The sequence below is a fragment of the Amphiura filiformis genome, chromosome 3 (genome assembly GCF_039555335.1).
Source record: "Amphiura filiformis chromosome 3, Afil_fr2py, whole genome shotgun sequence".
NCBI classification, from domain to species: Eukaryota; Metazoa; Echinodermata; class Ophiuroidea; order Amphilepidida; family Amphiuridae; genus Amphiura; species Amphiura filiformis.
Genome location: NC_092630.1, coordinates 82,698,977 through 82,820,872, shown reverse-complemented (window position 1 = coordinate 82,820,872; position 121,896 = coordinate 82,698,977). Strand labels below are relative to the sequence as shown.

General features: G+C 37.8%; 2 protein-coding genes and 1 long non-coding RNA gene across 5 annotated transcripts; all 3 read left to right on the top strand.

Annotated features, from left to right (window-relative positions):
• The first annotated feature begins 1,676 nt into the window (after positions 1-1,676).
• On the top strand, positions 1,677-86,784 carry LOC140149265 (uncharacterized). Of its 3 annotated transcripts, none has more exons than XM_072171521.1 (10): positions 1,677-1,825; positions 18,505-18,616; positions 23,531-24,113; positions 25,755-25,919; positions 38,424-38,599; positions 41,366-41,512; positions 42,044-42,261; positions 70,011-70,199; positions 79,111-79,200; positions 84,124-86,784. In XM_072171521.1, the coding sequence occupies exons 2-10, from the start codon at positions 18,518-18,520 to the stop codon at positions 84,314-84,316; spliced, it is 1,860 nt and encodes a 619-aa protein (XP_072027622.1). In that variant the 5' UTR covers positions 1,677-1,825; positions 18,505-18,517; the 3' UTR covers positions 84,317-86,784. The 3 variants fall into 3 exon arrangements, with proteins under 3 accessions (XP_072027622.1, XP_072027621.1, XP_072027623.1); XM_072171520.1 differs by having other exon boundaries at positions 18,502-18,616; positions 84,124-86,783; XM_072171522.1 differs by having other exon boundaries at positions 1,693-1,813; positions 18,502-18,616.
• Positions 86,785-86,828: 44 nt separating this feature from the next.
• LOC140149267 (uncharacterized) lies at positions 86,829-87,786 on the top strand. Its single transcript, XR_011858572.1, has 2 exons — positions 86,829-87,248; positions 87,288-87,786. It is a non-coding gene; the product is annotated as an uncharacterized lncRNA (long non-coding RNA).
• Positions 87,787-112,541: 24,755 nt separating this feature from the next.
• LOC140147548 (uncharacterized) lies at positions 112,542-113,102 on the top strand. The gene has a single exon (XM_072169328.1). It carries the CDS (start codon positions 112,542-112,544, stop codon positions 113,100-113,102), a length of 561 nt encoding a protein of 186 aa, XP_072025429.1.
• Positions 113,103-121,896: the final 8,794 nt, after the last annotated feature.

Here is a 121,896-nt window from a genome sequence, read left to right as displayed (position 1 = left end):
ACTTCATAGACATATTTTTTTTAAAGTTACAACTAAATTTAAAAAATATATAGGCCTATAGCCTATATATAATTGAAGAAACCTTAGCAACGGAAGCGGAAGGGATGCGAAACATGTTTATTTTTTTTATTTGGCCTAATTAATTGGGGTTAATTTCTTGGAAAAATAAAATGAACTCTAATAGCCTCTCATGCAGATAAAATTAGCAAAATGCTAAATGTATTTTACTTGTAGGCCTACTACATATGTACCAAGTTTCAGTTAGATAGTCCTTACAGTTTCTTGGCAAATTAACTTTGCATAATTTGGAGTAGGCCTATGTAAAATGCTAACGAGTCAATTGCGGAGGAGCCGCGGTGCAGCAACATGTGTTAAGGTTTTTTTGACATGGCCATTTTATTATTGTGAAATGCAAACTGCTAGAGCAATAGAGTTTTTTGTATTGCACAAGATAAGCACATATCTTGATGCAAAATTCAAGTACTAAAATCCGGATTGACCTTATATTTAAATAATTAGCTAAGATTTAATAAACAATAGAAGAGCTTTGTTGCAAAAGAAGAGCTTTGTTGCAAAAGCCCTCTTTGACATTTTGAGAAAAACAGCTTTTTTTTTGTATGTGGTGGTCATCTTGTGACTCCCTATAGGCCTACACTTTGGTCATCAAAAATTGTATGACCCCCCCCTATTTTTCTTTCCAAAATTACCCCCCTGTAGGCCTATATTTGGGACCCCTCCCCTTCTGAAGAAAATGATAACCCCATAAGGGGCTGTGCAATAATTATGAGCCCCATTTTTTTTCCGAACGGCCCGCCAAAAACCGCTTGCCCCCCTCTCGGCCCACCAAAAAATCTTCCCCCCCCCTTTATGCCAAATTCTTGGGATCCCAATTTGCAAACCTTAAATGGTCTAGATAGGCCTATATGTTGCAAGTGCAGCGAGCAGGAAAATTTACATAGGCCTAAAAGCGTTTCCGTAGGCCTACTGTTTTCCTAAGCCTTTTTAGAGCGTTTTTATGAATAAGCCTATGTGCCAAAAAGCTCCAAAATTGCTCCCCCCCCTTCTCAGCTGGCCAAAAATTGCCCCCCCTCCCTTTTCGGCTCGCCAAAAATTCTTGCCCCCCCCCGGACTCATAGTGATTGAACGACCGCGTAATTACAAACTGGTCTCTGGCTGTGTAGAAGACTATGCTGATGCAGTGTTGCCAAAACTTTTCAGTGTCAAGGCGCGGCGCATTGACTCGCCAGGCCGCGGTAAAGGATTCTCAAGTAGCCCAATTTTTAAGCTTCCAAAAAAGCGCCCAATACCGGATATTTGGGCGGATTTACCCGAATTTAGAACGCAAAACACCCAATTGGGCGGAAAAGCACTTGACTTTGAAACTTCCGGTACTTACTGGGAAGTTACTGACCGATCAATAAATGGTCACAAACCCATTGTAATTTCAATTTGGGGCTTCAAAGACTCAAAACCTTTATAAATCGGCTAAATTGAAAGGAAAATACATCAAATTAGTGCCGCGGCCTGAGACTGGCAAAAGTAGCCCAATTTTAGACAAGTAGCGGCATGCTTTTTTGAGTAGCGGCAAGTGATCGCCAAGTAGCCCAATTGTGCGCCTAAGGCGCGGCGTTGGCATCACTGTGCTGATGCTGCTGGTTGCTTAAACCGGAAGTTACATTTCAGATTGTAAACAGGAAGTGAGGAAGGTCGAAGTTGATACTCCCAGTGATAATTGCTGAAAACGTCAACTTCGTGACTTTCATCTAGCAGCTGGAAGGTGAAGTCCTGAAATCTGGATGACGCGAAGAAAGGGGTAATACGTAAAGTGAGTTACCGTAATGCATAAAGTTCATATTCATTACTTGATGATAGCTAGGGAAATATTTCAACAATAAAGCTTACCTCTCACACAACAGCAACATTACTTTAGTGCTGAATTCTGCAACCCTAGACTGAAGCTCACAGAGGAGAAAGAAACAGAGAGCGTACCACCAGTTTAAGTCCCAGTGTATTGTATGCGGTGAGTTCTCGTGATATTCAATAATTCATGAGGGCCGATTGTTCGATCGTGCTGTGTCTAACAATCACGCCAGCGCTCATGCGTGCATTAGCGTACGCTTCATTCTACAAAATCGGGTGCCAATATAATGAAAGACAAAGATAAAGACAATTTATCGCGTCTGACGTCACCTGTCAATCAAACTCGAGCACGGTTTGTTTACAAGTCAAGTGTCGTGATGATGACTTGCTGAACGTGGATTTATAACCGGGCGCTTATTGTTAATTTTGCACCTTTCGACATGCAAACCATCTCAAAAGTTAGTTCTTTATAGTGTTACGAATCGTACTTGACTCAAGGCCAAAATCACCTTTTACCCGAACTCACACGAATGCACAACACAAATACACTGTTTATTTAAGCTAACAAAATCTAAGTCTTTAATTGAAAACAGAGTATGATTGGTACATATAATAACAATATCACATATACAATAAAATCACACAATGACAGTTTTACTCTATGACTACTTAACCAGCTGTCTTCTTGTTGGTGATCCTAGAGTTCTTGCAATGTTCTGGACGACTGATGTAATATATCCTTATTCGCTTGTCCTGCGAAGTCCAGTGTACACTTGCGCTTATAAATCCTTGCGTAAAATCCTCATACGAAAATGATGATGCTTTCTCCAATCTCCTTTGCGCTGTTATCTCCACAAATATATCTCCTTGCGCTGCTTTCTCCTCAAATATATCTCCTTGCGCTGCTTTCTCCAAAAATGGTGTTTCTTTCACCAATCACTCTTTTTCCAGGGAACCGGTTTCTTTAACACAGCTCCACTGTTTCTTGACAGATGCGTGGCCTTCACAAACCCAGCAAACTCCAGCAATTTGACAGAAGAACTTTTAATCCTTTGATGAGGAAGAGCACTTTTGTGTGCTCGCTGTCTTCTTCGTTGCTGTATTAAAATTAGCTCAATTATTGGCTATATAAACTGGTTAAAATGTACTTCTTTTTTGAAGCACGAAGACCATCACACACATGTGGAGTTTTCAATCTCCCATGGCATTCTGTAAAGTCCCAACAAAAGCCTTCAGCTTTTTATATCAGTACTCATGCAAAAAAAACCATCATCTATTAATAAACCATTACTTCAATCACATTTTCATTAACATTGCTGCAATCTTGGGATTTCCCAAGATTAATTATACATTCACATTACATCACTTCCTGGGGTTTTTTTCTGATGGTGCAATAATGAACTAGGGCTTTCCAAGTTCCAAACATAGCTCTGACTTTGTTTACAATAATTTGGGGAATTCCAAAATACAAGGGGTTTCCCATCTCATGAAATACTTTCAGCTTGTAAACAAAGTTAAATAATTAAATTAAATCAAATTACTCAGGGCACATCACACCCTCCCCTTAAAAGAAGAAAGTTCGAATGTAATGAAAACTTTCTTAAATGTTTTCTTCTTTTACATCAACTTCAACATATTATCAACTTTGAGTATTTAACTCATCATACACAGTGACTACTTGTCACACATGTTCCTTTTAAAAGGAATTTTTGTTTTTCAGGTTTTTCTATGCAATTCTGGACAGGGCATCAGCCATTACATTGTCTTTTCCCTTAATATGTTTGATGTCCAGATTGTACTCTTGCAAGGTCAAACTCCACCTCACCAGTCTTTGGTTTTTGTTCTTCATCCTGTTGATGAAGGTGAGGGGATTGTGATCTGTGAAAACAAGCACAGGGTATACTGTGGTACCCAAATACACATCAAAATGTAGCAATGCCAATAGCAATGCTAGACACTCCTTCTCAATTGTGGAGTAATTTCTCTGGTGCTTGTTGAATTTCCTTGAAAAGTAACAAATGGGGTGATCTATATTTTGATCTTCACCCTCTTGCATCACAACACCTCCACAGCCTATGTCACTGGCATCAACAGTCAACTTGAACTGCTTCTGAAAATCAGGTGTAGTAAGTACTGGTGAACTCATGAGTATTGATTTGACTTTGTGAAAAGCATTTTCACACTGTTCTGACCACATGAATTTTGCATCTTTCTTCAACAAATCAGTCAAAGGACTTGCTATCTCTGAAAAGTTTGGACAGAACTTTCTATAATAGCCAACCATTCCTAGAAATCTCATGAGTGCCTTCTTGTTTACAGGTGTGGGGTATTGCTCAATTGCTTCAACTTTGGCTTTGATAGGTTTCACCTGACCTTGACCTACAACATATCCCAAGTATGTGACTGTGGCATGGCAAAACTCACTTTTTACCAGATTGACTGTCAACTGTACTTCAGACAGCTTCTCAAACAATTGATGGAGTTGTTCCATGTGTTGTTCCCAAGTTTGACTGTAAACAATCAAATCATCTACATACGCTTCACATCCCTCTATGTCTGCCACAATTTGGTTCACCATTCTCTGAAATGTTGCTGGGGCATTTTTCAAACCGAATGGCATAACTTTGTACTGGTAAAGACCAAATGGTGTACAAAAAGCAGAAATTTCTTTGGCACGGTCTGTGAGTGGAACCTGCCAGTACCCTTTCAAAAGATCAAATTTGCTGACAAATTTTGCATTCCCAATTTTGTCTATGCAATCATCAATTCTTGGAATTGGGTACGAGTCTGTCTTTGAATGAACATTTGCAGCTCTCATGTCTGCGAATAATCGGTATGAACCATCAGGCTTGGGAACAAGAATACATGGTGAGCTCCACTCACTACTACTTGGTTCTATGATATCATTGTCTAGCATATAATTAATCTCATTTTTGAGATGTTCCATTTTCAATGGATTGACTCTGTAAGGATGCTGCTTGATTGGTTTTGTATCACCAACATCTACATCATGAAATGCAGCATTTGTTCTACTTGGTGTATCAGGAAATATATTTTCAAATTTGTGAATCAAATTTGCAATTTGACTTTGTTGATCTTGAGAAAGATGACCTAACTTTGAGTCCAAATTAGTGAGCACATCAGAATTGTTCAATTTTACATTATACTCCTTGTGCTCTAGCTCTTTATCCTGGTCAAATGTGACATCAGAATTGTCATCTTTACTCTTGTCTACATTGGCGATTCTGTCTACATCGGCATGTTTGTCTACATTATCAGCATGTTTTACTGTACACACAGGTTTTGAAATGCCACTGTCACTTCTTTCAACATACTCTTTTAGCATATTTATGTGGCATAACTGCCTGCTCTTGCGTCTACCAGGAGTCTTGATAATATAATCTACTTCACCCACTTTTGACTCTACTTCACATGGGCCATGATATCTGGCTTGTAATGGGTGTCCTGGAATTGGAAACAGTACTAGAACTTTGTCACCTGGTTTGAACACTCTCTTTGGCATGTTTATCATACCATTGTTTCATTTTGGCCTGACCCTGTTTCAAGTTTTCTTTGGCGATATCAGTTGCTCTGTTAAGCCTATGCTTAAAATTGGAGACATAATCCAACAAATTGATATCTGATTTCTCATTGAGCCACTTTTCTTTCAACAACTTTAAGGGCCCGCGACTGTGTGTCCAAACACTAACTCAAAAGGACTAAATCCCAAAGTTTCCTGAACAGCTTCCCTAGCAGCAAATAACAACAAGTGTACTCCCTCATCCCAGTCCCTCTGAAATTCCAAACAATATGTCCTGATCATGTTTTTCAATGTTTGGTGGAACCTTTCTAGTGCACCTTGTGACTCTGGATGGTATGCACTTGAGGTATACTGTTCTATACCTAATTGATACATGACCTGCTGAAATACTCCAGAAGTAAAGTTTGATCCCTGGTCTGACTGTATGGACTTGGGGAGCCCCACAAATGTGAAGAACTTGGTTAAAGCTTTCACTATGGTCACTGCTTTAATATTTCTCAAGGGTATGGCTTCAGGAAAGCGTGTTGACGCGCACATAATTGTCAGAAGGTATTGATTACCTGACTTAGTCTTTGGTAGGGGGCCTACACAATCAATAATAACCCTACTAAATGGTTCATCAAAGGCTGGAATTGGCTTCAATGGAGCAGGAGGTATTTTCTGATTTGGCTTCCCTACTACTTGGCATATGTGACATGTTTTGCAATATTCAGAAACATCTTTTCTGAGAGTGGGCCACCAGAAATGTCTCAGAATTCTTTCATGAGTTTTCTTAACACCCAAATGCCCTGCCATGGGGCTGTCATGTGCTATGTTAATAACTTCAGTGTGGTAGACTTTTGGTACCACAATTTGGTGCACTACCTTCCACTCTTCATGGGCAGGTACATCAGGTGGGCGCCATTTTCTCATTAGCACACCATCTTGTTTGTAAAACAGACAGAATTTTGTTCTGCTTCTTCTAGGGTCAATGCCCTTTGATTGATCTCTTTGAGTTCTGGGTCATTTTGTTGCTCCAGAATCAGCTTGTCATGACTTAATGGGTCTTTCATGGTTTCCCCAAATTGTTCATGCTCAGAGGCTGTGTCATTTTGAGGGGTCTTTTTATCCCCTGGAGAAGGAAGTTTATCTTCTTTCTCATTCAACTTTGACACAAAAGTGTCTTCCAAATTGTAGCCTATGTCATCAATTTGGTTGTCCTCAATTTTTTCTAATGAGGCTCTCTTACTCATTGCCCGTGTCACTGCACATGCAGGAAATATCTCCTCTTCCTCACTATTATCATCCTGTATACTGGGCTTATCTGTGACTATTGGGTCAGGAAAAACCTTCCCCCCTGCCAAGTCATTTCCTAGCAACATGGTCACTCCCTTGACTGGCAATTCATGTCTAACTCCTATGGTTACAGAACCAGAAACCAAGTCAGATGTCAAGTTAATTTTGTGGAGAGGTACACTAATGATTTCCATCCCAATACCCTGGATCAAAGCATTACCTGCTGAACTAGCCTCATTAAAGGGCAAAGTTCCTTCCTGAATCATAGACCGTGCACAACACGTATCTCGCACAATCTTGATGGGCTTTGGACTACCATTCTCACCAAGTGATACTACTCCCTCCAACACAAATGGTTCAAATTCTTCACACACCTTGTCGGTCTCACCTCCTTTTGTGGGAATTCTTGTTTCTTGATTTGACTGACTTTTTCCTTTGACTCAAGCGACACTGCACATCCCACAGTATTACTAGCAGTTTGCTGCTGTTTTTGTGCATCTTGTCTGCCTTTTAAGAAATAACACTGGGTCATCGTATGCCCTGGTCTCTTACAATGAGTACAAGTTACTTTGGCTTTAAATTCAGTCCCAAATTTTGCTCTGTTACCTGAACTCCCTGGGGTCCCTCTACCACCAGCACTATGCTGTGAATTAGACTGAGGTTTCACTTCTTGTGTACCACCCTGATTTGCTCTAGGTTGATTATGGCTGAACCTGTTTGAATAACTTCTGTTATGACTAAATCTACTCGCATTCAATTTGTGAGTTAAACCATAGTCGTCCGCCATTGTCGCCGCCTCATTTAGCGTCTTAATTTTGCTAGCGCTTTCATCCAAATGGGTTTTAATGTCAACGTGGACACATTTCTTGAACTCTTCTATAAGAACTAATTGCTTAAGTTGGTCGAAATCATCTTTGACTTCTTTTGACCCAAGCCACCTGTCAAACATTTGTTCTTTTACTCTAGCAAATTCTACATGGGTTTGATCTGCTTGCTTTCTTGAATCTCTGAACTTTTGTCTGTATGCTTCAGGCACCAGTTCATAGGCCTTGAGAACTGCCTGTTTGACTTCTTCATAATCATTACACTTCTCTATTGGTAGAGCTGAGTAAGTTTCCCTGGCCTTCCCCACAAAACTACTTTGTAACAGTAGGGTCCAATGCTCTGGAGGCCATTTCAAATTTGTAGCTACCTTTTCAAAATGTTGAAAGTACTGGTCAACTTCTTTTTCTTTGAATTTAGGCACAAGCTTTACATACTTTGTAACATCAAACCCTGACTTTGACTTTGAGGAGAAACTTGATGAGTATTTGTCACCTAGCTTAGCCAACTTCTCTTGTTCAAACTCAATTTCTTTTTTCTTTCAAATGTGCTTCCAGCGCCATCTTTTCATGGCGCGCTTTGTCTTCCATTGCCATTTTCTGTTTCTCAAGTTCCAATTTTGCCACCTTTTCCTTTTCTTCAATAAACATTTTTTGTTTTTCCATATCTAGCCTTTCTTGTTTTTCTTTATTTTCATTCTCTAACTTGATCATTTCCAGTTTTTCTTTTTGGTCCATTTCTATTTTCCTCAGTTCTAATTGAATTTCCAACTCTTTCAATTTAACTGCAGAGTCCCCACCGATTTCAGTTTCGACCTCTTTTCTCTTGCCCAAAATGGAATCCTCAAAATACTCTTCATCAACCAAAACCTCAATCAAGACATTTTTGATTACTTGTCTTCTTGTAGTTTGCTTTACTTTCAACTCATAATGTTTGGCAAGTGCTAATAAATCAGGCTTCTTCAACTTATCAAATTTCTCCCAATCTATAGTTTCAAGAAACTCTTCTGCTTTAAACTCTGTCATACTGTACTTTCACGTTCAAGACTTTAGTAAATTAATGTTAACTTTTTTACAGTGTATATCCCGGACGACGAGCCCCCAATTTTTTGTTACGAATCGTACTTTGACTCAAGGCCAAAATCACCTTTTACCCGAACTCACACGAATGCACAACACAAATACACTGTTTATTTAAGCTAACAAAATCTAAGTCTTTAATTGAAAACAGAGTATGATTGGTACATATAATAACAATATCGCATATACAATAAAATCACACAATGACAGTTTTACTCTATGACTACTTAACCAGCTGTCTTCTTGTTGGTGATCCTAGAGTTCTTGCAATGTTCTGGACGACTGATGTAATATATCCTTATTCGCTTGTCCTGCGAAGTCCAGTGTACACTTGCGCTTATAAATCCTTATGTATAAAATCCTCATACGAAAATGATGATGCTTTCTCCAATCTCCTTTGCGCTGTTATCTCCACAAATATATCTCCTTGCGCTGCTTTCTCCTCAAATATATCTCCTTGCGCTGCTTTCTCCAAAAATGGTGTTTCTTTCACCAATCACTCTTTTTCCAGGGAACCGGTTTCTTTAACACAGCTCCACTGTTTCTTGACAGATGCGTGGCCTTCACAAACCCAGCAAACTCCAGCAATTTGACAGAAGAACTTTTAATCCTTTGATGAGGAAGAGCACTTTTGTGTGCTCGCTGTCTTCTTCGTTGCTGTATTAAAATTAGCTCAATTATTGGCTATATAAACTGGTTAAAATGTACTTCTTTTTTGAAGCACGAAGACCATCACACACATGTGGAGTTTTCAATCTCCCATGGCATTCTGTAAAGTCCCAACAAAAGCCTCCAGCTTTTTTATATCAGTACTCATGCAAAAAACCATCATCTATTAATAAACCATTACTTCAATCACATTTTCACAACATTGCTGCAATCTTGGGATTTCCCAAGATTAATTATACACATTCACATTACATCACTTCCTGGGGGTTTTTCCTGATGGTGCAATAATGAACTGGGGCTTTCCAAGTTCCAAACATAGCTCTGACTTTGTTTACAATAATTTGGGGAATTCCAAAATACAAGGGGTTTCCCATCTCATGAAATACTTTCAGCTTGTAAACAAAGTTAAATAATTAAATTAAATCAAATTACTCAGGGCACATCACAATAGTAGGAAACTTTCTTTGGTGAAGGCACCATGTCCACAATGCCTAGAAAAGCTGGTTTTGCCTTGTAAAAGTAATGGAATTTTTCGCCATTTGCTGCTATTCCTTTTCTCCGATCAGCACCAGATAGATCGGTCTTCCTTTTACGCGCTGATTAACCTGTGTAAACCAATCAAGGATCGTAATTGACAGTGACATCAGACGCGATAAATTGTTTTTATCTCTGTCTTTAATTATAGCCTTTTTCCCATGCTTTGGTCCACAAAAACTTTGTCGAGCATTTAGGGCATCAAATATGTTGATTTTTTGGTAGAACTCAATGAGATCTAGATGGACATATATAGTTTTCCATACTTTAAGGGGGTACTACACCCTCAATTGGATTGGTACATTCTTGAGTCAACGGCAGCAAAGAGTCATTATCAACGGGGAAACATCTAAATGGCATCCAGTTATATCAGGAGTCCCACAGGGAACTGTATTAGGGCCATTGTTATTCCTGATTTATATCAATGACATCGTTGAGGGTCTTCAATGCAACATACGCTTATTTGCTGATGATGCAATCTTGTATACAACGGTTGCAAATGACCAGGATAGTATCAAGCTTCAGCAGGACCTAAATCATGTGTGTCTGTTGGGTTAAAGAGGACCAAATCTCACCATGATTATACCATGCTTGGTGAAACCCTTGCTCAAGTTCAAGAACACAAATTTCTTGGCGTCACAATAGCTGAAGACCTCACCTGGAACTCAAATTACCGGTGCACCGTTAGCAAAGCCAACAAAATTCTCGGGCTTCTTCAAAGAAATATTTACCAGTGCAGCAAAGAAACTAAAGCTAAAGCATATTTTTGTACAAGGTGTTGGTTGACTCACCTCGAATATGCTGGTGCAGTCACCGACCCATACCAGTCCAAATATATTCAATTTCAGATGTTAGATATAGAGTCCAAAGAAGAGCTGCTAGATTTGTTGTTGGCGACTTTCGTCACAAGTCCAGTGTAACCAAAATGATTCAAGAGCTGGAGTGGGAAAGTTTGGTTGAGAGAAGAAAAACTGCCAGACTATATCAATTTTACTTCGTCCACAAGGGAGAATCTCCCAACACATTCACCAAACTTCAACAGAGGGATACCAATCATTCCAGTAGGCACTTCACCGCAGACGCATATAAAGTTATTGAAACAAGAACTGTCAGATATCAGAACTCCTTCCTTCCTAGAACTATTCGTGATTGGAATAGACTACCCCTGAGCTGGTTTCCACCACGCAACAAACCTTGGAGAGCATCCCTAAGCAATTAATTTGCTCGTCTGCACCCCGCGGCGCCTATTTTTGCATATTTCTCAAAAATTATAGCACATTGGTGACAAGTAAGATATGTATATATTATAGGGCAAGGACTACAACTACTGTACTGAAAATTCAGCAACTCAAAGCAAGTAGTTATTGATTTATTGATCAAATATTGGTTTTCCCTCATTTTTGACTGCAACTCCACAACTGTTGTCTGTGCTGACATAAAATTTCCAGTGCAGTAGTTGTAGTCCTTGCCCCTATAATATACATATCTTACTTGTCCCCAGTGCGCTATAATTTTTGAGAAAAATGCAAAAATAGGCACAAAATTGGCAGGGGTGTAATAGGCCCTTAAATGCTTTCTTCAGCCTGATTAACCCTTGCAAAGGCTCAAAAATCACTAAAAATGTGTTTCCACTGCTCAAGTTTCAAAGCTGACCCTTAATATTTTCTTTGAATAAATGCGTTTCCTTTCCTTATTTGTTCTTTTTAAATTAGATAACGCACCATCATATTGTTTATCAACATTATTTTTTAGTGATTAAAACGTCTTTGTGTAATTCTAAAATAAATTGCACTTTCCACCAAAACGCTGTGAGCTACGTTATCCCTTTTTAACTCACGTTATTGGAAAGAAGTAAGACAGGTATCAATGTAGTTTGCGAATTTTGAAAGGAAACACTCATAGGTTTTTAAAAATCACAGTACTAAAAGTCCTGATGCTGTAGCATTTTTGGCATAGAAATGTTGTAAACATTGAAATTTTGACTGACCATGTTAAGACTGGTGAGCTACGTTACCAGGATTCCATAGTATGCACTTGTATAACATGTACTTCCTAATAATATGTGCTAGGTACCAGTGATCGAACCCCATTTATATTAGAATTAAACGACATAACGTTCTAACGTTCGCAAATCACATCAAAAACATTAAAAAAACGTGAACTACGTTACTGTGAGCTACGTTACGCATTCATCTACGCATCTTTAAAACTTCTATGAAATGGTGAAATCGGTTTTACATTTCACTCAAGTGATCTTTTGTTTGCTTTATATGACCTTGGATTAAGTAAAAGCAGCCCATTTTGGAGCCGGTAACGTAGCTCACATTACATGGAGTTTTAGTGTTAAAAAACATGTGACTTCCTGAAAGAAAAATATTCAAGTGGTGTTGGCAATCTTTTACATCTGAAAGTAGTGATACATTTACTCTTAAAAAACCCAAAAAGCAGGTCTTTTTGAAAAACTTTAATTTTTTCAATTTTTACAGTGGATTGGCACCCGATTTTGTAGAATGAGCGGTATACGCGAAAGAGCGTTGCGTGCTTTCGCGATTACGCGATAGACTGTGAAAATATGCAGTAATTGCGAAGCAGTCTCGCCTGTCGCATTTCATGGAACAATCGGCCCTCATTATCGGATGATGCAGAGACTGACTGGTTGTACGCTCTCTCTTTTCTTTCTCCTCTGTGCTGAAGCTATAAACTGCTACAACTGTGCAGTCCTTTTTACGCAACGATAGTCAGTCATTTACCTGTTGGCCATTTTATCAGTTGGTGGATTGTTAAAAAAGTGAGACATATGACCATGCTGATGGATATCATAATAATAATAATAAATAATGCACATACGGTACTTATTAAAGCCCGACACATCATGGCCCTATTCAATTGGTTCCTTCCTCGCTATTCTCTTGGTTGGGAATGGGATGACATCTGAAAGGGGAAATAACCTTGTAAAACCAGCGTGCACATGTGCAGTTCCCCTTTCTCGAGCTGATTGCTATGTGCGCTAAGGGGACGAAGGGGACAATGTTCCTGGACGTCCAACCGACATCTGTAGCATTAAAACATTAAAACAATATGCAAATATTACAGAGTTAACCGCCAAGTTGAAAGAACTTCTAAAAAGAGGTTTATTTTAATCAATAATTAACATTGAACTATGATAATCCCTATCCAATCCTGTGTAATGCAGGAAACTAATTGGCCCATTACTCAGAATAGCAATTTGGCAAGAAAATTATCCATATCTTGATATTGATGCTATTTATAATTTTGGTATCACTTTAAAGCTTAATTGTCTAGTGCTTAATTACATTCTTATTCAAATCATGAAATGTCAAAAATGCGACTTGTTCCTGGTTTGGTTAGAGCGGGTCACATACATACATGTATACTATACAGTCTATGCATATTAAAGACTGACTCACACCATTTTATCTGGTTAAATAGGAAATACACACTTAACGATTTGCGCATGTCAGATATTTGAAAAATTTCTCTAAAATTTGGTCAACGGTATATAAAATTGGTTGGTATATGAAAACAATGACATTCATCGGCCTTTGTTACATTTTGTACTTGTGTCAAACTGTAAATTTAAAATGCATTTCTACCTTACCATATTAATCAGGGATGTAGCTACAGTGGGCGGTGGTGGGCGGCAGAGCCCACCACTCAGTTCTTGAGCCCACCACTCGGCTTCAATTTTAGATGAGCTCACCACTCAGACACCAAAATTGCTCAATTTTATTTAAATAAGTCAAGAATTTGGTCCATTTAAGCAAAAAATTGCCAAATATGCAAGATTTTCATCAAATGCCACCCAGCACTATAAACATATCCTATAACTACAACCCTGAGATTTTTAATCTCTTTGGCAACAAAATCTTGATAAAAGTTCAGAATAAATTCACTAGATAAATACATGCTTGTTGGAAGGGTGACAGGCTGGAAGCCTGTAATACATATTGATGTTGAAAATATTGTTGGCGAGGGCTATATGGGAAAATGAAAGCTGTAATTGCCAGGAATATTAGCTTTCAAGTGTCATTTTGCATTTTTATAGAAAAAAAACAACATACTTTTCTTTATTTTTATAAAAAAAATGTTTCTTGATTTTTTGGGTTGGACATGTCTGGGCAAACAATCTCTTTCATTTTGGCCTTATTGTGCTTGCTAATTTAAAATTCGGTTGAAACAAAATTAAGGATCGAATGCATTTTAAGTGTCCAAAAACGGCAAAATTATCGTCAAAGTTCTGCTGGAATATAAATATCTGATCTTTGCGATCAATAGGGCTAATCCGATCAAAAACACAAAAGTACAACTTTGGACGTACTATTGGTAAACTACATTATTGCCAAATAATATAGAATAGAACATTTGATGTCAACTTGTCAAAATATTGAAGAAATGTGCTCACCAAACAGGTGGAAAGCAGGCAAAGTAATTCCCATTCAAAAAGCACAAAAGAAAACCAAAAGCCAAACCACCCACCCGCCATGCACCACAAAACAAGATATTACATGCTAGTCCTTAAGTTTAGGCATTTAATGCACATTTTATCCTTAAGTTTAGGCATTTAATGCACATTGTATCACTTATAATGGATGCCATACTAGTCATCAGATTTAGGCATCACTTATAATGGATACCATACGTACTAGTTATCAGGTTTAGGCATCACTTATAATGGATACGTTACCATACTATGATACTAGTCATCAGGTTTAGGCATCATTTATAATGGATATGGTACCATACTAGTCATCAGGTTTAGGCATCACATATAATGGATACAGTACCATACTAGTCATCAGGTTTAGGCATCACATATAATGGATACAGTACCATACTAGTCATTGGGTTTAGGCATCAATTATAATGGGTACAGTGCCATACTAGTCATCAGGTTTAGGCATAATAAAGGATACCATGCTAGTCATCAGGTTTAGGCATCACTTATAATGGATATGGTACCATACTAGTCATCAGGTTTAGGCATCACTTATAATGGATACAGTACCATACTAGTCATCAGGTTTAGGCATCACATATAATGGATACAGTACCATACTAGTCATTGGGTTTAGGCATCAATTATAATGGATACAGTGCCATACTAGTCATCAGGTTTAGGCATCACATATAATGGATACAGTACCATACTAGTCATCAGGTTTAGGCATCACATATAATGGATACAGTATCATACTAGTCATCAGGTTTAGGCATCACATATAATGGATACAGTACCATACTAGTCATCAGGTTTAGGCATCACATATAATGGATACAGTACCATACTAGTCATTGGGTTTAGGCATCAATTATAATGGATACAGTGCCATACTAGTCATCAGGTTTAGGCATAATAAAGGATACCATGCTAGTCATCAGGTTTAGGCATCACTTATAATGGATATGGTACCATACTAGTCATCAGGTTTAGGCATCACTTATAATGGATACAGTACCATACTAGTCATCAGGTTTAGGCATCACATATAATGGATACAGTACCATACTAGTCATTGGGTTTAGGCATTAATTATAATGGATACAGTGCCATACTAGTCATCAGGTTTAGGCATAATAAAGGATACCATGCTAGTCATCAGGTTTAGGCATCACTTATAATGGATATGGTACCATACTAGTCATCAGGTTTAGGCATCACTTATAATGGATACAGTACCATACTAGTCATCAGGTTTAGGCATCACTTAAAATGGATATCATACTAGTCATCAGGTTTAGGCATCACTTATAATGGATACAGTACCATACTAGTCATCAGGCTTAGGCATCACTTATAATGGATACAGTACCATATTAGTCATCAGGTTTAGGCATCACGTATAATGGATACAGTACCATACTAGTTATCGGGTTTAGGCATCACTTAAATGGATACTATTAGTTACCCCCTGTTAAGTTCACAAAATACGGGAAAATATCTACGGTCAGGTGTCAGGGATACAGTACCAGACCGTACATATTTTCCCGTATTTCGTGAGAACAAACGGGGGTAACAATTTTATCCTTTTAATAGTGAACATGAATTTAATAGTCATCAGGTTTAGGCATCACTTATAATGGATACCATACTAGTCATAAGGTTTAGGCATAATAATATACCATACTATAGTCATCAGGTTTAGTAGTGTTGGCCGATCCAACCCAAGATCGGATCTGCCGATCTCCGATCTGAAAATTAGCAGATCGGGCCGATCCGATCCCGATTCAGATTCCTTAAATGTTATTTTACAACCAGTACAAGTTCATTCAAGTCGGGCCCCAGTAATGTTAACAGTCAAAGCTTAATTCCCCAAACCTGTAATATGATGACCGTTTTTAGAGGTTTTTTCATGTCAATATCAACCCAAATAAAATACCATTTTACACCCCAAGTCCCAGCGTTACTCACTCAGTGCCTCCGATTGTCGGAAGTTTAATCATTAATCCATTTCTCTTGATTGTTTTATTCTTCTTTCTTCTCCATGAATCAACTTTGATTTGCGTGTGTATAAGTTAGGCGAATCACTGCGCGAATTGATTCGATGACCCTGCAGCTAAATCAGCTCCATCGATATTATAATAATTTATGCATATGACGTATTGGGGAATACATGAATTCCCATCCTGATTGGTTGTGCAGAGTTGTTTACAGAAAGAATTCACGTGTTGGGTCATTATTTCTCAAATCACCCAAAAAAAAATATGATTTTACACCTCACCCCCTTCAAATTTGTTCAAAATTGGTATACAGGGTGATTTTGGCTGGCAAAGCTCAAATTTCAAATTTTAGCTTAATCGGACGTCACGGTTTCAAGCGCTATGCCCCGCCCATTTTTAAGCCCATCAATATTGTCGCGACCATATCTCCGTAACCGTAGGTCCTACTGAGCTGAAATTGGTGTCATTTTTTAGCTAATCTCTCAAAGAATCCAAATCTACTATCATTTAGTGTGTAGGAGGAAGAGAAAATTTGTGACCTTGTTTTCTGTACTTTGACCTTGAATTTGACCTTGTTGCCCACGTGACCGCGAGGCGAATTTATGTTGGGATTACACCTCCATATGTTGTCTACATAATATCAAAAAATTGGAGGGGTAATATTTTTTGTTTTCTTGCTAGGCTTTCATAAAGCAAGCATGTGGTTGAAAAACTGTAATTTTGTATGTAGGCTCATGATACAATATAATATAGGCCAATTGTATAGGCCTATATGTACATGCATTAAATACATATGTTTTCACCTGCATGCTTGCTTTGTGAAAGCCTAGCAAAAAAACAAAAAATATTACCCCTCCAATTTTTTGATATTTTGTAGACAACATATGGGGGTATAATTCCAACGCAAATTCGCTCGCGGCCACTTGGGCAACAAGGTCAAATTCAAGGTCAAAGTACAGAAAAAAAGGTCACAAATTTTTCTTACTCCTACATACTAAATGATAGCAGATTTGGATTCTTTGAGAGATTAGCTAAATAATGACACCAATTTCAGCTCAGTAGGACCAACAGTTACGGAGATATGGCCGCGACAATATTGATGGGCGAAAAATGGGCGGGGCATAGCGCGAAAACCGTACGTCCGATTAAGCTAAAATTTGAAATTTGAGCTTTGCCAGACAAAACCACCCTGTATACGAATTTTGAACAAATTTGAAGGGGGTGAGGTGTTTCCCATTGGGTGAATTGAGAAATAATGACCCTGTTCGGAGATTAAGAGATGAAATCGTCCGTGTGAGGAGGAATAGCGCGAATGTGCGCAATTCTAAAAATAACATGCCCTCAAATTCACCTTGGGAAACCCGACATTGAAGGGCGCGCACATGTCGAGTGTTAAAGTGTTTACAAATTTTTCCCAGGGACGCACTGTACAGTCGGGAGTGTTGTCACTGAGTGGATAATATTATAAAATACAGTATGAAACGACATGATTCTTACGGTGGTAACAACGTTTTTTGGAAATATATTGGCATTAAATAGTAGTAATGTTACATAAGAAAGTAATGGTAAGCTTAAAGAATTGTTGTGTACTTTTATTACTGTCAAGTTCAGAGATCGGTAAGCTAGATCGGCAGCTGATAGCTCATCTGCCGATTCAGATTCAAGGCCGATGCAGTCCATATCGGCACCGATCTCCGATTCACAGATCGGGATCGGCCAACACTAAGGTTTAGGCATCATTTATAATGGATATGGTACCATACTAGTCATCAGGTTTAGGCATCACTATTCACTTATAATGGATACAGTACTATACTAGTCATCCGGTTTAGGCATCACTTATAATGGGTACAGTACTATACTAGTCATCAGGTTTAGGCATCATTTATAATGGATATGGTACCATACTAGTCATCAGGTTTAGGCATCACTTATAATGGATACAGTACTATATACTAGTCATCAGGTTTAGGCATCTCTTATAATGGGTACAGTACTATACTAGTCATCAGGTTTAGGCATCACTTATAATAATGGCTACCACACTAGTCATCAGGTCTATCGCTTATGGATACCATACTAGTCATTAGGATTAGGCATAACTTATAATCGACACTAGTCATCAGGTTTATGCATTTTTGTATTTCTTAACACTAACCCAGATACATCTAGGGTCAATGTAAGGAAGCTTAATAGAATGAAACAGTTCAAAATTGGCAAACCCCACAATACTAATTAAACATTTCCTTTTCTTTCTTTCAGAAGAAGCTAGTGCATCATGGGTAATACACAAGTCCAAGATTTCCCACCTGTCAGGCAAGAGGAGAGGAAAGAATTGAGACTTACCAGAAAAGTAACACCTAAGGAGTATCAGCAGGTAAGAATATAACAATCCCAGCAAACACAAAATGTTTTTTGGAAATTTTTCAAAAGGGCACACAAAATATTGTAACATTATGTTGGCGAAAGATTTCTGTCAAAGACACAATTTGCAAAGCAATATTTTAATGCAATAACATTGACAACTTGTTAATTTATTTTTGGTCAGTTCATATTTGACAGTAGAACTGAGTTGAAATAAAGCTCAAGCAATCTTGGACTTGTGTATTACCCATGAAGCACCAAAGCCATGCTCTTTTGCTCAAGTCGTAATATTAGTAAATCTGATGATCTTAGTTTATTTTTGAATAATGATGTCTTGGAAACTGTAAATAAATGTAAATACTTAGGCCTCACTCTGGATAAAAAAATGTGCTGGGAGCCTCACATAAATCAAATTTGTTGTAATGTTTCAAAATATATTGGTCTTCTATATAGAATTAGAGAGTGGCTTTCAGCTGACAATTTAAATACAATAATTTACAAAGCTCTCGTGCTTCCCAGACTCAGTATAGAATAGGATAGAACGTCTTCAGAATCGGGCTGGGAGGGCTATCCTCAGGGTCCCTGTTCGCACACCTTCATTTATTAGGGACAGGCTTGGCTGGAAGCTCCTAAGTGATCGTAGACATGATAACTTATGTATCACTGTCTTTAAAAGTTTAAATGCCTAGCCGGGCTTGTTCTTGAAGGCCTAAATGATGTTATTAGAGACAATCATGGCCATAACACAAGAGGTAGCTCTCACGGTAATATAGCTCTCAATTTTAAACCCAGAACTGAAGCTGGAAGACGTTCTTTCCTGTTCAGGGGGGCCAAAGCATGGAATAATCTGCAATCTGATCTGAAATATCCAATACCATCCAATACTTCCATTTTCAAAAACAGGTTTTTAAGTGTGTAATAATATTAGCAATATTCAATATGACCACTTGTGTAATAAGTAGCAAACCTTTTTTTTAATGTGTGAACATGGCCTTGGGCTTGTATTTGGCCAATGTTGAAATCAAAATTTTAGTTTTCAAATGTGTATATAATAATTGAAATGCTGATGAAATTTCTTACTGTATCAATTTTTAGTGTGTTTTAAATCCTCAATTGTTTTATAATTTGAGAAATATGTTTATTTAATTCAAATACTAAATGATGAATTTTCTTGTTATGTAAATTATATTGTGTCTTAAATCTTAAACTGTGTAAATTATTTAGTTTCAAAAACATGTCTTTTATGTTGTATTTTGGCAAGTATAATGGAAATCTGAAATCTGAAATTTCTTTATTGAAAAATTTCCCAGGTTTTGTTGGGTTTTTTGAAAATAGAAGTACTTTGTATTTAAATTTGATGCGCTGTGTTGGTTATGTATTTTATAATAATATGGGTTAGTTTCCCCATTTTAAGTTCATGATTGTGTATGCTTATATATTTATGTATCCTATGTATTTAAATATTTTGTTTCATTATTTTGATGTGTTTTGATGTATATTTTAATGTGACCCCTCGGCCTCATGGAAGAACAGAGGATACCTTAAAACATCCACTGAATGAGTAACCCAGGCAAAAGAAGAAATAAAACAAAACAAAACAAGCAATGTTTTTGAAAGTTATTTAAATGTTACATATCGTCAGGTGCATTACCTAGTGACGGATGTGGTAGAGCGGCGGGTCCCATTGAACACACGCTTGGCCAGGTCTGAATTCATATCCATAAATTTTTTTAATTATTAACATTAATTCACTTGTTTGAAGTGTGCACGCGATCAATTAGCTGGAAACAATACATTGCTTCACCCAATTATTTTATACAAGCAACCTAAATCTAGCCATTTATCCAATCAATCAACAATCTAAAGAAGAAGCTCGCTGGTAATGCCACGCCACTGGACAATGACCTAAGGATCAAAAATCCCTTTTGGGTTACAAATATAATAGTTAGATACATGATTATATAACCTGTTTTCTGACTTGTGAATGTCTGTGATAGATGATTTGTGGCTGGCTCTTGTGTAGAGCTTATTTTCAAATTTTCCACCTTGTTTTGGTGTTTTTGAGGCGAATGCCGAATGGGCGGCCGGTTTCTCCATATGTACCAGAACAATCTTTGCAGGGGATTTCATATGTAATAGCCTCAAGAACCACCCACCTTGGCTGAATCATGTAACTTGTTTCAATATAACTTGCTTCCATCAAATGCAAAGTTATTGTTTTGTTCATTTTGATTGTGTCATTTTCACATGACTTAATTAATGTATGTAGAATCAAAAATGTGTTCTGCATGTAGGTTTTTGGTTTCATATCAAATTATATTTTCATCTGTAATTAATCATGATCATCATCAAGTAAACTTATTTTCCATCATCATTGTCTTAATTATTTTAATAGATCATGGTTTATCTTTAATTTGAAAAGGTCATTTAGCTCATTGATCATAAAATGTAGGCATCGTTTGCTTCTCAAGTTTATGAGTATTTCAAATGTTTATGTCTTCATTGTTTATTGTTTCCTTTGTTAGAAGTTTTGGAGTTAAGTGCACTTTGGCAATTTCAAGTGATTCCTTTCAAATGAGTTTGTATTGTTATCCAATAAGTTAAGTGCTATGGAATTTATTGCCTCTTATCCAATTAATTTGTTTCTTGGAACACTGAGCTTGAGATTGTAGGTGATGTACTTATGAATATTCATGAGAAAGTTTTAATCTCTTTAACAGGTTATGTATTGTTAAGATCTATCATAAAGTAAATGCTTAGTTAGGGTTAATATTTATGCTGTTGCAGAGATGGTTCTTAAGGTAGTTTTCAAGTGTTTTTCTGCAGAATGTGCCCCCTAGATCATTTTCACTTCACTTCCATCTAAGCTTCGATCTGACTAACATCCAGCTGTAACCACTGTGCATAAGTTTTCAATCAAGTTATTTTACATCAATCTACATTGTTACTCCATCAACAGTTGCAATAAATAAAGAAATCTACAACTTCATCATCAAGTCATCTGATTGTGTATTTTTCCTGCGTTCCAGTATCATTTTAATGCATCGAGTAAAAGCCCCCACGGTTGAATCGTTGGCATAAACCCCGTAAAAACCACATCGGTTACACATAGATCGCCTCAGCTTTTTGTTGAGGGAGAAAATTGTCCTTAGGATGGACGAGCACATTGCGGATGGTGCGGTGAGGTTTCATAGCAGTAGAAAAACTATGTTTTTTGAAAACTCTAGAAACTCACTCAGTAAGGCTCTCATAGGAATTACCACCATATGATGCCTTTTGAATTTTTATTTCACTGTCATCTTTTTGCTTTGAGGTAGGCTTTGTTTTTTGAGTGGATCTGGTTTATGTTTGACTTTTTTGATCAACCAATCTGGGTAGCTGCAGCAAGATAATGTTTCGGCGTATATTGTTCTCCTCTTTCTGTTTATCCACTTATTGGTGACTATCACATCACTCTGGTCTAATAGGGTTCTAATGACTCCTGATGAAAAGGATTGTGGGAGGAAAACAGAAAGTACTGATCATTGTGCGTTTTCTTTCTGTAAATACTGAGTTTCACTAACCCGTCTGGTTTTATGGTGATCAGGGTATCCAGTGAGGGAATAGAACCATCTCGCTCTTGCTCAGAGATAAATTTGACACTGCTGGTGGGATCAATGGTATTTAAATGATCAGTTAGATTGTCAGATGATATCAGTTCAGTCAGATGTGATGAGTTGCCAGTCTGACGAATGCACTAGTTTAGTGGTGAAACATCACTAAAATTGTGAGTTTAATACTGTCATTATTATTGGATTTGCATAAAAACAAACAGTTGAATCTAACAATCCAAAAAACAAATAAAAAACAGTAAATAATGTTTCTCTACTTGGGCAATTGCATTTGGGTGCTCCATTCTACATGTACTTCAGTGCCAATGAGGTTGAGTATATAAATGGCAGTTGTTCCAAATCTACCTTACATATAGCATCAGAACCATTAAGATTAGGTATCGCTGTAAATTATTTCATTAAACAGAACAGTAAATGCTAAATAATTTTTCACACTTCCATTTTTCACACAAGATCATTAATGAATATAATGTTTTAAGACCTAAAAAGCAGGGTCAGAATATCGTTTCACAGTGTGAGAATCAATCTTGATTCTTGCAGAATAAATTTGCGGGAATCATTTGATTCTCGCAAATCAACATTGTAAACTGTGTAAACTACAAACGTTTGAAGGAATCAACTTTGATTCATGCAAATCTGTTTACGAGAATCTCTGCGAGAATCGATTCTCTGATTCACGCCGAAATTCTGACCCTGAAAAGTTCAACCTGCTTCTAAAATAAAGATGGGTTCTTTTTGCCTTAGTGCACCTTTTTGACTCACCCTGGAGAACCAAGCAATGGTACTACCTCTATTTTAAGAGGTAGATCTTTCATCTAATGTTCCAAAAGTGTGAACAAATTAGAAGTTCACAAATTAATGCCTATTACATAATATTTGATCTCACTGATGAGACCAGATAATTTTCTCTTGTTAGTAGCATATACCATGAACAGAGATGCCAGTTTTCAGGTTTTAACCTGAATTCAGGTTTTTTGTGAGTTCAAATTCCCACATTTTTATTATTTTCAGCCTGTTTTGGGGCTTTTTGGCCTGCATTCACACGCTTTTCGTCCTGCATTCACACGCTTTTCATGTTTTTTGAGTAAAACTGACTGGCATCTCTGCATGAACCAGTTCTCAATCTCAATCTTAAAACTAAAAAAATATAATCAATTCTGAGAAGTCTAATGTAAAATAAAATTCACTTTTTTAATGTGATGCTTTCCTTATTTTGCAAGTACTATCATTCAGTCAGCAGATAAAATAGGCAGAAATGACTATGTTGTTGCAAAAAAAAGTAACAAATTTGCAATATTGTCTTTTGTATTTTTCAGCATGTTAATGGTGAAGACATCCCTGGAATGCTGAAGGAATTCCCATGGGCTCTAGTAGACTCCATTTCGTTGTTTGAAAGACTTGACACTTCATTCAATAGCATCTCACGCATACCACCTGAGATACCATTGAGACTTCCGCACCTCTCACATCTCAACATCAGCCATAATCATCTTTTCACACTTCCAGAAAGCTTCTCACTTCTTTTCCATCTCAAAACTCTACTCATGAATCACAACTCACTACAACAACTCCCAGAATCGTTTGTGAACCTTGTCAAACTAGAGCGATTAGATCTGTCCCATAATTCACTTGTCAAACTGCCAGAAAATATGGGTGAAATGGAGTCTTTGCGGAAGCTCAATGTTTGTGACAATAAACTGACATCATTACCACTTTCATTTGGAAAGTCTCATAAGATTTCAGTGCTTATTGCACTTACCAATGGGTGTGTACAAAGTCCGCCCCAGTCAGTGTGCCAGGAAGGGTCGGAAGCGACACTTTGTTACCTAAGGAAGCAGTGTAAAAATGGGTATATACCTAAACCTATCAACCATGGCAATGTATTCAGAAGAGCAAGAGGTATAGTAAAATTTGACATTATAGTTGACATAAAATTGGTAATCAAATAATGCTGACGAAAGATGCATGATATAAAATATGAAAATTTCTGGTGTTTATATTTTGAGTCATGTATAAACTTCATACACATTTTTTCCAAAATATTACAGTACGTGCAGCGCAGCTGCTCTCTTTTAGTCTTGCTCTTTTTCCCTGCCTGTACCAGTCAGGAATATGCAAATGTATGCAAAATATATAGGATGTTTCTCTTACAAACACCATTTCCTAAGGAAAAAAGAATGTATTTACAAAATATAGACTCAGTAATATGAACCTAGACTCTAGGTCTAACCCAAAATCACATACTTTAAATAACTTTTAAATCTGAAAGTTTGGGCATGCCACAGAGAAGATATCTTACCATTCCCAGAATCCTTTGCAACATGACGCATCACCCCATTACATCAAATGACAATCATATCACTTTGTACAGGTCCCCATTCTTGTTGAGAATAGACTGGCTAAACATGGGTTGATAGTCAAGAAATAAAGATATTTTACAAGATCATGAAGTGCTCTGTTCATTGAAATACTTTTTGTCACTATCGACACATGTTGCAGCAAATCAGTACAGGAAAATTGAAAAGGAAGAAATGTAGGAAGTGTGAGATATCTTCTCTGGAATTGCCCTAATACTTGAGAGAAATAATTATTATTATTATTTATATCAGGCTTTTGAGCGATACAATAAAACTGTATATTGTACAATATTTGCCAAATAACCGGATGCAATACAATATTTTTTAAATATTGTACGCGTATCTCGTACGTGTTGCGCGTTACCATGGTGACAGCACCAACACGCGCCATGATACAACAGCACAACAATACAGGCACCGTAACAGCTCACAGGAGATTTCGTACTGTATAAACAAGTAAACTCACTAATTTAATTCACAGCAATTCTGGATGATGATAACATTAGGAAATATAATCCACATCTACAAATAAGCCAATATATAATTATTCTGAAATTGTCTTTGGAGAGCAAAGAGCAGAAAACAAGAAGGTCAAAACATGGCGTGTATTTTGGGGGGGCTTTTGGGCGTAGCCCCCCCAAGGGTAAAAGCAGGCGGCCAAAATGAAGGGCGGCGGAAGAAGAAGGGTGGCAAAAGCGAAGGGGGTGGCAAAAAGAATTAGTAAATAAAAAAGGGGGGAAAATTTGGTAAAGCATAAAAAATGGTACCATACATCAAAATGTGGTGCTTTTAGGACGCTTGCACCTGAAACTTTTTTTTTTTTGCTCTTCACTTTTTCAAACGACCTAGAAAAAAATTGGGTCAACCTTTTCGGGCTGTTGAGGAAGAGGCGGCACAAATTGAATTTTCTTCAGCCCCCCGGGGTTAGGGCGGCCACGGTACGCCACTGCAAAAGGTAAGCTTAGATTAGATTACAATACACATTGGTTAAACCCGGTGGCTAGGTAAGCTTAAATTTTCATTTTACTGCAAAGCAAAAGCCTGATATAAATAATAATAATAATATTGAATGGCTTCTTTTCGTGTGATACAAGAATATATTGCACTCGATAGAAAAATATTCTCGTATCACACTCAAAGCCATTCAATATTATATAATTACTTTTGCATCATTTATTCACAGGAGATGTATTACAGTCTACCGTTGCTAATCCTCATTCAGCAAGAGCCCAATATGTGCAAGAACAAACTCAAACAACAAACACAAAGAACAGGATAAGGACACCATTGAGACCACCATTAAAGGCTACCAGCCTGGAAGCTGATGAACTTATGGATAAAATTGTCGGTATGTCATTTTGATTTTCAAAGTCAGAGTGTTACATTTATCCAATTCTCAAGACCGTTTTAGCAATTTTTTGCATGAATAGGACTGTGTTTTGCATGAATGAATGCTAATGAAAGTTTGGTATCATTGCGTGATGTTTTCGTATAGGACTGTGTTTTGCTTTCAGTTGTTATAATTATTTTTTGTTTTTATTCTTTTTTGTATATTTTTGGTTAGTTTCTAACAAAGTCTTTCTCCCTATGTTGTACCATTAACCTTGTTTCTCACATAAAAACGACTATACAAATAGTCAAGTACAGAATATACAGGCACAATCCGCAAAAGTACAGTGCATATACATGTATAACAGAGCTTAAACGAGTGATGGTGTATGAAGCATGGCCGTGTTGTTCTTGCAATTTACTGTGTATGTTGCGGTCTGCCCCGTTCTGTCAGAAATTTGTGTAAATTTGTATATATTACGAGATTACATGTAGGCTTCTCTAGCTGAAAAATATTTTTAATTTGCACAGGACCATAGTATTAATGGAGGAATTTTGAGGTTGCCTGTACTGTGCAGCAATCAATCAATGATGATGGTTGTCATAATAATACTAATCATGGCGTGTCCATCTCTCTGTCCGCATGCTATCGCGTGCGCGCGGCTCACTAACGCGTGCTCGCGGTGTGCTATCGCGTAGTGCGCGGAGTACCGACGGGCGCAGTATGAGCATCGGAAATCATTACGGTGTGGCTAATCGTGCAGGTGCATCTCATTGGATCATAGGCACACGTGCAGAGGCTTTAGACTTATTCCACCAGCCATCTACACTGCGCATTTACTGTGTTATGCAGAAGGTTGACAAATGAGGGCAGCAGTCTAGCAGAGGCCTATTGCAGCAGAACATTAGTATTTCCGGAGTGCAATATTTTAATAGGAGAAACTTAAACCCTATCTCTAACCTATAACCTGTTATTTTAGGCCTAATTACTTTATCATGTTTTGTAATGGCCTACATCCAGATACTAATTTCAGGGTATTTGGGGGGCCTTATATGTGGTAACAGGACAGGGCTTGGAAGAGTCGAACGATGGGTTTCCAGATTACAGCCAAGTAAGCGTCACAGCTACAAAACTACTAAGTTGATTATTGTGTCAATTTGTGTCTTGATCATTGAGAGACGTGTATCAGATTAGTAGTTTAAAAGGTCAGGGCAGGTAGGCCCAAATGTGTAACGGGTGTTGGGTAATTAGAGATATCACGAGAACCATCCAACCCGAGAACCGCGAAATCTAGTTTATTATACTGATGCTCAATTACTAAAGAATAGTTTACAATACCTATAATAGGGGTTCTTGCTCACAGGCCAATGAGGGCCAAACTCATTTCAAAGAAAGATCTCTGTTTCAGGGCCAAATATACCTTCTTTTGCTATGTTTATTGTTCAGCTGTTCAGCATGAGCTGTTCAGGGGCCATTAACAATTGTTTGGTGGGCTGGATCTGGCCTGCAGACTCCCCCCCCCTTATTGAGAACCCTAATTTGCTAGGCTGGATCTGGCCTGCAGACCCCTATTGAGAACCCCTATTTGGTGAGCTGGATCTGGCCTGCAGACTCCCTATTGAGGACCCCCATTTGGTGGGTTGGATCTGGCCTGCAGAACGCCTGTTGATAACCTCATTTGGATGGCTGGATCTGACCTGCAGATCCCCATTGAGAACCCCATTTAGTGGACCGGATCTGGCCTGCAGACCCCCTATTTAGGGCCCTCATTTGGTGGGCCGGATCTGGCCTGCAGACCCCCTATTAAGATCCCCCATTTGGTGGGCTGGATCTGGCCTGCAGACCCTCTATTGAAACCCCCATTTGGATGGCTAGATCTCGCCTGCAAACCTCCTATTGAGAACCCTAATTTGGTAGACTGGATCTGGCCTGCAGACCCCTTATTGAGAACACCATTTAGTGGGCTGCATCTGGCCTGCAGACCCCCTATTGAGGGCCCTCATTTGGTGGGCTGGATCTGGCCTGCAGACCACCTATTGAGAATTCTCATTTGGTGGGCTGGATTTGGCCTGCAGACCCCGTATTGAGAACCCTCATTTGGTAGGCTGGATCTGGCCTGCAGACCCCCTATTGAGATCCCCATTTGGATGGCTGGATCTGGCCTGCAGACCCCTTATTGAGAACACCATTTAGTGGGCTGGATCTGGCCTGCAGACCCCCTATTGAGAATCCTATTTGGATGGCTGGATCTGGCCTGCAGACCACCTATTGAGAACTCTCATTTGGTGGGCTGGATCTGGCCTGCAGACCCCCTATTGAGAACACCATTTGGTGGTCCAGTTCTGGCCTGCAGACCCCTTATTGAGAACCCCATTTCGATGACTGGATCTGGTCTGCAGACCCCCCCCCTATTGAGAACCCTAATTTGGTAGGCTGGATCTGGCCTGCAGACCCCCTATTGAGAACACCATTTAGTGGGCTGGATCTGGCCTGCAGACCCCTTATTGAGAGCACCATTTGGATGGCTGGATCTGGTCTGCAAACCACCTATTGAGAACTCTCATTCATTTGGTGGGCTGGATCTGGCCTGCAGACCCCCTATTGAGAACACCATTTGGTGGTCCGGTTCTGGCCTGCAGACCCCTATTGATAACCCCATTTGGATCGCTGGATCTGGGTGCAGACCCCCCCCCCCCTATTGAGAACCCTAATTTGGGGGGCTGAATCTGCCCTGCAGACCCCCTATTGAGATTTATTGAGATTTTTATTCAAAGCTGTACAGGGTGTCCCAGAATGATCTACCACAGCCACTGACTAAGAACACAATGCCTGTGTATGTGTGGGCTAGCTTACTGCTGGATATTGGTAGAATGTATGTGTGAACAGTTTCTAGACTTAAGCTCATTAAAAATGAGAACAATCAATTTAAAATCATTGTATTTTGAAAACAAAAATATGACTCTATCTATCTACTCTAGTATACCATTGCGCTAACTCAAAACGTTCAAAAGTTGGAAGGTAAAACCTGGATTACAATACCGAGCGGAAAGATTGCAACACTCACTTTGCCAGTGGCATCGCTAGGAAGGGGCAATGGATTCTGTGCCCCCTCCAAACAAAATTTTTGAATTTGAAAATTGTTGCCCCTAGCATCATACTAGAGAATGATTCAACCACTGGCCTAGCATCATTTAGCCTATTTTCTTGGAGAGACAATATGCTAAGCTAAGGTGTTGTTTTTGTGTTGCTTTGCTAGCTACTTACTTACTGAATTAAAGTTGTATTTATTCATGACTTTAATATTCTTTAGTAGTACCGGTAGTGGTCTGTTTGTTTTTCACTCTCTCACAATAAAATATAATAGTACAAATCATAATATAAATCTTACATTCATGATTCAGCAAAATTCAGCAATGATTCATGATGATACAAAAGTGAAGGAGTACAAAAAGAAACCTGTAAACCTGTATCCTGTTTGGGTTGAGTCAGTCACAATATCGAACCTAGTGGGCTATTGTGGTTGACTCCCCCATGGAAGACATGACCTAAATCTCCCATAGAGTGAGTGTATATATTTCAAATGGAGTCACCCATTCGGGTAACCCCATTTGCAATAATGGAAGATTAAGGACATATCTTCCTGGGGTTTGTAGATTTCAAATGGAATAGCCTAATAAGGGTGTTGTTCACCTTGCATGTGTGTTGTATAAATAATAAAAAAGTATAACCAAATTTATGAAAAGAGAAACACAATTTCATGTGTACAAATGTATTCTACTTCAGAAGATAATTATAGACTTCTGAAGAGTGTTGTGACATTTTTATGTATCACCATATGAATACATGTACTATACCAAAGAATTCATTTTATTTATTGGCAAATCCATTTGGCATTTGAACCAACTGATTGAGAGAGCAAATGAGGATCAAATGAAGCCTCCGCCATAGGCTACATAGATTACAAGAAAACCTTTGATTTGGTGGAATACATAGTGACTTATTTACAGCCGTAAGAAGAATTGTAGTTAACAAAGGGTGTGTTACGATTTTAGAAAACATTTACACAAATGCTACGGCTACAATCCACATAGATAAGGACGTCTCCAAGTCTATCCACATACAGAGGGAATTACGGCAAGAGGACATAATGTTTCCAAAAATACTTATAGCTACCATGGAACAAATTTTCAAAAAACTAGACGTAGAAGAAAGAGGTATTAACATCGACAGAGAATGGTTAACTGACGTGAGGTTTGCAGATGATCAGTTAAAGATTTGGGATGCTCAGCCGAGTATTGAGAGCAAAAATACGGAAAAGGAAAATGAAATACATGACCAAGTTTGACACTAGAGAGTGAAATTGACAATGAACTGAGAGGGAAAGTAGATAGTATCTGGGCAAGACAGTGATAAGGAAGACAACACAAGAGAGGAAGTCCTACTGAGTTTGAAACAGCCTAATTGAGGGGAGCTCTGGGTGGTATTTGGCAGTATGTACAGACACAATATCTTACCCTTCACAGAATGAGAAACCTTTGCAACATTTCATCAAATGACACTCCTATTGTACAGATATATCGGCTAAACATGGGTCGATAGTCAAGAAATAAATATATATCGGCTAAACATGGGTCGATAGTCAAGAAATAAATAGATTTACTAAAAATTAAAATGGGAGAAATGCATTATGGGAAATGTGCAATATCTTCTCTGGTATAGAAACAAGGTTTGATTGTTTAGTGACATTGCGGTTGTATAATTTGTCTCCAGACCTTCCTGTTAGAAATTAATGAATAAGAAATGCCCTTGAGATTGTCGTCATTGAATAATATTGAACTTGATATTTTATTATTAACACAAAACACATGACGCAAATAATTGGTTGAACATGTTGTAAAAACATCATAAATAAATTAAAATGTAAAATAGTAAATGTATTACTTGTTTACAAATAATTTATTCCTTTGGCATCATTTACTTACCTTGTCTCCCCACCAAAATAAATGAATCCTTTTTGTATGAAGTAAATGTCTGCTTTTCAGTTTTTACTCTGTATCTCACTAGCAACTTAACTCATGAGTGCAAAGTGGCTAACCATCAAAATATCAATAAAGGTAATTATTGCGGGAAGGCTGTTAGCTTTGATCCCTTCGATGAGCTTCCGTAAGGCAAGAATATGGCCGACTGATCCTATCAACTCAGAATCCATTTTGGTTGTTTCTCAGGTGTTCATCAAATTCAGGTCTGATCCTGTTGAGGATCATCCTGTTGAAGGTTTTTTGCCACTATGGAACTTAAGCAGATCCCCCTGTAGTTTCCAGCTTGGCTGAGATCTCCAGACTTGGGTATAGGCACTATGTTTAGGATAGACCACTGTTCTGGCATTTCCCCTTTGCTCAATGTCGGTTACAGAATTCTAGTATGATATCATCTTTGTCACATTGCCTTTTTAACAGGACTTAGTCCCTAACACACACTGTCAATCATACATGTTTATCAATCCAATTTAACCGCAGGCACAAAGCCTGGACGTACAAGACACGCTCATGCACCTAGTACACAAAGCGCCACATAGTTGTGTGTGATGTAGTTATCAATGGTGATGGCACGTGCTCAGAGGATTTAAACCATATCGAGATCTGGGCGACCAATCACAAGCCAGATCCATTTAAAGATGCATTACAGCATGGCCAGTTTTAGTTGATATTTGGTAACTCTCCATAGAGTCCTGTGTTAAGAATCTTAACCGCAACCAAAAGTATGTAGTCCGCTTGGGAAGCTAGTAAACAATGGGAGTACGGTGACATTAAAGATCAGATGTGAAATTCTATCAATTGCACACAATTAATACAAATCATTGTTTTATGCTTAAATGTAATAGGCAAAGTATACAAAATGGGCAAGTGGACTACGGAGAGTCTAGTTAAACCATAGCTCGACCAATGGGCTCAGTAAATCCAATTTTATATCAAACTTGGGCCATATAACTGCACTATATGGGGAACTCTAACTTTAAGGGGGTTCTTAACCCTGGAATTATGGAAACTTTTGGGCCTCATAACTGCTAAATTATTGGTCTAAAGTATATAAAAGTACACATTTAAAATGGCAAAGACTTGATAAATTCATCTATGAGGTCAAATTTGGGCACAAATGCTCAACTTTGGAGAAAATCCTCAAAACAGTTTTTTAGCCCAATTTTTTTTTTCAGACCACATAACAAAAAAGTGCTTGAGTCAAATTTTTTTAAATTAATTTTTAAAAAGTAGATACAAATATCTGGGACCTATTTTTTTAAATTTATTTGAATCTGGACCAACTTGACCAAATGTCCACCAAATATGGTTAAAAATGCTAAATTTTGCCCAAAAATCATTTTTCGCCCAAATTTTTAATATTTTTGGTGTTGATCAAAATGTAAAAAAATTTAAAAAAAGTACATATGAAAATTATTATACTTAGTTCTCTGGGTTAATAGGATGAACACATTTTAATCTTTCCCCAGAGTAGGCCAGTGCACATAAACGTTGAAAAAAAACCCCAGTGCATCCGGCCAGATTCGAACTGGCGACCTTCGTATTACCAGGATGATGCTCTAACCAACCGAGCTAAAGAGGCACGTTGGAGAAAAATGGAAGATATAAATCTATAGGGGTTAGGTTTGAATGATGCTACCTTAAAAAATGTCTGAAAAAATACAAGATGGCAGTTATATTCTGGTCTGAAACTATCAGAAAAAATCACCCCTGGGCAGATTTTTGGCTATTTCTCTATTTACGATCCTGTCCAAAAGTGTCTGCTTTCAATATACCACGTCACATTAAAGCTCATACTCTTCAGTCCTACCACTATTTTTACCATGTTGCCTCACCAAGACATCTTCTTGGAACATAGGCGTAGATCCCGGGGGAGATGGGGGGATTTATCCCCCCCAATATTTTGCCAGGGGGGGATGCTCCATACAATCATCCCCCCCAATGTTGACGCCTGAATATAGGTTTCTGACCAAATTAACCTCATATTTGCCCATTTTAGCCCCAAAAGTGCAAATTTTCGCGCGCTTCCCGCGCATTTATTCCACTTTTGCACCATATTTCATCAGTTTAGCTTCAAAATAGTAAAGCTTCAGTTTAGCTTCAAAAATTCGCGCGCTTTGCGCGCATTTTTAACATCAACTTATTCTGTCGCCAAAAGGTGCTGGATTCACTATTCTTCAAGAATTTTTTCAACACCATCCCCCCCAATGTCAAAAAGAAATCTACGCCACTGTCTTGGAACCTTGTAACTGGTACTCATGGGGTCAACCGCCACCAGGCCATTGTACAATGTCAGATTTTACAATGTTGTTACCAGTGTGTGTGTGTGTGTTTTTTCCTGATGTTATTTTGACCATGAAATCACAGGAAAGTGTGACAAATGTCCTTGGTATAGGTGCAGGGAGAGTTACTTCTGATGTGATTCCTCCTAACTGACTTGACACACATTGATTACTTCACACTTTGATAATGATCTGCCACACTTCTCTTGGTATACCCAATTTTTGTATACAATCATTAAAGGCTAATAGATCGAAGCAGAAGCGCATTGATGTTATCTTGCAAATCTAGGTATCAATGCTGTCTTGAATAAAAAATTTAATAATGTTATCTTCTTTAAACTAAATTTACGTATTTTTGATATTTTTTGACATCGTATTAGGTAACAGAATCAGTTGGTGGAACCGATCTTGGTCTTTTCTCCATACTTTGCTCCAATCAAAATGAGATTCCCCCCTCTGAAAAGTGTCTATTGCAGCCCGGGATTGCAGCCACTGCAGATCAGCTACATGTTTCTAATGTTACAGTGGGACAATGTTTGTGATTTAGAGGTTGTGGGTGGCCCAACATATTAATGGCAAATGCTATTAGCTGCAATTATAGCTTTCATTTTCAATGTATGATGTGCACTTTGGGCAGGGTTTACTTAAACGCACAAATCACATACATTTACGCATTCACAACCCCTTTAAATGCAAAGTGACAAAGTCCAACACATTCAAAATCTTGAAACGTACACACTCATATTTAATGATTCGATATAGAAAAACCTGATATTTTCATCTGGTAGTGACTATTTATACCCGCATGCGAAGCATGGACAGGTATATTGTTATCCTGTGGTTTCTTCTTCTCTCCCTCCTCCTCCATGAAACGCATCATTCTGTCAAGGCTTGCGCTAAAACAACAAAGGCCCCAGGGCCTATATGTGGTACACTTATGGGCCCTACCCCGTAGAATTTCCTTTTGCCCATCTTGGCCCCAGAGGTCACAGGCCCCAGGGGCCCAAATGTAAAAATACGACGTAAAAATATGGCCGTCTTGGCAAATAAAGTAGCTACAGGGTTCAGATTTGGTACACTAATTATAGGTCTTCAGCATTATACTGTTATATGTATATATGAGCCCCATGTGTCGCATAATATGGGCCCCAGGGCCCCGAAATGCTAAAACAGGGCTGGCCGTTACTCAGTAAATAATGCAGAGCTCTACAATGCCCAGCTTGGGTCTACTATAATAGCACTTGATAATTATATCTCGTCATATATGTACATGAGCCCCATAAGCATAAGTCTAGGGCCCCAAATGTTAAAACAAAGGGCTGGCAGTTTCAGGGCTCAAAGTTTGTACACAGATTGCACCTGAGAATTATATTGTTACTAACACCCATCCCACCCCACCCAATACACGTAGGACTAAACAGACAGATCCACAGAGAATAGCGTAATTATAATATAGATGACATAAACGTCAAAGCTGTTCCAGTTAAACTACAAACCCATTGGCTGTTCTATTTAATTAAATACTCCCTCTGAAATGGCCACAAAATAGGCTGTTCCATTTAATTTACATACTCCCTCTGAAATGGCTGTTCCATTTAATTTACATACTCCTTCTGGAATAGCTTTCCCCTAATCATATTGCATATTGTGAATATCAATCTATCAAATTGCATAGCTTCACTGTGAATAAGAGAGACTGGCAACAGCAACCTATGGAGAGTAAGAGAGATGACCCCCCTGTGAGGGGGCCCCAGGGTCGGATGACTTAATGAACATAAACTTCTTGTCAGGACACACTTACACCCACCCAACGAGTTTGATCCCCGTACAACCTACTATGGCCTTAGACAAACAGACAAATCAACAGACAAATCTACAAACCTTCAGACAGATCTACAGAGAATAGCGTATTATTATATAGATATGTACATATTAGCCTCACATGTAGCATATTATGGGCCCCAGTTTCACTATCTACACATTTGTCACCCAATTGGGCGGCTTTTTACAATTTATTTATTTTAAGTGCTATGAGGGTGCAATTAACCTACATTAAATTAAAGCTTGTGACTTGGACTTTCACTTTTTACACATTATCCTCCCAATTAGGCGACTTTTTACAATTTTTTTTATTTTAAGTCCTCGGCAAATAAGGACTATAAGTTTGTGTACATCGAAAACATGCGGGTATAGCCGTATATGTGTACAAATATAAGGCCCTCTAGTTTTGTTTAATTTTTAAACATTTGACCCATGTACATTGTTATTAAATACCCTTTGACCTATATTATTTTGACATACATGTATATCTCATTAATTAGGCATTCTGGAGATATATAAGACCATTGACTTTTTTTATTCCTTGGAACCAGAGGAACAACATGTAATATTTGATAACTTGATTCAAGCATTTCAAAATTTTAATCCCCTTGTGTGACCTTTGACCTCAATAACTCAATTTGCTCAACGGTGCCCTATACCCTCCTTGATTACTTCACTTGAAGCAAGAACATTGCATTAGTACCCTACTTATAGGTTATTCTGGGTCGTCAATGATCTCTATCTTCAACTATATAGGATGTTGGCAGATTTTTGATTAAATTAATGCAGTGATATGTGATGTATTAATTTAGCACAGCAACATATTTATAGAGTTCAATATTTCGAATGAGCTAAATTGGAGTTTATAGTGAAGGTGCTCTACATTTGGCTGCTGAACGAAGGAGGTTGGGTATTATGCCAAAAGTGCACAGTTATCCAAAAAATGGAGTAATAGTTGGTCTTTGTCATCATGCTTAGAACTTCTAAAGTCTGTCAACTGGAACAGAATAGACAGATTGGATGGTATAAATAGTAAAATGGTGAGTGTCATCATTGCCATAAGGATATATCATTTGGAACTGGACATTACATAATAGAGAGTCATCCGGAACTTTGAGTACAAATTGTACCAAGAGCATGCCAAAAGTTTCACAAGTTTAAGGAGAGAGGTGAACAGTATCCAAAAAGGTGTTGCCTGTGTATGATGGTAGGCATATACTAAATGCAAGATGGAATAAATATCACATGTGTGTTGTTTTTTCCAAGGATGGTGTTCTATTTGACTTAAATAAATAAATAAAGAAAACCATTGTATAAAAGTTTATATTTTTTTTCAGTAGAAGGATTAGGTTATTTAATCACAATTTACATTGCTGTATATATGTCATTACTAACTAAATGAACAGAAAACTTAGCTTTTCGTCACATCAACTTCCTACAATTTAAGCAAACTACCTGAGCTTAAATTCAAGATTGGAAATACAAAAATTGCTAGTTTGCTCTCTTGTTTGCTACTGAGTTCTATTCGAACTTGCCTTCAGTTTTTGACTTGAATTACAGCATATAGTTTTCGTTTTTGCTTTTATATTTTGTTGTCTGACCCTGAAGAAGAGCGGTTTATCTGCTCCTGCTCGAAACGTCAGTTGTTTTTTTTATCTGTTGGTTTTGTTTGTCTGCTACGTGCACAGTGATTTTCATCACTTCCAGTGTATATTGTACTATTTTCCTGACACATATGACGGCTCTGGAATTGGCAATTTTTGGCCATCAAACTTTGCCTGTTTTTGTGCCTGCATTGGTTGTTTGATTTATCATATCTGTTTATGTGCACACTGATTTTCATCACTTGTTTTAGTGTACTTTTGTATTCCCATTGATTCATATTGTTTCTACAGATTAAGCAGTTCTGTGGGCCTTGGAACTGGTAATATTTGGCTATCAAACTTTACCTACTTCTAATGCCTATTACTGTTTTTGTCCCCCTCTGCATACCGTCTAGTCTGTATTTTACTTCTTTCCCCACATCAAGTTGTTACGTGTCAAACCAAACTGAAATTTAGTATTGAAACCAGGAGAATACATTCAACTACAAAAATTCCACTAAACAAGTATTTAGAATACAACATGGAAATATTCAGAATACTAAAAGTATTCAAGTTTGGTAAGGGATCTAGCTCTTTTTCTTTCCAGAAATTGCTACTTCACCCATTTGTAAAGGTCGAAACTTGGTGTGACTTTTGCCACAATTGTGTCTCAGGAACATTTTTAGAATAGGTCAGTACATTGACTTTGACTGTTGTAACTCCCTTGCTAGGTCATTTCTTGCTTGGACTATACCAATGCATTGTAGTACAGGGTCAAAATCAGAGACCTTAAACATCTCCAGTCTCTTCAAAATAGAGCTGCTTCTTTGATGTTTCGGGCTTCCCAAGACCAGAAGCTGTTTTGTCTGATCTGCACTTGCTGCCAGTGAATGACAGGACTTTGTTTAAAAGCATGCTCTACATGTTCAAATGTCTTGAACAAAGACTGTCTGTGCAAAGGCTTATACCTGGAAGGGAGGGATGAGATCGAGACACTGCGCTTTTTTTTTTTTTTTTTTTTTTTTTTTTTAGACACGGCTGTACGAGCCGCAAACCAACTTGGTAACAGCAGATGATCGATTATTCCAGCATTTGGCTCCAAGGGAATGGAATAAACTGCCACTTGCCATTCGTGAATTAATTTCTGCTTTGAGTTTTAGGGGCCTCAAATGTTATTAGTTTGTGTGTGACTGCTCTGGCCACATGTGTTGAATCTTATGATGTGTATTTTATGTATAGGCTTTTAAATTGCCTCTTTTAAATCTTTTTTTTTATTTGGCTTTATTTTTAAATAATTATGTTCTACATATTTTTGTGTATTTAAAATGTATTCATGTATGTGCTGTGATCGCTTGAAATGGTGCTTAATAAATGCCTATGTAATAATGATAATATTAATAATGATAATACTACTACTAATAACAACAACAACAACAATGATACTACTACTACTACTACTACTAACAATAACAACAACAACAGCAACAACAACAACAATAATAATAGTTGGTACCTGAACTAAAACTAAACCTCTTATGTAAACTCTTGGCTGTTTTTTGTTTGTTTTAAACATGTTCAAGGGTCACAAGTACATAGGAGGTTTATCCTGCATTCTATATTGATAAGTTGGTATAGTTTTGGGTGCCAAAATCATGTGACTGTTTATATCCCCTTTAAGTGTTCCCACAGTTACTGACCATTCCAAGAAGAGGTGATCATTTCAAGATGCAGGATGATATAAGTATGCATCAGTAGATTATTTGTAGTTAAATCTGATGTTATCTGTTTAATCACTCCCAGGTTTAGTGTATGGTGCAGCTATTGGCGATGCTCTAGGACTAGCAACTATGAACATGACACGGGATGAGTGCAACTTCTATTATGATGAAGAGTCCTTGAATTATGCTGATATCATCACAGATAAACATAGATTACACTGGGTCAAAGGGGACTGGACAACAGCTTTTGATCAAATGGTAAGGTATTATACTATTAGCCTCATTTGAAGGTTCCTAGCAACTTCAATCTGATTATGGTTATAAGTAAATAAAAATAAATATATAAACACTCTGACTAAATTTTTTGAATTTGAAATTTTTTTAAAATGGGTACTTTCTCTTTCCAAATACGTTGTAGATGCTGCGGGCAGTATCAAACTGATTGGTGTGGTACGTACCTGACCATTGTATTTATTTGATGCAAGGGATAAAATCCCTGTTTAGGGTGTGAAAACACCTGTTTAGGGTATTATTTTAGCCAAGGGTTAAATCCTTGTTTAGGGTGCTTTTCAAAAGTTGATTATCGCGGATGGTGTACAGGCCACAATGGGAGTGACCCCGGGCTCTTGATCCAGAAGACATGGAGCTGATGTAGTTCTCAGTAACAATGAAGTCACAGAAAATACTCTTTGCTGCTGTCTACAGACCACCTGGTGCTAACAGTGATATCATCAGCTATCTGAACTCCACCACCTTATCAAAGCTTTCTGAATTCAATGCACAATCAGTAGGTCTTCTTGGCGACTTCATTGTCCACCACATGGAATGGCTTAGCAGCCGTACAACAGATGCTCTTGGCCTGAAAAAATTTGTCAAAGAACTTACCCGGGAAGACCAGATTCTTGACTTGCTCATCACTGATCTAGATGCCACCTGCACAGTACATGCAAGACTACAATCATTGAAATAAGTCTTGGAATGCTTGCGTGTAAATAACGGAAAACTGTCACCCCCTCTCCCCATGCAATGTTGAGAAATGCCAATGTCTTCAGCGGTTTCCCAGTGTGTTCCAACATTGATTGATGGGGAGTGGGGAAGAGTAAATCATTGTTGTAGATGTCATGTTTGTTCCCAGGCACAATATACATAATTTCCATGATCATATGAAATTTTGCACAGAATTTCGAGTTCCAAGTACTTTTTTAAAGATTGTAGGTACCTTAGACCATGGTCCAATTCATTTTAAACTGAATGTGCTGCTGTATACAGAGATAAACCCTACAAGTGTGGCAGTACTATAAGGCTGACTACTGGGGAATTTAGGTTTCCTTGCATCTGCAGACTGATCTTTTACACTTTGATCTGATGATCCAGAAGAAGCTTGCAGCAACATCACCATTTATATTATCAGTGATGCAATGGAGTTTTTCATCCCAGCAGAGGCAATGAAGTGCACTTGATTGCTCAGGACATCAAAGGAGCATTTGGGAGGTCTGGCTGGCATAATTGCCTTTGCTCAAAACTCATGGTAAAAGGAATATTCAGCAAAATGCTCACCTGGATTAGGAGCTACCTGGCAGATCGTTCCATCAAAGTTGTCTTATCTGGCCAGAACGCACTGATTCAGTACTTCCTCCATCAATGCATCAGTTCCCCAGGGGTCAATATTGGGCCCACTTTGTTCTCTGTCTTCATTGATGACCTGGGCGATGAGTGTGAAAGCCAACTCTACCTCTATGCAGATGATTCACTTTGTAAATTGTGAGATTACATCTAGGGACAATCCTGAAGCTGTTACTGCCAGCTTGAACCTGGTAAAATTGGGATCTGGGTAGACAGGTGGATGGTGACCTTCGAGCCATCGAAATGTAAGGCAATGACAATATCAAGAAAGAGGAATCCAACCAAGCTAGATATTTTGTTTGGTACCACCAGACTGGCTGAGAAGAAGAAGCTGGAGATACTGGGAGTCACAGTCGACAGCAAGCTGACCTGGACAAAGCACATTTCTAACGTCTCATCCAGAGCAAAACAGAAGCTAGGCGCTCTGAGGAGAGTTGCAAGACACAAAAATAAATACAAAATTAAATAGATACATACTGCATGAATGGTTGAAAGCCTGTGTACAGGGATACTCAACAAATGGAATAGCCTACTAGATGACAATGGTGCACCATCCTTCAAGAGCAGATTACATGCATCTTATTTCCTGTGTCTGATGCTTTACTGTACTCCTTCACTCTTGTGGTTCCTAAGCTGCTGTGAACCACTGATTGGCCCATGTGGTTGTCTGTTATAATGCCTAGGTGCTTATATTAGTACTTGATGTGTGTCACTCCTTATGGGTTATTGTTCACTCTAGCATTTTATATTTTAAAAAAAATACATATTTCAACAGGATGTATCATCGTCAGAAAATAGTAAATACGATTAATACAATTTATTGGAGCAAAATGAAAATTACATTAGTGAAATATGGTGACATACTTGTCTCAACACTTGTGTTTTTAAATAATCCTTTGATCATTTCATAATACCTGTCTCATTTCATTTCCTGTCATGTTGTCTATATTTGGTATATAATGTTTGTGTGTTGTCTTGTCACTCTGCCTTTGATAAAGATTCTGTTCAAAAGTTCTGACTTTTCACCAAATTTGAATTTCTCTTACACAGCTCCTTATTTTTGCATATATTTTGCTTCTTGCACTCTTATAGTATGTTACTCATAATTATGGAAAATCAGGATGTCATGTGCTATCTACCTTTGTACTGCAAATGGTACATAAAATAATATTAGATAAAAAAGTATTTCTGAAAGGAGATGCGTTGTAAATTATTGCAACAATACACCACATGTGTCATCACTTGATTTTTCATTTCATCTTAAAGAGAGAAAAGGTTGTCAGTCAGAACAAAATGATTTTTGCTAAAGGCAATAAACATTTCAGAGTATTTCTCTTTGAGCGGATGTGTCTGTTTTGTTCAAGCAACAATTACAATTCCATTTTCTCTTTCCTACCCTAGGCCTTGGTCCTTGACTCTATTTTGCAGTGGGCAGGTGTGGTAGATGAGCTTGATTTTGCCAAAAGACTTCATCATTGGGGTCACCATGGTTACCCAGAATTAGGTGATACTGGAGGCAATATGGAATTCAGTAACACAATTGCCAAAGTGAGTATGTTGCAATGTAGTGGAAAGTATAGTTTGCACCTAGTGTCATAGATATTTAAAAATAATTAAAAAATAATATCCTGTTGTACGGGCCCGACCGAACCAGAATTTGTGTGTTTTGCAGAGGTTTTTTTTAAATGTAAAATCAGCCATGGGGGGGCAAAAAATTAAAACTGATTAATTTTGGCTGAAAATGTTTAGAAAATATGTCTACGAAAATATTATCTTTTTTTTCAGATTTGTCAGATTTTGGTGAAATTTTAAGGCAATTTAGGCTCCATGGAGGGGGGCATCTTAATTAAAAACCCATATAATTCTAGTTCCATGTTTTTATTGCATTTTTGCACAATATTATTATATTTCAAGTTCATACTTCGTCACAAAGCAACAACACAAGTAGAATGGCACATTTATATTTAAAAAAGCCTGATAAAGCATATACATGTACCACTTGTTTTTTCATAAGCACAACAATAGTAGACCATTGCTAAAAGATCATACATTCATACCTTCTATTTCTGTCCATATCAGGTGTTATCCAGTGAGAAGTTCTGCAGTGATCCCCATGGTGTAGCCCAAGCATTGTGGGATAGATCATATGACTACCATGACCCAGAGTCATGTGACCATCTAGCTGATAATGGTGCTGTTGTCCGTACTGCCGTGCTTGGGATACCACAATTCTATGATTCCAAAGAAGTCATCAACAATACATTAAGAATATGCAAAGCATCACATTATGATCCCAGGTAAAAGTCAGCTTCTTATTGTCTAATTGTACATCACAATAATTATACCAATGACATAGATAAACAAAGATTGATAAGCTCGTACTAGTACATTTTCGTTTCGTTGAAAACCACACCCTGAACAACATGCTTAGAAATGAAGGAACCTAACAAAAATAGCACCAAATACTACTGTGTACTATTTCTTATTTTGCGTGACAAACCCAGAAATATTACTCACGGCTTGAGCTTTCGCCATCTTGGCTGATGGCTTGATCACAAGTGTCTGTTGTGATCTGGTCCACTGCGTTTCCCGTGGAGGTTGGATGCACTCTCATTCCCAGGGTTGAAAGTTGGTTTTAGCAGTGGATCATATACGTGACTGAGAGAAAAAGCCCTGTCGTCGCGGTTGATAGTTTTAGCCCCCTTTCTGCGTATTTGTATTGCTTCTCTAATTCTACGTGATGTGGCGTTAGAGTCTTTGTCCAGAATGCTTGCCTCTTCCCAGTTGATGACGTGATTTTCCTGGGCGATATGATCTGTGATTGCGGATTTATGTTGTTCTGTAGTGGAAGCCTTTCTGTTGGATCTGGTGAATTTAGTGTCTTTGATAGTTTCGGAGTCTTTCTGGTGTTCCTTTATCCGGACTCCGAAGGGTCTACCAGTTTCGCCGACATATGATTTATCGCAGCCTTTGCAGGGGATGTCATATACTGCATCGCTGGTTTCCATAATGTCTTTCTTGTCCTTTGGGTGAACTAAGATGTTTTTCAAGGTGTTGGTTGGACGCATCGCTGTGGAGATCTTGTGTTTTTGAAAGATCCTCTGTAGCTTTTCTGCCAGTCCTTCCACGTACGGTATCACTACCATGCCTCTTGATGGGGGTTCTTCCAATTTCTTAGATTTCTTTTGTTTTTGCGGTTTATCCTTCATCTGTTGTTTCACTCTGTCTAGAGCCCATTTGGGGTAGCCACAATCTGAAAGAGCATTTCTGATTTTGTTTTCCTCATCCTTTTTGTCAGTTTCTTCAGTTACTATGTTGTCTTTTCTGTCCATAAGTGTTCTGATGATGCCAAGTTTTTGATGGAGGGGGTGTTGGGATTGGAAGTTTAGGTATTGGTCTGTATGCGTCTTCTTACGGTATACGAGCAACTTTACAGAACCATCTTCCTTGCGCACAATAAGGGTGTCTAAGAATGGGATTTTCCCTTGGTCTTCCTCTTCATGCGTAAACTTGATGCTACCGGTTGGATCGATTGTGTTTAAGTGATCGGTAAGTTTCTGTGTACTGTCCTTTTGAATGATTTCCAGCACATCATCCACATATCTCCTCCAAAATTTTGGTTTGCAATCAATCGGAGCTGTCATGATGGCTTCTTTCTCCAGCCACTCCATAAAGAGGTTGGCAACAATTGCGCTGACAGGGCTGCCCATAGCAGCACCGAAAATTTGGCGGTAAATATGCCCACGGAAACTGAAATATGTGGTGGTCAGGATGAATTGAAGGAGTTCGATGATGTCATCTGTGTTCAATTTTGTTCTTTCTTTGAGTGTATTATCGTCTTCCAGCCGGCTCTTGATGATGTCCAGACATTTCTTAATTGGCGTGTTGGTAAATAGCGACACTACGTCGTGCGAATTAAAAATATCACCATCATCAATGTAGACACCTGTCATTTCCTCGGCTAGGGATTTGGAATTGACCACATGGTGTTCAGATGTGCCTACTAATGGAGCAAGGATTTCAGCAAGTGCTTTGGAAGTCTGATAACCAATAGATCCGTGTAATCGACTATTGGTCGTATGGGATTCCCAGGTTTGTGGATCTTGGTGGTGCAGTAGAGTCTGGGGGTATTTTCCGCCGTAGGGTATAATAACCTGTACTGGCCTTCATCAATTTTATTTTCAGATTTGAGTCTTTTCATGATTTCAACCAACTTCCTTTTGTACTTAGGAGTGGGGTCTTTGCTTAACTTTTCATAGGTGTTTTGGTCGCTAAGCATCTCATTAACCTTCTGTTCATAACTATCTTTAGACTGTACCACCGTACACTTTCCTTTATCAGCACCCATGATTAAAAGATCTTTAGATTTCTTAAGCTCACCTAATGCCACTCGTTCTTCCTTGGTTATGTTGGACTTTGGAGTTTTTGCTGTTTTTAAAGTGCCTACTACCTCTGCTCTCAGACTTTGTGCCTCTTCCCATGGCAATTTCTTGCACGCTGTTTCGCACGCCACGATGTATTCGTCATGGGGGATCTTGTTTACCGATACAGCAAAATTCAATCCTCGTGCTAACAATTTCTGTTGTGGTTCCGACAAAGGTTTATCGGATATGTTTTTGACCCATTTATCTCTCCACTTCTTCAACTGGGTACCACTCAGGTCAGGCTCTGAGTTGCTCTCTTTCTTGCTTTTGGCTTCATGCTTGATTTTGAGACGATCTAATTTCTCCTTGTGTCTCAATTTTGTTTTGTTTTTCGACCGATTTTAAACCCGTAACCAAATGTGCTTCAATGTGTTCACACACTTCCTGGTCGATGTTTAGTGTTTCTAGATCATTTTTCTGTGATTTTTGCGTGCGTTCTAAACATTTGATCTTGTTGTTTACTACACGAATACGCTCACCGATTAGGTCTTTCTCCGCTTTTTTGATGATATTTCTCGCCTTTTCCGTGTTGATTGGACAGCGGATTTTGAGGCTAGACGGAGTGATGCCATTGTCTTTACAGCGGTGGGTGAATGTTAGATGTTGACGGTGTCGGGCTATTTTTTTCTCAGTATTCTCTATGTCACGTATATGTTTTACTGCGGTTGTCCGTAACGACTTCTGACTTCCGTAAACAGATGCATCAGTAGGGTTGTAGATCAAACTATTTCTTATTTTGCGTGACAAACCCAGAAATATTACTCACGGCTTGAGCTTTCGCCATTTTGGCTGATGGCTTGATCACAAGTGTCTGTTGTGATCTGGTCCACTGCGTTTCCCGCGTTTTCTCAGTCACGTATATGATCCACTGCTAAAACCAACTTTCAACCCTGGGAGTGAGAGTGCATCCAACCTCCAGCGGAAGCGCAGTGGACCAGATCACAACAGACACTTGTGATCAAGCCATCAGCCAAGATGGCGAAAGCTCAAGCCGTGAGTAATATTTCTGGGTTTGTCACGCAAAATAAGAAATAGTTTGATCTACAACCCTACTGATGCATCTGTTTACGGGACCACTGTGTACTATTACTATGAATAATAGAGGCATGCACATTCCTTTGTAAATTTGTCCTGGTGTCTTAGAAAAGATACCACAATGGTGAATTAAGCTGTATGTTGTGAAAGTCTCTGGCAACAGGACAAAACATACTAGATTTGAAGGAGTTGCTTGCTTCGCTTTAGTTTAGCAATAATTACAATGTACATGAAAGTGAGGGTACATTGGAAAATTTAATACGTTTAAAGGAAGTCTCCGGCAATCACAACATTATGCCTTATCGAGGCCTTATATATTAGAAAAATAATTATCAAGCATGAATCACATGGTTTTATTTAAAACAAACTCATATTGACCTTAAAAACACATAAAAACAGGCACCAAAATTGCCTGTGGCAATGTCATCCCAGTAACACAATGAAGGCTGACAACAATTGAGCACAAATAACCATGACGTCATTGCCCTAGACAATTTTGGCTGAAGTTTGAATATTGCGTGTTGAGAGCCAGCTGCTTTTATTCATTTTTATGGTCAATATGATCGAGTTTGTTTTAAATAAAACCATGTGATTCGTGCTTGATAATTGTTTTTCTCACATATAGATGTTGTGATTGCCGGAGTGTTCCTAAGCACATTATGTACATTAGTTCAACCTTCGTTTATACACTAAAGAATAATTTCATGAATAATTTATTGATATTTACACTTCTCAATTCTTCTTCTTCTTCTTCTTTCTGGCAACCGCAATCAACTGCATGTAGCTCCGCAAGGGATTGACAGATTTCAACCAAACTTGACCCTAAAGACCACTGGGCTAGGCCAAACCTTCCATTTGACTTTGACCTTGCTGTGACCTTTGACCTAGCTATAATGGTCAAAAATGTGATTTCACAAAAAATGCTACTCCTTCCACAAATTTCATGCGATGAGGACATGGTTATATCATGTGACTCGACTTTAGTCGGTGTCTATAGGGTGTGCTCAGATAAGGGTCAAAGGTCATTAAGGGGTCATTTCGGTCAAAGTCTAAAAATATTCAAAAATCACTGTCTTTACAAATTACATAGCAGAGAGTCGCCATTAGCACACATGCATTGCTACTAGCCAGGGTCTTTAGGATGCCTACAGTTTTGGGGTCAAAGGTCATTAAGGGGTTACTTCGGTCAAAAACCAAAATTATCAAAAATGTTCAAAAAATTTTTATCTCAAAATGTAAACAGACCAGAATAATATAACCAACATACATGAATTAGTGTTCCCTGATGTATGCATGGTATTTTTATTTTGGGGGTCAAAGGTCATTAAGGGGTCACTTCCTGTTTTTAGCTGAATAACTTCAAGAATTTTTATCTCAAGAACTGAACATGTTAGAATTTTTTAATTAAAATTGGAACAATGCATTTTGTCGGTGTACATAAGGTTTTTTTTCATTGAGGTCAAAGGTAATTAAAGGGGTCAAAAGGTCAATCAAAAATTGTCAAAAAATCAAAATCCATGTATAAGTTCCGAATAACTTGAAATTCACCAGGAATATTTCTTATGACATCCTAAGCACAATGCAAGAGCAGTTGACCCCATCCGTAACCCAGGGGTCAAGTTATAGGGGTCAAATTGCGGCTTGTATTCAGCGTCTGTTGACTCTAGTTGGTGCTGTATTTCATACAAGATTTCATTTCATAATTATTGTCCTACGCTATGGAATAGAGTAAGACAGTAGAATCACTGCCGTACGTCGATCCGTGTGAAATCTTGTGTTTGTAGTCACTACACCCCTGCCCAATTGTGTGCCTATTTTTGCATTTTTCTCAAAAATTATAGCGCATTGGTGCAAGTAAGATATGTATATTATAGGGGCAAGGACTACAACTACTGCACTGGAAATTTTATTTCAGCACTGACAACAGTTGTGGAGTTACAGTCAAAAATGAGGGAAAAACCAATATTTGATCAATAAATCAATAATTACTTGCCTTGAGTTGCTGAATTTTCAGTGCAGTAGTTGTAGTCTTCGCCCCTATAATATACATATCTTACCTGTCACCAATGCGCTATAATTTTTGAGAAAAATGCAAAAATAGGCACAAAATTGGCCAGGGGTGTAGTACCCTCTTAAACAGGTATATAATGTAATAAAGTTGGTGTCATTGTGTGACATTTTTTGTGACACCAACAAAAATTAGGTCTTTGGGGAAAAATGTACATCTTCAATATGAAAGGTAAAATGTTTTAATTGATCGCCGGCTTTTCATCCCAGCTATATACACTTTAAGCACATATCATTAGATTTAGGAAGTTTACTTGAGGACTGTTAAATATCAAAATTTTAATAACATGTCATAAAATTTGTATTATATCGCAAATTTCTAAGAAATCAAAATTATTTGATATCAGAAGGACATTCCTCGTATTCATAATTCAATTCCATATGTCTGATGTGCTCTCATGTCCCACAAAAAATACTGTAGAAACGTACATACCAGAGTCCTTAATAGTGTTATTAATCATAACTGCAAGTGATAAATTAGTCTGATCAACTCTGTACTTATAAATAAATGCAACTCTTAACCATAATCAAAATATGATTTATAACATAAAAATTGGCATTCTTAAACTCCATAGCATAACACTTCTCAAACATATCAATACCACTCACAATATTATACTGGTTCTGGACTTAATGCCAAAATTGTGCAACCTTCTTACACTCTACAAACATACAGCCTGTCTCAAAAAAAATTGTGCACGTGAAAAGCGCCCTCTTTGGCAATTAGAAAACACCGTTGTGACATGATGCTTACATCAACGTCAAGGGCACAGTCTTAGCTCTCAACTGCCGTTTAGTCTGTTCAGTTTGCTTGTTTTAATCTCGAGATATGTCTAGTTAACAACTAAAGGGTACAATCACAATTGTGCCACTTTTACTAGGGAAGAGGGCTGTGCATGTAAATCAATGATAGCTGATGTTGATGCTTCTAATGCACTCTCCCCTGTATTAGACGCATCAACATCAGCACGCGTGCATTATTTTGTCTAATTTCTCTCCCAACAAGTAATCTGCAATCATTAACCTATAAGTGTGCAATATTTGTTTGTCTTTAACATGTCTTGAGTGACAAAGAAAACAGTATTTACCATGATAAAATCACTGTCATGCACAGTCATGTATTTAATTTCACAGCACAATGTTGAAATATTTATTTATCTTTTAATCTGTTTTAAATGAATAAAGAGAATCATTATACCCGTATCATGATAAAACAGTAAAAACAATTTAGTATTGTTGTGTAATTGATGTATTCTTTTGATCTTACGAAGGAACCCTTCATAAACTTGCTGCTACAAATGTATATCATTGATTAATACATGTACAGCTCTCTTCCCTATATAGTAAAAGTGGCACAATTGTGATTTTACCCTTTCTTTGTTAAGTAAACATATCTCAAGATTAAAACAAGCAAATTGAACAGACTAAACGGCATTTGAGAGCTAAGTCGGGGCCCTTGACGTTGATGTAAGCTTTTTGTCACAATGGTATTTTCTAATTGCCACAGAGGGCGCTTTTCACTTGCACAATTTTTTTTGAGACAGGCTGTATGGAACACAGTTTCTTTTTCTTTATTACCGTAACCACTCGGGTATAAGCCCACCTTCGGCTATAAGCCCACCCCTATTTTTTAAACCATTCGGGGAACAAGGGTGCACTCGGGTATAAGCCCAGTAGTCATTTTGGCTAAGTTTTAAAATCATATCAATGCTTTTCTTTCACATTTAAGAACAAATATTTAAACAATGTTAGTTAAAATTAACATTCCATACTTAAAATTTTAAAAAAATTGACAAAGATGATAGAAATTACTGATACATTGGGCATATACAAATGGGGAAGAATTTTCTTATTTTGAAATTCAACAACTAGCCCCTCCCCGGTTATAAGCCCACCCCCATTTTTGAAGTGAAATTGCCCATCTAGGGGAATGGGCTTATACCCGAGTGGTTACGGTACATAAAAATTACAAAGGTCACTATTGATAAGGCCCACCTTTTTCTAATATTACAGTTGGTATTTATTTAGAGTTGTCAAAAGCTTTTGACATGATATACCAAGTTATTTGTCTAATAGGAAACTATATGGTACTTACAGCTTGTAACTTAACAAAATAAGGTGTGGTGTTCCTCAAGGATCAATATTGGGGCCGTTTATTATTTATCTTGAATATCAACGATATTGTTTATGCTTTATACTTTATATCTAAATTTTAGATTTCATACTTTTTGCAGACAATATTACTTTCCTTTGTTCACTTAAGAATATTAATTCCATGATAAATCTGATCAATTCCTAACTAAAAGAAGTTACTGTTTGGTTTAGAGCAAATAAGCTCTTGATGATTCTTGGAACTTAACACCTCAACAACTCAAGGACTAAGTATCAAATTGGACTTAACAAGTGTAACAAGAGCTGTTTTAACCGCTTGGCAAAAACAGTTTTTGCCGGCAAAAATGGCAAAAACTAAAAAAGTGATTAAAAGTTCATTTTTTTTTTATCTCAAAACAAATTATTAAGTTACAAAAATAATTTCCTGAGTGTAACAAGACCAGAATTTGCAATTATAAGTGATATATTAAGAAATTAAGGCATGCATTTTCATTGCTCAAGTGCATTTAACCGAAATGTGACATATATAAAATTCAAAACTTTTTCATTTTAAGGATTTAATGAGACAAAAAATATGTTGAATGATTAATTAAAGTTTTGTGCTGCTGTTTATAAGCTTTCTGTGTTACTTTTTAATATTTGAGTGACTATGCTGCAAGTTTTTTAAGGAAAAAAGCTCATTAACTATCTAATGTACCAAACAGATTGCCCAAGTGTTTTACTTACTGCCAAAATTGAAACAAGTGAAAAAGTATACAGACCCAGGTATGTGATTTCACAGGTCTGTGAATTCTAAGTCTTTGAATTCACAGCATCCCTGAACTATATTGTACACTTCTATAATTTGTAAGTTATGCCATTATAGCGTGGGGAAACACATGCAAAATACATTTGGATCAAATTTTTAAACTACAAAAATGTGCTGGAATATTATGTAAAACTAGTTTTAGACACACATGTCAACAGTTGGAGGTCAAATGTCAGGTTATTTTGCAAGAAGGTCAAATGTGAGGTCATTTTGCAAGTTTGTTAATTTTTAGTTATTTTATTTTTACCAACCATAAAAGCCTGGGTACCGTCCTTTTTGCAGGGACACATTTTTTGCAACACTTGTTTAGCTCCCGTCCTATGAAAGGGGAGGTCCTCCTTCCAACTTCCCCCAAAGATTTTTCATCTAACATACTATAAATCGCTTTTGTTTACATTCAAATCTTTAAATTCTAATTCTATATGCACATTTTCTTTGCATAAAAACTGCATTTTGAGCTGCATGATGATTAGCAACTAGGCAATGAATATTGACATTTATTTATATTAAAAGGTTGTTATGGATTATAAAACAGACTATAGCTTCATTTACATGCAAATAAAAAACAAAAAGGAAATAACAAAATGGATATTTACTTATAATACTTTCAGGTGAATTGCAAATGAGAAATGATGTTTAGTTTGCATTACAAGTAATTGTTTGTTTTTGTTTTTTGCTTCAACCTTGATTGGGAATAATGTGTATTTGCATAACACCCAATGTGTATTAGTTGATCAATATTAATAAACATTTTGTTTGAACAATTTCCACTCTTGCAGATACTTCAAGCAAAATATATATTCAGGTTAATCAGATTTGCATTTTCATTCATACAAATCTGTACCAGGAAAATCCAAGAACATGCCTCACATTTGGCCCGTAAAAGGTGTGGAAAGAATTATAAAAGAATCCAACGTTAATGAAAATTAGAGCACCTGTGCAATTGTTGCTGATTCTCTTTCTCTCTGAGAAAAGGTGTCATTGTTATGCTAAACAAATATCAAATATAGTAAGGTATGGTGGCGGGGAAAATGTTTCACATATGAAGAGCTTTCATATGAAGAGTTGCAAAAGCCCTTACATCCACTTTTTGAGAAAACAGGTTTTTTTAATTGTGCAAGTATCACTTGTTAGATTTGATTCAATTTGGGTTTGGATAAAGTGTTGATGAAAAGAAACTAAAAGAATAGGTTTGGTACAATTTTCAAACCTTCCTATTTATTTTATTATTTATTTTATATCGTGCCTTTTGCGGATGTAAGGGCTTTTGCAACAAAATAAATTTACCCCTTTTCTAGAAACCACCTTTGCAATCAAATTTGAGCCCATTTGGTTGCACTTCTTTATGTAACTTGACTAATGCTTTCAAAATCAAAAAGAAAAATATAAAATATCTCTCTGACATGGGAGTTCACCAGCTATAACTTCCCAATTACGTTCCTCGTGAATCTGGAGGCTACCTGCACCAAACACTTGTAGCGATGGGCTGGAGTAAGCCGCTGCACCACCAACACCGCCCTGTACTGAAGTAGAAATACGGCCTACAGCTAAAGAGGCTCACCACTTCTGTAAAGTGCATGCAGGTCACCAAGTACCATCTCAACAAACACTCTATAGATGGAAGCACTCAGGCTCTGCTCAGAAGCTGCTGTACGTGTGGACACCCCACGAACCTGAGATTATGGGGCAAGACCATCACATCACCTGTACACTGTTTCATGTCCTAAATGGCTGCAACTTCTCACTGCAAAGAATTCGATACAACTGGCGTCATGACCAAACCTTAAAAGCCATAGCATGCATCTGGTATGATGCCCTTAATCAATGAGGCTAACCAAAGGAAACATGGTATGCCAGACAATACAAACTACATCACTACTATCACATTCCGCACTGCAGATGGTACAGCCTACAGGAACCCAGCCTTGCCTCTTCCAAAGAAGGATGTACAAACATCCTACAAAAGGCCATAAATGATATGGGAAGTCATAATGGATGAAGAACACAAACAAATAGTGTTCCCTCCCCAAATAGCAGAGACAGCTAAACATCCTGACATTACCATCTACTCTAAAAGGACAAGAACAGTAATTATAATTGAACTCACTGTTCCAAGGAGGAGAACCTGTCCAATGCATAAAAAGTGCAAATATCAAGACCTTGTAGCTGCATGCATGGAGATTGGCTTATATTGGTGCACCCAATTGAAGTATGAAGCAGAGACTTTTACAATACCTCACTGGTCAAATGCTTTGCAGCTTTGAGAGTTCCTTGTGGAAAGAGAAAAATCATCATGGACACAGCCTCCAAGACTGCACTCAGAGCTATAGCTCTGTTATTTGGCCATGCCGTCAAAACAAAGCATTCAACCAGATGGACCTAACCTCACCAATAAAGCACTTGGAGGGAAGAGGGATGGTTGAGTACTCATATAACCGGTTTAATCTGCCCAGTGCACACTATATTGTGGAAATAGGCTTCGATGGTGACAGTGTTTATGTTCTACCAATGAAAGAACTATTCCTTAATGACACTTTTCATAGCTCTACACTAGTCCTGCCTGCTGCCTTACATCACCCCGGGTCAACCGTTGCAACGGTGTGGCACTTGCTAGTGTAGCTTAAGCCATGTTATTCATAAGCTGATTTTGTTTGTTTGTAAATAAGCGAAGAGAAGAAGCACAGTTCAAGGAACTATTCCCAAGCCACCTTCACAAGAGGAAGCTACATGGAGTGCTCATCATAAAAAGGGTGAAATAAGGCTGCGAAGGTGACAGTGTTGGTGTTCTACCAATGAATAACTTCTCCTTGATCATCATTAAATAAAACTCTGTAAACTACCAGTAACTCACTGTATAAATGTCAGTAATTCTATAAGGAATTAGTCATATTTACAAAGAATATTTATGTGTTCTTTTTGCATGATTGCTTGAAAGGGATGACATTTTATGTTATATGTAAGTTTAAAAGAAATTCCATTTTCCAAATGTCAGGCCTACTTCCTTTAATGACACTAATAAGAATGCATACACTGGAGCCATAAGAGGTATTAAAATTTTGTGATGGGTGCTGAAGTTTGTCAGAATTTTACAGATTTGATATTTATGGTCATTTAGTATCTGCCAGCAAAACAAAATAGAGACTAACTGACCCCACTTGCAAAGTCTGTCTATCTGTAGAACAGGGTCCCTGTGCTTGCCACTCCGAATCGGTTCTTGAGACCCCTCACTCCATATCCAAGCTAGTTCCATAAGACCCTTCCCTCAGTAACACTACTCAGTAATATTAATAATAATAACTAGGCGGTTACCCATATTTGGCAGTTCTCGGCTGGGCACGATTACCTGGCTGATGGTGACTATACCCACCAAGTTTGATGCCCATATGACAGTTTTTACTAATTTGACCTAAGATGACCCTTGTGACCCCAAAATGACCTTCCAAAAATTTGGCTCTAAATGTTGACTGTACTCACCAAGTTTCATGCCCATACGACAGTTTTTACTAATTTGACCTCAGATGACCCGTGAGTGACCTCGGATGACCCCAAAATGACCTTCCAAAATTTTGGCTTTAAATGTTGTCTGTACGTACCAAGTTGCATGCCCATACGACAGTTTTTACCAATTTGACCTCAGATGACCCCTGTGGGTGACCTTTGATGACCCCAAAATGACCTTCCAAAATTTTGGCTCTTTATTTTGTCTGTACCTACCAAGTTTCATGCCCATACGACAGTTTTTAGTAATTTGACCTCAGATGACCCCTGGGAGGGGGCCCCGGGGTCAGATGACTTAACGAACAAAAACTTCTTCTTGCCAGGACAGAACTACACCCACTCACCGAGTTTGGGCCTTGTACGACCTACGACGGCCTCACACAACAGTTTTTAGTCATTTGACCTCAGATGACCCCTGGGAGGGGGCCTCAAGGTCGGATGACTTAACGAACATAAACTTCTTCTTGCCAGGACAGAACTACACCCACTCACCAAGTTTGAGCCCCGTACGACTTACGACGGCCTCACATTAGCAGTCACAGACAGACAAACAGACAAATAGACAAACAGAGAATAGCGTATTATTATATAGATAATAATAAAGACAGATTTAATATAGCGCCAAATGCAAATGCCTCTAGGCGCTTTACACAACCAGAAACAGATTAAAATATCTTAAGCTACAAACAAAGAAAATTTAAGGGCCTAACAAATACAATTTTTTTTCTTTTTAAATAATAAACAAAATTTTATACAGAACAATATAAACAAAATGAAAATGTCATAATCCACGCCGCTTCCCATGAGCCAAAAAAGCAAACGAGGAGGCACAACAAAAGGCACATATGAAGCGATGAGGAGAATGAGTTTAGAACATCATATTTCATAATATCAATAAGCACATAATAAGCAAATATAAATGTAAATATACACAGAGTTTAAAATAGAATTGCACTACAACCCAAAGAAAATATTATACAGTAACACTACTAAAATGAAAGTTGTATACCCTCTCTGGAAAATTTGAAACATTTCATTTCAATGTTTGTGATCAATTCTAATAGAGTAGCTTCATTATTTAAGAGTATGGACTTTTCAGCATGCAGCAGGCTGTTAGTTTGAAATCAAGGTGACCGAAAATCAAGGTGACCATAACAGGCATGAGAATTTCAGTCAAAAACCTGAAACCAGCTTTTTGTGATGTCAAAATTCCCACAATTTTATTTATTTTCAGCCCATTTTCAGGCGTTTTTGTCAAATTTTATGAGCTTTTCCAGTTTTTTTTATGAATGTGTATTCTTATGCCTGCCATAATAATGACCGCAAGGACATTTAATTTATCAATTAGTTATGAAACTGATGGAAGATACAAATTCAGAAGTTGCAACAGCCCATTGGTTTGTATGCTAGCAGAAAATGTCGGGCGGCAAAATTATTGCTTGATTTATCAAGATTTCAACAAAAGTGGACACTTCAAGGATAATTTTTATTTAGTTTGAGTGGTGGGCTGTAGCATCAAATAGTGAGCACCATCCAGTAGTGAGTGGTGGGCTCCACCGCCCACTGCTGCCCACAACCCTGCACGTCACAAGTTTTCACTTTCCGTTAAGGTTAACTTTCACCGTAGCAAGCTCCATTGTTTGTGGCACTCGTCATGATTGAACATGTTGAATAAGATTATTGTCATGTACACAAACCAATCAGGGTTCTGCTTTTGGAACTTCTATCAGTTTTAGTTTCATACCTTGATTATGTCTGCATTATTTGACATCACTGATATCTGAAATTAAAGAAAACATCCTTGTGGTTGTTATGGTCACTTTGGACCGATCACTTTGGCTATAAGGTCATGATTAATAAACTACCTTATTTATTGTGCTGACTGTATTATAGTATTCATTAATCAATTTCAACTGTCTCTTAGTTATTTGAACACAAAATAAGATGCACAATGTATGACCTAATTATTAGGTGGGTTTGCCTTTTTCAGAAGCATTATCTCTCTAATATCCTTTCGTTGAAAACCTTTGGTTTTTCACAGAACCCAGGATGTCCTATATTTATAACCTCTATCTTTTATTTTAGTGAATAATTAATTCTTTTAAAAGGCTGCAGGGTCCAATTTGGACTGTCCAAACTGAATCTCAAGGGATTTCCATTGGGAGTTATCCCCAAATCTGACCATATGTAATTGAGACTCCGAAACAAGATTTGAATTCAATAATTCATTGCCAGGCTTTGTTAAGATGCGCACTAAAACCAGTATACATCACTACACTTCCTGGCAGAGAAGAAGGGCTCTTGGTTATGAGCTTACACAGCGTAAACATGGTAGTGTTGTTCTCATTGGCTAATTCAATCGCCTGACAATCATAACAATAGACCAGTAATCTGATTTGCTGATTACGCGTCAAAGAAGCGATGGGCACAGAGTGGCGCTCATCAAAGCCCGCATATGTCGCTCATTAAAGGGCGCTCACATCAATCAGAGCAAGAGAATGCCAAACTTCTCTTGAAGCTAGCTAGGTCTTGATCTTGGTACCTTCAGTGTAGAGATTATATTACTGAAATAACATAATATGTGTCTCAGTATTCTGTCATCCATTGTGACCTCAGCGTGTGACACAATTCGTAAACTTGCGCTTGACCTACCCACCATCCATAGTGACCTCAGCGTGTGACACAATTCATAATCTTGCGCTTGACCTACCCACCATCCATAGTGACCTCAGTGTGTGACACAATTCGTAATCTTGCGCTTGACCTACCCACCATCCATAGTGACCTCAGTGTGTGACACAATTCATAATCTTGCGCTTGACCTACCCACCATCCATAGTGACCTCAGTGTGTGACACAATTCGTAAACTTGCGCTTGACCTACCCACCATCCATAGTGACCTCAGTGTGTGACACAATTCGTAATCTTGCGCTTGACCTACCCACCATCCATAGTGACCTCAGTGTGTGACACAATTCGTAATCTTGCGCTTGACCTACCCACCATCCATAGTGACCTCAGCGTGTGACACAATTCGTAATCTTGCGCTTGACCTACCCACCATCCATAGTGACCTCAGTGTGTGACACAATTCGTAATCTTGCGCTTGACCTACCCACCATCCATAGTGACCTCAGTGTGTGACACAATTCGTAATCTTGCGCTTGACCTACCCACCATCCATAGTGACCTCAGTGTGTGACACAATTCGTAATCTTGCGCTTGACCTACCCACCATCCATAGTGACCTCAGCGTGTGACACAATTCATAATCTTGCGCTTGACCTACCCACCATCCATAGTGACCTCAGCGTGTGACACAATTCATAATCTTGCGCTTGACCTACCCACCATCCATAGTGACCTCAGTGTGTGACACAATTCGTAATCTTGCGCTTGACCTACCCACCATCCATAGTGACCTCAGTGTGTGACACAATTCGTAAACTTGCGCTTGACCTACCCACCATCCATAGTGACCTCAGTGTGTGACACAATTCGTAATCTTGCGCTTGACCTACCCACCATCCATAGTGACCTCAGTGTGTGACACAATTCGTAATCTTGCGCTTGACCTACCCACCATCCATAGTGACCTCAGCGTGTGACACAATTCATAATCTTGCGCTTGACCTACCCACCATCCATAGTGACCTCAGCGTGTGACACAATTCATAATCTTGCGCTTGACCTACCCACCATCCATAGTGACCTCAGTGTGTGACACAATTCGTAATCTTGCGCTTGACCTACCCACCATCCATAGTGACCTCAGTGTGTGACACAATTCGTAAACTTGCGCTTGACCTACCCACCATCCATAGTGACCTCAGCGTGTGACACAATTCGTAATCTTGCGCTTGACCTACCCACCATCCATAGTGACCTCAGTGTGTGACACAATTCGTAAACTTGCGCTTGACCTACCCACCATCCATAGTGACCTCAGCGTGTGACACAATTCGTAATCTTGCGCTTGACCTACCCACCATCCATAGTGACCTCAGTGTGTGACACAATTCGTAATCTTGCGCTTGACCTACCCACCATCCATAGTGACCTCAGAGTGTGACACAATTCGTAATCTTGCGCTTGACCTACCCACCATCCATAGTGACCTCAGTGTGTGACACAATTCGTAATCTTGCGCTTGACCTACCCACCATCCATAGTGACCTCAGTGTGTGACACAATTCGTAATCTTGCGCTTGACCTACCCACCATCCATAGTGACCTCAGTGTGTGACACAATTCGTAAACTTGCGCTTGACCTACCCACCATCCATAGTGACCTCAGTGTGTGACACAATTCGTAATCTTGTGCTTGACCTACCCACCATCCATAGTGACCTCAGTGTGTGACACAATTCGTAATCTTGCGCTTGACCTACCCACCATCCATAGTGACCTCAGTGTGTGACACAATTCGTAATCTTGCGCTTGACCTACCCACCATCCATAGTGACCTCAGTGTGTGACACAATTCGTAATCTTGCGCTTGACCTACCCACCATCCATAGTGACCTCAGAGTGTGACACAATTCGTAATCTTGCGCTTGACCTACCCACCATCCATAGTGACCTCAGAGTGTGACACAATTCATAATCTTGCGCTTGACCTACCCACCATCCATAGTGACCTCAGAGTGTGACACAATTCGTAATCTTGCGCTTGACCTACCCACCATCCATAGTGACCTCAGTGTGTGACACAATTCGTAATCTTGCGCTTGACCTACCCACCATCCATAGTGACCTCAGCGTGTGACACAATTCGTAATCTTGCGCTTGACCTACCCACCATCCATAGTGACCTCAGTGTGTGACACAATTCATACTCTTGCGCTTGACCTACCCACCATCCATAGTGACCTCAGTGTGTGACACAATTCGTAATCTTGCGCTTGACCTACCCACCATCCATAGTGACCTCAGTGTGTGACACAATTCGTAATCTTGCGCTTGACCTACCCACCATCCATAGTGACCTCAGAGTGTGACACAATTCGTAATCTTGCGCTTGACCTACCCACCATCCATAGTGACCTCAGCGTGTGACACAATTCGTAATCTTGCGCTTGACCTACCCACCATCCATAGTGACCTCAGCGTGTGACACAATTCGTAATCTTGCGCTTGACCTACCCACCTTCCATAGTGACCTCAGTGTGTGACATGATTCATAATCTTGCGCTTGACCTACCCACCATCCATAGTGACTTCAGTGTGTGACACAATTCGTAATCTTGCGCTTGACCTACCCACCATCCATAGTGACCTCAGTGTGTGACACAATTCGTAATCTTGCGCTTGACCTACCCACCATCCATAGTGACCTCAGTGTGTGACACAATTCGTAATCTTGCGCTTGACCTACCCACCTTCCATAGTGACCTCAGCGTGTGACACAATTCGTAATCTTGCGCTTGACCTACCCACCATCCATAGTGACCTCAGCGTGTGACACAATTCGTAATCTTGCGCTTGACCTACCCACCATCCATAGTGACCTCAGTGTGTGACACAATTCGTAATCTTGCGCTTGACCTACCCACCATCCATAGTGACCTCAGTGTGTGACACAATTCGTAATCTTGCGCTTGACCTACCCACCATCCATAGTGACCTCAGTGTGTGACACAATTCGTAATCTTGCGCTTGACCTACCCACCATCCATAGTGACCTCAGCGTGTGACACAATTCATAATCTTGCGCTTGACCTACCCACCATCCATAGTGACCTCAGCGTGTGACACAATTCGTAATCTTGCGCTTGACCTACCCACCATCCATAGTGACCTCAGAGTGTGACACAATTCGTAATCTTGCGCTTGACCTACCCACCATCCATAGTGACCTCAGAGTGTGACACAATTCGTAATCTTGCGCTTGACCTACCCACCATCCATAGTGACCTCAGTGTGTGACACAATTCGTAATCTTGCGCTTGACCTACCCACCATCCATAGTGACCTCAGCGTGTGACACAATTCGTAATCTTGCGCTTGACCTACCCACCATCCATAGTGACCTCAGTGTGTGACACAATTCGTAATCTTGCGCTTGACCTACCCACCATCCATAGTGACCTCAGAGTGTGACACAATTCGTAATCTTGCGCTTGACCTACCCACCATCCATAGTGACCTCAGAGCGTGACACAATTCGTAATCTTGCGCTTGACCTACCCACCATCCATAGTGACCTCAGTGTGTGACACAATTCGTAATCTTGCGCTTGACCTACCCACCATCCATAGTGACCTCAGTGTGTGACACAATTCGTAATCTTGCGCTTGACCTACCCACCATCCATAGTGACCTCAGAGTGTGACACAATTCATAATCTTGCGCTTGACCTACCCACCATCCATAGTGACCTCAGTGTGTGACACAATTCGTAATCTTGCGCTTGACCTACCCACCATCTATAGTGACCTCAGTGTGTGACAAGATTCGTAATCTTGCGCTTGACCTACCCACCATCCATAGTGACCTCAGTGTGTGACACAATTCGTAATCTTGCGCTTGACCTACCCACCATCCATAGTGACCTCAGAGTGTGACACAATTCGTAATCTTGCGCTTGACCTACCCACCATCCATAGTGACCTCAGAGTGTGACACAATTCATAATCTTGCGCTTGACCTACCCACCATCCATAGTGACCTCAGAGTGTGACACAATTCGTAATCTTGCGCTTGACCTACCCACCATCCATAGTGACCTCAGTGTGTGACACAATTCGTAATCTTGCGCTTGACCTACCCACCATCCATAGTGACCTCAGCGTGTGACACAATTCGTAATCTTGCGCTTGACCTACCCACCATCCATAGTGACCTCAGTGTGTGACACAATTCATAATCTTGCGCTTGACCTACCCACCATCCATAGTGACCTCAGTGTGTGACACAATTCGTAATCTTGCGCTTGACCTACCCACCATCCATAGTGACCTCAGTGTGTGACACAATTCGTAATCTTGCGCTTGACCTACCCACCATCCATAGTGACCTCAGAGTGTGACACAATTCGTAATCTTGCGCTTGACCTACCCACCATCCATAGTGACCTCAGCGTGTGACACAATTCGTAATCTTGCGCTTGACCTACCCACCATCCATAGTGACCTCAGCGTGTGACACAATTCGTAATCTTGCGCTTGACCTACCCACCTTCCATAGTGACCTCAGTGTGTGACATGATTCATAATCTTGCGCTTGACCTACCCACCATCCATAGTGACTTCAGTGTGTGACACAATTCGTAATCTTGCGCTTGACCTACCCACCATCCATAGTGACCTCAGTGTGTGACACAATTCGTAATCTTGCGCTTGACCTACCCACCATCCATAGTGACCTCAGTGTGTGACACAATTCGTAATCTTGCGCTTGACCTACCCACCTTCCATAGTGACCTCAGCGTGTGACACAATTCGTAATCTTGCGCTTGACCTACCCACCATCCATAGTGACCTCAGCGTGTGACACAATTCGTAATCTTGCGCTTGACCTACCCACCATCCATAGTGACCTCAGTGTGTGACACAATTCGTAATCTTGCGCTTGACCTACCCACCATCCATAGTGACCTCAGTGTGTGACACAATTCGTAATCTTGCGCTTGACCTACCCACCATCCATAGTGACCTCAGTGTGTGACACAATTCGTAATCTTGCGCTTGACCTACCCACCATCCATAGTGACCTCAGCGTGTGACACAATTCATAATCTTGCGCTTGACCTACCCACCATCCATAGTGACCTCAGCGTGTGACACAATTCGTAATCTTGCGCTTGACCTACCCACCATCCATAGTGACCTCAGAGTGTGACACAATTCGTAATCTTGCGCTTGACCTACCCACCATCCATAGTGACCTCAGAGTGTGACACAATTCGTAATCTTGCGCTTGACCTACCCACCATCCATAGTGACCTCAGTGTGTGACACAATTCGTAATCTTGCGCTTGACCTACCCACCATCCATAGTGACCTCAGCGTGTGACACAATTCGTAATCTTGCGCTTGACCTACCCACCATCCATAGTGACCTCAGTGTGTGACACAATTCGTAATCTTGCGCTTGACCTACCCACCATCCATAGTGACCTCAGAGTGTGACACAATTCGTAATCTTGCGCTTGACCTACCCACCATCCATAGTGACCTCAGAGCGTGACACAATTCGTAATCTTGCGCTTGACCTACCCACCATCCATAGTGACCTCAGTGTGTGACACAATTCGTAATCTTGCGCTTGACCTACCCACCATCCATAGTGACCTCAGTGTGTGACACAATTCGTAATCTTGCGCTTGACCTACCCACCATCCATAGTGACCTCAGAGTGTGACACAATTCATAATCTTGCGCTTGACCTACCCACCATCCATAGTGACCTCAGTGTGTGACACAATTCGTAATCTTGCGCTTGACCTACCCACCATCTATAGTGACCTCAGTGTGTGACACAGATTCATAATCTTGCGCTTGACCTACCCACCATCCATAGTGACCTCAGCGTGTGACACAATTCATAATCTTGCGCTTGACCTACCCACCATCCATAGTGACCTCAGAGTGTGACACAATTCATAATCTTGCGCTTGACCTACCCACCATCCATAGTGACCTCAGTGTGTGACACAATTCATAATCTTGCGCTTGACCTACCCACCATCCATAGTGACCTCAGAGTGTGACACAATTCATAATCTTGCGCTTGACCTACCCACCATCCATAGTGACCTCAGTGTGTGACACAATTCGTAATCTTGCGCTTGACCTACCCACCATCCATAGTGACCTCAGTGTGTGACACAATTCGTAATCTTGCGCTTGACCTACCCACCATCCATAGTGACCTCAGTGTGTGACACAATTCGTAATCTTGCGCTTGACCTACCCACCATCCATAGTGACCTCAGTGTGTGACACAATTCGTAATCTTGCTTGACTTGACCTACCCACCCATCCATAGTGACCTCCAGTGACCTGTGTGACACACAATTCGTAATCTTGCGCTTGACCTACCCACCATCCATAGTGACCTCAGTGTGTGACACAATTCATAATCTTGCGCTTGACCTACCCACCATCCATAGTGACCTCAGTGTGTGACACAATTCGTAATCTTGCGCTTGACCTACCCACCATCCATAGTGACCTCAGTGTGTGACACAATTCGTAATCTTGCGCTTGACCTACCCACCATCCATAGTGACCTCAGTGTGTGACACAATTCGTAATCTTGCGCTTGACCTACCCACCATCCATAGTGACCTCAGTGTGTGACACAATTCGTAATCTTGCGCTTGACCTACCCACCATCCATAGTGACCAATTCAGTGTGTACCCACCATCCATTCAGTGTGTGTAATCTTGCGCTTGACCTACCCACCATCCATAGTGACCTCAGTGTGTGACACAATTCGTAATCTTGCGCTTGACCTACCCACCATCCATAGTGACCTCAGAGTGTGACACAATTCGTAATCTTGCGCTTGACCTACCCACCATCCATAGTGACCTCAGTGTGTGACACAATTCGTAATCTTGCGCTTGACCTACCCACCATCCATAGTGACCTCAGTGTGTGACACAATTCATAATCTTGCGCTTGACCTACCCACCATCCATAGTGACCTCAGTGTGTGACACAATTCGTAATCTTGCGCTTGACCTACCCACCATCCATAGTGACCTCAGTGTGTGACACAATTCATAATCTTGCGCTTGACCTACCCACCATCCATAGTGACCTCAGTGTGTGACACAATTCATAATCTTGCGCTTGACCTACCCACCATCCATAGTGACCTCAGTGTGTGACACAATTCGTAATCTTGCGCTTGACCTACCCACCATCCATAGTGACCTCAGTGTGTGACACAATTCATAATCTTGCGCTTGACCTACCCACCATCCATAGTGACCTCAGTGTGTGACACAATTCGTAATCTTGCGCTTGACCCACCCACCATCCATAGTGACCTCAGTGTGTGACACAATTCATAATCTTGCGCTTGACCTACCCACCATCCATAGTGACCTCAGTGTGTGACACAATTCATAATCTTGCGCTTGACCTCAGTGTGTGACACCCACCATCCATAGTGACCTCAGTGTGTGACACAATTCATAATCTTGCGCTTGACCTACCCACCATCCATAGTGACCTCAGTGTGTGACACAATTCATAATCTTGCGCTTGACCTACCCACCATCCATAGTGACCTCAGTGTGTGACACAATTCGTAATCTTGCTTGCTTGACCTACCCACCATCCATAGTGACCTCAGTGTGTGACACAATTCGTAATCTTCTTGCGCTTGACCCTACACCATAATCTTGCCATACCCACCATCCATAGTGACCTCAGTGTGTGACACAATTCATAATCTTGCGCTTGACCTACCCACCATCCATAGTGACCTCAGTGTGTGACACAATTCGTAATCTTGCGCTTGACCTACCCACCATCCATAGTGACCTCAGTGTGTGACACAATTCATAATCTTGCGCTTGACCTACCCACCATCCATAGTGACCTCAGTGTGACACAATTCATAATCTTGCGCTTGACCTACCCACCATCCATAGTGACCTCAGTGTGTGACACAATTCATAATCTTGCGCTTGACCTACCCACCATCCATAGTGACCTCAGTGTGTGACACAATTCGTAATCTTGCGCTTGACCTACCCACCATCCATAGTGACCTCAGTGTGTGACACAATTCATAATCTTGCGCTTGACCTACCCACCATCCATAGTGACCTCAGTGTGTGACACAATTCGTAATCTTGCGCTTGACCTACCCACCATCCATAGTGACCTCAGTGTGTGACACAATTCATAATCTTGCGCTTGACCTACCCACCATCCATAGTGACCTCAGTGTGTGACACAATTTGTAATCTTGCGCTTGACCTACCCACCATCCATAGTGACCTCAGTGTGTGACACAATTCATAATCTTGCGCTTGACCTACCCACCATCCATAGTGACCTCAGTGTGTGACACAATTCATAATCTTGCGCTTGACCTACCCACCATCCATAGTGACCTCAGTGTGTGACACAATTCGTAATCTTGCGCTTGACCTACCCACCATCCATAGTGACCTCAGTGTGTGACACAATTCATAATCTTGCGCTTGACCTACCCACCATCCATAGTGACCTCAGTGTGTGCCATCCATAGTGACCTCAGTGTGTGACACAATTCATAATCTTGCGCTTGACCTACCCACCATCCATAGTGACCTCAGTGTGTGACACAATTCGCAATCTTGCGCTTGACCTACCCACCATCCATAGTGACCTCAGTGTGTGACACAATTCATAATCTTGCGCTTGACCTACCCACCATCCATAGTGACCTCAGTGTGTGACACAATTCATAATCTTGCGCTTGACCTACCCACCATCCATAGTGACCTCAGTGTGTGACACAATTCATAATCTTGCGCTTGACCTACCCACCATCCATAGTGACCTCAGTGTGTGACACAATTCATAATCTTGCGCTTGACCTACCCACCATCCATAGTGACCTCAGTGTGTGACACAATTCGTAATCTTGCGCTTGACCTACCCACCATCCATAGTGACCTCAGTGTGTGACACAATTCGTAATCTTGCGCTTGACCTACCCACCATCCATAGTGACCTCAGTGTGTGACACAATTCATAATCTTGCGCTTGACCTACCCACCATCCATAGTGACCTCAGTGTGTGACACAATTCGTAATCTTGCGCTTGACCTACCCACCATCCATAGTGACCTCAGTGATTCATAATCTTGCTTGACACATAGTGAATTCATAATCTTGCGCTTGACCTACCCACCATCCATAGTGACCTCAGTGTGTGACACAATTCGTAATCTTGCGCTTGACCTACCCACCATCCATAGTGACCTCAGTGTGTGACACATTCATAATCTTGCTTGACCTACCCACCATCCAAGTGACCTCAGTGTGTGACACAATCTTGCTTGCTTGACCTACCCACCATCCATAGTGACCTCAGTGTGTGACACAATTCGTAATCTTGCGCTTGACCTACCCACCATCCATAGTGACCTCAGTGTGTGACACAATTCATAATCTTGCGCTTGACCTACCCACCATCCATAGTGACCTCAGTGTGTGACACAATTCATAATCTTGCGCTTGACCTACCCACCATCCATAGTGACCTCAGTGTGTGACACAATTCGTAATCTTGCGCTTGACCTACCCACCATCCATAGTGACCTCAGTGTGTGACACACAATTCATAATCTTGCGCTTGACCTACCCACCATCCATAGTGACCTCAGTGTGTGACACAATTCGCTTAATCTTGCAGCTTGACCTACCCACCATCCATAGTGACCTCAGTGTGTGACACAATTCATAATCTTGCGCTTGACCTACCCACCATCCATAGTGACCTCAGTGTGTGACACAATTCATAATCTTGCGCTTGACCTACCCACCATCCATAGTGACCTCAGTGTGTGACACAATTCATAATCTTGCGCTTGACCTACCCACCATCCATAGTGACCTCCATAGTGACCCACCATCCATAGTGACCTCAGTGTGTGACACAATTCATAATCTTGCGCTTGACCTACCCACCATCCATAGTGACCTCAGTGTGTGACACAATTCGTAATCTTGCGCTTGACCTACCCACCATCCATAGTGACCTCAGTGTGTGACACAATTCATAATCTTGCGCTTGACCTACCCACCATCCATAGTGACCTCAGTGTGTGACACAATTCGTAATCTTGCGCTTGACCTACCCACCATCCATAGTGACCTCAGAGTGTGACACAATTCGTAATCTTGCGCTTGACCTACCCACCATCCATAGTGACCTCAGTGTGTGACACAATTGTAATCTTGCGCTTGACCCACCCACCATCCATAGTGACCTCAGTGTGTGACACAATTCGTAATCTTGCGCTTGACCTACCCACCATCCATAGTGACCTCAGTGTGTGACACAATTCGTAATCTTGCGCTTGACCTACCCACCATCCATAGTGACCTCAGTGTGTGACACAATTCGTAATCTTGCGCTTGACCTACCCACCATCCATAGTGACCTCAGTGTGTGACACAATTCGTAATCTTGCGCTTGACCTACCCACCATCCATAGTGACCTCAGCGTGTGACACAATTCGTAATCTTGCGCTTGACCTACCCACCATCCATAGTGACCTCAGTGTGTGACACAATTCGTAATCTTGCGCTTGACCTACCCACCATCCATAGTGACCTCAGTGTGTGACACAATTCGTAATCTTGCGCTTGACCTACCCACCATCCATAGTGACCTCAGCGTGTGACACAATTCGTAATCTTGCGCTTGACCTACCCACCATCCATAGTGACCTCAGAGTGTGACACAATTCGTAGTCTTGCGCTTGACCTACCCACCATCCAGTGACCTCAGTGTGTGACACAATTCGTAATCTTAGTGCGCGTGTGACACAATTGACCTACCCACCATCCATAGTGACCTCAGCGTGTGACACAATTCATAATCTTGCGCTTGACCTACCCACCATCCATAGTGACCTCAGAGTGTGACACAATTCGTAATCTTGCGCTTGACCTACCCACCATCCATAGTGACCTCAGAGTGTGACACAATTCGTAAACTTGCGCTTGACCTACCCACCATCCATAGTGACCTCAGTGTGTGACACAATTCATAATCTTGCGCTTGACCTACCCACCATCCATAGTGACCTCAGTGTGTGACACAATTCGTAATCTTGCACTTGACCTACCCACCATCCATAGTGACCTCAGTGTGTGACACAATTCGTAAACTTGCGCTTGACCTACCCACGCTCATATAGTGACCTCAGTGTGTGACACAATTCGTAATCTTGCGCTTGACCTACCCACCATCCATAGTGACCTCAGTGTGTGACACAATTCGTAATCCTGCGCTTGACCTACCCACCATCCATAGTGACCTCAGAGTGTGACACAATTCGTAATCTTGCGCTTGACCTACCCACCATCCATAGTGACCTCAGAGTGTGACACAATTCGTAATCTTGCGCTTGACCTACCCACCATCCATAGTGACCTCAGTGTGTGACACAATTCGTAATCTTGCGCTTGACCTACCCACCATCCATAGTGACCTCAGTGTGTGACACAATTCGTAATCTTGCGCTTGACCTACCCACCATCCATAGTGACCTCAGTGTGTGACACAATTCGTAATCTTGCGCTTGACCTACCCACCATCCATAGTGACCTCAGTGTGTGACACAATTCATAATCTTGCTTGACCTACCCACCATCCAAGTTCAGTGTGTGACACAATCGTAATCTTGCGCCTTGACCTACCCACCATCCATAGTGACCTCAGAGTGTGACACAATTCGTAATCTTGCGCTTGACCTACCCACCATCCATAGTGACCTCAGTGTGTGACACAATTCATAATCTTGCGCTTGACCTACCCACCATCCATAGTGACCTCAGAGTGTGACACAATTCGTACTCTTGCGCTTGACCTACCCACCATCCATAGTGACCTCAGTGTGTGACACAATTCGTAATCTTGCGCTTGACCTACCCACCATCCATAGTGACCTCAGTGTGTGACACAATTCGTAATCTTGCGCTTGACCTACCCACCATCCATAGTGACCTCAGTGTGTGACACAATTCGTAATCTTGCGCTTGACCTACCCACCATCCATAGTGACCTCAGTGTGTGACATGATTCATAATCTTGCGCTTGACCTACCCACCATCCATAGTGACCTCAGTGTGTGACACAATTCGTAATCTTGCGCTTGACCTACCCACCATCCATAGTGACCTCAGTGTGTGACACAATTCGTAAACTTGCGCTTGACCTACCCACCATCCATAGTGACCTCAGAGTGTGACACAATTCGTAATCTTGCGCTTGACCTACCCACCATCCATAGTGACCTCAGTGTGTGACACAATTCGTAATCTTGCGCTTGACCTACCCACCATCCATAGTGACCTCAGTGTGTGACACAATTCATAATTTCTGGCCATTACCATTCAACTATCAATGATTGTTCTGTAACTACACTCAAAAGAAGTACTTGAAGATGAATTAGTGTCAACAGTATCCGACACTTCAATATAACTCAAGTGACATGAAGTTTAAACTATGTCATCTTTGAAATGTATATAGCAATATATAATATTGTGCAGGCCGAGCAGTGTTTGACCAAATTGAGTTCGGGCGAGAAAGCCTCATCTCAGATTTGAGGCTTTCTGGTTAACTGCAATTGGCTGTATTGAGATGCGGCTAAGTATAATTGTACAATATCTGCAATATGAAGTTTGATTGGATTACAATTTTATGATTGGAAGAATCTGTAGGTCCTGGTGATTATTTTGGTACATGTACCAAAATGGCAAAAAAGTGTGTTAAGGCTTTCTGGTTCTAAACCCTTGAAATAAAACAAACAAACATGCAACTTAAACATCTACACTGGCTACCTGTTCACTATTGGATTTAGTTCAAATGTCTGCACATATACATACAAAGTAATCAATGGACTTACACCTCAATAATGTCAATGTTTTGTAATAGAGAACTGTAAAACCTATGGAGTCTCTAGCCACAATTTTTATAGTGATGAATTTAGTGATGATTGTCTAAAATAAATAAACCAATAAAGAAGCAAACTAGCTGGCAAACAAACAAACAAACAAACAAACAAGGAAATAAAATACAATTTTGGTGGAAACTATAGTTTTCATCCTCCTGTGTGCTATTCCAGTTGAAATCCATACACCACCCATATATGGAATAACCCTATGTATCATTATGTAAATAAGGACTTGATACATACATCAGTGCAAGTCGGCCTAATACTTTCCTTTTGTTCTTTACTATGCTGTACATCATTAGCACAGAGCTCCAGCTATTTTTATAATGTTCTATGAACATTACAGGGTACATTTCATCTTCAGGGACCAAAGCATATATAAATTTACCAATGTGGATACAAGAAGGCCATGTTTTATTCATTGTTTGTAAATGTTTTATTTATTATTTGTATTCTCAGGTGTCGAGCCACTTGCATAGTTATATCCATCTTGATATCACTTATGCTACAAAATCAGCAGACAATCCATGATACAGCTTCCCTTGAATGTTTGATAAGTCAGGCATTAACCTGTGGGCGACAGCAACTATCTCAACCAGCCCACCTGGAACAATTTGATAGCTACTGTAGTGTGCCAGATTTTAAAAGGTAAATATATACTATTTATGAATAAAAACATGTCCTGATAGAAAGAGAAATACACATCTTTAGGTTGATTGTAAGCCAAATTAACTAGGTCTTGGAAATGGAGGCATATATGGTGCCAGGTAATGCACATATCTTGGTAGATGAACTGCATAGCTTTGTTGATCAAAACATGGTAAATTCTTCAAAAGTCTGTTGCCTGCATGTTGGGGTGGTTTATTACCTGCATTTTGCTCTGCTGTTTCCTTGCTCTGCTGTTTCTTTGTTTGGTTTTTGAAAGACAAATTAGGGCAACATATTTTCATGAACTATTTTGAAGCTAAATCAAATGATCAGGGAGCAAAGCCATATTGTAACATTTGCTGAGGAGAACACCCTCTATGTTTGTACAAATTCTGATTTTGATACAATTGTAATGTACTTTACATTGTAACATACCCTGCAAAAATGAAGGCTTTAGGTGCTGTAGTTAAAACGACAGAGAAATTTGTTTACAATTGAAAATTGTTACAATCAAAATATTAGTCAAACGCATATACCCTGATTGCCATGCTTACAATGTGCCTGTAACACTGTACTTAACACATCAAAAAGCACAACCTCGATCACAAATGATAGATTGATGCGCATGTGACATATGCGCTGTTTTAAATAGCAATTTTCTTTGTTTTGCCTCATCTGATCAAGTTAAAATTAAGGGAACATATTTAACAGTGAAAACTAACATTTTGTGGAAAAGAAATGTTACAATATGGCTTTAAATCAGCTATGAAGAATATGGAATTTGTTTTTATAAACAAAAAAAGGATAACCAGAGCAAATGAGATTGGAACTTAATGCGTGTTATTTATAGTCAAGGAACTACTAATATCTTGTAGATCATTGTAAAAATACCTGGAGGCTAATTGAAATGGTCAAAGAGTAAGAATATTTATGCTGGTAAGCTTGCATCAGAAAAACCTGACCCTTAACCTGTCTCTGTAATCCTGCATCCCATGAGATATGGCTCACTTTGTCACTTCATCAAGATATGATTAAAATGCACTAGTTTTTAACCTATGGATTCATATCAAGATTGTCCTACTCTTGGTGGTTGACTAGGTTGTGGGAGCTCCATTCATGTTTTAGATTAGATTAATTAAGAACCTATTTGCAGCTAAATAGCTGAGTTGAATTACAGGGTTATACAATTTAAAAAAAATTAAATACATTTAATTTATATAAAATTTAAAACAATGTTTATAAAATTATAATTGTTTTGTCTTTTGTTAACGTCGGGATTTTAACTTTGTTTATACCTTTTGTGTTATTCCCCTATTGGATGTTGTGTTACATTTTCCCTGTTTTTAATTTTATCCATTGCTAGTGTGACACTGTTATTTTGGATCCAGTTGGTCAATTGGAACAGATTTTCCTTGTTTTTATGTTTATAAAACATTTTACTGCAACTTTCACATCTTGGGGTACATTCATTTAAATATACGCTGCGACATCAATGTTGGGACCATTGCAACAAATGAGGGTCATAATATGCAGAAATAAATTCTGCTTCGAATGCATATCTCAAATTTGGCATATGATGAACCGTTTTGAAAGAATGGTCATTCATTAAGGGGGTGGGGGGTAATTACTTTTTGGTAGATGTTTATTTTATTACTGAATGGGATACAGGTGAATGAATGTGTGATTGTATTGGTTTGGTCCTCTATCACCAGATACAGCTGATAATATCGGACTTAACTTTAGATTGTGCCTGTGAATCAACAAGTTCAAATTTGCTTTTCTTATTAAGAGGAAATATGTGACCCTTTCTAGCGAAAGTGTATGTTTTAATAATACCAAGCTTTTGAATATTGATGTTTTGGTTTTGAAGTTGCGATGAAGTTCACCGATATTTTTAATTTTTCGTTATATACAGGGTGTCCCAGAAAAAATTACTGAGAGAATAAAATTGATTGTAAGTCGAGAACTAGACATCAGATTCAAAAAATTTAAAATGTGGCGCATAGCCTATTTTATTGTGCATCATATGTGAAAATTTTATTTGATTCAGTTGAATGGTTGAGAAGAAATTAACAATTACATAATGCGCGCATCAATGCAGTTCATTCCAAGTTTGATCAATAGGTGCTTTTTTTATACGCGCTCACCGCTTCCTAAAGTTTGTCTATCTCATTCAATTTAGTCCACATTATCTATTTTATAATCCGACAGTGTTATATTATTTATGCTTTCACTGAAGATGAATAACATTTTGTCCGAGAAAGCTCTGATTTCTGCAATTGGAAGCTTTCAAACTTTAACTCTTTATGTTGTGCAAATATTTTATATTTTAACTTTCCAAAGAACATTTGAGCCAAGAATGACAATGAACAAGTGCTTTCAGCTTTAAATGTGATTTTTGATACAATGCAAAATTAATGTTGAAGTTTAAAAAAAATTAAAATTTGTATTTCAATTTTGTTTAAATATTCCAAAAACATTGATGTGTGTGAGAATATTTTAAAAGCCAGATGGAATTCTTTATGCAATAATTCTTAACACAACATTTATATCAATATTAACGAAAAAAGATATGTGCAAGTACCGAGCATCATCTTACATGCAAGCTTTGATTTTCAATATCGTGCAGGTTGTCAAAAATGAACAAAACCTATAATTAAATGTTTTGAAAGAAATAAATTATTTAAAAAGAACAAAAAGGATTTCACGGTACAAAATATGAAGCCCACGGTTAACCACTAGTGCGCATTGTGTTGAGTGCTCTTTCTTTCAAACTTGGAATGAAGTGAATTGATGCATGCGTTATGTAATCGCCCATTTCTTCGCAATCAATCAACCGATTCCAGTAAAATTTGCGCATAAGATGCAAAATAAGATGGGCTACACGCTGGTGTTTAGATTGTTGGATTCTGATGTCCAGTTCTTGACTTACGTCCAAATTTATTCGCCCGGTAATTTTTTCTGGGACACCCTGTATATGAGGGTTGGTCAGTATATAATAAAAGTTGACCTTTGACCCCTTATATCGAATATTTAGATGGAATTTCTTGATAATCACATGAAAAATGTACCTTTGTCTTATTTAATCAAAACCTTGTTTGCATCTTTACAAGGGGTAGACACTTGTTTGCATCTTTACAAGGGGTAGACACTTGTTTGCATCTTTACAAGGGGTAGACACTTGTAAAATGGAACACACAAACAAATCACAAGGGAATTTTTAAAAAACTCTTCATCATGAAATGTAACTCATATTATTTAGCGAATTTAAATTAAAAATAGATGTAAATAGCACCCTCAATTTGCACACAAATGTACATTTTATAGAATTAAGATTACCACAAAAAAGCAGAAAAGATGAAATGAATAATTTTATATAGAAATGAAAATTGCTACATAATATATTATGTATACAGTTTATTATTGTGATAGCTGTTGGTATGTTATTCAGGTCTAGAATTTTTTTCTCTCTCAAAATTTTCATACGTCAATTTGCTCGAGCCCCAAATACCTCATTTAAAATAAAACCTTAACACAGCTCTACAAAGGTAGTTTTATGAGCTGGAAGTTTGGGTTTTACTACTATTCCAAAAGGTAACACGTACTCTCCATTCTGTAATTCCTGAGAATGTAAAAAATACAACAATACCTCATTTCAGCATCTTATTTCCCTTAATAAATCGTCTCGTTTTCAGCCAGTGACTGTAGACCATTATTTTTATGCCAATGCTGTGATGTAATCAAATGTGCAATATGATTTTTATATGTGTTGTTTGAAAGACAAAGGTACAATGTTTATGTGGTCATAGAGAAATGCTTTGAAAATAATCCATATATATGGGGTCACAAGACAACTTTCATTACTTACTGACAGCCCCCTCGTATCTCCAGCGTAGTGCTTATTTTTAAGAAGTTGCCTGGCTGACTTAAGGTGTATGTTGCTGGAATGGGTCAAATGATACAAGAGTGGTTAAAAGCACAAGATACAGAATACAAGAGCGTTGAATATTTAATAAGTTTTCAATACATTTTGATATCATGTGATATATATTTGGATTACCTGTGCAAGGTTTCATGATTAAACAGGTGATATTATGTGTACTATAAGTACAGCTGAAAGTACATTCTATCTGAATACTCACAATCACTTTATTTGTCACATAAAATCAATATTTGATATCAATGGATGAGATGTCATTTCAAGCAGTTCTATAACTTGGTTAATCTAACCTTTCCAATTTTGAAGACAACTGCTGTGTATTGGGTCACATATTCTGTTTTGCCAGATGAAACATGGCAAACTTTTATCCTAATCCTTTAGATTGATAACAGGGAAGAAAAAGTTTTTGTACCGTCAAACAATTAAGCTCATGAACTTGCATAACAAAGCAAGGATTGGTCATAAAACATTAATTACATAATTATATATACATGTAGTTATACATCTTCAATAGAAAGCATGGCTTAATGCGTACACATAACCGTGTGATAAGAATTTGGACTGTTAAAAGTGCTCATTCTATGTAGGCCTCATCTAGTATTGTATCTATCTTTCTTTATTTCTTTATGTCTTTATTTTATTCAACAATCGTAGAATGAAATACCGTAAACGTTCACCTAATGGCGCACCTCAGCTCCTTTGCCTTGGGGTAAATTTTATGTACAAATAGAGAGCTCCCTCCTCTAAACAAGAATTAAGGGTATGTGCCCTTATTTGCTGGTGGGATTTATATATATATATATAACAAGTTTACTTTACAAGTGACTAACTTTGGAATTTAGAGTGCTCAAACCCATTACAGGTGAGTAGCTCACCTGTAATGGGTTTGAGTACTCTAAATGCCAAAGTTAGCCACTTGTAGAGTAAACGGGTTATTATACGCCCCCAATATTTTTAGTAGTTGAGCACTCTCGACTACTTTTGGAGTAGAGACTGTTCTGGTTGGCTTGATTTGTCATCATTTCGACACCACAGAATGTATATACTTGTATAAACATTTCTGCAAATTTGAAATCATGACAAATTATCGGTCTGATGATCGGTTTACCCAATGATCGTAAGTGAGGGTATTCCGTGAAACTTTAAGTAACGGTTGCCTTGCCAGAGGTCTATACTTTGAATTTGTTTCTATAGCTCACCTGTAATGGGTTTGAGTACTCTAAATTCCAAAGTTAGTCACTTGTAAAGTAAACTTGTTATTATCGCCTCAATATTTTTAGTAGTTGAGCACTCTCGACTACTTTTGGAGTAGAGACTGTTCTGGTTGGCTTGATTTGTCATCATTTCGACACCACAGAATGTATATACTTGTATAAACATTTCTGCAAATTTGAAATCATGACAAATTATCGGTCTGATGATCGGTTTACCCAATGATCGTAAGTGAGGGTATTCCGTGAAACTTTAAGTAACGGTTGCCTTGCCAGAGGTCTATACTTTGAATTTGTTTCTATAGCTCACCTGTAATGGGTTTGAGTACTCTAAATTCCAAAGTTAGTCACTTGTAAAGTAAACTTGTTATTATACGCCCCCACTATTTTTAGTAGTTGAGCACTCTCGACTACTTTTGGAGTAGAGACTGTTCTGGTTGGCTTGATTTGTCATCATTTCGACACCACAGAATGTATATACTTGTATAAACATTTCTGCAAATTTGAAATCATGACAAATTATCCGTCTGATGATCGGTTTACCCAATGATCGTAAGTGAGGGTATTCCGTGAAACTTTAAGTAACGGTTGCCTTGCCAGAGGTCTATACTTTGAATTTGTTTCTATAGCTCACCTGTAATGGGTTTGAGCACTCTAAATTCCAAAGTTAGTCACTTGTAAAGTAAACTTGTTATTATACGCCCCCAATATTTTTAGTAGTTGAGCACTCTCGACTACTTTTGGAGTAGAGACTGTTCTGGTTGGCTTGATTTGTCATCATTTCGACACCACAGAATGTATATACTTGTATAAACATTTCTGCAAATTTGAAATCATGACAAATTATCGGTCTGATGATCGGTTTACCCAATGATCGTAAGTGAGGGTATTCCGTGAAACTTTAAGTAACGGTTGCCTTGCCAGAGGTCTATACTTTGAATTTGTTTCTATAGCTCACCTGTAATGGGTTTGAGCACTCTAAATTCCAAAGTTAGTCACTTGTAAAGTAAACTTGTTATTATACGCCCCCACTATTTTTAGTGGTTGAGCACTCTCGACTACTTTTGGAGTAGAGACTGTTCTGGTTGGCTTGATTTGTCATCATTTCGACACCACAGAATGTATATACTTGTGTAAACATTTCTGCAAATTTGAAATCATGACAAATTATCCGTCTGATGATCGGTTTACCCAATGATCGTAAGTGAGGGTATTCCGTGAAACTTTAAGTAACGGTTGCCTTGCCAGAGGTCTATACTTTGAATTTGTTTCTATAGCTCACCTGTAATGGGTTTGAGCACTCTAAATTCCTCCTCTAAACAAGAATTAAGGGTATGTGCCCTTATTTGCTGGTGGGATTTTTTATGGGAGGGCACTTTTAGTTTGTGTCTAAAATTCCAATTATGTCAACGGAGCCCATAGCACCATTAAAGGGTATAGGATTATGTAATACTTAAAGGGTGAGCAACTAACATGTGAACCATATCTCAACAAGACACCGATTATTTCTGATAATGGCCTCTTTTGAACCGTATATACGGAGAACAAAATGAAATTGTTAGCACCAAAATATGTATAGTTGAAAAAGAAATTTAATGCCAAACTTTAATTTCTTGAAATAAAAACACTAACACCTCAGATGTCAGCATTATCAAATCAATACAGAACTGATCAATTGAAATCTCTGTTTGAAGTGGTTTGGTAGTTGCACAGTTAATCTCGCTGGAATGTATTCACTCCGTGATCATTGTTATTAAAATGATTAATGAATAATGCAAATTGCACAGAGTTGTTAACGTTTGGGTATTTACACCGATTTTGCGATAACAAATAGAATATAAAAAGCCCCCCTTGCTCCTTTTTTTCGAAAACCCAGACATGAAACATGTTTTTTATTTTACTTGGCCCTACCAGAATTTTCAGTTTTGCTAATGTGTGCTCACAATATAATGTCATAGCGATATTATGTGCAGAATGCTTATATACTTATTTTGGTATGGGACCCATATACAGCTATACATTGGTACCAAATATAACATTGTGACATGATCAAGGGGAATGAGTCACATGTCGGCCCTGGTCGAAAATGAGTTTTACATAGGTGTCTAAAGAGGACATTTAGAGCTTTCAGAAACTGAAAACCCCATGTTGATACGACTTTTCTTCAGTGAAGTTACGCCAATTTATCAATCTTGAAAACAATATAAAACAAAAGAATTTTAACACTTTCTTTGCCAATATCTCAAAATCAATATTAGCGACATCCCACTCATTTCCCTTGATCGTGTCACCTATGATGTTTATGGGGGTTGTAAGAACCACCCTCCTTTCGTAGTCTGTGTTACAATGACTTAGTTGCACAAGGATTTTTAAAAATTTCATATTGTATGGGGGTTGACCTTTATAGCCATAACAGAAGCTTTATTTTTTGAAAAAGAATGAGTGCATGAATAGTGAGATTTATAATGCATACAAACAAAGCAAGATACTAAAGGCACAATAAAAATATTATTAAAGAAACAGAATTTAAAAAACACAAACTTAGTAGATACAATGATAACACTAATAAATAAAAACTTATAAATAATGTATTCATATATTCATAGCAAAAGGAAAGTGTGTTTTAAAGCAATGTGTGATAAATTTGCTCTACAGTGATGAGTGCTAAGGGTTCATGACTAGAATGGGTCAACAGACCATTTATCACAAGGATCATGAGTATCTCTTTACCAATGAATGACCCTCATAATTGGCAACTAACAAAGTCTTATTGTAACAAAGCTAATAAGATGCATACTAGCTTATGAAACAATTTCATTCTGAATCTATTGCTATCCTCAGGCCCGGTCCTCAAGACCAGGAGAACAGAAAAGAAAGAATTGAATATCAGGATTGTCAGATCCTTTAAATATTTTGAGTAGTTTTTATCACACAAGATTGAATTACATTTGAAAATGCTATTTTGAACATTGGTAATAATAATGTTGTGCAAATTGTGAGTTGTCATATTTCAATTCAAGGCATTGTTGAAACCTTATTGTCCTACGCTATTTGCAAAAAGGAACTCTTTCCTACTTTCCTACTTTTGACTTATTTTACTCAGTCATATCACTGCTGGTATCAGGTTATTGAAACGTTTTATCATATCAATTTCACCTGAGTGACACTAAGCATTTTGTTTATTTTCCCCATACAGTTTAGGAGATAGCTATTGATAAATGTTGTAGGATGGCAAGCATCACAAGTTAAACATTGAATTGATTTTTAGTCATTCTAATTGCATGTATATATTGCAATATGATGTAATGTACTTTGAGCTGTCACACTTGTCTGCCAAGCAACTTTTTAGATGATTTGAAATGTTCAAATCACAATGTTAATAATGGCACGGTATTGACTGATATTCAACTTACACTTTCACATAATTGTACCCACCAAACATGTTGAAAAGAAACTATAGAATTAGCTCTGACTGTAAAGTTCATGTGTGAGGGTGCTTTGTAACTTGGAACATATAGGAACTAGACTGTGGTTGTTCGCATGCTTACAACGTGATTGAAGTCATTAACCTCTTTGCATATTTTCTCAGCAGCCTTTTGGACATTCTGATTACAATCACATATTCACCTGTGACCACATACCCTAGGGTGTCAATGTAGCCTAGCAACTGATGAAGATGGAAGTGTGTGTGTTTGCTTATCCATATTTTATGAAATATCATATTTTTATTTATATACATATCTTTGTGTGTTTTAAACAGCTTGTACAAACTAGAACCCAATAGACCAAGCTATACATTAAGACCAATGGCAGCAGCACTGATAGCACTTAAATCGGGCATAAGTTACAGGTAGGTATGCACTTCATTACCACATCACTGATGAGCAAATATCTATATTCATATTGAGTCACATATGATGTGATGTAACAGACATGTTTGGAGGGTTTTTGGAGGGGGTGTGATTGTATCATAATCCAGCATACAATGATGTGGTAACCTTACACCATATCTTTATGACGGATTTTTCATACTTTTGTCATCTGGGTGAGAAATAAGTTCTTAGCAGGATTTTGTCTGTGTAATCTGGTTGGGAGGATTTTGTCTGTGTAATCTTGGTGGGGAAAAAATTAAGATCATAATTATACAAGCAAATATAATTGAACTTGTGGCATTTAGCATGAATTTAAATATACACAAAGACTAGATATGGAAATTGTCTTGTGCTTTTACCAGCAGGATCATCAGTTGATTGCCACCTGCCTTAGGGAGGTTTCGGCCCTCTTAGAATCAAGACTCCCTTGAGGTGGGGGCCAGGAGTGAAAAACACATTTCGGCATTTTCCCCTTTAAGATTGATAAACCAAACAAGATGTATCCTTGTGAGATGCTCTGTATTTAGTTTACAAACAGCATGATGCTTAGATTTCTGCTGTATTTGCTATTCTTATGCATTTCACTAAGTACATTTGAAGTGGTCATGATGGAAATCAAAGCAAGTTGGAACCCATTTTATAGTGATGATTTTGTTATTCATAGGCCACTTAACTTTCATAGATTTTGTTTGTGGATTGTCTGAGACATTATGATAACTGTTTAAATTTCTAAGATTTGGTGAGCAATGAGTTCCTCTTGAATTATCCCATAAAGAGGAGTTTTCTATTGGGCTAATCCTTGTAAAGCCCACATCCCGCTGGAAATATTTTCAACAGGTGGAGTGTGAATTTCAAATGGAATTAACCAACTCTTTTCAAAATTTATCCTCTCTCTCTCTCTCTGGAAGATTTAAGTTGAATTTTTCGCAGAGGGTGCATGGAATTAATGGAGCTGCTTAATTTGTTTTTTGAATATGCAATTTATACTCCCCCTGTGGAAGATATTTCTTCCACAGGGGTAGTGTGGATTTTAAATGGAATAGCCCATTTACAGTTTTGTTTTGTACTGGGTGTCACAAAAAAGGTAACACATGGATGTTAATGTTATCAATAGAATTTCCTTTTCATGACACTAGGTATTTGGCCTGATTATTCAAGGGTACAGCAGGAAACCTTTGCAATATGGTTTAGATTAAACTTAAGTGGGCCGAAATAATGTTTAAAAAAAATCACAATTTGCAACATTTTTTGCTCTATGCATGTTTTAAATTGATCTATATGCCTGTTGTTTGAAGTTAATCCACTTAATACACCTATATCAAATTTGTATTCAATGTTACTGAGCTATTATGACTCATTAATATGTAATTTTTACTAAGGGTCGTTTTATATTTTAAGTTTGTGGGAGTTTAGAAACAAAAACACAATGGATTAAATGAATTGATCTACCGTATTGTTTGTAATAAACGCTCCCCCTCTAATAAACGCCCCCCGCCAATTTTTCTGTGAAAAATTGACAAAAATGCAAACATTTCCATGCCATCCATCGCATATCGTGTAGGTAAGCTTAAAACTTGCCATCAGTCATGTCAGTCACGATCGCTAAATTGAATGGACAAAACCTGTGATGACTCAACTCCCATCCATTTCATTGCCTAATTATGGTAGAATTTCACTAATTCCATGCACTTACAGACTGTGTAATTTTGTTGAATTCCCACGAAAATATCATTTTCAGTGGGCGCCGCCATCATGTATAGTCGTAAATCCCTCCTTTTAATAGGAGCACCATCGGGAAATTGAACCCGATTTTCAAGCTTTTTTCAATGACAATTCACTTCCAATAAACGCCCCCCTTTTGGAAAAATGCAACGCCCCCGGGGCGTTTATTACAAACAATACGGTATATCTTGAATTCATTGTTACATTTGGCGCATCATTACATCTGATTTAAATATGGGTGAGTGGTAAAATCCCTTCAGACTTGCAAAGCACCATGTGAGTCTCTCTCCCATCCGTCTCTTGCTTTCCTTTCTTTCTAATCTTTCTGTCTCTCCCCTTTCCCACTCACTTGTTCAGTTTGTCAGGGTTACTTTTTCTTAATTTTCAGCCTCTCCTCTTCTCTCCTCTGCTCCCTATCACTATTATGTAATTGTTTGTTTGTTTTGTTGTTGTTTTGTTTTTTGTTATCTTTTGTACATTTGTTGTGATATTTTACTCTCAATTTGCAAACTATCAGTATGATCAATAACTTAAATAAATGTTTAAAAAAATTTATGTAACAGAATATTGGAAACTTGGTCAAAGTGTTCCTATGACTTCCAGATAATTTATGCATAATTTATTAGCTAGTTGCCCTAATTTGCATAATTAATTAGCTTTTATCCAAATTAGCTCATTAATTATTAAAATGTGCAAATTAGACGGTGGCTAAATAATATAAATTATTAGGACACATTAGAAACACTTCGTCCAAGTTTCAAGGCAAAATTCTCCAAAATTAAAATACCCTGAACATATATGTATAGAATCTTTCTATTATGGATTTACCAAATAAATTTCATCCTAATATCTGAACATTTATGCATTCATTGGTAGCAAAATATTAGCAAATTTTACATGTTTATGATCTTTTTCAGTCATATTAACTACGTTGATTATGATATAATAATAAATTGATATATTATGAAAACGGTATGTCCGATTTGCTTTAAACAAAAGGTATATTAACCAGGGTACATTGCCAAGACCTACTCTATTATCAATATGTTTAAAACATGCTCAGAGCATTTTCTAGTTGTCAGAACTGGATTTCAACTGGAATAGCCCAAGTAGGTAATGGTAGAGGATGTTTAATATTTACTGTGTTATAAAAGTCATACAAGACAGTTTTGATGCAAAATGCATCCAATCTATAGCAGGGGTGGATTCAGGTTTGAAAAAAGAAAATCAAATTACCTGACGACTGGCAGGCTAAATTATGCCTGAATTGTGCTCTCCTTTAGATCGGCCACTGTAGGAGTTCTTACCACTGGCATAGAGGCAATGGATGTTACACTTTAGAAGGCATGTTCAATATTGTTCATAAAATTTCGAAATGTAATCATTTCAGCTAAAATTGTTTTCATTGTTATAGGCAATGTGATGAAGAAGAGTATTGTTTCTTATCATTATTTATGGCTGCCTATGTTTTAACATGTGCGTATGTATTTTATGGCTGTCATAGCTATGCAGCCAACTGCTACTCATCTTGTGGGCATCCACTTTTTACTCGCACCTGTTTAGTTTCTGCGCATCACAAAACTTAACATTTTTGGGCATCATCAAGAGTCTCCTGGGACAAGCATTACGCTTTGTTACAATCTATTGAAGATTGATATAATCAACAATTTATTTATTTGTGCTATTATACATGGTGTTGTACACAGAACACAGAGTGTTGTGTACATCTCATCTGAACAGACATTTATTGACACAAATAATATTACAAATATTTAAAGACAAACAAAATAAGGAGCTTCTTAGACATCTCTTATTATGTTAACATTTCAAGAATATACAGAAAGAAAATTTCTTGAGGCTATTGTGTTTGTCGATTACATAAATTACTGTCATTTAAGATGGCTCACTAGGCTACAGTTAGCTGGAATTCAGCCCTATCGCAACACATTTTCACCTCAAAATATGTCTATTGCACCCCACTATAAAAACGAGGTGCAAATTTGCGATACAGCTTTTTCATCTATATTATGCTGTCAAAAAATACATCACAGTTTATATACTTATAACTAAAAAAAGGTTGTCTAATGTGAAACAGTTAGACAACCCTTTTGACCCCAAGCAGAGACACTTTTGTGTCATGCTTTGTCAGATTGTATTTTCCATGGGAGTTTCCAAGGCAATACGATTGGCATCATATTTCGGCCAATGAGAGTGGTCCTTTCTGCAGGCCAGATCACGGGGGCGCAGATTTTGTCATTGCATTTGTTGACCAGCAATCGGGTGGACAAACAATTTATTTCCCACCCACCTCTCCCATTTTTAGGGAGATTTTGTGTTACTAATGATTAAAATTCAAAAAATGATAGAAATTGGATTAAGCCTTTTCACTCTTACTTTGGAATCTCCCTTTTTGTCTTGTTTTATTGGGTTGTGCGCAAACCCTGTGCTTTTCTGCTTAATGGCTGGATTGATGATTATAATATGAAAATAAAATTATTATATCCTGATGGTCAATAAGTGGTCCCAAGAATTTGTGTTCTTTGTGTTTCCTTGTCTCTGTCTGGGGTTATCAGGTTAGTTTCTAAGCAAAATCGCCAAATTTACTTTCAATTTTTCATTCAGCATCATAAATCTGATAATACACAATTCAACAATAATTGCTGATTTCTTAAAATCTACAATGCTAGGAATGAACTCTTGAGTAGAGCTGAACCGATGTGGGGTTTTCCCTGCCGATACGATAGCCGATGTATTTCTCCTGGCATCGGTCCGATACAATAGCCGATACAATGTTGAAGAGTGTTTTATGAGCCCATATTTAAGGATATATTTGATCACATTTGCATTGTTAAAAGTCATCATTTGAACGCATGTTACTTCCAAGAAATGGCAATAACATCCTAGTCCTGAAAATAAAAAACAAAACATACTAAACTGACCTACATTGTTTAAATCAAGCTTGCTCCCTGTTCATAATTTCGTAGCATCGGTGATCGTGTTCCGAGCCTAAAATCTATCAATACTATACATCAATACTATACTATATCATCGGTTCAGATCTACTCTTGAGGAAGCCACCATCCAAGATACCAAAAGTTAAAGATGTGAGTTATATTCTGCATTTGCTTACCTAATAATTTTCTGACAGCTGATATACAGTATATGTTTATTTTTTGCAGAGATGTGATAACTGAATTGGTAATGCTTGGTGCTGATAGCTGTAGCAATGCAAGCGTGGCAGGTGCTATATTAGGATGTAAATGCGGTTATAAACGTCTACCTTCAGCATGGGTTGATAGTCTACCCAAACAACAGACTGACTGGTTAGACAGCAAAATCAATTTGTTGCTTGATATGATGGGTATCCCATAATCATGGGTTGATAGTCTACACAAACTACAAACTGACTGGTTAGACAGCAAAATCAATTTGCTGCTTGATATGATGGGTATCCCATAATAATAATCAAACTAAACTTTGAATAGCAGACTGAATATTCACATAGAGTGACTTCATTTTGAATTGCTTACCAAGAAGATACATGATTAAGTAGAACATACAACACCTGTAGCTAACAGGTTTTCCTATACCAATTATCAGTATTTGAATCATATCCCCTCCTCGAATGCTCAATCACATATTCTCATCATATACATCATTACACATATTCTCTGTCCAAAACATTGGTTAATCAGAGTTCTGTTACCTTGTATATTTTTTGAATATCACATGAATGTAACAATGGTTGATATCACAGAACATAAAAAGAGATAGAAGTTGGACATGAAAAGGTTACAATTGTTTATAGAAAAATGTTTTATTTTTTCTTGGTAATTACAAAATATAGTGTGCTGCCCCTCTAACCTTAAGCAAACTAACCTTGAGCTAACCCTAACCCTAAATTAATCTTAATCCTAACCCTATAGGTAATACACCATTTGCCCACCAATTAAATCTCAGTTTTCCAAACATTCAAGGAAATGTTTTAAAAAATTACCAAATTCCTGTTTTGACCCAAATTGATAAACTGCACATTTTCTATATTAAATTTCTGTTGAAAATTTTGTTCTGAATAAGAAAATTTGATAGTCCATGTTGCCTTAGAGTTTTTGATGGTCAATTTCATTTTTAATATACATGTGCTAATCAGTGTCACATATTATTTTCAAGGCAGTCTGGCATATTTTTCTCAAAAACTGAATCAGTATTTTAAGATGAAAATTATGAAGAAAAAGAAAAAATTGGACTCTGAATATATGAGTTTAAAATTGTCAAGGAAATCATTTTTATAGGCTAACATGCGCAAGAATTTAAATTAATATATAAGGCGTATGCTTGAATGCTTCTTTTCTTGTGTTGGAAAGGTTTTCATACATTACAATGTAGAAACTGAATGACCAACATTTATTTTTACATTTTAATTTTTAAAACCAAAAAAAAGTTAACCATTTTCATGTTTCTTAACTTTCCTTTTTTTACCATAGTACCAACACGACATGAAAACAACACAAAACCTTCTCTAGAGACAATTGTCGCATTGCCTATAATTATGTCTAACCATATATCATTGGTGTACCTGTTCATTGGTTTCAAGTCTTTAAGTACCCAAAGATGATGTACTTTTAAATGACTGAATCTCAAGTACCAATGTGTACCAATGGAATACTTTCCCAGCAAACACAAAACATTTTATTGTTGGGTCATAAAGATTATAAAATGTTTTAATAACGTTCTGAAAACAGTTTTGAAAACGTGATGTAAAACAGAAGACTATTTAAGAGTTGACAATATTTTTTCCAAAATTGTTTGCTATAAAATATTTTGCAATAACATTTTGATAAAATGTTTCAAATGTTTTTGTTGTTTTTTGATATAAAACGTTTTCATGACATTTATATAACCTGGCATTTAAATGGAACTAAAAGGTTTTGTATAAAACCAAAATTATGTGTTTAAAAACATTTTTGTGTTTGCTGGGTTGGTAAGCGTTTGTAAATGCCTCCAAGCGAGGACCTACATATGGATACACACCATACAACGAGGACACACTTCCAAACGAGGACGTCCTTGGTTTGTTACTATGACCAGGATGATGTAAATGATGCAAATATGCATATAAGATAGGTCCCCCATAGGGGGTATAGGACGGGGCACAGTTGGATAGTAAGTTGTCTGGTGTGTCTGTGTGAGATCCACGGTGTGTCAAAACGGGTGTGTGAGTCCTCGGTTAGATCCTCGTTAAGTCAAGGTCTTCGTTTGGAGGTATTTACAAACAGGGGTGTACTATTCTTGTAGCTCTGCAGTACCATAGTATAACTGAAGTATGAACAGCATCATCAAAGGTGCATACCTCTGGGGGCTCTGGTGTGCATCTTGCCTTAGGAATTTGTAAAAGTTGGTGCAATTTGAAAAATTGCAATGTCTATTACTATGAAAAAAATAGATAGGTATTAACCACACAAGCATGATTAAAGCCTTCTCACATAACAGCATATGTGTTGGCGTACACTTCATTCATCATTTCACATAGAGACGTATTAGTGTCATATCTCACAGTCTGTTTCACATAATATCCCAGCTAACACAAAATTGTTTGCAAAACATCAATGTCAAGGTGTTATAAACATGTTTTGCTTTTGCTCAAAACGTTTTAATAATATTAAATTTTGGTTTATGTAAAGGTCATGGAAACATTTCTTAAAACATTTATATGAAAAAGAACCCCATTTTATGTGTCAAAATGTTAGTGTAAAATATTTTTTGGCAAATATTTTTGAACAATACTTTGTAAACACTTTATAACAGTACGTTCTTATGTTTTTGAATGTTATTAAAATGTTTTGTACCTTTTATATAATTTGACTTGTAAACGTTTTCTGTTTTGTGTTTTCTGGGGTTTCATCTTTGCAAATACCTTAACGATACATCATTTGAAATTAATTATTGTATGTTGTTTTGCATATATTGGAAGTTTGCTGGTTTCACATCATGTATACGGTAGGTTTCTTTAGCGAATACTCAAATAAAGTGAAGTTGATTATTTTCACTAGAAATTCATGTATTCAATTTTATATTGGAATTGCTTTCTTTCAACAAGATGGTTAAAGAACAGACAATTACAGCAAAATGTATAACGTGTTTTACTCAAAATGCACATTTTAATCAATATTAATGAATGATGTTCAGAGTTGTGACCTCTCAAACTTTGCCATGTTATTTGCCAATATCATTGCCCCCTTGGCTTCCATTTCATTGGTGCTCTTATATAATTGTTTTATTTCACTATTTGTTTGTCTGGCTGTGGGTGTATTGGGAGAAATTGGGTGTATTTGTTTGTCTGTAGGTGTATTGGGAGACATTGGGTGTATTTGTTTGTCTGGCTGTGGATGTATTTGGGAGACATTTGGTTGTATTGGGAGACATTGGGTGTATTTGACAGACATTTGTGTGTATTTGGGAGAATTTGGGTGTATTGGGAGACATTGGGTGTGTATGGCAGACATTTGTGTGTATTTTGGGGACATTTTGTTTATTTGAGAGCCATTTGGGTGTGGTGGTGTAATTTCAACATGTATTTGAGAGCCATTTGGGTGTGGTGGTGTAATTTTAACATGTATTTTTTTGACAATATGTCTTTGCCTTGTTTTAATAGAATTTGCATCCAGCAAATGTGAAATAGAGTACAATGTGCAAAATGTAATGTGACATCTACCGAGTTATGAAATGTAGGGTTTGCATGAGAAGACAAAGCCCATAGTGTCTCAAAGGGAAGTACATGTATTAAGTCGAAATTGAGTGTGTTTCTTCTGAGCAAGAGGTTGCAGGTGAAAGTTAATGTGGGGTGATGCAAGAGAACCTCACCATCAAGTGTCAACCACCTTTTGAGGTGGTTAATAGTGGTGAATACAGAGTAACATTCTCAGTAGAAACAGTTTGGGTGAAGATGACACAGGTAGTTGGCCTAGTACAATACATACAACTGAAGCATTCAAATGACCTTTAAGGTCATGAAAAGTATTTTCTGAACTTCCGCCTTCCCCATTTAATACATGTGTATAGTGAATCATTACCCAGCAAACATAAAACGTTTTAAAGGGGTTTTGGTAAATATTAAATGTTGGGTTTTATAAAGGTCGTGAAAATGTATTAAAAGGTTAAAAGGTTTTGTATGAAAACACACTAAACCAACATTTTATTTTAAAATGTGTTTTCAAATATTTTTTACCAAATATTACGTCAACACCTAAATAAAAAATGTTAGAACATTTTCAAAAAATGTTTTTGAATGGTATGAAAATGTTTTATACCATTTATATACCCTTTGTATAACCCGACATTTACACATTTGCTGGCAACCTTTTGCAAATGTTGGGTACCCTGCATTTACAGCCCAGTAGAAACAACCAGATGAAAGTGAGAGGATCAACATGTAGGAGAAGGTGAATCCACGGTAATACAAGGTGCTCGGTATAAACACGCTCATATGCACTGGCAAAATTATAGGTTTTATACCAAAGGAAGGTCAGGTTATTAACAATGTTGTGATATCTTTTTCTGGTTCAAGAAGCACTTATATATTTTTTTAGTGTTAGCTGTAAGTACTTTTAGAACAAGTTTTATTACTATAGTTTGATCAGCTCGTAATCGGCGGGAATTGTTAGGGTTTTACCACTGCGCCAAAAAGTAGACCCACGTTTAGAGTGATACTTAGCCCGATACGTAGTTGATCTGTCTGGTTATATAAAGTAGACAAAGTATAGGACTTGCATTAATAATTCGTGATACTTCTGGCGAGATGTCACAAGACAATTCTCGAAATAAAATATATTGATATTAATCCGCAATGTTATAAGGTCCACCGATTACGAGCTGATCAAAGTATAGCCTGTCAGAATTGAAAAGTTATGCAATAGGAAAGAAGTCTAAACTCTTGTGGTGTAGGACAGATCCTTGTTTTGTAGATCAGGTGCATGCAGTCTAAACTCTTGTGGTGTAGGACAGATCCTTGTATTGTAGATCAGGTGCATGCAATAGGAAGGAAGTCTAAACTCTTGTGGTGTAGGACAGATCCTTGTATTGTAGATCAGGTACATGCAGTCTAAACTCGTGTGGTGTAGGACAGATCCTTGTATTGTAGATCAGGTGCATGCAGTCTAAACTCTTGTGGTGTAGGACAGATCCTTGTATTGTAGATCAGGTACATGCAGTCTAAACTCTTGTGGTGTAGGACAGATCCTTGTATTGTAGATCAGGTGCATGCAGTCTAAACTCTTGTGGTGTAGGACAGATCCTTGTATTGTAGATCAGGTGCATGCAATAGGAAGGAAGTCTAAACTCTTGTGGTGTAGGACAGATCCTTGTATTGTAGATCAGGTACATGCAGTCTAAACTCGTGTGGTGTAGGACAGATCCTTGTATTGTAGATCAGGTGCATGCAGGTCGGAGGGGAACATGACCTAGCAGTGTTTGCAATCAAATGTGGGGAAAAATTTAAGCTGCCACACAAGAGAAATGGTAAGGAGATTTCAAGGCTTGATATGAAATTTCCTTAACTCAAGAACTGTAAACCCATGGAAATATAAAGGAGGTTATTGGCTTTTATATAAGATCAATGAATTAGTACTAAAAAGTATGCAGCAGATTTTTAGTTCAATGGCTAAAACAGGGAAAATAATGGTTCTTGCCATCCCACTCCGATATGTTAAGTTTGATACAAAGAACATAGGGTGCATCACATACTTGTCTATTAAAGATCTTTTTACTACTTGAGACAATTAGTAATATAACATTATGCTCTTCATATCCACAAAGGTTCAATTTTCTGCTTAATGAGATTTTAATCAATTGATTTGGCAAACTTGTTCCTGCAGCCATTTTTGCATTCCAGATCTTATCTTCAAAACTGTTTGATCAAATTAGCTGTTTTGATTTTTTGTTTGTTTTTGTTTTTGTTTATATATTTTTTTTATTGCAAATGGTAGCTAAAAGATGTGGCTTTACAAACGTAAAGACTGAATGATTATTGAAAACTCATTTTAAAAATATTACCACATTTGTTGGGACCCCTTTTTATGGGACACTGTATAGATCAGAATTCTTTTAGTGAATATTATTGGTGTTCAAATATAGATCTGTTTGTGATTCAGATTTGTTTTAAATAAACATGTTCTTATCCGTTCTATCACATAAAGATGTGCACTCTATTTTAGAAATGTGTTTCTCGTACAGCTTTGTAAGTTTAATACCATATTAAATGAGGTTGCATTTCCATGTCACTAAAATTTAACTTTTGATGTGTTTTCTTTTATGATAATACAATGTGTATCAAAATAAAGTAAACAGTTTGAAAATGCTACTAGATTAACAAATATGAGGTATTTGGTCAAAATGCTCTGAATCAACTTCTTCTCTCATATCTGTAAAATTACTGGCGTGTGACCATAAGGACTTGGAGCTACTCTGTGGCTATTTTTGTGAGCCAAGTAATGATGCAGTTGCAGCGCAAAGTCAATGAAAATTAAAACAATATGAAATTCACATGTTTCACCATTTTCTTTACAGTAAGCATGGTATTAAAGTGACCGTGGAATGGCCCCAAGATTTCCTGATCTTACACCATTGGATTTCTTCTTCAGAAATCAAAGGTTTTCAAAAGTCCTCCGGCAAACAAAGCTGCTGGACTGGACTGTGTGATTACTACTGAGGCACTCCAGGGTGGTGGTGAAGCTATGGTAGACATCATCCATAAATTCTGCGTAGAGGTTTTACAAAGCTTACGCCACCAGAACAGTGGATTACCAATGTTATTGTTCCCCTTCCAAAGAAAGGAGACCTCCGCCTCATGAACAACTATAGAGGAATCACACTGATGTCAGTTGCAGCTAAGGTGTACAATAGGATCCTACTGAATAGAATTAGGGACCATGTTAATCCTGTAATAAGAAGTAACCAGGCCGGATTTAGACCAGGCAGAAGCTGTGCACAGCAAACGCATATCCTCCGTAGAATTATGGAGGCTTTCCATAGTTACCAACTACCACTAACTATAACATTCATTGACTTCAAGAAAGCCTTTGATTCAATCAACAGGAAGATGATGTTTTCTGTTTTGCGGCACTATGGTATCCCTGAGAGCATCGTAAAGGCAATACGTGTACTGTACACTAATTCGCAAAGTGCCGTATTGGTAGATGGCAACATCTCGGATCCCTTCCTAGTGACTACTGGAGTATTGCAGGGGGATGTTCTAGCCCCATTCCTATTCATTGTTATCATTGACTATCTGATGACGATGGCTACCGAGGGGAATAACAGCGGTGTTGAAACACACCCGCGTCGCTCCAGGCGTTATCCTGCCAAGGTTTTGAACGACTTGGATTTCGCTGATGATATTGCCTTGCTTGAATCTTCCATCCCGCGGGCACAGGCACAGCTGACCAGAACAGCGGCTGCAGCAGAAAGCCTGGGTCTCATCATCGGGTGTTCCCAAAACTGAGTACATGACCATCAACTGCAATCCTCAGCCACCACTCCAAGTATACGGAGAACCCATGTCACTGATTTTAAATATCTTGGTTCCATGATGGGCTCTAAAACCAGTGACCTCTCCCGACGGAAGGCGCTTGCTTGGTATGCATTTTGGAAACTGGAGCATCTGTGGAGAAGTCCAACAATCACTGTTGCAACAAAAGTCAAGCTGTTGTGTTACAGTATTGCTCTATGGCTGTGAGTCCTGGGTGATATCTACTGATATGGAAAATAAGATCAACGCTTTTGGTACATCATGTTACAGGATAATGCTGAACATCAAGCGCACCGACCATGTTAGTAATGAAAGGGTCTATACCATCACCAACACTGTGCCTCTTATCAACTCTGTCAGATCACGACAACTACGATTCCTGGGACTTATCCCGTGGATGCAGGAAGATGAACCGTGCAGAAGATATGCTCTCTACACCCCATTACATGGTAAAAGAAGACCTGGAAGGCAAAGAACATCCTACTTGTCTTATGTGCAAAAACTGTTGGGGGATTTCGACAACTTTCTACTGCCAGATGCCATTGCCACTTTGGCTTCAGATCGTAGTACATGGATAAACTTTGTAGTCGCCTGCTTCGCAGCCGAATGAAATGAATGAATGAATGAATCCGGCATACCTTGATGAACTCATATGGTGTGAATGTCATGTTGAAGAGAGAAATCTGCTTACAGAGGAATGGTGGCCACGTGGAAGACTAATACCCTGGGGAGGCACTCGAATATGAAAGTGACGTACCTGTGCCCACCAGCGTACGAAACTAGGGGTCTATCAGTGTAGAAATTTTCAGAAAAAGAGGGTCAATCGGTGTTGGCAATGTAAAAAATTGGGTGATTTTGTATGGGAGCGACCAAAATTCATCAAAAATAGCTTTTTACCCAATTTTACAGTACAAAATAGAGCTTTTTACCCAATTTTACAATACAAAATAGGCAAAACTCATTTATTTTTTTCAAAATGCGCGGGAACGAAATTTCAATTTTGAGGACTATTTGTTCAAAAAAGGGGTCATTCAGTGTAGGCTACTGAAAAAACGGGGTCATTGGGTGTAGGATTTGCCAAAAATACCGGGGTCTTTTCATGGGCACATGACGTATGTCAATATATGGGTGTGCCCCCCGGACTAATACTGCCAATATTACTGTAAAGAAAGTAGTGAAACATACGATTTTCATGTTGTTTTCATTTTGTTACGAGTCGTACTGACTCAAGGCCAAAATCACCTTTTACCCGAACTCACACGAATGCACAACACAAATACACTGTTGGATTAAGCTAACAAAATCTAAGTCTTTAATTGAAAACAAAGTATGCTTGGTACATATAACAACAATATTGCAATACAATAAAAGCACACAATTACAGTTTTATTCGATCAGTACTTAACCAGCGGTCTTCTTGTTGGTGATCCTAGAGTTCTTGCAGTGTTAATGTTCTGGACGACTGATGTAATATATCCTTATTCACTTGTCCTGCAAAAATCATCGAAGTCCAGTTAGACTATAAGCCATGCGTCTCTACGGCCCTTGGTTTTCCACTTTCGTTGTCCACTCTTGGGCAGAACATGAAAACACAACAAATCAAGAGTTAAGATATGTCTGAATTAATATCCAAAAAGTTCCCACGTTTTACTTTACTCATTTAGGAGTTATTTGGGGTTAAAAATGTGTTTTTCATGATTTTTTTCCATTTTTGCCCAAAAATGTCAAATATTAAAATAGCTGTAACTTTCAATTTGAAAGGGCCATAGATCAAAAACTATAGGTCACAGACATTCACCATCATTAACTTTTTTGTTCAGAATAACTAGGTTGATATAATGACATATTTTTTAAATCAAGAAAATATATATTATTTTTTCCCATGCAAAAATTACATTTTTAGGTCAAAAATAGCCAAAATAGCACAAAAATATGGTTTTTGCCATTTTTTCATATATTAGAGTTGTGCTGTGACATTTTTATTCACCAGTGTTGGAAATCCATGTGACATGTAACATCTACAATAGAAATGAAATTTGTACTCAATTTATTTTTAAAGTTACAGCTATTTTAATATTTGACATTTTTGGGCAAAAATGGGAAAAAATCACGAAAAACACATTTTAACCCCTAATAACTCCTAAATGAGTAAAGTAAAACGTGGGAACTTTTTGGATATTAATTCAGACATATATTTACTCTTGATTTGTTATGTTTTCATGTTCTGCCCAAAAGTGGACTACAGAAGTGAAAGATAAATGCCTATGTCTCATAGTCTAAGTGTACACTTGCGTTTATAAATATCCTTGCGTATTAAATCCTCACACGAAAATGATGCTGCTTGCTCCTATTACTTATCTTCTTGCGCTGCTTTCTCCACAATATATCTCCTTGCGCTGCTTTCTCCAAAAATGGTGTCTCTTTCACCAATCACTCTATTTCCAGGGAACAGGTTTCTTGAACACAGCTCCGCTGTTTTTGACAGATGCGTGGCCTTCACAAACCCAGCAAACTCCAGCAATTCGACAGAAGAACTTTAATCCTTTGATGAGGAAGAGCACTTTTGTATGCTCGCAATCTCCTTCGTTGCTGTATTAAAATAGCTCAATTATTGGATATAAACTGGTTAAAATGTACTTCTTTTTTGAAGCACGAAGACCATCACACACATGTGGAGTTTACAATCTCCCATGACATTCTGTAATCAGCAAACTCAAGCTCTCACATTTTTATACTCCAGAAAACCCAAAATCTATTAATAAACCATCACTTCATTCACATCTTCACAGATGATGCAAGCTTGGGATTTCCCAAGATTAATTATACACATTAACCTTTATCATTACATCACTTCCTGGTGTTTTTCTCTATGGTGCAATAATGCTGAACTGGGGATTTCCAAGTTCCAAACATAGATCTGACTTTGTTTACAATAATTTGGGGGAATTCCAAAATGACTTTCCACACCATTGTCTTGCACGTACAAGGGGGTTTCCCATCTCATGACATACTTTCAGATTGTAAACAAAGTTAAATAATTAAATTAAATTACTCGGGGCATATCACAATTTCAATTGACTTAGCGCAACTGCATTTTACTCAGCTTACAAAAATAGCCACCGAGTCCTTACAAATGGTTACACGCCAGTGATTTGTCTGTTGTGGGAGGACAAGATGTTGATTCAGCTATCAAATAGAGCATTGTGACCAGATACCTCATATTTTTAATCTGGTGGCAGTTTTCAAACTGTGTACTGTGTATATAACACAGTCATCAACTAAAAGAATGCAAAAGGAAATATTTTCTAGACATATCGGTGATTAGTTGTTTGGTTATCAAAAATTTCCTTCACCCAATGGAATTTGGGGAGCTGCACAGATAATTGGTGGATGTTATAATATAAATGCGGATAGGTATGTGCCGTTCGGCAGCAGCTTAGTTGATGCGATCTGATTGTGATGATTCACCATTGCAGCGAAATTACAGCGCTTTGAGTCCTCCAAGATCTGGAGAAAGGCGCTTTATAAATCCAAAATTTAAATTTATACATATGATTTTCTCAAAATGTGTATTCAATCACCTGTCAGAAGTCCTGCTTCAATTGATTATATTTGAACAAAACACTTTAATAAGAAGTTAATCAATTTTACTGGAAATGTATAAAAGTTTCCTTTGCACAGGGCAACTTTCTCCTGCGCATTTTGATACCTCTTTTGTTGCTCTACGATATCATTTGGTTGAGTTATGGGCGCTTGAGTCGCTTCAAGTCCGGATTTTGAAAGTTGCACTTAGCTCCTATTCAAGCCAAGATAAGACATCTTGTTCAGAGCATGCGACGACGAATCCAGGCAGTGATAGACAGTGATGGTGGGCACACCAAGTATTGAGATGTCAGCAGAAAGAGTTCATGAGATAAGTCAGAGTTAAGTAAAGGGTAGCAAGTATTGAAGTTGGAAGTCGATGGAGTAAAATAAAGTAAAGTTCATGGTTAAGTAAACAGAGCACATCGGTGTCCTTTGTCTTGATTTTGTGTGTGTACAAGACGAACGCATTTGGCTTGAATAGGAGCTAAGTGCGACTTGAAGCCACTCAAGCGCCCATAACTCGACCAAATGGTATCAAAATGCGCAGGAGAAAGCTGCGCTTTATATACATTATATAAGTTGTTGCTATATATTTCAGTTCCCGATATATCTGACCATCTATAATCGTTTCGATACTTTCTGTGTTGAGTTTATTTGTAAGATTTTAGTTGGGTATAGGCCTATATCATTTTGACCCACCCTGTAATGTCATCCCTGACTTAAGATTGTCTTTCAGAGATTCTTCTTGTTTACATTGACATCAGCTATAGAAGTTGACAAGTTGAATTACAAATCTCTTCAATTCAAGTTGAAAGATGAATGTTGATGTTTAGCAGGTTTGTTTTTTGAATTTCATTATCGTGAATTTTAAATTAGTATCAAAAGTTTTTGTTTTTTTTCTATATATATATATAAAAAAATACGTTGATAACCCCCCCCCAATTTATTAAATAACTAACATAGGATATGATGAGCACTGCGTCATGTAATCTTTGATTTTCAATTTAATTCACGTATGACTGTATGTCTCATAATATCAATATCAACCTCCACCCTAGAGACACCACTTGTAATTCTATTCATGTCTCCGTGCAGTTTACCAGTTAGATTTGATCAACTTCACGCTAAAATTGGGGTAAGTATAAAAGGTACTGGTCTCATTGTAAGTTGCAATTTATTCGCATTATGAATACACGAAAAATAGGGTTCTGATACTAACCTAGGGAATTATTCAAGAGAGATACCGGATTTGGAGTCCCACAGGAGGAGGAATAATGAGCGGGAAATGAAATGAACACGAAATGAACAAGATCAAACAGAATTACGTATATTTTATTGTCAGATCATCGTCAGATATATACGGATCAAAATAATAAATGTTGGTATAAATAAACCTTACCAGAGTTACACTGCAGCACAATTTATTATTGAATTTGATACACGCGCACGTTATGACAAATAGTAAACTCACCGTCATAAACCAAAGGCCTAAACAAAACATCAGGAGACGAGATGATTGCGTCAACTTTGGCGGAGAGTCAAAAAGAAGTAATTAAATTATCGAAACATGGGAAATACACCTCATAATGTGCCATGCGATATAACAAACCACTGTTACTGTTCTGACTGATTGCCGCTGTTTCAATTGTCAATACTCATCCGCTTACCGTGCTTGAACTGAAGTGCAAGTTCCTTATGGCATGTCACCGAAATCAAACTTTTCCCACTCTGACATTAATTTAGGATACAGGGGAATGTATATGTAAATTTAAAAGTTGCAGTTTGCTCTATTGCCCTAGCGACTTGTACACAAAATGTTCTCGAACAAGTAAAATAGCGCCGTACTTAAGGGTAGACGAGATATTGTTGGTCGAAGCAGCAAAAATAAATCGATTTTTATTTTCTAAATCAATATATTATTGAAAAATAACACTTTGATATTTTGCAAAAGTTCATTCTACAAATCATATACTTTGAAAACTTGCTTGATTTATTGTTGTTTATGAGTTATGTACGTTTTACAAAAGTGTTGTTGTTTCAGCCCTCTACAACAAAACTCAAGAACCACAGGACCTACAAGAGTATATCTGTGATATTTGAATTCTTCTACACACTCGCTATGAAATGATCAATGCAATTTTGGCCAAAGCTCACTATCATTCGCAAGATGCTGTGAACTACAAAATCGTAACAGTTTAAAACAGTTGCTAACCTTAAGACTAGCGTCGTGCTTTCATTGATTAGAACACAAAAGTGTAACTTTTGATTTCTTTATTCCTTAGGTTTTAGATCACCGTTTCTTTGATTCTAAATTTTGACATTTTTGTCTTTGTTTAGGACATAACTGGTGCCTTAATTCTTTGGCTTACTGTACAGGGTGTCCCAGAAAAAATTACCGGGCGAATGAATTTGGACGTAAGTCGAGAAATAGACATCAAAATCAAAAAATCTTAACATCAGCGTGTAGCCCATCTTATTCTGCATCTTATATACCAATTTTACTGGAATCGATTGACTGATTGCGAAGAAATGAATGATTACATAACGCATGCGCCAATCCACTTCATTTCAAGTTTGAAAGAAAGATCATTCAACACAATGAGCACTTGTGGTGGGCTTCATATTTTGTTCTGTGAAATCCTTTTCTTTTTACACAATCTGTTGCAAAACATTTCATTAGGTTTTGTTCAAATTTAAAAAACCTACACGATATTGAAAATGAAATCTTGCATGTAAGATGGTGCTCAGTACTTCTAAATATCTTTTTTCGTTAATGTTGATATAAATATTGCATAAAGAATTATTGCATAAAGAATTCGAGCTGCCTTAAAAAATTTCTCACACACATAAACGTTTTTGGAATATTTCCAAGAAATGGTAATGCAAAGTTTAAATCTTTTAAATCGTCAACATTAATGTTGCATGGTATCAAAAATCACACGTAAAGCTGTAAGCACTTGATCGTTGTCATTCTTGGCTTAAGGCAGCTGTGTACTCTAGACATGCATTGTTTCTTCCGCAAAATTGAGTTTTTTTGATATGTTTGTACTTTGTTATGTTTTTTATAAATACAAGGAATGAAAATCCAGATTTGTAAACTCCAACTGCAATATTTTAAGGATTTTATTTCACTATTCCACTCGTGTTTGAAATTGAAAAGGAAAGAAAATCTTTGTTGTACCAGCAGGGTACACGCGCGCAACAACGCATCGCGTTGCGTATCGCGCAATTTGTTAACGCACAAATACGCTACGCATACGCGACGCTTATCTGCATGCGCGGCGCATCTTATGGAAACACCACGGAAGCACAAAAACCTAGTGGTCAAATGGCTCCGTTTTAGCTGATAAAATGTGTTTTTTTTTTTTTTTCCCCCGATTTAAATATCAAGTTATGAATGGATTTCGCTCAAACTTCTCAAGGGGCCGTGGATTTACCCGATGTTTATGTAATGTAAGGTAGAAAAATAAAACTGCCGCATTCTCCTGCGAGATTCGATGAAAGTGCAAAATGTGACCACTTTAAACTTCAACGGCCATTATTTCAATGTTCATTTTCTCGGTAAAATGACGATTTAGGTACACGATAACTCAATAAATACAGCATCTATAGGTAAGCAAATATGATCATCGTAAAAAGCATGATCGACTCAAGAAACGGTTTTCTCATTTTTTTATATTTTGGTCTATTTCCGATTTTAGGCATCATTTTGTGCAAATAGGCGTTTGTGAATTTTAAAAGTTCTATTTGATGCCTTATATTGTCAATATTTAAAAAAATAAGGCCAATATCAAAAAATAAAAAAAAAACTGTTTTTGGAATGGAGCCTCAAGATTGACCTAAAAACAAAATGAAATATTTTGGAAAGAGTGTTTTTTGTTATGATGTACCTAACAAATATTGCCAAAAACTCATTTTTTGTGATTTTCTTCATAATTGTTGTTTTTACCCCAAATCTGTATTTATATTAAGATTTATTGATGTCTTGCCTTCATAAAATGTATACTTTTATATGTCTTGCGCGAATAATTACAAAGTTATTGCACTTTTACTACATGCATGTCTGAGAGTACACAGCCTCCTTAAATGTTCTTTGGAAAGTTAAAATATAACATATTTGCACAACCTAAAGAATTAAAGTTGGAAAGCTTCCAATTGCAGAAATCAAAGTTTTCTCGGACAAACTTTTATTCATCTTCAGTAAAAGCATGAATAACATAACAACACCGTCGGATTATAAAATAGATAATGTGGACTAAATTAAATGAGATACACAAACTTTAGGAAGCGGTGAGCGAGTATTTAAAAAGCGCCTGTTGATCAAACGTGGAATGAACTGCATTGATGCGCGCATTGTGTAATCGTTGATTTCTTCGCAACCAGTCAACCGAATCAAATACAATTTTCGTATGTGATGCACAATAAAATAGGCTATGCGCTACGTTTGCAATTATTTGATTCTGATGTCTATTTCGCGACTTACGTTTTTATTCTCTCGGTAATTTTTTTCTGGGACACCCTGTATATTCATTATATCAATGACAATTTAAAATGTATCTGCTAATAAGTGTTAAGCATGCACTACATTGGTATGTTACTATTTTTATTTTATGTATTCATGAATGTTGGTCTCGGATTATATTGATTTCATTTAATAATTGTACTACTTGAATCTATTGATATTCCATTATACCAATGATTATTTATTGTATTTACTATTATTATTATTTCACATGTATCCTATGTTGTTGAACTGTACATATCACATGTTACTTGATGATTGAATGAATGAATGAATGAATGAATGAATGAATGAATAACTCTTTCTTACTCGTCTTGTATCTGGACCAATATATATGTATAACAGGCATCAGTTTGGAGAATGAATTCAGTTCCATCAAATCTGGGATAGGCCAGAATTGGAGGCTCCAGCAGTTTTTGGTTCAAAGTTTCAAATTCTTTAGCGCATTTTGCATCCGAATGAAATGGAACATTCTCTCTGGTTAAATTTGTGAAGGGATCAGCAATTGTACAGAAATCTTTGATATATCTGCGATATAACTTCAGTAACTTTGGTTGGTGTGGGATAATCCTTAACAATTTACAGCTTGGTGGGATCTGTATGTCATCTCTGCTAACGATGTGCCATAAATACTTGACTTTAGTTTGTCCAAAAGTGCAATCCTTTGGTTAAAACTTTAATCCTGCTTCTCTTAGTCTGTCAAATACTTGTTTTAATAGATCCAAGTGCTCTTCAAAACTTCTACTTAATTAAAAAATTTAATCTACACAATACTTCTTGCATCGCTCTCTGGAATGTTGTAGGAGCATTATGAAGACCAAACGGAAGAACATTGAATTCTTGGATGATAAATGCGGGTTTAGGCTTAGATTTCGCATTTCAGCACAAGATCAATTGAAAGAACATTTTAATACAGTATTCAACCAAAATCAATTAGTGGTAGGCTGTGTTTGTCCAAAATTTCGCGCGCTCCACGCGCAATTGTTTCAAGAATTGGGCGGGGGGTGTACGTCTAAGATATTCTCGAGTGGGGGGGTAGGTGCGCCAATTTTGCTTTTTGCCCCAGGCGCTACCAACCCTAGTTACGCCACTGGTAGCATTCATAACTATGCGCACATTGTTGATAACAAAAATTAGTACCAAGCGCGGTAATGTGTCTTCTACCTTAACAAAGACCTATAGAATTTACCCCTGGCAATTTATTGAAAAAGTTGGCGCGCACAATAGATTCAGTGTGCGGAGGAATTTCTTGTTTTTTAAGAACACGAGTTTGGCTCTTTTTGCTCAGAGTAAGCGTGCCTGTCGCACAATTAATCACAGCACCGTGTTTCCTTTAGAAACATTAGAAACGTAAACATAGATCTGAAGATTGTGAGTAAGATTCAAAGGTGAGTCAAAAATACTACCATCTATTGACAATGCATTGAAAAGGTTAGAAAACCTGAAATATGTGTATCATTACCGTTTGCTGTTCGAGCAGGACTTACACGGGATTTGTCCATTTTGTAAGTACCCATAGGCAACTTTGCAATAAGCCAATCATAATCGATTAAATTTATAGACGCACCAGTATCTACCTACAGCAGCGTCCGCCAAAATCCAAGTGTTTCTAGAATGACTGTAGAATAAGAAAAAAATTAATGTTATTGCACATGGTAAGGAAGCCTGATTATCTTTTCGAAATAGCCGAGTGGGAGGGTTTTCAATGAAATATTTTTGTGTAAAAACTGAAGCATCCTATATACAAAAATATATGAATATTTATTTATTTATTTATTTATTTACATAACTGGCTAAAATACATCAAAAATACACATACAAAGCATGTCATCAAATAAAAATTATAAAAGACTGTCCCGGTAGGCTAGCCAGGAGGAGCCAGGAGCGTGAACACTATCACCCGAGGGGTGTGACCCCTCCAACCCACCGAGACAAGTGAACTCAAAACATAAATATTAAATATTGCACATTTAGAATAAGTTATATATTACACATTACACATAATTATTTCATCAACAATAACATAAAATTTAGGAGTCCAGCTCCAGCTCATGCATAGTCATTTCAATAAAATGTGTTTTAAGGTGGCTTTTGAATGGCCTCATATTTTTATGCAAAATAAACTTATCCCTGATGGACACTGGGAGTGCATTCCAAGGACGGGGAAAATTGACACTGATGGTATATTTAAAACTATCGGTTTTTGGGGTGATGTGATTGTTAAAAAGCAAATTGTCAAGATGGCGAATGTTTACAATCCATTTGCTGAAATGAAAGACATAAGAATTTGAATTTGAAGTACACTGGCAAGCAAAACAAATAGATAAATATTTCCTCCTGTTATTAAGATCCATAAGATTGAGTTGTTGAAGACGCTCCCAGTAAGATTGATCCCCCTTCTCTGACCCAAAATAAATCTTGATGCCCTCCTTTGGATAAGTTCCAAATTATTAATGTGATTTTTACGATATACAAACCAAACTGGTGAACAAAAATCTATGACCGGTAAAACAAGAGAACGATAAAGTGTGAGCAGAATGTTTTGATTTTGTTTACCAACAACAGTCCTGAGGAAGCCTATGAGTCTATTGCACTTTTTGTAACATTGGGACACATGTTCATTCCAAGAGAGGTCAGAAGATACCTGAACCCCAAGGAGACGTAAACTAGAAGCTTCTGAAAGCTGGGTATTTGAAACACAATAAACTGGTGATGGTTTTTTCTGCGACGGCAAATACACATAACTTGACATTTCAGAGGATTTAACTGAAGAGCATTGTTTTCCGACCACCAATCGAGTGTATTCAAATCATTTTGGAGAATAGCAACATCGGAATCATTGTTAATTGTGCGGGAAATAAAAGTGTCATCAGCATATTGATTAACTTTGGAATTTAAATGCAGATGAAGATCATTGGTGTAAATGTTAAAAAGAAGTGGCCCCAAGACTGATCCCTGGGGCACACCAGATAGAACCGGAACAAAATCAGACATATGGCCACGAAAAACAATTCTTTGCTTGCGGTTTAAAATAAAAGAAGAGATCCAGTTCAAAAGTGGACCTCTAAAACCATACGTGCGGTGGAGTTTTTCTAAAAGAACTGCATGAGAGATGGAATCAAAAGCACGACTGTAGTCAACAGAAATTAAATCAACTCGCGGAGTCGGGCTTGTGCGACGGTCCAGGATCTTATTCCAATCGCAGACAGCCTCACTCAGGGCAGTGGTGCACGATTTACCCGGAGAGAAACCATGCTGGTCTGAATACAAAAGGCAATTATTCAAAAGGTGACTGCGAATATGGCCGGAAACAATGCTCTCCAATATTTTAACAACAACAGATGTGAGAGCAATCGGGCGATAGTTTTTTAAGATCACACCGATTACCTTTTTTTTTTATCAGGGACAACATTTGCTGTCTTCCAACAAGAAGGAAGAGTACCACTGGAAATAGACATGTTAAAAATACGAGTAAGAACAGGGCTGATGGAATTAGCACACAATTTTAACATACGACAAGATATAGCATCAGGACCAACTGCTTTATCAGGGGACATAGACTTGATTTTTTTAAGCACCATGCCATTAGATATAATAATGTGACTTATGGTAGGATCAAGTACAGGTGATGTTATCTCTCTGACATTGGAATTTGTGAAATAACTGGCAAACAGTTGGTTGAAGCCATTAGCTATAACAGAGGGATTTGATGACTGGGCACCATCAATAACAAAAGAACGAGAATCTGGTTCAGCACGTTGGGATCGAACAAAGACCAAAAGCTCTTCAAATTATCATTCTTTGCAAATTTGGCTTCCCAGTGGGAACTATAAGCCTGTTTTTTGGCATAAGAGAATTGATTATTTAAAGTACAGTACGCATCCCAGTCGGTTTGGTTCCCAGTGCACTTAGCTCTGTGGTACGCTTTTTGTTTTTGGTACTCATGCGCTTCAGATCTCTTGAGAACCAAGGTTTAAACTTACGCTTTTTTTGTGACTTTGGGAATACTTTTATTTACATAATTATGAGAAAAAGTTTCTGTGAAAGAGTTCATGGCCACATCAATAGGCCAGTCATCATGAAAAACATTGTCCCAGTCTGTATTTAAAATAAGATTATTTAATTGATTAACATCAGCACGGTCATATTGATAAAAAGTTCTGCGGAGATTGGGCAAACTATGAAGTTTGCCTCTGAAACTAAACGTTACCATAGAATGGTCTGCCGACGGAGTAAGCTTCTCAGTCACTTGAACGTCGTAAACTTGATCGGAGCTTGATGAAAACACAAGATCAATCATGGAGGGTGCAATTAGGGTGATTCATTTTCAGGGATGCGGGTGTACTCGGTAACAAGCTGATGTAAACCAGAGACATCGGAGATGGCATTGAGCTTTTCGAAGTATGTACTACTGCGAATGTCACGAGTGGGTGCAAAGTCAACATTAAAATCACCAAGGAGCAGAATACCAGCATAACGCTCCGGATGAAGACTTGCAAGAGTCTCCTCAAGACAATCAAGAGCTTCCATGTCTTTGGGCTTTGACCGGTAAAACACTCCACAAAGAGCTACAAAGCCAGCGTTTATTTGCAATGTTAATTGATGCCCATATGGATTGAGCTGTAGTATTTGGGTAATTGTGCAACGGGGTAAGGGGCTGTGCAATAATTATGAGCCCTGGGGGAGGGTAAAATTGGGGGGGGGGGGGGGAAGAAATTTTTGGCAAGCCGAGAGGGGGGGGCAAGCGATTTTTGGCACGCATTCACGGGGCGCCTTTTTAATAAAATGCTTTAAAAAGGCTTAGGAAAACGGTACGGAAACGCTTAAATATGCAAATTTTCCTGCTCGCTGCGCTCGCCACATACATCTAGACCATTTAAAGTTTGCAATTTGGGATCCCAAAATTTTGCATGTTCAAGGGGGGCAAAGAATTGTTGGCGGGGTGGGAGGGGGACGGCGTTGGTTGGGGGGCTGGGAGGGGGGGGCAAGCGATTTTTGGCGAGCCGTTCGGAAATTTTACCCCCCCGGGGGGGGCTGATAATTATTGCACAGCCCCTAAGTTCGATTGGGTCCAGACATGGGGAAACGGCTAGCAAGACCTCTCCTCCGTGTTGCGATCGTTCCTGAAGATCGCGTAGTCACCAAGAATAGAGGCACTCGGCAGATGGGAGTCCAGCCAGCCACGTTTCAGTGATGCCGACAATCTGGAAACCACGCGTGTACACAAAAGTTTGTAGGTCTAAACGCTTGTTTTTTATGCTGCGTGCATTCAAAAGAAGACCACGGGGGACGTGTGATGTTAATTCCTCACAGTTTGTTGTATTAGATTTAGGTAAGCTTAAATCTGGTCCGGGATTCAGTTCTACATCTCCTGACAGGAGTAGAATTTGAAAGGAGGCAGAATGATTAGCATAATACATTGTTAGATGACCACAATATTTGTCATTACTAAATGAAGCGCTGTGATGTTTATGCTGTAAGCTGGATTGGCCTTGCCAGTGGTGAGCGTGGTGCAAAATTCTGCAGGTAGTTAAGCTTAAGCTGTTAACTAAACCAGAGTCATACACAGTGGTGAAATTCAGTCTGATAGTGGCTGTGAGCAACCACAAAAGCAGCAGATGATTGAAACAGTTCTTATTTTCCATCCTACCTGCTTTAAAGCAACTTCAGGTGTTAGTTGAAGTGTCCAGAAGGTTGTCAAATAGCACCACTCTCACCAGCACATCCACCACTGGCGGCCATTTTTTTTAACTGCATATTATATATAACGATTCATAATGTCTTCTAGGAAGCAGAGTATTTAATTTTAATTTTATATAGCTCATTTATGTCTCATTTAGTGAAAATGAAGACTAAAAAGTTACAATAGACCCCGCCAAAGATTACTGTTTCGTTTTTTTGGTAATCTGATCTTTTATTTTCAGAAATAAACGTTGTGGTCTAATGTGGACTTTTTGCATAAAATATAAAAACCCACCATCTTTTCACCTAAAGTCCTCGACAAAAATCGGAATTTAGACTTTCTAATCGCAATCCAATTCGTAGTATCGGACTATCGACCGATATCGGCTGTGAAACATACTAATTACTAGCCAATTCTATCATGTCTATGATAAGTAATAATTAATACTCTTTTGTTATGACAGTCAAACAGATTTTTATTGAACCAAAACTCCTATTGTTGAAGGGACATTACGCTATAGAATTCAGTATAGCTGCGCCTACACATGCAGTTATTACCGGTAATATTTTGTCTAGGTTTATGTCCGACGCAATTAAAAATTGCGCGTCCACATTAGTCGGCAATAACGCTATGCCCGGACGCTATGTCCGACGTCTTTATGTCCGTTCAGCGTGACACACGTAACACACATTTTATGCAAATTATTAAAATTTGATATTTTTTGTATTTTTTATATTTAACCATCCTCGAAGTAAACTTTATAAATCTAATCACATGTACTTAGTGTATGTAGCTGGGATGAATAGCCGACCATCAATTGAAAATTTTAACCTTTCATATTAAAGATATCGAGTTTTTTCCAAAAAAAGACCCACATTTGTGTGTGTGTGTGTGTGTGTTTTGGGGAAAAAATCTTTATCTTCAATATGAAAGGTCAAAGTTTTCATATGATAGACGTCTTTTGGTCCCAGTTACATACACTTGAAGTACGTACATATCATTAAATTTATACAATTAACTTAGAGGACTGTACAATTTCTAAAATATCAATTTTTAATCATTTGCCATAAAATAGCATTATATCGCGAATTAAAAAAGGATATTCCTCGTTTTCGAAATGCAATTTGATAAGTCTGATATCCTCTCAGGTCCCACAAATATAAGTGAAAATGTCGCTGTTCATACATTTGTCAACCAACAGTAGGGCTGAACTTTATATTTAAGTGGCTGAAATATTTGATTCAAAAGAATTTGGTTCCCTCAAACTGAAATGTCCAGGTGATAGTATTGATGGTGAAATAAACAAAAATTTATAAACAACATAAATAACAGAAAAGAAGCATAGTTGCTGATCAGCCAAGGTATCTCCTACCTAGCAACACTGGGAGTTAAGGTTTGATACTATTTCAAACTATTGCGATTTGGTAGTTCACATCATATTGCGAATGGTAGTGAGCTTTGGCAAAAATTGCATTGATATTTCAGATATTCTTTTGTAGGTCCTGTGGTTCTCGAGTTATGTTGTAAAGAGGGATGAAACAACATCACTTTTGTAAAACGTACATAACTCATTCTTTTCAAAGTATGCAAAACATCAAGCTGTTATTTTTCAATAATATATGGATTAAGATAATGAAAATCGATCTTTTTGGCTGTTTCGACCAACAATACATAGTCACCCCTTAACTGCATTAATTTCTTCAATTCTAAACTACAATGCAGCACGTTATTGTTAATGTGTATTGTCCCATTGGAAAGGTCCAACAATGAGTCTAAAATGGGACAGTTGGGCAAGCTTTGTTTTATTTTCGATGTAGGAAGGAGTGGTATCTACCAGGCATTGAACTAATCTGTTTTGAATAGACGCTGAGATGGTGTTCCACTCAGAAAATTTAATATCGATCTTGTGGTCATACCTGAAAGATTTTGATTGTCTATGCAATCGTTCTGGACTTTGTGAAGGTGGACGGACTGCACGCGCATTTCAACGCGCATAGCTCTTCTGACTACAAATGGCTTTGGTAGCAGTGCCTTGGGATCTGATGGACACAAACACATAGGCCTATATTACAGCGCATGGTATTCTAGTTGCAAACACTGCATCAAGTGTTATCGACAATTGTGCGTAGTTGTGAACAATTTAGCCGTTATGAATGATACTGATGATCCAATTATTATGGTGTATTCCAGCACCGAGTTAGGTACATTTTCTCATGTTCTTCCAAAAACTCCATTTTCATCGGTAATATGTGAAAAGATCAATAATGTAAATATGTATTCCAAGGAAAGTAGTAAAACTGATCAAATGAAAAATAATATGGAGTCTAATCCACAATTACAAGAAGTAAATGATAAGTGAAACTAAATGAATATCATTTGTGATGCGATCAAGCAAAATCAGTCGGAACTCGGAAATATTAAATTTTCGGTTTCTTATAGGAGAGTAAAAAGCATTTACAAATCTGGATTTTGCAGAAAACACCATTGAAATTGAACAACCACTTCCAAAGATATGAGTATTTAAAGAGTTTCCAAAACAATAGGAAACAAAAGGAAATATCTCCTTTGTATGGATATATCTCAAAATCAATATTTCCGAGTTCCGACTGATTTTGCTTGATCGCATCACATTTGTCAAAAAATGAAAGTATGAAATTACAGGGTTGATATCAGATTATGTTGACATTTTCCAAGTAGAGGGTGGGCCACTTGGCAATTATTTGGGAGTTAAGCATGAAATTTATACCGAGTGTCCTCCAGTTCGTTCCTGGCTTTATAGACATGCACCTCCTATTCAATATGTTCAAGCAGAAGTGATAAGACAAGTTGATGTAATTTTAGACCAAGAAATTATTCGCGAATCAATTAGCAAATTAACGAGTTTTCTCGTTTGCATGATACCTAAACCAGGGACAGATTACTTGGCGATTCTGTATCGATTTCAGGAAATTAAACAGTTTAGAACCGCGTCAAAACTGGCCTTATATACATGACGCTCTAAACAGTTTGGGGTCTAACGAACCAAAATACTTTCCAACTTTAGACTTAGCCTCTGGCTACTGGGAAATCGGCCTCGAGGAGCAATCTAATCCTAAAACCACCTTTATCACTCTAGACGGTCTGTATCAATTCAATGTTCTTCCGTTTGTTCTTCATAATGCCCCAGCAACTTTTCAAAGAACGATACAGGTAGTATTGCGTGCGTCAAATTGGTAAATTTGTATTCTGTTACTTAGAACATGTAATTATCTTTAGTATATAGAAGCTTTGAAGAGCATTTGGATCATTTAAAACAAGTATTTGATAGATTAAGAGAATCAGAAGTTACAACCAAAGAAATGCACTTTTGAACAAACTGAAGTCAAGTTATTAGGGCACATCGTTTGTAGCAAAGATGTCATAGCTACAGATCCCGCTAAGCTGCAAATTATTATGGATTATCCTACACCAATCAAAGTTTCTGAAGTTCGTTAATTTTTAAGTTTTGTGTGGCATAATCGGAGATATATCAAGGATTTCTGTAAAATTGTTGATCCCCTCGCAAATTTTTACCAGAAAGAATGTTCCTTTTCATTGGGAGGCAAAATGCATTGAAGCATTTACAACTTTGAAGCAAAAACTGCTCGAGCCTCCAATTCTGGCCTATTCAAGATTTGATGGTACTGAATTCATCAAACTGATGCCTGTTATACAGAGCTGGGTTATATATTGGCCCAGAAACAAGACGGCAATTGGAGAGTTATTTCATACGGAGGTCGAGCATTACATGATTCAGAGCGCAATTATACCACCACAGAGTTAATGGCTTTAAGGGGGAATAATACCCTGATTTTCATCAGTACCCCTCTTCTTTTTTTTCTTGCAAATTTATGAGGTACATAAATATGTTCATCACCTCATGTCCTGAACTTATAAAATATATCTACATACAAAGTGCTTTTAAACTATTTTAGTAAGTCATTTTAGCCCTATATATTTTTTGTTTACTGTATCCTAGTAACTCAGATGCGTGTTTCATAACAAACCATAATATATTCTATTCAACATGTTCAAGTAGGGTACATGAATAGAATACATTAAATCCTTTGTTATACTCTCTATAGAAAATCTAGTGGTGCATGCAAAATATATAACACTGAATAAATTAAATAAACACAATGGATGCATAGTCATTAGTCAATTTAATATAATGTGTTGTTAGGAGAAGAAAAGGCTATTAGGTCACCGTATGTCAGGTTATAGGTCAATTGGTTCAGGTCAAATTTAAGCATCAATTTTGAATACACATGTGAGAGTCTGTGATATCATAATGAGGCATAATTTTGATATTCTGTCTTTAACTGGATATATATCGAGAAGTGCAAGGTGGGTATACTAATATACCTTGGGATGTAAATGGTGAGTACAATTTAGAATGCCTAGTTGAGATGAATTTCACAAATAATTATAAAATAGTTACCAAAATCAGAAAAGTTAAGCTTACGGAAAACTACCCAATATGGTGGTATAGGTGACAAGAAATACAATTTTTTTCAACATTGCTGTAGTATGGTTGTGCTAACCTGTTACCTGTGGCTTAATTAAGTTTCAGTGAAATAATGTCGCAAGTTAAAAATACAAAATATAGCTCAACATTGAAAATAGAAGCATTTTAACCAGTTCCTTTTTTGATAGTTGTGGAGCACCAAGTTCATGAAGTCATAAAAGAAATCAGGAACCACTTATTCCCATTTTACATATCAACTTTATTTCCCTAATGTGTTAACAACACATATCAAAAATTTTAACGAAATCCGTTGATAGTAAGCTTTCCAAAATGAAGTGAATTTAAATCATCAGTGATGTACCACCTTTTGGCTTCTACTTTTAAAAGCATGTAAGCTACGTTGATACCGATGCCACCAATAAAACGAGAAGATTTTCCCCTTCATTCTGCATACCACTTTGTCCAATTTTTTTTTGTAATTTCTTCACAAAATGCAAAAAAATGCGCAAAAAAATCAATGGGTGTAGTACCCCCTTAACAGTAGTCGAAGGTATGAAGACATATGCGCCATATCTTCAGCATACTGTTAATTTCATCGTGGTTACGGACCATTTTACCCTAAACTGGTTATTTAAACAAAAATCATCCGTCTTACAATTTCGAAGATGTGCATATTTTGGGACGTAACAATATCAATGCAGACGCTCTAAGCAGATTTAATTATACAGATTTTGACAATTGTACTCTCATAGTCATTCCCCCGAATCCTTACAGTCAGAGTGGGAAAAGTCGGATTTTGATGACATGACAGATGAATTTTGCAAGAACCACAAAACGACCAAGCTCATCTTAAAACTGATGCCATAAGAACTACGGATAAAGATTGACGATGAAGGCCCCGCCATTTCCAGTGATATAGATTTGGGGAAATTCAAAGAGGCATTGTTGGCGGATGGGTTTGCTAGTTCAATGGTGGCTTATTTAGATTGTGATTAATTGGCTTAAGATGCATCAAAATCTAAAGATATTGTCCTACAGTTAGAACAGTATTGTCCTCTAGGTTGTTTTTATATCACATATGGCAAACCCGGCAAGACGACATTTAACAGAAAGAAATATCGTACGTGTACTAGCCGCTCGGTTTGGTTTCCTACGAACATATGACCGCATCCGACAGCGATATTAAGAGATAGGCAATTGGGTTAGATTATGTATTTCTTGTTCACAACGGAAAACTCATAGATACAATGTTTTGGCGCCTTTAAGTACAATAAAAGTTCCTGGAACATTTCATCGGATTCTTCAGTGTAGGTGTACTAGGACCATCGACAATCACTGTATCCATTATAATTTATTATATTTTATGTTTCACAGACCATTTGCATCCATGTACCACTGAACTCAAATCAACTGCCTGTAAGGCATTAGTGCGGCCGCACCTAGAGTATTGCGGAACCCTATGGGATCCGGCAACTAAAGAACACATACTTAAATTGGAGGCGGTGCAAAGCAAAGCTGCAAGATTTGCCTGCAGAAATTACGACCAATATAGTAGTGTCACTAAAATGTTGACACAACTGGAATGGGACTCACTACAACTGCGTCGACAAGCTAGTCGCCTCACTCTGCTACACAAAACCACCACAGGTCAGGTCGCCATACCGGCTCAAAAATTTCTCATACCAGTCACCCGCCCCACTCGCCGTCAATACGTCAAGGCATTTAACAGACCACGAGCCAACAAGAACTGTCTCAGAGACTCATTTTTTCCAAAAACAATTAATGAATGGAATACCCTGCCTAACAACATCATTAACATCGAAACAACGGAAGCATTCAAACAAGAAGTAACCAACCACCTAAGAAAACAGCAAAAACTCCAAGATTAATAGCTCTCTCAGCGCTCTCACATTCCTTTGCGTTTGGCTTCAGAAGAGGCGTTGCGGAGTATTTCGTCAAAGTCAAAGACAAGATGGCCTATGTGACATTGAAAGGGACTCCGATGCATCTACAGTGGCTAGAGCCTTCAATTCAATTCAATTCAAATTTATTTATTTCTCTTGATTGAAAAACTGTATTGTTATGGTGTTCGAGGTAATGTATTAGAGTGGTTCAAGTCTTATCTTAATAATACAGCTCAAGCTGTAATTCCACACTGTCTAACTTTAAAAACATCAATATTGGAATTCCTCAAGGATCTATACTTGGTCCACTTCTTTACTGTACTGTACTTTTGATGCAGGGCCTCCTTGGAAATCAGTGTTTTAGCACTGAAGGGGCTACTCTGCCTAAAGAAAGAATAAATAAAATAAATAAAATAAATAAAATAAATAAAATAAATAAAATAAATAAAATAAATAAAATAAATAAAATAAATAAAATAAATAAAATAAATAAAATAAATAAAATAAATAAAATAAATAAAATAAATAAAATAAATAAAATAAATAAAATAAATAAAATAAATAAAATAAATGAAATTTCCATAAACCTAATTGTACATCAAAACAAACAGCAAACAATGAGGCCTGAACAAACCAACCCCTAAACAAAACTCGTTGCAAAAATAACAAGAACAAAATCACATGAAACCTAACATGCAAGGCCAATAAGACAAGACAGACAGTACCCAGAAAAAAATAAAAGAAAAAAGTTATTCATAAACTGAAATCATATTTTGTTTAAGCTGATTACGAAAATGTTTAACGGATTTGCAAGTCTTTGCTTTTTTATTTATACTGTTCCAAGTTGTCAAGTTCAGATCATTTTGTTGCTTTGTCACCTTTCAACAAACGCCGCATGCCTGCTATCAAACTTCACATCGGTAATACTGTGATTGAGCCAACTGAGACTGTGCGTAACCTTGGTGTCGTTTTTGATAGCCAAATGTCCATGTCTCCCCAAGTTACTTCTCTCTCACGCAGCGTTACCTACCATCTCCGTAACATCTCTCGCATTCGTCATTATCTAGACTTTGATACGTGTAACAATGTGGTTCGCTCACTCATTCTGTCCAGATTGGATTATGGTAACATCTTACTTTTGGGTTCGAATGTCACTGAAATTGCTCGTCTTCAAAGACTAGAGAATTGGGCAGCCAAGATTATTTTTCTTGCAGCCAAGAAAGACCATGCTTCACCATTGCTCCACGAATTGCACTGGCTGCCTGTGAGGGAGAGAATCTACTACAAAGCCATGTTGTATGTTTACAAGTGCCTTGCTGGCTTGGGGCCAGATTATTTGGCATCCTCCTTGACATTATACATCCCTGGAAGGCAAGGACTTCGATCTGCCACTGATGCCACTCGTCTGCATGTGCCCAAACTCCACTACCGTTCATTTAAGTCTGCCGCTGATTAGGCGTTTGCTTTCATAGCTCCCAAGTTGTGGAACCAGTTACCTGTTTCAGTCCGCTCCTCCAACTCTTTGCCAGTGTTCAAAAAGGGCTGAAAACATTTCTGTTTTCAGAAACATAATTGCTTGTTATTGGTTCTTGTGAACTTTTTGCTTATATTCTATCATGTTTTTGTTGTATATTTATCTTGCTATGTTGTTTTGAGCGCTGTGATCATTTGAAATGGCGCTATATAAAAGCCTATTGTATGTATGTATGTATTTACATGTCTTGTCTGGTAGCCGTGTATGTCAAAATAACCATTAAATAAATCAGGCAAATCATTCATAGAATATCTATACATAAATACGCCCAGTTCGAGTGAGTACATATCTTTAACAGTTAGTAGGTTATATTTTGCAAATAAAGGTCCTTTTGTAATTTAACAAGTGTTACGAGTCCGAGTCGTACTGACTCAAGGCCAAAATCACCTTTTACCCGAACTACTAACACGAATGCACAACACAAATACACTGTTTGATAAGCTAACAAAATCTAAGTCTTTAATTGAAAACAAAGTATGCTTGGTACATATAACAACAATATTGCATATACAATAAAATCACACAATCAGTTTTATTCTATCAGTACTTAACCAGCGGTCTTCTTGTTGGTGATCCTAGAGTTCTTGCAATGTTCTGGACGACTGATGTAATATATCCTTATTCACTTGTCCTGCGCAAATCAGCGAAATCCATTGTACACTTGCGTTTATAAATATCCTTGCGTATGAAATCCGCACACGAAAATGATGCTGCTTTCTCCAATCACTTATCTTGCGCTGCTCTCTCCAAAAATGGTGTTTCTTTCACCAATCACTCTTTCTCCAGGGAACAGGCTTCTTTAATACTGCTCCGCTGTATATGACAGAAGTGTGGTTTTCATAAACCCAGCAAACTCCAGCAATTCGACAGAAGAACTTTAATCCTTTGATGAGGAAGAGCACATTTGTGTGCTCGCAATCTCCTTCGTTGCTGTATTAAAATAGTTCAATTATTGGCTATATAAACTGGTTAAAATGTACTTCTTTTCTGAAGCACGAAGAATCTCACACAGTGGAGTTTACAATCTCCCATGACATTCTGTAAAGTCCAAACTCAAGCCTCCAGCTTTTATACACCAGAAAACCCACAATCTATTAAGGAGGCTGTGTACTCTCAGACATGCATGTAGTAAAAGTGCAATAACTTTGTAATTATTCGCGCAAGACATATAAAAGTATACATTTTTATAAAGGCAAGACATCAATAAATCTTAATATAAATACAGATTTGGGGTAAAAACAACAATTATGAAGAAAATCACAAAAAAAAAAATTTTGATATTGACCTTAGTTTTTGAGATATTGACCATATAAGGCATCAAATTGAACTTTTTAAAATTCACAAACGCCTATTTGCACAAAATGATGCCTAAAATCGGAAATAGACCAAAATATAAAAAAATGAGAAAACCGTTTCTTGAGGCGATCATGCTTTTTACGATGATCATATTTGCTTACCTAAATCGTCATTTTACCGAGAAAATGATCATTGAAATAATGGCCGTTAAAGTTTAAAGTGGTCACATTTTGCACTTTCATCGAATCTCACAGGAGAATGCGGCAGTTTTCGTTTTTTCTACCTTATATTACGTGAACATCGGGTAAATCCACAGACCCTTGAGAAGTTTTAGCAAAATCCATTCATAACTTGATATTTAAATCGGGGGAAAGAACTTGAAAAAACCCACATTTTATCAGCTAAAACGGAGCCATTTGACCACTAGGTTTTTGTGAAATCAGTGCTTCCGTGGTGCTTCCATAAGATGCGCCGCGCATGCAGATAGGCGTCGCGTATGCGTAGCGTATCTGTGCGTTAACAAATTGCGCGATACGTAACTCGATGCGTTATTGCGCGCGTGTACCCTGCTGGTACAACAAAGATTTTCTTTCCTTTTAAATTTCAAACACGAGTGGAATAGTGAAATAAAATCCGTAAAATATTGCAGTTGGAGTTTACAAATCAGCATTTTCATTCCTTGTATTTATAAAAGACATAACAAAGTACAAACATATCAAAAAAACTCAATTTCGCGAAAGAAACAATGTCTTGAGTACACAGCCGCGTTAATAGACCATTCTGTCACATTTACTTCCTGGGGGACTTTCAAAAATGATCTCCATTTCACAATCCAAGGGATTTTCCCCTGATGGTGCAACTATGCACTGAATATTGAGTAATATGGAAAATCCCCTATGATATTAATAACTCCGATTCAGTTTGTTTTGATCACCTGATGAATGAAAGGGAATTCCCCCAGAACATGCCATTACACACAAACTCTTGCAAGTGCAATCTCATGAAATACTTTCAGCTTGTAAACAAAGCTAAATAATTAAATTAAATTACTCACGGCACATCACACCGTCCCCCTTAAAAGAAGGAAGTTCGAATGTAATGAAATCTTTCTTTTCTTGTTTTACATCAACTTCAACATATTATTAACTTCGAGTATTTAACTCATCATACACAGTGACTACTTGTCACACACAACTTCCTATTTAAAGGAATTTTTTGTTTGTCATTTTTATGCAATTCTGGACAGGGCATCAGCCATTACATTGTCTTTTCCCTTAATATATTTGATGTCCAGATTGTACTCTTGCAAGGTCAAACTCCACCTCACCAGTCTTTGGTTTTTGTTCTTCATCCTGTTTATGAAGGTGAGGGGATTGTGATCTGTGAAAACAAGCACAGGGTATACTTTGGTACCCAAATACACATAAAAATGTAGCAATGATAATAGCAATGCTAGACACTCCTTCTCAATTGTGGAGTAATTTCTCTGGTGCTTGTTGAATTTCCTTCACCCTCTTGCATCACAACACCTCCACAGCCTATGTCACTGGCATCAACAGTCAACTTGAACTGGTTCTGAAATTCAGGTGCAGTTAGCACTGGTGAACTCATGAGTATTGATTTGACTTTGTGAAAAGCATTTTCACACTGTTCTGACCAAATGAATTTTGCATCTTTCTTCAACAAATCAGTCAAAGGACTTGCTATCTCTGAAAAGTTTGGACAGAACTTTTTATAATAGCACAACATCTACATCATGAAATGCAGCATTTGTTCTGCTTGGCGTATCAGGAAATATATTGTCAAATTTGTGAATCAAATTTGCAATTTGACTTGAGTTGATCTTGAGAAAGATGACCTAACTTTGGGTCCAAATTAGTGAGCACATCAGAATTGCTCAATTTTACATTATACTCTTGTGCTCCAGCTCTTTATCCTGGTCAAATGTGACATCAGAATTGTCATCTTTACTCTTGTCTACATTGGCGATTTTGTCTACATCGGCATGTTTGTTTTACTGTATACACAGGTTTTGCAACGCCACTATCACTTCATACTCTTTGAGCATATTTATGTGGCATAACTGCCTGCTCTTGCGTCTACCAGGAGTCTTGATAATATAATCTACTTCACCCACTTTTGACTCTACCTCACATGGGCCATGATATCTGGCTTGCAATGGGTGTCCTGGAATTGGAAACAGTACTAGAACTTTGTCACCTGGTTTGAACACTCTTTCTTTGGCATGTTTATCATACCACTGTTTCATTTTGGCCTGACCCTGTTTCAAGTTTTCTTTGGCGATATTAGTTACTATGATACTATGCCTATGCTTAAAATTGATATCTGATTTCTCATTGAGCCACTTTTCTTTCAACAACTTTAAGGGTCCGCGTAATGTGTCCCAGAATGATTTATACCGTGTTTGAAAAAAATATTAAAAATATTTAGTCAACAGTGTATCCGATTTTAAGAAGTGCAATACAATAACAGACATGTCTCCTACTTATTCTGTGACTTTCATATAAATAGCTTGATTTGTTTTGTCGAGACATTGATATTACTGAAAACGGTGTGTGTAATTTACAGTGCAAAGGCATCATAACACATGGATCCTTTATCACCATCGTCCTGCCGAACTGTGCAATATATTGGAGAAATCCTACATTCTTTTATAGGAAATACATAAAATTTGGCACAAATGTAGAGCTTACAACGCTGAATAATTCTTGATATGGGATTAAATGAAACATTTCAATATGACTTCAGATATTTAGGTTGAAAAACATAGTTTTTATGCGATTTGGACCACAATTGTGTGTAATTTACAGTGCAAAGGTATCATTACACATGGATCCTTTATCACCATCGTCCTGCCGAACTGTGCAAATATATTGGAGAAATCCTACATTCTTTTATAGGAAATACATAAAATTTGGCACAAATGTAGCGCTTACAACGCTAAATAATTCTTGATATGGGATTAAATGAAACATTTCAATATGACTTCAGATATTTAGGTTGAAAAACATAGTTTTTATGCGATTTTGACCACAAATTTTACCCAAAAATGTAATTATTACAGAGGATATAACTTCCTCAGGGATCCTTTGTAGCAAATTTTCTCCGTCTACATGAGTTTGATCTGCTTGCTTTCTTGAATCTCTTAACTTTAGTCTGTATGCTTCAGGCACCAGTTCATAGGCCTTAAAGCCATATTATAACATTTGCTGAGGAAGACGCCCTCACTGAATTTTTAAAATTCATTTTTTACACGATTAAATTGTACTTTATTAAACCAATATACCCTGCAAAAATCAAGACTCTAGGTGCTGTAGTTTTGTCAAAATCCGTAATTTTGAATAAAACACCGGAATCCGCGCTTTATTATTACGATGGAATTATTAGTCGAACGCATACACGATGTTCATAACACACAGTACGTACACAGCGTGCGGGACGGTGATATACACAACAAAGGGTCGTACCACAACATGACCGAAGGAGTGGTACGTATTGGCGACATGTGCGCTGGTAGTAAATTCCAATTTTCTTTGCTTTGCCGTATTTGTTCGGCTCAAAAATAAAAGGGGATATATCTGACAGTAAAAGCTAACATTTTATGGCAAGGAAATGCTAATCTATTTTGTTTGAAAATGTTATAATATGGCTTTAAGGACTGCTTGTTTGACTTCTGCATAATTATTACACTTATCTATTGGTAGAGCTGAGTAAGTTTCCCTGGCCTTCCCAACAAAACTACTTTGTAAAAGTAGGGTCCAATGCTCTTTAGGCCATTTCAAATTTGTAGCTACCTTTTCAAAATGTTGAAAATACTCGTCAACTTCTTTTTCTTTGAATTTAGGCACAAGCTTCACATACTTTGTAACATCAAACCCCGACTTTGAGGAGAAACTTGATGAGTATTTGTCACCTAGCTTTGCCAACTTCTCTTGTACTTTTCCTCAATTTCTTTTTCTTTCAAATGTGCTTCTATTTGCAGCTTTGTTTGTTTTCTTTTCTTCCATTTCCAACTTTTGGTGTTCCAGCCCCGGGTTCCAGCGCCATCTTTTCGTGGCGTGCTTTGTCTTCCATTTCTAATTTCTTATTTTCCATGTCTAGTTTTTGTTGTTCAAGAGCTATCTTTTCTTGCTTTTCATTCTCTAACTTTATCATTTCCAGTTTTTCTTTTTGGTCCATTTCTATTTTCTTTTGGTCCATTTTCATTTTCTTCATTTCTAATTGAATTTCCAACTCTTTCAATTTAAATACTGAGTCCCCACCAGTTTCAGTTTCTACCTCCATTTTCTATGCCAACAAGGATTCATCAAAAATGTCCTCCCCGACCAAAACATCAATCAAGGCATTAGTACATTTCTTTAGTGAATATATATCAAATGTCTTTAGGGAAGGGGTATGAACGTTTGGACAGTATGTATTGTGGGACATTAGAGCACATCAGACATATCGAATTGCATTCTGAATACGAAGAATGTCCTTCTGATATCAAATAATTATGATTTTTTGAAATTCGCAATGTAATACACATTTTATGGCAAATCATTAAAAATTGATATTTTTGATATTTAACAGTACTTGAAGTAAACTTTATAAATCTGATGATTTATACTTAAAGTGTATGTAGGTGGGATGAAAAGCCGACGATCAATTGAAAATTTTGACCTTTCGTATTGAAGATATGGATTTTTTCCCAAAACACCAAAAAAATAGGTCTTTTGGGAAAAAAAATCCATATCTTCAATATGAAAGGTCAAAATTTTAAATTGATCGTCGGCTTTTCCTCCCAGCTACATATACTTTAAGAATATATCATTAGAGTTATAAAATTTATTTCGAGAACTGTTATATATCAAAAATTTGAAAAATATCAAATTTTAATAATTTGTCATAAAATTTGTATTATATCGTGAATTTAAAAGAATGAAAATTATTTGATATCAGAAAGACATGCTTCGTATTCAGAATGCAATTCGATACGTCTGAGGTGCTCTCATGTCCCACAAAAAATACTGTCGAAACGCCATAAACGCTCATTCTAGATCCCTTAATAAATTTGTTATAATCAACATCGGCATTGCTGTTATCAAGAACCTCTTGCCATTTAACATCTGATAGTTTCTGTTTTAATTTTAAAACATTATCTTTAGTATGACTTCTTTTGTAAATTACCTGATGTTTACTGTTATTGGCAGATGGATAGATTATTTTTCAGATATTAAGGCATGGGCAGTTACCAATAAGCTAATGCTGAATGATACAAAAACTGAGGTTATTCATCTGTCATCTTAATTTGTCAAGACCCTGCCACTACCACCACTTACCATTGGTAATGCAGCTATAGATCCATCGACCTCAGCCCGAGATCTTTGTGTTGTGATTGATAGTGAACTTAACATGAAATAGCATGTAAAAGCTTTAACAAGATCAGCCTCTTTTGCTATCTACAAGATTGGTAAGATCTGCAAGTATCTTGATAGTAAATCAACTGAGGCCTTGTACACGCATTCGTCACTTCGAGACTCGACTGCTGCAACAGTCTTCTGTTTGGGCTTCCAAAACATGAGATTGCCAAATTGCAGCGCATCCAGAATTCTGCTGCACGTCTGGTCTCTCGTGCAAAATACCGTGACCACATGAAGCCAGTTTTATACGATCTCCACTGGCTTCCGATTGAACAGCGTATCGTGTACAAGGTGCTCCTGATTTCTTTCAAGGCCTTGCATGATCTAGCCCCATTGTATTTAAAAGAATTGGTTAATACACATCAACCCACCCGTTCACTACGTTCTACTACACAAAACCTGTTGAGTGTCCCAAAGTGCAATACAAAGTTTTATGGTGAGAGAGCTTTTTGTAATGCAGCCCCAGTCTTGTGGAACAACTTGCCTATACAACTCAGATCTGCAGATTCCATCAATCATTTCAAGAGTATTTAAACAAACTCACATTTTAACAATGCATTTAGTGATGTTTCTTAAACTTTTAAATTTGTTTACCTTTTAACCTAGTCTCATCTCAGCTGGTTCTGAGTTTTATCTGGGTATCAGTTGTATATTTTTGATATAGTTGAAATGTATTTGTGCAATTAATCTTTGTAGTTTTGGTGTTTTTAATAATATTGTAAAGCGCATTGAGATTTTGTATGTAATGGGCAATATAAGAAATAAATATTATTATTATTATTATTATTATTATTATTATTATTATTATTATTATTATTATTATTATTTCTTTGACTATGTAATTTGTGAACATGGCTGACCAAATTCCTTATTAAGGCAAGACATGCACCCCAAAAAACACTTTTCTAAACTAAAAATGCTAGGGACTTCATATTTAGTGTATATGACACCATAGACTAAAATATTAGAAATATGCAAAAATTTCCTTAATTTGCATATTTCATTGGCGCCCATCTTGGATTTTTGGGGTCGGATTTGAAAAGGGCAAATATACGCAACCATATATGCTAGAGTTCATTTTTTTTATTTGAAAGATAAAATGAGTTTAAAAAATTGCCGAATTAAATTTTTTCAAAACAATGCAGATTTTTCAAAATAACGAAAGATAAAAAAGAATGCCAAAAAGGTGATGTTTGGCTCAAAAGAGCCGCCAACACCAAAACGGAAAACTAATTCAAAATGGCGTTTGCTATTTTGAAGGCGCAAAAATGTAAAAATGAGAAATATTCTAAAAAACATCTAAAAACACCTTTTTAATTTTAATGTAACATGTAAAAGAAGCAGGCACTTGATTACAATTTGTTGTGAAGATAACATTGCTTTATTTGCTTTTTGAAATAAAAATATTATATATCACCACTTGAAAAACAATAAATACATAATAAATATCACTGCTTGAAAAACAATAAAATACATAAATAATTCATTTGATCGCGGAAGATGCTTCACTTTCAGTTTCTTGGGAACCGTAAGTGTAATTTTGTGGAATAAAAAGTATGTGAAAGAAAAAAAAGTCTGCTCTGTTACCTAGAATTACAAAGAAATATGACTATAAATGGGTATTTTTGGGGAATATGTTGCATTAAATAACAGAGGAACTAACTCAGTATTGGTACTGGAAGAAGTATGTATCACACAAGAAACACTGAAGATAACAAGATCTGTCTAACAAAACGGGTTTGCTGCTAATAAAACAATAAGAAGCGGCGGGTCAAGAATATGGCATTCGATTGATAAATACGCCAAAACGCTAAATAGTACAACTCTTTAGGACCAAAAGACCTTAATATTTTATATTAATATTTTAATAATTTGCCATAAAATTTGTACTAATTTATATAAAATTGAACGCGTACATGCATGGGCCGCATGACTCAAAATGATGTAGTTTAAAACTTATAGAATTGAAGATTCATACGTAGTGGTAATGAAATGAA

Bases quoted from the DNA above. Each gene is read 5' to 3' on its own strand.
- LOC140149265 (XM_072171521.1), top strand. From the start codon at position 18,518: ATGGGTAATACACAAGTCCAAGATTTCCCACCTGTCAGGCAAGAGGAG. The intron at 42,262-70,010 runs GTAAAAGTCAGC...TTGTATTCTCAG, and splicing joins GCATCACATTATGATCCCAG to GTGTCGAGCCACTTGCATAG. The intron at 79,201-84,123 runs GTAGGTATGCAC...TATTTTTTGCAG, and splicing joins AAATCGGGCATAAGTTACAG to AGATGTGATAACTGAATTGG.
- LOC140147548 (XM_072169328.1), top strand. From the start codon at position 112,542: ATGCCTGCTATCAAACTTCACATCGGTAATACTGTGATTGAGCCAACT.